Source organism: Sapajus apella, unplaced genomic scaffold, assembly GCF_009761245.1.
Source record: "Sapajus apella isolate SASKATOON/1434 unplaced genomic scaffold, GSC_monkey_1.0 scaffold47, whole genome shotgun sequence".
Taxonomy (NCBI): domain Eukaryota; kingdom Metazoa; phylum Chordata; class Mammalia; order Primates; family Cebidae; genus Sapajus; species Sapajus apella.
Genome location: NW_022436987.1, coordinates 8,878,637 through 9,022,815, shown reverse-complemented (window position 1 = coordinate 9,022,815; position 144,179 = coordinate 8,878,637). Strand labels below are relative to the sequence as shown.

The 144,179-nt window shown below is 38.3% G+C and overlaps 1 protein-coding gene and 1 pseudogene across 3 annotated transcripts; both read right to left on the bottom strand.

Moving 5' to 3' along the window:
- Positions 1-42,809: 42,809 nt before the first annotated feature.
- Positions 42,810-48,340, bottom strand: LOC116525004 (annotated as a pseudogene).
- Positions 48,341-56,164: 7,824 nt separating this feature from the next.
- On the bottom strand, positions 56,165-115,925 carry FAR1 (fatty acyl-CoA reductase 1). 3 transcript variants are annotated; one of them, XM_032240833.1, is made up of 13 exons: positions 115,788-115,914; positions 113,394-113,483; positions 92,209-92,404; positions 86,976-87,151; positions 79,040-79,219; positions 76,673-76,850; positions 75,724-75,768; positions 75,486-75,628; positions 74,508-74,575; positions 72,852-73,023; positions 65,814-65,943; positions 60,317-60,444; positions 56,165-59,023 (listed from the first exon to the last, which is right to left on the bottom strand). In XM_032240833.1, exons 3-13 carry the CDS (start codon positions 92,395-92,397, stop codon positions 58,861-58,863), a joined length of 1,572 nt encoding a protein of 523 aa, XP_032096724.1. In that variant the 5' UTR covers positions 92,398-92,404; positions 113,394-113,483; positions 115,788-115,914; the 3' UTR covers positions 56,165-58,860. The 3 variants fall into 3 exon arrangements, with proteins under 3 accessions (XP_032096724.1, XP_032096723.1, XP_032096725.1); XM_032240832.1 differs by lacking the exon at positions 113,394-113,483 and having other exon boundaries at positions 115,788-115,925; XM_032240834.1 differs by lacking the exon at positions 113,394-113,483 and having other exon boundaries at positions 75,486-75,604; positions 115,788-115,925.
- Between the last annotated feature and the right edge of the window lie 28,254 nt (positions 115,926-144,179).

Below are 144,179 nucleotides of genomic sequence, written 5' to 3'. Positions count from 1 at the left end.
TATATTTAATGTGTACACATAAGAACCTTCAGAATGAAGACCCAACTTCCCAGTGAGGTACAGAAACTTATATATCATTTATAGATTACAGAAAGAATGGGGGCTTGGATCCTGGTAAAACAGGGATGGGAGCCTTTCATATATTTATGGGTCATTTGGGATATGCTATTGTGAAGTGCCTGCTCAACTATCTCACTCATTTTTCCATTGGATTGTGTTTTTCTTATTGCATATATATATATATATATATATATATATATATATACACACATACACATACATATACACACACACATTCTGAATATGAGCCCCTTACACATTATGTATGTTCTAAATATAGTCTCATATTCTTTTAGTAGTGCCCCTTAGTAAACAGAAATTCTTATTTTGATATGTCCAAGTTATCAACCTATCAATCTTTCCCTTTATAGTTTTGTTTTATGAATGTTGTTTAAAAAGTTATTCCTACCTCAAAGTTAGGAAGATGTTCTCCTGGATTTTCTTGTGGAAGCTATACTGTTTTTCCTTTCTCGTTTTATCTACTATTCACTTGGAATTCATTTTTTGTGCATAGTGAGGCAGGAGTTGAGATTTATTTTTTCCATGTGGACAGCCAGTTGACTCAGCACCATTTATTGAAAAGATTGTCTTTCCCAGTTTTTCAGAGCTACATTTGTCACAGATTGTTTCTATGTCCATGGATCTATTTTGGGGGCTATTGTATTTCAGTAGCCTATTTGAATATCTTTATGTCAATGTCTTCATTACTGCAGCTTATAAGTTTTTATATCCAATAACGAAAGTCTTTCCCCCTTTTTCTCCTTCAAGATTATTTTGGTTATCTTTGGTCTTTTGCATTTCAATAAAACTTTTTAGAATCAGTTTGTCAATGTTCATAAATAATCTGTACGCCAAACCCATGACACGTAGTTTATCTATACAGCAAACCTGCACGTGTACCCCTGAACCTAAAATAAAATTTCTTTTTAAAAGAATATATTGAGATTTGATTAGGATTGCATTGGAACTGTAGATTAGTTGGGGGATAATATATTTTCAAAATTGAGTCTTAAAATGCATAAACATGATATGTTCCTCCATATAGTCGTATCTTTAGTTTGTCTCTATAATGAGACTGGTGATATCACTTATCACCTATTCTTCTATTCTAAGTGAAGATCTTAGACATTTTATCACAGGTATTTAATATTTCAGGCAGTTCTCCTGCCTCAGCCTCCCATGTAGCTGGTATTTAATATTTTGATGTTAATCCAAATGTTGTATTTTTAATTTTTAACACATATATTTTTTCATATATAATACATATATGAAATATATGTATTATATATGAAATTTCATATATAATATTTTATATTAACCTAGTGGCACTTTGTTAAATTGATTTATTAACTCTAACAATTTTTCTTAGATTTCTTTAAGCATATAATTTTATCTGTGAATATAGTTTTATTTCTTCCATACAATTCTTATACTTTTAATTTCTAATTTTTTACTTGCCAAAATGCATTGACTAGATCCTTCAATTTAATGTCAAATAGAAGTAGTAATAGTTGACTTCCATGTCTTATTTTTGACTTCACAGGAAAGGTTTTCAATATTACACGTGAAGTATGTTTGCTACATTTTCTAGGTACTTACTATCTGATTAAGAAGTTCTCTCCTGGTCCTATTTTCCTTAGCATTTTTATCCTAAATGGGAGTTAAACTGTATCAATTGCTCCTACTACATTTATAGAAATTATCTCATAATTTTTCCTCCTTTATTCTGGTAATATGATGTCTTGATCTTTTTAGGCTGCTGTAACAAAATACCATATATTAGGCGGCTTATAAACAATATTTCTCACAGTTCTAGAGGCTAGAAAATCCAAGATCAAGGTGTAGACAAATTCAGTGTCCAGCAAGGGCTTGCTTTCCCCCAAGGTGGGTAGGGGAAAGATCTCTCTGGGGACTCTTTTATAAGGGCACTAATCCTATTCAGGAGGGCTTAACCCTCATGATCTAATTACCTCCCAAAGTCCCCACCTTCAAATACCATCACACTGGTGTTAAGATTCCACATATAAATTTTGGGAGGACACAAACATTCAAACCATAGCATGTGGCAAATTACATTAACTAATTTTTGGATGTTAAACCAATAATACATTCCTGATCAAATTCTCTTTGGTTGTGATATTTTATCACCTTTTCATGTATCCCTGGATTCAGTTTGCTAACATTTTTAAAAAGATTTTTGCATGTATTTTTATGAATGAACTTGACCTATTTCCTATGATGTCCTTGTCAGATTTGGCTATCAAAATTATGATTGCTTAATGAAACAAGCTGGAGGATAGCTTCTCTTTTTATAGTCTCTGAAAGAGTTTAAGATTGATGTTATGTTTTCCTTAGACCTTTGGTAGAATCTACCAGTGAAACCATCTGGAACTGCAGTTTTTGCACAACATATCTTTCTTTTTTCCAAATCTTTATGTTTTATGTAAGTCTCATATAACGCAAAATTGAGTTTTTAAAGTGGTGCCTAGTAATTTTTTATTTTTAATCAGAGCATTTAATTCATTTTCACTATAATCGCTGATATATTTGAGTTTTAATTTTGTGATTTTATTATTTTTTTTCTCTTTCTCCCACATGCTCTTTTTTCTTTTTCTACTTTCTCTTGAAATTTTTTAAATCATTCAAGTTTTCTTTTATGTTATCATAGATACCAAATGCTGTTTTATAATTCTTTTAGCGATTACCCTAGAGATTGCATCATGACTTATCAACTTATCTAATTCAGTTTTAGGTGGCATTTTTACCTTCTTTTGGAAAATGTCAAGACTTTACAAGACTTTATCTCCTTCTGACTCATGAGATCTTTGTCATACAATTTATAAATTTATTTTAGGTAGTTGTATACAATATTTACACTTATTCATTTTTATTTCTCTTTATTCCTCCCTTTATTACCAACCTGGTATTATTTCCTCCTGGTTTTTAATATTTCCTTTAGTTTAGATCTACTGGTTATGAACTTTCTCCATTTAAATTAGTCTGAAAATGTCTTTATTTTACATTTATTCTTGAAACGTGTTTTTGATGGATGAAATGGTTTGGCTGTGTCCCCACTCAAGTCTCACCTTGAATTGTAATAATCCTCACATTTTAAAGGCAGGGCTAGAGATAATTAAATCAAATGGGTGGTTTCCCCCATACTGTTCTCTTGGTAGTGAATAAGTCTCATGAGATCTGATGGTTTTATACATGAGAGTTCCCCTTCACAAGCACTCCTGTATGTCACCATGTAAGACATGACTTTGCTTTTCCTTTGCCTTCTGCCATGATTGCAAAGTCTCCCCAGCCATGTGGAACCGTGAGTCCATTAACTCTCTTTCCCTTATAAATTACCCAATCTTGAGTATGTATTAGCAGCATAAGAACAGACTAATACAATGGATGTTTTGAAATCTAAGGTTCACAATTAGCACTTTTAGCACTTTGAAGTTCTTATTCCATTGTCTTTTGGCTTTCATTCTTTCTGTTAATGTGTCAATTGATCTTGTTTTGCCTTTAAAGGTAATATGCCTGTTCTGTGACTGCTTTTAAGATTATTTCCTGTCCTTGGTTCTTAGCATCTTTAATCTGATGTGCTAGATATAAAATATTTTTTATTTATCCTGCAAGAGGTTTGCAGAAAAATTTTAAAACACTGATTTGTTAGTTTTGAAAATTCTTAGCCACTGCATTTCAAATATTGGTTTTTTTTCTATTCTCTCTCTTCTGCCTACTGGAATGTTGTGATGATTAATTTTAAGTGTCATTTTGACTGGACTAAAGAATGCCAGCCAACTGGTAAAACATTAGTTCCAGGTGTATGTGTGAGGGCATTTCCAAAAGACACTAGCATTTGAATCAGTAGACTGAGAAAAGATTATCCTCACCAATGTGGCTAAGTATCCTCCAGTCAGTCCACTGAGGGCCTGAATAAAACAAAAAGGCAAAGGAAGGATAAATTCACTCTTTCTTATTGGGTGAGACATCCATCTTCTCCTGCCCTTGGACTTTAGTGTTCTTGATTCTAGGGCCTTTAGGTTTGGACTAGAATGGTACCTCTGGCTTTCCTGGGCATCTATTTGCAGATGGCAGATTGTGGGACTTCTCAGCCTCTATTATAATTCTATGAGTAAATCCTTCATGATAAATCTCTATGTATATCCTGTTGGTTCTGTTTCTCAGGTGAACCATAATACAAATATAAGAACTATATTCCTATATTCCCATTGGTCTCCTATCTTTTACTCTGTTTTTGCTACTTCTGTCTTTCTCTGTGTTTCAGTCTAATGCTTTCTTTCAAACTATCTTCCAATGTATTAATTCTCATTAGCTGTTAAACCCATTCATTGAATCTTTAATTTTGGTTTTGATATCTAAAATACTCTGATTCTTTTTAAAAATAGCTTTCAGTTCTCTGCTTAAACTCAAGAAATTGCATTTTATTCCCATGAATATAGTAATGACCATTATTTAAATGTCTGTATCTGATAACTCCAATATATGAAGCCCTAACAGTTCAGCTTTTGGTAGCTTTTATTCTTATTGTTTTGTCTCATTGTGTTACTGGATGGTTTTTATCCAGTTCAGGATGCTATCTTTACAAAATTGCTTGTGGAAAAAACCTGTGACATATTATCCTTTCTTCCTGGGAGGATTGGTATTTGCCACTGCCAGGTGTTGGCACTGTGAATTCACCTTAATTTTCAAGGATTGGAATAAATCAATGCTGAACTATAGTCTCTGTGATGGGCTTACAAACTCCATTTCATCCTTACTCCTAGAACACAAAATTGGGAACCTAAACCTAAACCAAGTAGGGCTCACCAAGTTTTCCCCATGTCCAGCACTTGAGATTATTGTTAAGGTATTGTAACTCAGCTTCAAACCCATCCATCTATATTTTGCCTTGTGATGCTGGAAAAGGGATTCTGCAAACCACACTGTAAACTTAATACAACTGTTAACATTGTGATTTTCACCTTCTCACTTTTGTATGTTTGAATGTCTTGAATCTGGTGAAATAGCTGTTAATAAATGGTTATGTATATTTAATATCCTTACTTCACAAAATAAAAATCGACAGAACTTTTTGTAGTTCCTACTTAAATTTTTTTAATTGAACTATGAAACTAGAAGTTTTGTATCAAAAGTGCAATAGACATTTTAGATGCGGATTTCTGTTGTATTCATGGCCAAAATGGAGACAGGAGTTGGATGCAGAGCCCGTGAAGGCAGGCAGAGTGTCCTGATGGCAGTATTTTGTAACGTGATCCTGACAACTAAGCTGTAGACATTCTATGCCACTTGTCATTAACACTCCAAGTCCCTCTTCAGGTGGTTCCCTATCCCTTCTCTTCACCTCCTTTCCTGTCCTCAATCTGACCCTTGGCTTCATTCCCTATTTACAACCCTGCACCCTTCTCTTCCCTTGATGTTTGTATTCAAAAATGTGAACACTTCATGACCAAAACACCAAAAGCATTGGCAACAAAAGCCAAAATAGACAAATGGGACCTAATCAAACTCTACAGCTTCTACACAGCAAAAGAAACAGTCATTAGAGTGAATCAGTAACCAACAGAATGGGAAAAAATTTTTGCAATCTACCCATCTGACGAAGGGCTGATATCCAGAATCTACAAAGAACTAAAACAGATTTACAAGAAAAAAACAAGCCCATTCAAAAGTGGGTGAAAGATATGAACAGACACTTTACAAAACAAAACATACATGAGGCCAACAAACATATGAAAAAATGCTCATCATCACTGGTAATTAGAGAAATGCAAATCAAAACTACATTGCAATATCATCTCACGCCAGTTAGAATGGCAATCATTAAAAAATCTAGAGACAACAGATGCTGGAGAGGATGTGAAGAAATAGGAACACTTTTACACTGTTGGTGGGAGTGTAAATAAGTTCAACCATTGTGGAAGACAGTGTGGCAATTCCTCAGGGACCTGAAAATAGGAATTCCATTTGACCCAGCCATCTTATTACTGGGTATATATCCAAAGGATTATAAATCATTCTACTCTAAGGACACATGCACACGAATGTTCATTGCAGCACTGTTTACAATAGCAAAGATCTGGAACCAACCCAAATGCCCATCAATGATAGACTGGACAGGGAAAATGTGGCACATATACACCATGGAATACTATGCAGCCATCAAAAACGATGAGTTCATGTCCTTTGTAGGGACATGGATGAACCTGGAAACCATCATTCTCAGCAAACTGACACAAGAACAGAAAATCAAACACCACATGTTCTCACTCATAGGTGGGTGTTGAACAATGAGAACACATGGACACAGGGAGGGGAGCATCACACACTGGGGTCTGTCAAGGGGAAATAGGGGAGGGACAGTGGGGGGTGGGGCATTGGGGAGAGATAGCATGGGGAGAAATGCCAGATATAGGTGATGGGGAGGAAGGCAGCAAATCACACTGCATTGTGTGTACCTATGCAACAATCTTGCATGTTCTTCACATGTACCCACAAAACCTAAAATGCAATTTAAAAAAGACTAGTAAAAAATAATAATAGTCATAAATAAATTAATTTTTAAAACTCCTTAATATTTAAAAAAAGAAAGAAAGAAAGAGTAACAGGTATAATTAAAACACGTTTAATGTGCCTGGGTAAAGCCTTCTTAGTTGAATTGCCAGAAATGGGATTAACACTATTACCTGAGTAACAAATCATTTATAAGTCACATGACTTTTCTTTGTTTTTGACATATTGAAAAAGGACTCAAGGTATCAGTTATTATCAACTGACAAAAAAATAGTTTTGATGTGACATCACCATGTGATTTTTTAGCAAATAATTTGGAAGTAGTTCAAAGAATTGGAAGACATTGTCATTGTAAAACTTCTCTTGCCATCTATTTTTAATGTGAACAAGGTATCCATAAAGATTAAAAATCAGAATGAAATTGATCTTGAATCATGTAAGTAATATTCATCTGACATCTGGCATAATTGAAAACATATTTCTAGTAAAATTTTATCCTTTATTATTTATAAGAGTATGAATACTATGTAAAGTCAAAGAAAAAAATTATTTTAATATAAATGCACATTTTTGTGGCAGAGAAACAACAGAATGTATAAAATAATTATTTTCAAAAAATGTGAACACAAATGAACTAAGCATTCCATGTATGATATTAAAACAAACAAACTATAAGAATTATGAGGGAATCAATAAAGACAAAAAGCTGAAATAATCACAAATCAAAATGCCAGCAGAAATTATACATAAGCCCAACACTTTAGCAAGTTTGACAAAGAGAAAAATGCATAAGGACAAATATGTACATCAGGAATGAGAAAGAAGATACAATCATAGTTATAAAAATAGTAAAAATTATATTATATAAAATATTGTCAATAAAATTTCAAATCTAGATGATACAAACAATTTTTCCAGCACAGTATAAATTACCAAAATTGACTCAAGAAATAGTAGCCTACCTGAACACATCAACAACCAAATTAGAAAGGTTTTAGAGATCCACCACTTTAAAAAATGAAAATTAAAAAGAACAACAGAGAATGGTTTTTTCACAAGCAAGCTCTAACTAAAAGGATCATGTAATCCTACCTATTCAAACTGTTCCAAAATATATAAGTGGAAAGTTTCCCAAATCATTTAATAAATCTAGTATAAACTTAATACCCAGGCCTACCAAGTAGCATCCAAATGAAAGTAAACTAATCTTATGCAAAAATTCTAAGGAGAATATTCACAGCTGGTACAGTGAAAAAATATGATGAAGGCAGATTTATACCTCAATGAAGTGTCACTAGCACTATAGCACTGTTAGCAATATATAATTGTCCTCTGCTGGCTATGCTCTTCTCCATTAAGTTGAAACGTCTGTGGGGTCAAGGAGATAGGCCCATTTGGAGTTATGCCCTATACTCACTCCCTGCTTACAGACCACACTCTGGGTGTTTAGGACCCTGGAATTCCTGCCCAAATGTTCCTAAAGCCATCTACCTAGCCTTCATAGGCCTCTTTCCCTGTCCATTCATATAAGAGTGGACTGCATTGTTGGAATGCCACACCTAGACTCAAGATATGGTCAAGAGTGACTCATTGCAGAGTATAAACACAGCTTGAAAGCATTAGTTACTGTGTGTACTAATAAGGAGTGATAGTCTGTACAACTAGAAAAAAATACTATAAAGTGGGTGGCTTCAAAACAACAAAAATTTATTTCTCACAGTTCTGGAGTCTGGCAAGTCTAAGGTCAAAGTGCTGGTAGATTTGGTGTCTGGTTACAGCCTGCTTCCTGGTTCACAGATGGTGCCTTCTCACTGAGTTCTCACATACTGGAAGGAACCAGGCAGCTCCCTGGGGCCTCTTTCTAGAAGAACATGACTCCCACTCATGAGGGTTCCATCCTCATGGTCTAATCACATCTCAAAAGCCCATGTTCAAATTATGGGTGGCCACAACATTCAGGTCATACCAGATGAGAAGTTAAGGAGGGCAGACCATGGGCCAAGTACTAGCTTTTCCCATACCATTACTTACAGTACAGGGCTCTGAGGGATATAAAAATTCTAAATTTGAACCTGGATTTCCTGGTTATTATAAAGATATAATTGTCAGATAAGAAAATAAACCATATTCTACTCAACAGTTTATTAACTTGATTTATAGCTTTAAAATACGTAGTTATTTGGTGAGTAAGTCTTCGTTTTTACTCTTGCTCTAGGCTCTGCAACTGTCAGCAGTGATCCAGCCCACCTCTTCCAGATTTGGCAGAGGTAAGAAAACACTAGAAGACTAATGAATACATCATGAGCAAATATTTTATATATATGTGTGTACACTTCATGACCAAAACACCAAAAGCATTGGCAACAAAAGCAAAAATAGACAAATGTGACCTAATCAAACTCCACAGCTTCTGCACAGCAAAAGAAACAGTCATTAGAGTGAATCGGCAATTGCTTATATGTGTATATATATGTATATATACACATATATGCAATGTGTATGTATATATATACACACACATATATGCAAGAATGTATACTTAACTACACATGTATGCATATACATCTACCTACATACACATATATGTCCATTGATTTATCTATAGAGAACATGTGTATGTATACTTATCTGTATGTACCCACAAAAATATTTACATATTATGTGCATGTGCACACACACACACACATCAAAATAAACACAGGGGAAAAATTGGAACCCCTCATTGCAGGAAAGATGGAAACTAATAATTGATGTTGTTCCTTTTCTCCCCTAATAAATTGAAAATGCAAAAAAAAATTATACATATAAAGAGACTTACATAATGTAAGAGCCAGTCTCCAAAGCCTCATCCTTGGCAGACCGAATGTAGTTAAGTTGTAAGAGGAAAGGAATTACATGCAGAAGTTGATTCCATCCAAAAGCATGGGTAGATGCTGGGGTCGGTATTAAGGTGCTACATACTAACAGAGGTTTTCACTGTATACCGCACTCCACTTTGCTCTGGGCAATCCTCACAGAGAACTGCTACTCGTCAGGTCCTGCCCCATTGCCACAATTAAGCTGCCCCTCTCCCAACTCTGTATATTCTCTGGTCAGATGGGGCACCCAGGATGCCTGAGCTTTTTGAATCAGAAGTGTGGCAGGACTCCTCCACGAGCATACTCATCAAGCCGATACCCTAATTGATATAAATGGCCATTGTTGCAAGGGGAACAAAGTAATGGCAACAGCTGGAAGGGATTTGGCATGATCCAGTTAGTACTTTGGCTCCAAAAAGCAGGGAAGCCTAACTAGAATGAGTAGCAGCTAGCTAGGTCCTGAGCATCCACTCATCACCAGGGATGAAAAGTGGCTGTATCAGTCAACACTTGTTGTGTAACGAAGCACCCCCCAAATCTCAGTAGGTTAAAACAATTATTTATTTTAAAATCACAGATCTGGAGGTTGGCCTGGCTGTGGCAGGTTAAGGCTAGGCCCTACTCCTGTGTGTCTCATTCTCTGAGCCAACAGGCCAGCCCACATGTTCTTTCCATGGGGATGGCAAAATCTGAGAAGCAATTATAAACATGTAAGGCCTCTTGTTCCTATGCTTGAAACTAGCACACCTTTAGTTCCACCTCATTCCATTGGCCAATGCAAGTGATGAGAATGGAAACAACCCAAATGTCCATGAGAAACGGAATGAATAAACAAACTATAACGTATTTGTACAATGGCATGTTATTCAACAATAAAAACCACCAAATTGCTGACATGCACATCATGGATAATACAAAGTGATATTTGAAAAGATACATAAGAAGTCCCTAAAGCCTTCTTGTAGAGCAGAACACAATGCCAAGCAGAGCCATTATCTCAATTTCTATTGTTTCCCCCCCCTCCATGCTAGAGTATCACCCCATGGTGTGGAGTACAAAACAAGGCACCTTCTCAGACATCCCCACCAGCAATTAACTTCTCTTTCCTGATTCACTTCCTCAATGCTCCAGCCCAGACAATTGCAGCTCCTCTGTGTGGAGGGGAAGCAATTACTCCATAAGCATTTTTCCAAAGTCATTGTTGAAGCTCAGGCCAAGTTTTAAGTTCCAAAACAAAATAAAATTACATATTTTATTTTCTTTGCATTTCTGCCATAACAACCCAACTGTGAAGGCTGAGAATGCCAAAGTCTAGTTTAAGAGAGGCTTGGTAAGGGAGAAAAAGGGAGGGAAGATAAATTGCAGAGGGAAAACGTGTCAGTTATTATTTTAAAATATTAGCCTACCTCATTTACTTCTTGGAATAAAATATTTTTTAACAAGAAGTTTAAAAGCATATGTTCTTTCTTAGGGAGAAAAAAATGAGTCTTCCTTAAGGCTTTCCATTTTATGGAAACATTAACATCAGTGGGAGATCCCTGGTTAGCACTCTTTGGTTCCTTTGATGAAGTTGTCAGTCCTTTTCATGAGCTACATTTCCCTCTCTTTCCCTGAAGAAATGCTATGGTTCTGAAAACATTATCAATGAGCAGCCTTTGGTAATGGAAAAAGACAACAATAAGCTGATGTTTGATGCTCCCCATTAACACCCCACTGACCCCCAATATGTCAGGCTTCTTAGGTATCCTAAGGTGTAAGCCCCTGATGGAGGGGAAGGATGATATTTCAAATACTCCTCATTAAAAATATAGAAATTATTCTAGAACCAAAACAATCCAACACCTGAAACTAATTTTTGACACGTTCATGGGCTTTAATGATAGCTTCATTAATTGAGTCTAGTCACAAGGGGGAAGAAGTCATGTTTTTCTTAATGACCTGCCAGATGATGGATTTGTTTGGTTACTTACTTTACTCTGAAAAATTTCAAAGGAAGGAAAGAGAAAGAAGTGTCACAGCATAACTGAGCTTGACAGAGAGGCTTCCTGGAGTCTCAGTGGTGAGTCAATCTGAAAACAATGAGGTAGCCTGGGCAGATTAAGGAAGCAGCGTAATATTCTTCCAAGTAGCCTTGCTGCTCAGTGAGGTTCATGGACCAGTGGCATTGGCTCCCTGGAAGCTGATTATAAATGCACCATCTCAGGCCCTACCCCAGATGTACCGAATAGAAATCTGCATTAAACAAGATCACTTGGCGATTCTCAGGCTCATTGAAGTTTAAGAAGCACTGGTTAAGAGCCTAAGATTTCTAGTGAACTTAAGTGAGGATTCCAACTTCACTTACTGCTAGCTGTGAATAAAGCATATTGAGCCTATCTCAGCCATAATTTTTAGTCTGTAAAATAAGTGTAATGATATCTACCTCATGGAATTGTGAGATTAAACAAAATAAGCACTTGGTATAATTCCAGGTGTGTAATACATTTTGAATAAATAATAACAGTACTATTGTGACTTCTCTTGTCCATTCATTTTTGAAACCAGAACTGACTTCAAATCCAAATTTTACAACTTAAGAGCTGTATGGTCTTAGTTATGTTAACTAACTCTTCTAGGCTTTGATCTCTCCATCTGCAAAATGGGCATAATTTAAATGTCAGGGCCTCTCAAGCCTTAAGCTACAGACCAATTACATAAGCGAAGGCATAAAACTTCCAGAGATCTCTGCTACCACAGGGCTTGCCCTCTCTCATTCTTATGCTGAGACAGATGCCATCTCTGTTCCTCCTCATGCCTCCCCTGGTGCAAAGTTTGGATCTGTTACCAGTTTCCACAAGAAATCCACTTACTCCAAATGTTCTGTGAGTTGGGTAGAATGTTCTAAGGATTTGGGCAGTGGTTCACAAAGAGAGATCATATTGCATACAACACAGTCTTATGCCATCATCTGGCTCTTTCCCTTTGTATTACTAGTCCACTCTCAAACTGCTATAAAGTACTGCCTGAACTGGGTAATTTATAAAGGAACGAGGTTTAATTGACTCACAGTTCCATATGGCTGGGGAGGCCTCAGGACACTTGCAATCATGGTGGAAGGCAAACGGGAAGCAAGGACCTTCTTCACACGACAGCAGAATGGAGAAGAGTGAGGAGTGAAGGGCGGGGGAAGAGCCGCTTATAAAACCATCAGATCTCTTGAGAATTCACTCACTACCACGAGAACAGCATGGAGGAAAACCACCCCTTTGATTCAGTTACCTCCACCTGGTCTCTCTAAAAACACATGGGGATTTGGGGGATTATAATTCAAGATAAGATTCAGGTGGGGACACAATAAACCATCTCACCCTTCCTCCCCCCATCTCCCCTCATCACAGCCCTCCTCCGGAATGAGAAAACTTCTCTCTTCATCATCCAGAAGGAAGCTCAACTTTAAAAGATGTAGTAGGACAAGCTGTTTGTTCTCATTCTAGTGCCACTACTACTGTTTACTCTCTCTGGGCCTTCATTTCCTCATCCCTAAAATGGACAAGAGTTCCTCAATCACAGGGATGGCATGAGGACTAAAGGAGCTGTGAAAATGCTTCTGGAGTGCCTGGTACACAGTTGGTTGGTTATCAAATGATTGCATCCTCACTCCAATCCTCCTCTCCTTCTCACTCTGCTTTCTGATGCTGGGACTGGTCTTGGCAATTCCCTTGGCTGGCTCTGCCTGTCAGGGATGCCACAGCAGCTCGAATGTTGGAGGAGTGAAGGACACTTCCTCCTTGCCATTTGCTTCCTGATCCTATCAGCATTGCCCCCAGCAACATTGCTTCACCCTGGCAGCAACGGCTATGGGTTCCAGGAGCACAGGCAGTTCTAATTTGCAGTCATTCCACACTTTTAGAACCAGCTTCCTGGTGCCTCTCAGAAATACAGCATCAGCCACCACACCTGCTCCTCTGAAGTCAGCATTTCAGCTCCATGGCCTCTTCTGCAGGCTCTAAGCTCAGAGTCCTGGGTCTATTTGAGAAGCGCTTAATCCTTAGAGGGCTAAGCTCCAACTGTGCAGACACCTTCTCCAAGTGTTTAAATTTTAGTGATCTTACATCTTTCCTTCATTCCCCCACCCCTAGGGAAGGCAGCTGCTTCCAGCAGCCACTACCTTTGCGATACCTCAGTATCCCCCTTTTGCCTTGTCAGTTCTCCTCTGTATCCTGGCAAATAGCTGAAACAGTGACGAGGTTTGTAATAGGATTCTTTCTGATACAGAAAATATGTAAAAAAAAAAAATGTTTCTTTCCAGAAAATAAAATCTGCCTTTTAAATATCAAGTTTTGCCACCAATAAAGATATTCACAAGAATATGCCAATGGCTTTTAAAGAAATTACAAAGGAAAAATTTTAAACTATTTGGGTTCTGACAGCATTGTTGCTATAGAACTGTAATCCCAAAGATTTGGGTAAAAAAAGAGTCAAAACATGTTTCTACAGAAAAAAAGGCAGTGTTAGGCTTAACTGACATGGCAGAGCTGATACATCATCTAGAGAGATGTTACCTGTGTAGACGTCTACCAGTGTAGGCAAGACCAGGGAGAAGCCCTGATGCAGCAGGTACAGGATGTCACATTTCCAGAGGTCAGGGAGGTCACAGGCCAAAGTTAAAATGCATGGAATTTAAGAGAAACTATAAATAGCAGTTTGGCGAGTGATGCTGAAAAGTCTGAGCTGACCACACTTTAATAAGAAATACTTTGAATGTGCTGGCCATGACTTAAACAGAAATTAAAATGGAACTGAAAATAATGTTTTATATGTATTTGTAAATTTAGTTTTAGTTTTTGAGACAGATTTATTCTGTCACCCAGGCTGGAGTGCAGTGGCACGATCATGGCTCACTGCAGCCTCAAGCCCCTATGGTTCAATGACCCTCCCACCTCAGTCCTCTGTTTGGCTGAGAACGTAGGCATTTTCCATGACTACTGGCTAATTTTTCTTTTTTACATTTTTTAGAGACAGGGTCCCACTATGTTGCCCAGGATAGTCTTAAACTCCTGAGCTCAAGCCGTCCTCCCACCCTGGCCTCCAAAAATGCTGGGATTACAGGTGTGAGCTACCATGCCTGGCCTGTTTTATATTTATTTAATTAGGAAAGATAAATGGAAAGTCCATATCAGTGATCTTGCTCTACAACTGGCACCTGCACATAGCTGGCGGCCGTGTACATACAGCAAAATGATAATTGCCTGTAAGAGCCACAGCAATGTTGATCTCCTTTGGCCCAGTCATTCCATTGCCGAAAATTAATCCTAGGGAAATAAGTCAAAAGAATTTTTAGAAACCTACATTTGTGAATATATTCATTGAACTGTTATATACAAGAATGAAAGATAAAGTAAATAAATGGAGAATAACCAAACATGTCGTATTCACTTGATGAAGATTATGTAAAAAACATGGAAGATTTTTGTGGCGTGCTATTCAGCAGAAGAAAATCAGGGAATCAAATACAGAGGCAAAAAGAAAGGATACAAGAACAAAGGTTCAGTAATGTTGCTTTCTGTTATCACAGGGATGAGCATAAGGAACACTCTGAGAGTCTGTTCCAAGGCGCTATGCCAGCAAAAGATGGCTGGGCAAGCTGAGCAGAAAACAGAAGTACTTCATGAACCTTTGCCACCTGTGGTATAGGGTTGACTAGACCTCCTGGTCCTAAACGAAGAAACATTTTCATAATCTTGGGGAATGTGTGTGTGTTTCACTAAAGGAAAGATAGTTTTATTATAGACTGCAATCCCACTCTTCCATAATAAGCAGAAGAATTTTGAGGTTACACTATATGTTCTTTCTCCCATCAGATCAACCCTGAAGGTGGTCTTGCTCCAGGAGTAGGAGAAAGGAAAGAGAATGAAGGGTAGAATCTGAGCAAGCTGGAACAAGCATGTGTAGAAGATTTAGTGTATCTCAAAGAGGGAGGGAAGTGATAGACCACTGAGTTAAACAGCTGGTCAGTGAAAAAAAGCCATATGCATTGGCCAACCAATTAGTTCAAGAGACAATTGGCTGCAGGTGGTAAGTGAAGCGCCAAGCCTGGCCTCTGACCAAAAGGATTTTGCTGGCCATTACTTGGCGTTTGACCTTCCAGGAGCTTTGGCTTGCTGTAAAAAATCTTGGAGGACTGACTTCCTGTGAGCCTCAGTGACCCCCAGAGTTCTAAAAGCTGTTTGGAATTGGGCTGCTATATAAGTCATACAAGAAATTATTCCAAACAGAGGAGAGAATGAAGTTGTGGTTACCAGGTACAGAGAGAAATCCAGTTTTCCTGATGATATTTGCTATGACTAGAGAATATCCATGAGAGTCAATTTGCTAATTGAGATTGTCTGTCAATCTTCAGCCCTGGAGAACAGCCAGGGTTGCAGGACTCCATGGTAATAGGCTGGTTTTCTTGGTTGCTGGGGGATGAAGAGGATGAACGGATCTACCTGAATTAGAAATCTGCCCCAAACTTGTCTGTTCAGCAAGCATCTGCTGGGCCCCTGCTGTATATATGGCTCACATTCCATTAGATGAGGCAAAAACGGAGACAATTTCAGCAGAAGGTAAATGCTTGTCTGGACATTTGAGCATCTCCATGCCCTAAAAGCTCCTATGCTGAAAACTAATTCCCAGTGTGATGGTATTAGGAGGTGGTGCCTTCGGGGAGGTAATTAGGTCACAAAGGTGGAGCCAATCTAAATGAGATTACTGTCCTTATAAGAGAGGCCCCCAAGAGTTGCCTTCTTTCTTCCACCACGTGAGGTGAGAAGCTGCCATTTGAACCAGAAAAAGGGCTCTCACCAGACACCAAATCTGCTGGCTCCTGGATCTTATACTTCCCGGCCTCCAGAACTGTAAGAAATATATTTCTGTTGTTTATAAGCGGCATGTGGGCTAAGATACTGCCTTTATAATCAAATTATCATGGCTTCGGAAAAACAAGAATTGCTCGTGTTTTTAGGAAGGATTTCTAGGAAAACTTCCTAGAAGAGGTGGCTTCTGAGCTGAGTTTTGAAATAAAAATGGGCATTTTCTCAGTGTGTTGAACAGAATAAAGAGTTTTGTGTGGCTGGAATGCTCAGTGTGAGCAGAGAAGCATGAGGAGACTACGTTGGAAATATGGCCCTTAAATGAAGAGTTAAGGAATTAGGCTTTGCCTAGACGGTGAGAAACAAGGAATAGTTCTAAGGACGGTGACCTGGTGGTCAGACTTGTATTTTAGAAAAAGGACTCTGTTGTCTGTTTGGGGATGGAATGGAGTGGAGCAAGGCTGGGGTAGAGAAAGTTAAGCAGGAGACTCTTCGAGCCATCAAGGCAAGAGATAATGAACACCTGACCTAAGGCAGTGGCCACGTGAGGAGGATAAATATCTGGTTTGTTCACTTCTCTGCTCTTCCTTCCTCTGATGCAGATAATGCCTGCCTTCCTCCCAGACTCTAGCTGTCGCCCTGGATCAGATAGTTGCCTGCCTGCTCTAGGCTTGCTGCCAGGGGTCTGGCCTTTAGGGGATGGATGCGAGCATGTGGAGAGGTTATGGAATGGGACAGAAAGATTAGGCTTGGGAATCAGAGGAGAGAAATTCAAATCTCAGTTAGGAACTGAACATGTCCCTCCAAAACCCACATGTTGAAGCTCTAACCACCAATGTGACAGTACTCAGAGGGCTTTCTGGAGGTAACTAAGGCTATATGAGGTCATGAGGGTGGGGCCCTAATCTGACAGGACTGGTATTCTAAGAAGAGGAAGAGACACCAGAGATCTCTCTCTTTCTCTCTGTGCATGCACAGAAGATAGGTCATGTGAGGAAGGCAGCCTTCCGCAAGCCAGGAAGAGAGGACACCAACTCTGAGGCTGGACACTAATTCTTTAAGAATGAATTTTCACCTCGATGAACATGATATTGCCACGAGAATGTGTGGCCTTAAGATGATTCATACAATAAAGCATCTAATTGGTCTTCATCAGATGAGGACCAGAGGCTGATCTTGGACTTCAGCCTCCAGAACTGTGAGAAAATAAACTTAAGTTGTTTAAGCTGCTTTGTGATATTTTTTTATGGCAGCCAAAGCTGTCTAATAAACACCATTGCAGCTAAGTCATCTTGAACAAACCGAACAAGCTGACTGATTGTCAATTTCCTTATCTCTAAAATAAATAATGGTAAAATAATAACCCTACATCATGGGGCTTTTATGAGGATCAGATGAGCTGCATACTTATCAAGTGAAGCTTTTAGGAAAGCTCTGTGTCAATTGTACATGTAAAATAAAACATGTTTCTTCAATTTCTTCAGAACTGATGAAAGATTAAAATATTTTAATCATAACATTAGTTTATTATGCTTAACTGTATTATCTTTCTCTTGGATACATTTTAAATGCATATAATTAGCCAATAATTAAAATCTAATTGATCACAGCTGCCTAAAGGGCTTTCAGTTAAAATTCAGTAATGATAACCAGTGCCAATAAAATCATTTGGGGGAATTTGTATATTTTCATAAAAAAGGACACAGAGGTCCAAATTATATGAACTACCCAAAATATAACCTATATGAGAGGCTTCCTTGGAATGTTTGACATCTGTGGACACACTCTCAAACAGAAATCTCAATATTTGTTTTGCTAATAATTCTTTTAAAGGGAAATCTTAAGTGTGGACATAAAGATAATTATATAGATAGTATATTTGTAATTTCTATAAATATTCCTTTTATCTTAGGACCTTGAGAATGTTTCTAAAACTTTTTTCATTGTCTCTTTAAGTAGCCTTTTTAGACTTTTTCCTGATTACCCTCCTGTTTATATATGGTATGTATGTCTGCACTTTATACATAAACCATGCAACTAAGGATGAATTTTCACCTTGATGAGGATGATATTACCATGAGAATGTGTGGCCTTAAGAGGATCCATACAATAAAGCATCTAATTGGTCTTCATGATACATCTGATGGAAAATGCATTCAGTGTGAGAAATGAATGCATTTCTCAGAGGGCATGCCTGAACAGAAAGCAAACATAGCCTGGAGACTTAGCTGGAGGCCACGCTGTGGTTACCATAGGAAGTAGGTATGACTAGACTTAGTCTACTGAGAATCTATTTGTAATAAAAGTCCAAGAGTCTTCGGGGAAGGAATTCACCCTAAAGACAAAGAGCACAAATTAGGTTCAGAGATGGCAGACAGGGTGGGGAGGTAAGTGGAGCTAAAGACAGCATGGTAACTGTTATGTGGATTATCCATTATCCCATTGAACTCATGCTGAATCCAAAGGCAACGGTGTTGTAATTTAAGAGAAGTAAAAGATGAAATATCCTACACTGCCCTCTCACCCATTGTTTCCATGGCATACTCAGAAACAAGGCACTGACAGAAGAGTATAAGGAACTATGCATGTGCAGCTGGTGGAAGAGTCCGCATGGGTACTGCACCTAGGGGAGGGGGAGATTTGTGACATTATCCTAATACTGGTCTCAGCTCCCCTCAGCTCTGTGGCCTGGGAGCCACAGGCCATACTCATATTACAGTGGAAGTGAAAATACTTGCTCAATAGTATCCAAACTGCTTACACCTCATTCAGGGCTTTTCAGGGGGTTCTTTCATGTTGTAGCATGTGTCAGAATATCACTTCTGTTTATGGCTGAATAACATTCCATTGTATGTGAAGAACCCTCTGTATGCATGGGTTCTGCATCTATAGATTCAACCAACCTTGGATTGAAAATGTTTATTTAAAAAGATGGTTACCTCTGTATTGAACATGTATAGACTTTTTTCTTATTACTTCCTGAATGATACAGTATAACAGCTTTTTACATTGCATTTACATTCTATTGGGTATTATAAATCATCTAGAGATGATTTAAAGTATACATCCTATTAGGTATTATAAATAATCTAGAGATGATTTAAAGTATACAAGAGGATATGCCTGGGTTATGTGTGAATATAATATTTTATGTAGGGGACTTGAGCATCCATGGATTTTGTTATCTGAGCAGTGTCAGGGAACCAGTCCCACACAAATACTGAGGGATGACTGAAGATACAACATTTTATAACCCTTTTAAACACTGATAAATACTGGAGTTGCTTCCATCTTTTGGCTATTTTGAATAGTACTGCAGTGAACATGGGTATACAAATGCCTCTTTGAGACTCTGCTTTCAATTATTTTGGGTATATATCTAGAAATGAAAATCCTGGATCAAATGGTAATTCTAGGTTTAATTTTTGAGGAACTGCCATAGCTGTTTTCTGATGTTACTTTTTATTTTTCTTAATTCAGAAATTGTAACCTTTTATGCTCTGTTCTCTATGCTCCTCCGCACCCTAACTGTGTTCCTGGGCAACATCTTTTCAATACGGAAAGCTTCCCCCTTGCTGCTTTGACACATCCCCTTCCACTTCAAGGATCTCTAAGTCCCCATTTCTTCCTTGCTCTTGGAACACATATCTCATGCAGGTGAGCCCCAGAACCGCAGCCCTAGATGCTCTGTGAAAGTATCACCCCAGCACCTTTAGATTGTTGAGGAGACATATTGGGGAAGCCCAATAAATGCAGCTCCAATCAAGTAGCCATCCTGCTTTACTTTTTCGGGGAATGATAGAAAATAATTTTTCCCAATATTCCCAAATTTCCCAAAATTATTCCCTACTTCTTCCCAAAGAGTAGGAAAGACGGAATTTAAAGTAATCTTAATCTGCATTTTTCGGTAACATAACTAAGTTCATTTTACATTTTTTCTTTGTTGTGATGATCCTTTAACTCATCTATATTTGAAAGTTATTTGCCCTGTTACCTTTAGTAACACCCCAGAATCAGAATCTGCATTTATTCAGGAGCATCTATTAATTAAAAATTGACATGAGCTCAGTGTCCTGTGAACTGAGCTTCAATTCCACCAAGACAGACGCAGGCAAACAAAGGAGAGATGCAGGCTTTAGGGCAGAAACTTCTAACTGTGAAAAAGCATATTTCTTAACAAACGTCATGAAACAATGACCCAAGGCAAGGAGCGCTGGTACAAAGTGTGTATTAGGGGACTTTGTAGCAAATGCTGACACCACTTTAATGCCAGCTGTAAGAATCAAAGCCTAGCAGTATTTCCTCCTGGAACTATTGGCTATTTTCTTTGGATTTTTAGGAGACAATTAAGCAAGAGAAGCAGAAGATGCTGTGTCAAGGACCCTTACAGGGTAAGTGATGTAAACAGATCTTCCCAGATGAGAAAAATGCTGAGGTTGAGGGAGGCATCCAGTGGAGTTTATGTCAAATCCCTTTGGTATGGAGGAAAATCCTTTTGAGTCAACTCCCACAAGGACTTTCCTGCCCCACCCTCACATAACTGAAGAGATTTCTCCTATCTGCTTTCTAAGGGAGTGATGTTTCTGCTTACCCACTCTGAGCACCAGGATTGTGACTCTAAATAGGAGATTGGGTTGCTCTCTGTAATAATACTTCCCTTGGTCATTGATTCAGCAGTCACTTATAGATAGCCTGTTCTGTGCCAGGCACTAAGGGTAATAATGGCACAGCTAACGTGTTTATTAAGTGCAAGGTCTGTGAACTACCTTACATGCATTACCCAATTAATCCTCACAACAATGCTGATTGGTTACCATCTCCTCCATTTTATAGATGAGATCATTGAGGCTTGGTGAGTCTCAGTAATTTGCTCAAGGTCACAGGAATCATGGCAGAGAGGATTGTAGCCTAGGCATCCATTTGAATGACAGCCCATGTCTTCAACCACTTTACTAGAACAAGGACAGCCACCAGGAGCTACTTAGGATACAAATTTAATAAAGCAGGATTATTCCCTGTTCCCACTCCCCTAAGGAGCTTGATCAGTCTTATCAGGAAGAGTCAAGGCAGTGATATTTCAGTACTGTACTGTCTGGGAAGGGCTCCTGTAGTGTATGTGTTATTCAAGATACACTGGGGATATCAACAGCACAAGTAACAAGAGCAATCAATTAGTTCATCAAAAATTTAACTATTTTGTGTTTCAAAGGACACTGTCAAAGTGAAAAGACAATCTGTAGAATGGGAGAAAAATTTTTGCAAATCATATATCTAGAACTTCTATCTAGGATGTATAAAGAACTCTTCAATAAAGAGTTCAGATAGCCCAATGATAAAAAGACAATTAAAAATAGGCTAAGGAGCTGAATAGTCATTTCTCCAAAGAAGTATACGAATGGCCCAATAAGTGCATTAAAAGATGTTTATTGGCCGGACATGGTGGCTCACGCTTGTAATCCCAGCACTTTGGGAGGCCGAGGCCGGCGGATCACAAGGTCAAGAAATCAAGACCATCCTGGTCAACATGGTGAAACCCTGTCTCTACTAAAATACAAAAATTAGCTGGGTGTGGTGGTGTGTACCTATAGTCCCAGCTACTTCGAGAGGCTGAGGCAGGGGAATTGCTTGAATCCGGGAGGCAGAGGTTGCAGTGAGCCAAGATCATGCCACTGCACTCCAGCCTGGCACCTGGTGACAGAGCGAGACTCTGCCTTAAAAAAAAAAAAAAAAAAGATGCTTATCATAATTAGCCATCAAAGAAATATAAATCAAAACCACAATGATATATCACCTTAATACCCCCTAGGATGGCCATAATCTAAAGATAGACAACTACAAGTGATGGTGAGGATGCAGAGAAATTGGAACCCACATAACCCTGCTGGTGGGAATGTTAAATGGCGCCACTACTTTGAAAAACAGTTCCGCAGTTCTTCAAAAGTTTAAACATGGAGTTATTTGTGTACACCCAGTTTGGGGGTACACAAAAACTTATATACAAATGTTCATAGCATATGAACACTTGTATTTATAAGCTGATATTTATATAGCCAAATAGTGGAAACACAGCAAATGTCCACCAACTATTAGATAAACATGTGTTTTATCCATAAAATGAAACATTATTTGGAAATAAAAAGAAACAAATGAATACATGCTATAACATAGGTGAAATTTAAAAAATTAAAAGCTAAGTAAAGGAAGCCAATCAGCCAATCACACATATTATACAATTTCATTTCTCTGAAAGATCCAGAATAGGCAAATCCATAGAGACAGAAAGTAGGTTCATGGCTTTTCAGAGTTGGAGACCGTTGGGCAGAATGGAAAGTAACTGAGAATAGGTATCGTGATTCTTTTGGGGGTAATGAGGATGTTCTAAAATTGTGGCGATGATTGCAGAACCCTGAATATACCAAAAGTATTGAACTGTACACTTTACATGGGAAATTGTATATGAATTATATCTTAATCAAGTTGTTTTCTTATTTAAAAAAGAGGTACATTGGTAACAAATAGGAAACCATCAGGGTAATAAGACACTAGGGTTCTTTCATTTGAAAATGTACTGGGTCGGGGGTGGAGTGCCAGGCCCCAGGCAGGGAGATGGTGGTAGAGAAGTGGGTCAGATGTTGCACCTGCTCTCAGGCTGGTCACTGTCCTGCTAGAGTGCTAGAAGAGTTCAGGCAACTGCGAGAAGGTCGGTGTTTGGGGAGCATGGGGTCTTAGGAGCTCCTGGGAAGCATGTAAGGTTACCTTCTGGGAGTGAAACTGGAAATAGATGTACGTAGGGGAGCAGAGAAATGCAAAATCTCCAGGAGCAGAATAGGTCCCTGATCCCAGGGTTCAGCTGGAGTTCATGTCAATGTATGGTTGCATCTAAAGCTGTGGTTCTCTACATTGATGAATTTACCAGCTGGGGGACATTTCAAAATGCCCGAAGACACTTTTGATTGCCACAGCTGAAGGGGTGGGTTGCTACTGGCATCTAGTGGGTAGAGGCCAGTGATGCTACTCCACGTCCTACAGTGCAAAGGACAGCTCGCCAACAACAAAGAATTATCTGGTCAAAAATGTCAGTAGTGCTGAGAATCAGAAACCCTGATCTAAAGCAAGTAAATGTTGATCAGCAGGGAACAATCAGCCACAGATAAGTTGAGAAAAGGGAGAGTCACAGAAGCCAACTTCAGAATTGTGTGCCCAGAAAAGATATGTTGAAGTCCTAACCCCTAGTATTTCTGAATGTGGCCTTAGTTGGAAATAGTCATTGCAGACATATTCAGTTAAGATGAGGTCATACTAGAGGAAGGTGGGCTCCAATCCAATATGATTGGTGTCCTTGTAAAAATAATGCCTTGTAAAGAACCATGTAGACAGGGAGAACACCATGTAAACATGGAGGCAGACATCAGGGTGATGTGTCTACAAGCCAAAGATTGCCAGCAAACCACCAGAAGCTAAGAGAGGGTCATGGAACAGATTCTCCCTCACTGCCCTCAGAAGGAACCAGTCTTGGGACACCTTAATCTAGGTCTTCCAGCATTCAAAACTGTTAGACAATAAACTGCTACTGCTGTTTAAGTCACCCAGTTTTTTACATTGTTATGGCAGCCCTAGAGACTAATACATCTGATATACTATTTATGGGAGAGGATGCATTGGCCAATAGACTTTGCACATCCTGGAACCCCTGGGCATAAGCATCATTCAGTCCCTGTGCTTTCCTTAGTTCTGTTTCCAGGGTTACCAAGTTATGATTCTCATCACCTACCCACACCAGGGTAAGAATGTTCTGACCGTTCAGCACAAGTGTGCCAATCCTAATACCTCTCAAGGCCTGAGCTCTTCAGAACATTTTTTTTCAACTTTTATTTTAGATCCAAGGGGTACATGTACAGTTTTGTTACCTGGGCATATAGCATGATGCTGAGTTTTGGGGTCCAAATGATTTCATCACCCAGGTACTAAGCATGGTACCCAGTAGTTTATTTTTCAACCCTTGCTCCTCTCCCACAGTAGTCCCCAGTTCCTATTGTTGCCATTTTTTGTGTGCATGATTACCCAATGTTTAGCTTCTACCTAAAAATGAGAATGTGCAGTGTTTGATTTTCTGTTTCTATATTAATTGGCTTAGGATAATGGCCTCCAGCTACTTCCATATTGCTACAAAGACATGATTTCATTCTTTTTAATGATTGCATAATATTCCACGGGGCATATATATCACATTTTTATTTATTTATTCCACCACTGATGGGCACCTAGGTTGATTCCATGTTATTGCTATTGTAAATAGTGCTGCAGTGAACATGAAAGTGTCTTTTTGGTAGAACAATTTGGTTTTGGATATATATCCAGTAATGGGATTATTTTGTCAAATGGTAGCTCTGTTTTAAGTTCTTTGAGAAATCTTCAAACTGCTTTTCACAGTGGGTGAACTAATTTACATTCCTACCAACAGTGTATAAGTGTTCTCATTTCTCTGTGGCTTTGCCAACATCTGTTGTGTTTTGACTTTTTAGTAGTAGCCATTCTGACTGGTGTGAGATGGTATCTCACTGTGGTTTTAATTTGCATTTCTCTAATATTAGTGATGTGGAGCATTTTTTCCATATGTTCATTGGCCACTTGTATGTCTTCTTTTGAGAAGTGCCCATGTCTTTTGCTCATTTTAGAAATAAGATTATTTGTTTGCTTGTTAAGTTCCTTATAGATCCTGGATATTAGATTTTTGTCAGATGCATAGTTTGCAAATATTTTCTCCTATTCTGCAAATTGTCTCTTTGTTGATAGTTTCTTTTGCTGTGCAGAATCTCTTTAGTTTAGTGGTCAATGTTTGTTTTTGAAGACTTAATCATAAATCGTTTCCCAAAGCCGATGTCCAGAATGATGTTTTCTTCTAAGATTATAAGATTTATGTCTTACAGCTAAATCTTTAATCCATCTTGAGTTAATTTTTGCGTATGGTAAGAGATAGGGGTCCAGTTTCATTCTTCTGCATATGATTAGCCAGTTATCCCAGCACCATTTATTGAATAGGGAGTCCTTTCCCTATTGCTTATTTTTGTTGACATGGTCAAAGATCAGATGGCTGTATTTCTGGGCTCTATATTCTGTTTCATTGATCTATGTGTCTGCTTTTATACCAGTACCATGCTGTTTGGTTACTGTAGCCTTATAGTATAGTTTGAAGTTAGGCAACATAATGCCTCTGGCTTTGTTCTTTTTGCTTAGGATTGCTTTGGCTAGTCTTTCCTGAGCATTGACAAGAGAGAAGAATTTCTGTCCTCTGAGCAGAGAACCAGATGGAGCTGGCCTTACCTTAGACCAATGATTTTCAGAGTGTTCACAGCAACAGATAAGCAAGACCTTCCACTAGAGTAAAGGAGGAAACTATTAGACATTATTTAGAATGTGTTTAAAATTAGATATAAATTAAGGTTTAATAATTTTTAATGTATAGATTGACAATAGAACCTGTAATTAATTTATGATTAAACATTCACATATTGTGGGTGCCTGCTCCAGAATAATTTCAGTGATGATGATCAGTGGTCACTGCCTTAGACATGGCCTCAGATAATAGCACTGCAATTTCTCTGATCTACTCTTGCTTGAAATTGATTCATAAAAGATCTTGAGTGTCAGGCTAAGGGTTCTGGCATTTATCCCATGGGCTTTGAAAGCCCTCAGAAGGTTTTAAGTACAGCATAGTAATTAATGGTGTGGGTTCTACACCAAGCTGAATAATTTATTAGCTCTAATATTTACTACCTCTTTGATCTTGAGCATGTTATTTAGCCCTTTTAAGCCTCTGTTACCTCATCTGTAAAACAGGATAATAAGAGTAACCACCTCCTGATGAGAGTAACCACTCTCTTGGCCCCACATCTCCATGTAAGATTCAGACCTCAAGCCACCGCATTCTAGAACTAGCTCTTCAAATATAGGTGGAAACTGCTTAAAAAGCAGTAAAGATGTAAATTCTTCTTTGATTTTTAAGACCTCTTCCCTCATGACTCAGTTCTAGGCATAATGGCTTTTTAAGGGGCTCAGATAACATGCTAAGGCACATCTGGAAGGTGTAAGCCAGTACGTTTGGCATTTGTCTCCAAGATTTAAATCCAGGTCTACCACACTCCAGTGTATCAACCTATCTTTATTCTATTATGGTAAGCTCTAAAACTAGCTCCTCCTCAAATGACTTTTTCAACTTCAAGATATTACTTCCTGGTTTAACATCACAGCATTGGGGCTGCACTTGTCCCCAGCACTAATCAGCATTAATTGAATTTTTAGATCCAAATTAAAAATGACAGGTGGTGTTATTATGTTCTTAACCACTCGACTTCTAGCTGGTTTTAAAATTACTTTCCTCTCCCCCTCAGAAAATTCAAATCATGTTCTCAGTTTAAGAAGTATTTGCAGGGGCTGAATTTGTCCTTGTAGCGCTAACGCCGAGTGATCCTCTATCAAATTACATTCAAGAGCGCCATCTCCTGGCCAAAGCTTGAAAGAAAAAGAAAATGAACAAATAAGCAGGTGCCTAAATAGTCTTGTGCCTTTAATCAACTGCTTAACTAGTTAACCATGAAAATGAGCTTTTTAGGGCTAATGAGAGTTACCCAATTTGCAGAAATTGGGTGTTTATTTTTGTGGCATGATTTTACAACTGCCTGCATCCTGCCCCCTTTACAGTGCGTAACATCTGCTTATGCTGCATTGTTGGTGTACATGGTGTTGCTTAAAAGCCCCTTCTGGATGCTGAGGGGCATTGTATGTGCTAGGTCTCCCAGGTTGAGAATCTGATTCAGGATTTCAGACAGGCTTCTGAGTTTAGCTTAGGACCCGGGAATCAGGTACACGTTCTTAATGTTTAAACACTAGACACGAAAGTTATAAGAAGGCAGATTGAACTTTAACGATACTGTTACACAGCAAAAAATGAATGAGAATGGAAGCAGCCTGGTCCAGAGTCAGTACATCTATGACTATCTATCACTCTGCTTTTTTTTTTTTTTAAATGCAAGTACTTCTGTAATAATTATGTATGTTTCTGATGGGAAAAGAGAAACATGCTTTCTACAAAATTGCAAACTAAAAATAATTAAGGTGTGTGGGGAAAATAGGATTGAGGCAGACAATTCAAAGCACATGCAACTTTGTAACCAAAATGTTAATAAAGGTAATAACAATCTTAATTAAAATACCAGCACAGTTTAAAGAATATGCTCACTCAGTGTCTAACACATAAGCTCTACATGAAATAAAGGACTTTGCCTTAAAAAGAAGAAGAGAGGCCCGGCACGGTGGCTCATGCCTGTAATCCCAGCACTTTGGGAGATCAAGGCAGGTGGATCTCCTGAGGTCAGGAGTTCAAGACCGGCCTGGACAACATGCCAAAACCCCATCTCTACTGAAAATTCAAAAATTAGCCAGGTGTGGTGGGTGGTACATGCCTGTAATCTTAGCTACTCTGGAAACTGAGGCAGGAGAATGACTTGAACCCAGGAGGTGGAGGTTGCGGTGAGCTGAGATCGTGCCACTGTACTCCAGCCTGGGTGACAGAGTGAGACTGTCTCAAAAAATAAAACAAAATTCTAAAAAAAGAAAAGAAAAGAAAAAGATTGGGTAATTTGAAGAAAGTCAATGTAAGAGTACTCGTAGTCTTCTGAGTCATGAAAATAAGGAAAAACTGCATAGGATCAGGAAGAACTGAGCCATGGGCCCTCCTGAGCCAGAAATTATGGCTCGCCTAAGGTCAGAGAGAGACTTGAAGCAAATGAGAACTGTGGACAACACTGCTTGCCTCATCAGCCTGCCTCATTCAGCTGCTTGTGCCCTCCGCCTTTGTCTTCTGACATTTGCCCATGCAAAATGCTGACTGGCTGGGAACATCACAGATGAAACAGTGTATTATCCCATTTTACTGACATTGTTCCACCATACATCAAGCACATTTGAGCTAATTTATGTTAAAATCACACATAAACACACAAGTGTTATAGCAAAACAGACTGCACGTGGGATGCTTCTCCAGCACACATCTTAGCACTAACTCCTGCTAAAAGGATGAATTCTGTCAACCCTGCTTCCCTTTCTGGCCTGTCTCCCTATGCCTCAATGCCAGATTCACAGATGTCCCCACATGCCAGTCAAATAGGGTCAATTATGACTCTGGGCTCCAAGGCTCCTGTGATGTCCATGGTGCTGTGCTAAAGATGTCCCCACATGCCAGTCAAATAGGGTCAATTATGACTCTGGGCTCCAAGGCTCCTGTGATGTCCGAGGTGCTGTGCTATACTAGTTAGCAAGACAGTATGTATTTGACAAAGTTATTTTGGTTACAAGTAAGAGAGTCCCAGCTAAAACTGTCCTAAGAAAGTGGGAAAAGCTTGGTTGACCTGATAAAAAGTCTGGATATGATGTGGCTTCAGGCTTAGCTGGAGGGGAGAAAATTTGGTCCTTGTGCCTTTGTCTCTCTGTCCCACCTCTACTGTCTACCTCCCTTGGTGTTGGGCGGAGGTCACTCTTTTCCAAGCCCTCTCACAGATGGCACCTGGATTCTCCAGGTTCATAATCCACAGGACTAGCAATCCTGGAGGAAAATGAACTTTTCTTTCCCAATAATTTTTGCCAAAAATAAACACACAACTAGGAACTGTCTTATTTGTACAAGCTCCCCGAAATTGAACCAGTCTCCTGTGGTGCAACCTGTCTCTGATTGGCCAGGCCAGGGTGTGGGCTGATGCTTGGATTCGAAGATTGCTTCAGCCCCACCCAAACCACATGTACAAAGAGAGGGAGGTGTCTCTCTTCAAAAGGAAGACAGGTGCAGTGCCTGGAAAGGGAAAGGGATCAACTCAGACACCCATCACTCATTGTGGTCCAAGCCAGGCACCTGCCAAGTAAATCTGATTTCTGATGAATATGCCACCTGAAGGAGAACTATTTATCTTTGACTTAAAAGAGTAGAGAACATCTCAACACACCATTAATTTATAAGCAGGTTGACTATGGAGGTAAATCAATAATTATAGACTATCTAGCAAAAGTTTAAAATCTTCAAGCTGACCTGGCTTTCTTGTGTATTTTGTTTAGCTCAATGGTATCATTTTTTGGTTTTTGTTTTTATTGTTCAAATTAGTTGCCAACATTTCAAATTTGCACATTTTAGGGCTTCCCTTAAACTGGAGCCACACTGGGCTTGCTTTTCCACATGGCAGCAGTAGTTTGTGTGGAATAACAGCTGCCCCTTTATTGAACCAGCCTCTCCTGTCTGCAATAGTCGCCACTATGCCCGATGCTCCTCCAGTCGCCCTCACTCTTAGCTACCTGGCTGTGGAAGCATTTAAGTTTACAATCTGCCCTGTGAAGTTTGCTCTGGCCACACACCTCCTCAGTCGGCAGATGGCAGGTGCTGTCTGGTGAGGGAGGGCCGAGCCACGTGCCTTCTGTCCTGCTCTGCTGTCCTAGTCTTACGGTGCTTCTAGCACCCCTGAAGCTGAGTCAGTGGTCGGGTACTCTATTATCAAGACATGGCTGCCTTAGCTCTACATCTTTAAAGTTAATTAATAGGTAATTTCTTGAGATATTTATTCTGGCTTATTCCCTCAGCTGTAGGCAAATAAAAGGTAGAATTTCCCACCCCCATTACTGGAAGAACAGTCAAACGTTTGTGTCTTCGAGACCTAAGTGACCTTTGCCTTATGGGAGAATTAACAGGCTTTTGTTTTCAAAGGCCTAGTCACATAGAACCTATAGAGCTGGATTGTTCCCTAGAGGAAAGTATTCCAAGAGTTGACAAAGAGGGAAAACACTTGGAAAAGAATTACATTCTTTGAGACTTGAACAAAAGAGTGGAGATGCTGGATTCATCAATGTCCATGACCTTTTCCTCACACAAAGTGTTCCTGTGGGGCAGGACTCATTATCTGCTAGAATTCTTTTTATGGCAAATGACAGAAAACAGCCAAACAGGCTTAAGGAAGAAGAAAGACAAAAGGAATTGGGTAATTTTTTTGGTTTATGTTAAAGTCCAAGGGTAATAACCTTCAGGTACAGCTTGATCCAGTGACCCAAAAAGATACCATGAAAACTAATTCTATCCATCTCTCAACACTGTGTTTCCCTCTGTTGGTTTCATTGTCAGGATCCCTGTAACGGCCCCCAGCAGCTGTCTCAGACCCCACCCCCAAAAATCTAACTGGCTTCTAAGTAGAATATATGTCAATTACTAAGCCAACCACTAAAGTCATAAAATACAGTACTCTAATTGCCCAGTCACATGTGTCTTCCCTGAAACGGGGAACTGGAATACTACAACTGAGGACCAAGAGAGGACATGGATGCTGAGCAACAAAAACAACTAGAAACTCCAAACAAAACCACCTTTGCAAAAATTATAGCAGAAAATTAAGGCAGTTAAAAAAGATCGTATATATCTCCCACCTACCCACCCACAACATACGCACACACAACTTGCCTTTCTCTTAATCATTCCTGGGCTTAGGCTAAGCTAACTTTGGGAGACATTTAGTTTATAGTTTAAATAATAATAGGCCCTAAAACTCAACTGCTTTTGTAATCAGGGAAAGGAAAGGAGCCCAAATACTGCTGAAGTCCTGAGGATAACATCACTATTGTAGATTGGCCTTTTGAGAGAGCTTTTCATGTTTTTTGTAAGTCTAGCATCCATGGCTCTAGCTAGACCTACTATCCACACTCCTGTGGACCCACCCAGAAGTAACTCAGCTCAAGAATACAGCTTCAACCCCCTATGATTTCATCTCCATCCTAACCAATCAGCAGCAACCACCTATTACCTGGCCATTCCCACCCCTTCCCCCAGACAGCCTTTTTAAAAAAACCCTGATCTAGGAGCCTTCAATGAGATTGATTAGTCTGTTTCATGCATGACATGGCCATGGCCAGCCTTACATCAGTTGAACTCTTTACTGCAATGCTATAGCCTTTATTTGTGCAGCAGTCAGGAAGAACCCATCAGGCAGTTACACAAATAGATCGTTAAGGATACTGGGCACCAGGCTTAGGATTCTTGGCAAAGATCTGTGTACTTGCCTGCTATAACAGGCATGGGCTTCACTGCTTCTGAATAGATCCAACAGGACACAGGCAAGTACTACCAAGAGCTGAACCTACCTGCAAGGAGACTTCTTTTGGAGAGATCCAGAAGCTCTTAGGACTCTGCACAGTCACTAGGTGGGAAGGCTATGCATGGGTGCACAGGTGCAGACACACACAGGCACAGACACACATACAATGGCAGACTTTGCTGTTTCATGGGTGCACAGATGCAGACACACCCAGGTGCGCACGCACGCACACACACACACAAAATAGAAGACTCTGCTATCTCACTAATGCTAGAAGATAAAGGACCTAACCAAATCTGTTTTGGGATGTGATGCCTCTAACATTTAAATAACCATAGCAGATACATTTTCATCATATCAACTTTCTGCTTTCCTCTACTGTCTCTTTCCTGCAGCTTCTGAACAAGTGCCACTGTATTCCACTGTATTCTACACCTCCTTTTTCATCTGCTCTAAGTCAACCCTCTCTCTACACTCTGTTATCAGGTGGTGCCACATTTCACTGGCCACAACCTGGCTTTGTTCTGACAGCATCAAAGCTGTGTACTCCAGGCCATCCTGACTGCTACAGTGTCACCACACCAGGCTAGTTTTTGTATTTTTAGTAGAGACAGGGTTTCGTCATGTTGGTCACGTTGGTCTCGAACTCCTGGCCTCAAGTGATCTACCTGCCTTGGCCTCCAAAAGTGCTGGGATTACAGGCATTAGCCACTGTGCCTGGCCTTCTAAGGTAATTTGAAATAGTCATACTATTTTGGCTACAAATTAAATCAAAGCAATGATACTTTAGATCACATACACTCCCCAAGAAATATTCTGATGAAACCTCAAAAGATGGGGATGTAGCCCAGCCCCATAGACAATTATTACTTAGCCAGGATTTTTTTTTTTAAGCAAGGACTTCATATATTAGCACATAAGGGTTTATAGGACTCATTACCTTTTTAAGTCCTTTCTGCCCTTTGTTAAATTTTGCTGAGAAATGTTAAATTTGAAAACCGAAGTGGTGACAAAGATTCTTTGCTTGGCCAAACTTTAGTCAGGCTCCTGAAACTTCTCCTAGGCCTGTCTGTGTACTTCGTTGTAATATCTCATTTTAGCAAAGAGCCTGCTGCTAAGTCAGTTGAGCAAGAACATCCCCGAATTATATATAACACCTTGGATATCTGTTGAGATTTCTCATCCTCCACTATCTCCCAGGTGATGTTCGATGACACTGGCCTATCTTCAGCAAGAATCTTGTTAGATCGGTTTAGCCAGTTACATCAGAATCCTCCTTAGCACTGATGTTTCCTCTTTTAGTAATTTTCCATCCAGTGATCCCCAACCTGCTCCTTGGCTCTAAATTCCCACTTGTCCATGCTGTAGTTGGAGTTGAGCCCAATCCCTCTTCCCCACTGCAGCAGTCCCTGTACCTGTCTCCTGAATAAAACCTTCCCTGCCATGCTTTAATAAGGATCATTGAATGGTTTTTCTTTAAGAGTGGACATTGACCAAACTGAAGCTTCAATCTTTTACAGCTCAATATACATACACACACACACACACACATACACACATACATGTTACATGTATGTTTATAATTATACACACACGTGTGTATAATTATACACACATACACAAATATACACACACTTAAGTGTGTGTATATTTGTATATATTTGCATAAATTGTAAGTATATATACACACATTTATGTATATTGAATCACACAAAGAGCAAAAAGCAAATCCCAGTCCTGTCCTCATGGAGCGCAGTGTCTTAGCTGGGGAGACAGACGTTAATCAGTCTCACAAATGTGATAGCAAAGCTGTTTCACTCCTGTCCCAGATCCAAGGAAATTACAAATTTGTTCTACTCTGGCCCCCACTGAGGAGGGCAATAGTTTCCCTTCTTGCCCCCTGCACCTGTCAAGGTACCAAGTACCCTGCCACCACCTCACATTCTGAGGGGTGACTGAGCATGCTGGGCAACAGAAAGGGGGAATGTCCACAGGCGCTGATGAGTTTTCCATGTGTCCCTGCCTTGTCTTCTCCCCAAGGCAGGACTTGGTCTCTTGTTAACTAATCTCTTGAAGAGAAAGAAAAAAAAAAACTACTCAGTCTGCAAGTTTGCACTGGAATATTTAGTCTTGTGCTTAGGCTAGCAACATTTTCCTGCTTGCCTGCTTCCGCTTGAATATCTGTAAGCTTTTCTTCTAATTCCACGTGGGGGATGTCTGTCTAGCTGCTCCGACTGGCAGGGAAGAAGCCTTCCTGATTCAGTATAAAGGAAGTTAGGGAGCACAGGGTGGGTGGGGTGAAGAGAAACACTCTCAAGAATATTTGGAAATGTGATCAGCAAACACAAGGGGGCTTGGCATGGTGTTTGAGACCTAATAGAGAGGGTGTAGTTTACAGGGAACTAAGTGGAAGGGGCCCATCCGGAAGGCAAGGAGACCAGTAAGGAGATCATTAGCAATAGACCAGAAAGGGAGAACAGTGATTTAGACTCAGATGGGGCAATGGCAATGTGGTGGCTGGATGGAGCTGGGCTGCATTTTGTAAGTAACATTCATAGGACTTGCTGAGGGTTGAGGGAAAAGCAGGATGGAGAATAATTCCTAGATTTCCAACGTGAGCAAGCTGGGTGGGTGGTGATGCCATCTACTGAGATAAGGAATACACCGGGAGGATTGGATTTGGGAAGAGGCAGGGTTCTAAAGAGTCTTGACTTGAAATAGCAAATTGCTCCATTTGATTTTTATCTTAAAGAGTCAGAAGTGACTCTGCAGCAGCAGTATGTGCTGTTAGGGGAAAAGGCAGGCAGGGTTTTAAATCCTCTGCCACCCACTACTTGTTTGACCGTGAGCAATGTTAGTGACCTCTCGGTATAACAACTGTCTAATTTACAGAGCTAAATGGAATATTGGAAGTGCACAGGATTGTTGGCTGGGTCCGTGGCTGCTCCTTAGCAAGCAAAATTAGCTACCACTGCCCAAGGATCCACTGGCCGGAGTTAAGAATCCTGAGAGTCAGTGAGAGTGTGGATGGGGTAGAGAGGCCCTTAGTGGGGCAAAGGGGATGATGAGGACCAAGGTGGGGAGAAGAAAAGGCTGATAGACCCCTGGCCTAGTTTGAGGGACTGATTTGGGGCCATCCCCAACCAGGGCCAGGGGTGGAGGGTGGAGGTAGGGTGTACCAGAGGTGAGGGGGAATACAGTTAGATTGGCTGGGGAGTGGAGCAGAAGGTGGGGAAGGTCGGGGCATGGAGTCAGAGGCTGAGGATACTGTGTTCATGAAAGCATCGGTGCTGCTGTTTCAAGAGCCAGGTGACCCAAAGTGACTCAGAGTTGAGGAGGAAGTGTTCATACCATACCAGACCCCCACTGAGGGCTTACGGGGCCACCAACAGATGACAAACAGCTGCACCTGACAGAGCAGTACAATAAACCACGGGTACCATCAGCAGGGACAGGATGGCTTCCAGGCAGCAACCTGCAGGCAGGAGTGGAGAAGCATGAATGGACTCATGCCTGAGCGCGGGTAGGCAGAAATACCTCGGGGTCACTATGAGAGCACCTGAAACTCCTTTGTGAGCAGATGGGACCTACAGCTCTCATGATGTGAGATTCAATGTTCATTCAATCTTATTTTATACCCTCAGTCTGGGGAAGCCAGGGGGACTTGAGGTAACACAGGTAAGGTTAGCAATGGCCAACAAACAGTAAGTGTGGCTTATGCGGCTTTCTACCTACCCCTTAACCTTCTTTATAATAAAAGGCCCTTCTGGTCCAGATTCCACTGTTTTGTATTTCAATAAGAACTCTCTTTGCTTCACCTTATTGGCATCATCTTGCACATAGCTCAGCTCCTCCTTATTATACTAACCATAAAGTGAACATACATTCTCTGTTGCCTGGCAACATAAGAAAAAGCTGATATATGAGGCTAAGAGAATAAGCAGAGATGATATTTACTCATCCATTCAACAAATATTTAGCCTGATATGTGCTAGGCATTTTGTTGATTCCAAAACAAATTTTACGTTTATTTCAAAATAAACTTGGTAGTACAACCGGCACATCTACAAAATACTTTTCTGGTTTTGTATTATGCTTTTTACCTCTTGTATGAGATTTTACTATAAGAAAAACTAGTATTTACTATGACATGACACACACTCACACACACACAACAAAACCTTAGCAACTGCTGGCTAAACAGTGTAACACACAGCTGCTTTCATGTCATTCACTCTTAAAAATCATAGTTGGACAAGCAGTTATGGGTTGTAATCACATGATCTGCACACAGACATAAGCTAAGAGGGAGCAGCACCAAAAAATCCTTGCCCCCCAAAGAGCTTATAATCTGGTTGGGAAGATAAGAGATATTCCTGAAATAACTACATTCCCCCCAAAGATACAGGTACTCATTAGACTACCGTCATAGCCCCTGTCGGGATGAAGCCATGTGGCACGTTTGTTGCCACTTTCAGGCCAAGCATGTCATTATCTATGCAAGGCCTTCCAGAGCTCTTTTTGTCTGGCACAGCTATCGGCACCATTTGAGTTGTGACATGCTATCATTTTGGGTTCCTGAGTGTTTTCTGTGAGCAGAGCTCCCTCCTAATGCATGATAGACGCATAGCAGGAATGAGAAAGAAACCTGTTTTTGTTTTAAGCCATTGAGTATCAGAGATTGTTTGCTGTCACAGCGTGAGCTGGGTTATTCTGACTGAGAAACACTAACAGAATGAAATGGCCAAACCTCTAGGGCACTTTAGAGAATAGAGGATCTTGAAGAACAGAGACCAGCAAACGCAGTTATTTTTTTTAAGGGTGTTCCAGAAACTATGGGCTGCCAAGCTTGACTTTTGCTCTCTATGAGTCTAAATGGAATAGGTAAAAAGAAAAGTTTATGGGCCTATAGAAAAGAAAACAACAATCCTAATCAGTGCAGTTCATCAAGGACAATCACAGCCAACTAGTTTTCATTTGCTTTACAGAGAGGTTTTATGGCAAGATCTTGGCAGGTAACAGATGGCGTACTCAAATTAGGATGACTTTAAAAGAAAGTTGTATAAAGGGATTATGTACAAAGATGAACAAGATGTACAAAAATCACAGGAAGTAGTACAGAATCCTGGCCTGGTAACAGTGGGGATGTTGCTACCTCTGAGCATGAAGGGGTGAGGGCAGCCTGAACCCTGGAACTAGCAACATGCAAACAGAGGGACTACATGCAGAGACACCTGCCCAGCTGGAAGTGACCTGCATTAAGGGAATATGGAGATAACCCAAATTCCCAACTCACCCTTCTTGTTCCTTCCAATCTCCTTTGTCTCCTGATCAAACCCAACTGAAAATCCAGCTAGAGGGCCAAGAAGTCATTGATGTAATCCATGTGGTCAGCTCCTGGGGCACAGAGCAGGGTGGACAGGGTGAAAAGCAGGTCTGCAGGGGCCAATAGGAGACTTCCAGCTGAAGACTATTATGGAAATCAAAGATTCTAATTGTGCCTGGACACAAGTGAGGTATTTGACAAGGAATGTTAGGAATTCCTTGAGGAAAAAGTGAAGAAATTCATGACAGATACACATATCTGGTTGAACAAAGCATGTGTCATTGATGTGATATAAAGCTGCTTATAGAAAGTAAAGTACCAACTTATAGAAAGCAAAAATAAGATTTATCATTATTGTTTTTATTATTGTACTATAGCTAAAAGATTCTAAATAGGAAAGCAATATTGGTCACAGCCTCATCCGTGCTTCAATGGCACATTGTATTCATTCCCTGGAGTGGGTGGTGAACACTGGAGTTTTATTACTTCAGCCTGCACCTCCATCTCACCTCTGGCAATAGCACCTTCCTATTTTCCAGGGAACTTACCCCCAATCTTTGTGTTTCAGATGTGGTCAATTGCCATACCACATCTTCTCCTAATCCTCAACTCCAAAGGGTGGACGCCTGAAGGAGCCAGGAGAACATTCCTGCAGCAACCAGCCAGAAAGGTGTTATCTTGCCTTTGGGTTACAGTACTGGAAAGACCCAAGTCTGGAGCATCGGACAGCCATCTTCCCCAGCTCAGCAGGAGAAGCCATGTATAGTAAGAGAGTACACGATCCTCACACAAAGAGAAGTAAGGAAAAAAAAACATCTATTGAAGGAAAATAATTCTAATAATGTCTGAGTTCCTGGATCAAACTGTTACTGATGTTAATCCTTTCTAAATTTCTCACTTATATGAGCCACTCCATTAACTTTTTTACTTTTGCTAGTCTGAGTTAGATTTCTTTTGTTCACACCAGAGATGTCTAATTACCTGTATTATACATCTTCCAATATTAACCTCATAGTACCATCAAAATTTATTAAAATACATTTTAACCCAAATAATACAGGCTAGAATAGTAATAACAGAAGCTACTACTATTGGGTGCTCAGTAAATGTTCATGAGATAAATGACTGTCACCAAGTTAAACGAAAGCCTTGTTAAACAGCAGGGTAGGCCCAGCTGAGGCCACACGGTCTTGGATCCTTCTCTAGGCATTTCAGTGCTTGCCTGCCCCAGCCCTCATATAACATCTACACTACCGGAGAAGCCACAGAAGGAAAAAAGGGCCATGGTCTGCGTTGTCCCTTCCTTGCTCCACTGCTTTCCCCTTGCTCAAGCTGTGATTTTAGGCCTTCTCCTGTGTCACATGCAAGGGGAAACAGAAGATTTGAAGAAAAGGGCAAGGCCTTCCATACGGAATATTGTAATCCAACTTTAGATTCCTGTAGGTAGCAGATGCCAAAGTACTAGCTCTTTCTTTCATGGAATACTTTTGTGGGTTTCTCAGAGACCCCCTACCTGGGAGCTCCCTTACTATACCTTCCACAGCTATGAGTGATGCAATAAAAAAAATGTGGCTACTACAAAATTTTGAATTACATACATAGCTTACATTATATTTCTATAGGTGCTGCCTTAAAATGCATGGGCTCTTGGCTTTAGGACCCGGACCAAAACTCAGGAGTCTATGACATTTGTAAATCCTGTGGCCTGCTGCCTGGCACACATTAAGCATACAATAATTAGGATAAGGGAGAGACTGGAGGTGGACGAAGAGGAGGAAAAGTTGTTATTTTTGTGGTAGTAGATGATGTTGTTACTGGTATTACTCACTTCTGTTTGCCCATCTGTAAAATAAGAATAATAATTCCTGTTCCACTGGCTTCACAAGGTTGCAGTGTGGTTTGAGGGAAACAAAAGCCCTTTGAAGTGTAAATAGCTGCATAAACAGCGGTTGTCCCAGTCCTAATAATAATGGTGGCCGCTGTAACATCCTGGCTCCTGGCGGGAGCAATGCTGTAACCGAGCCTCATTAGCTCAGCTGCTCTGGCCTAAGGCCCAGCAGCTTTTGCGTTAGCATGACAACCTGCACAGTGGGTCTGCCGCCAGGTGGCAGTGAAAGCCACGCTGTGGTCCCGCCAGGTCCCCTGAAGTGCAGTCCCACCCTGCTCTGGAAGATCAGTCAGTTCCCTGAGGACTCCCAGGAGAAGCACCTTTTGCTGCTAGGCACTGTGAGGAATACAAAAAAGCTTGGAAAACACGGTCCAGCTCTTCAGGAGCTGCAGTGTGTCAAACTAAAATGATCGGGGCTGTTGTTTTGGATTGAGCTCCTGCACTAGACCCAGCAGATCAGACCAAACCAAAACGGAGTCACTCGTAGTAAATGCCACATAATCAAACTGAAACTTTAAGGAAGCAGCAGATCCCAAAACAGACCTTCCCCCCCCCCCCCGAAAACAGGAGATTGCAGTTTACCCAAATCAGCCAAATGAGGAAGTCCCCTCTGCTTTAACCCTTACAAAAAGGTAGCCTGAAGTAACCTGATGTTAACCGATCAGCTTTCCCCCGCCTCTGATTGTGTTTCCTTGTCCCCACCTCACAAAACCCGCTCTTTTGCCATTGCCCAGTGGGAGTTCGAATTCTATCTTGTTCAATGGAGGCTGCCCCAATTCAATCACGAATGAAAGCCAATTAGATCTACACATGTGTTGTAATGCTGTCCTTTTGACAAGTATAACGAAGGAGATTGACCCCCAAACTACCCATTCGATAGAGGAGATCCCAGCTAGGTCAGAAGGAGAACGGCTACTGTGGAAGCCCTTGGGAGGCCATGGGAACAGGAAGAGCTCCCTGAGATGTGACGTTTGAGCTGGGGTTTCATGAAAGACATCTTCACTTAGTTAAAAAGAGTAGAGGATATTACAGGAAGAGAAATAAGCAAGTGCAAAATACACATGGCCCATTTGGAAAAGGGTATGGGCATTTGGACATGAATGATGAGGGGGTGGGTGCTCCAGGCATTTATTGGGTAAAGGCCAGTGAAGCCAAATATCCAGAAATGGGCAGGACAGCTCTGCACAATGAAGGGATGTCCTGCCTGATGTGATAATAGCAGCTCTATTGAGAAACTGATCATCTGGATGGGAAGGGGAAGCTTCAGTGTGAGATGTAAGTGGAAGTATAAACTGGGACCAGTTTGAGGAGGATCTCATAGCCTCACTGTGGACCTTGGGCCCTCTTGCAGATGACATTCCTTCCCAGCTGCAGAGAAATGGCTCCTGTTTCTAAAACCCAGCAGGTGTCCCTGTAGATCTCTGGAGAGAGACTTCGGTGGTGGTGGATTCATTCACACAGTACCCAGCTCTGCTTCCCAGGGCTTGCCCCTCTCCCCAGCGTTCTTGCTTGGATTCTTAGTCATTCTGTCCCTGGCCCTAGAATGATACCATCCTGTGTTTGAAACTCCAGACTAAGTGTGGATGCAAACAGGCCCTTAACATTTGTCAAATTGAATTCACTTCCAAGACCTAGTCCCCAGTTCAGTGAAAGCAAACCCTGTTCCGTGTGGTTCATTTGAATTTAGACTGAGTAAAGGTGGCACCAATGGATTGTCTGAATCTTTGCTCTGAGTCTGTATAAAGGTCTTCATCCCAGGAGGGGCCCAAAGAACTTGCTCTGCCAGGTTTGCCTGGTTATAGGAGCTAGCATTTATTAAGCAGCTAGTTTGAGGCAGGCACTGCTCTGAGTACTTTATATACATGGCACATTTCATCTTCATAGCAACTTATGCTACAGACAAGAAAACAGGCACAGAGAGGTTAAATGAGTTGCCTAAGGTGCCCAAGTGGCAGAGCTAAGCCGTGAACCTGATCTGTCTGCTCTAAAAGCCTTTGCTCTTCCCCAGCCTGTTCCTCCCAGTCATAGGGAAAGGGTGGTTTCTTGAAAGAGAGGAAAGGGACCCAAGGCCAAGTGGCTACCAAGCAATAAAGACAGAGGACATCTTCTTTTCACTCCTTGGCAGAATGTGGTCTGCAGAGAGAGAGCTGTGGTGCATTCTGAGAGACAGTGCTGAGAGCTCCAGCCAACCATTTCTTCTTGCTCTTGATTCAGAATGGGATCCAGGAAGGAAGTGAAATGGAGCAGGAAGGGAATATAACTTGGGTAGGGTGTTATCTTCCAGCGCAGCACAAAGCTGCATCTGCCAATGTCTTGCTTTGGGCTGGCACCTTGGCAGGAGGATTGCTTGAGGCCATGAGTGTGAGACCAGCCTGGGCAACATATGACATCCCCCCATCATTAAAAAAAAGAACAAGAGTGTCCTTATTCTTCAGCTACATGCTTAAATATTAAGAGATGAAGAGTTTTAACATCTGTAATTTAAGAGATTCATCAAAAATAACAATGCATACGTATACAGTAGAGGGAAAAATTAAATGTAGCGAAAGTAGCCAAGTAGCTGGGATTACAGGCACCTGCCACTGTACTGAATAAGAACATTCTTACACCTATGGTAAAATAATTGATACAATACTATTTTGTAATATACAATCCATAGCATATTTCGGCAACTGTTCCAAAACTATTTTTGATCATCTTTTTTTCAATCCATGTTCATCATTTTCTAAATACTTTAAAATTAGGGAAATAAGTCCATTGTCAAGGTAGCAAATTTATTTTCTGATTTGTCTTCAGCTGGACTGTCCAGTTGTTAAAAAATTAAATTCACCCTTACTCTACCCCCATGGGGGAATATTGAAAAGTATGTGCCACAGAATTACAAGTAATTTCAAATTTGGAGTTTCAAGTGTCTCTGAGCTATAATGTGGCAATGTTTGAATTAGGGTATTCATTCCCATGGTGAGATATTGGAGACAATTCTTCCAGTGCATTCACTTTAATATCTCTTACCTTTTTTTTTTTTTTTTTTTTTTTCCGAGACAGAGTCTTGCTTTGTTGCTCAGGCTGGAGTGCCATGGCTGGATCTTGGCTCACTGCAACCTTCAGTTCCTGGGTTCAAGTGATTCTCATGCCTCAGCCTCCCAAGTAGCTGAGACTACAGGCACCTGCCACCACACCTGGCTAAGTTTTGTATTTTGAGTAGAGAATGGGTTTCACCATGTTGACTAGGCTGATCTCAAACTCCTGACTTTCAAGTGATCTGCTCACCTTGACCTCCCAAATTGTTGGGATGTCAGGCATGCTCAGCTTCTAATATATGTTACTTAACACCTTACTTCAACAGAGAGTATATGGTGAAATCACACATTCTGAGTAAACAGCCTTTATTTTCCTATCCCACACTCTCTCTCACCCTTCTCCATTGAAATAAAGGAAGAGGAGTTTAGAATCTGTGAAGCAGATGAAATTAAGAGCAATGAAACCCAGAATCCTTATAAACAGGTGCATCTGCTGACACTGACTGGGATGATGGCATTGAAAATGCTTATATTTTAGAAGCTACTGAAGATGCTGAATTAGCTAAAGCTGCAGAGAACAGTCTTCTCAGTTGCAACAATGAAGTGGATGAATTCTTGATAAACTAATTACAGAAGTACCATACAAGTACCTAATTCACTATGGACACTTATGTCACCAGGCTATAATTTGCCTGATGTCTGTGAGATTCAATAACAAATATATTATTATTAAACCTGCTTACATAAACTAAGGTTTATCACCTTATTTTCCAGTTTTTTGCTTTTTACTTCTATGAACCAGTTTTACTGAAAATTAGCTTTGGTGTACTAAAGTTCAGTGGAATTCTCCTTATTAATCAAAATTAGTCAATGTTCACTCAACTTCATTTTCTATTTATTAAAACTCTAATATCTGAGGCTGATAAGAGATGATGTCAACATTTTAAAATTTATTACTCAAGATATTAGCCAGAAAAGATTATCGTGGCCTTTAAAACTATTTGAAAAATGGATGTCATTTAACATTGTTCACAGTCATTTAATTTGAATGACAAATATTAGATTCTGGTAACTAGGCCATTCTTTGCAAAAAAAAAAAATTATGAGAGTATAGTTTCAGAAAGTAACAGACAGTAGCATGAGACTAATCTTTCTGTAGACACATTTTAGAAGGTTGCACCTCTCATTTCTGATCAAGGAGCTTCTCTAATTGATGGTTGATATTTTGTAGGTGGTTTTCAGCTCCCAAAAGCCTTCTTGCTTTAAATAACAGAGCTGGATGGCTGGATGAATTATACGTTTCCTTTATGTTTGGTTCTTTCTCCTGAACATCTGAATAATCTTGATAAATCTGTTTTAAATTAGGTAAGAAATATGCTGCATTCCTAAGGGAAGACTTTCTCTCCTTATATTCATCACATTTTGTTTGTAGTTGTTTCAGCTGTGGCTATCACCGAAGCAGTTCACCCTGGACGTCAATCAAACATTGCCTTTTCTTCTTGATATCTGAAATCATCATAGCATTCTTCCTTTTCAAATTTTTCAACATCTGGACTTCTTTAAACATTTTATTTTTAATATTAAAATAAAATGTGTTGATGACATTCTTATGAATTTTAGATTATATTCTTTGTTTATACGCTAGGAGGGTTTTCTCAAATGCAAAACAATATTCAACTCCATGATGTCACTGGTTTTCTTTCCTTCTAGACACCAAATATGCACAATGTTGGAAGTACCTGAATCGATGGCTTTACTTCTTGATTTCTTTCTTTTGTCATAAGACAGCTTTCCTTTTGTCTGAGTTTTCAATTAAATTTCTGCGGCCAAGGTCTCTTTTTCAACAGAGGGCTGGGTACTAAGTGGTCCTATCATTTTAGAAGTGATCAACTCAGTTGGTTTCTCTGAAAGTTCTGAAGATGCTGTAGTTGTAATAGCCTCATGTTGCTGAGTACTTATTTTGTCTCCTGATTTAGCTGTTCTTACATCACTTTCTTCCATTCTTTCCCAGTCAGCATGAATGGGCTTGCATTTTCTTCCTGTTTTTTTTTTTTTTTCACTAATTTTTACAGATGTGTTTTCACTTGCTACATTTTCAAAAGTGTCTGAACTTCTTTTTGCTTCTTTTCCTGGAGGAGTTGATCTTGATTTTGTTTTTGACCCAGTGCTTATTCAGGAGCAGGTTATTTAATTTCCACTTATGTGCATGCTTTTGGAGGTTCCTTTAGAAGTTGACTTCCAGTTTTATTCCACTGAAAAGTGCTTGATATAATTTCAATTTTCTTAAATTTATTGAGGCTCGTTTTGTGACCTATCATATGGTCTATCTTGGAGAAAATTCCATGTGCTGTTAAGTAGAATGTATATTCTGTGGTTGTTGGATGGAATGTTCTGTATGTATCTGTTAAGTTCATTTGTTCCAGCATATAGTTTAAATCCATCGTTTCTTTGTTGATGTTCTGCCTTGATGACCTGTCTAGTGCTGTCAGTGGAGTATTGAAGTCCCCCACTATTATTGTGTTGCTGTCTATCTTATTTCTTGGGTCTATTAGTAATTGTTTTATAAATTTGGCAGCTCCAGTGTTAGGTGCATATATGTTTAGGATTGTGATATATTCTTGTTGGACAAGGCCCTTTATCATTATATAATGTCCCTCTTTGCCTTTTAACTGCTGCTGCTTTAAAGTGTGTTTTGTATAATATAAGAATAGCTACTCCTGCTGGCTTTTGGTGTCTATTAGCATGAAATGTCTTTTATACCCCTTTACCTTGGGTTTGTATGAGCCCTTATGTGTTAGTTACGTCTGTTGGAGGCAGCAGATAGTTGGTTGGTACATTCTTATCCATTTTGTAATTCTGTATCTTTTAAGTGGAGCATTTAGGTCATTTACACTCAACGTTAGTATTGAAATGGAAGGTACTACTCCATTCATCATGCTATTTGTTGCCTATATGTTTTGTTTTTTACATTGTGTTTTTGTTTTACAGGTCTTGTGAGATGTATGCTTTAAAGATGTTCTGTTTTGATGTGTTTCCAGGATTTCTTTCAAGATTTAGAGCTCCTTTTAGATGTGGTAGTAGTGACTTGGTAGTGGCAAATTCTCTCAATGTTTGTCTGAAAAAGATTGTATCTTTCCTTCAGATATGAAGCTTAGTTTCACTGGATACAAAATTCTTGGCTGATAAATGTTTGAGGAGGCTGAAGATAGGGCCCAAATTCCTTCTAGCTTGTAGGGTTTCTGCTGAGAAATCTTCTGTTAATCTGATAGGTTTTCCTTTATAGGTTACCTGATGCTTTTGTCTTACAGCTCTTAAGATTCTTTCCTTCATCTTAACTTCAGATAACCTGATGACAATATGCCTATGTGATGATCTTTTTGCAGTGAATTTTCCAGGTGTTCTTTGTGTTTCTTGTATTTGGAGGTCTAGATCTCTTGCAAGGCCAGGGAAGTTTTCCTCAATTACTCCCCCAAATATGTTTTCCAAACTTTTAAATTGCTCTTCTTCTTCAGGAATACCAGTTATTCTTGGGTTTGGTTGTTTAACATAATCCCAGACTTCTCATAGGCTTTGTTTATCTTTTCTTATTGCTTTTTCTTTGTCTTTGTTGGATCGGGTTAATTCAAAGACCTTGTTTTCGAGCTCTGAATTTCTTTCTTCTACTTAGTCAATTATATTGCTGAGACTTTCCAGAGGATTTTCATTTCTATAAGTATGTTCATTGTTTCCTGAAGTTTTGATTATTATTTATGTTATCTATTTCCTTGAATATTTCTACCTTTACTTCTTGTATCATCTTTTGGATTTCCTTACATTGGGCTTCACCACCTTTCTCTGGTGCCTCTGTGATTAGCTTAATAATTAACCTCCTGAATTCTTTTTCAGGTAAATCTGGGATTTCTTCTTGGTTTGGGTCCATTGCTGGTGAGCTAGTGTGATTTTGGGCATATGTTAAATAACCTTGTTTTGTCGTATTACCTAGTTGGTTTTCTGGTTCCTTCTCATTTGGGTAGGTTCTGCCAGAGGGAAGGTCTAGGGCTGAAGGCTGCTGTTCAAATTCTTTTGTCCTATGGGGTGTTCCCTTGATGCAGTATTCTTCCCCTTTTCTTATGGATGTGGCTTCCTGGGAGCTGAGCTGTAGTGATTGTTATCTCTCTTCTGGATCTAACCACCCAGCAAGTCTACCAGGCTCCCCACGGGTACTGGGGTTTGTCTGCACAAAGCCCTGTGATATAAACCATCTATGGGTCTCTCAGCTGTGGATACCAGCACAGCATTTGGGGTGTCTCCCAGGTCCCACAGGAGCAACCCACTTCTTTCAGAGAGTCTGTGAGTCCTCTCAGATTTCCTGATTTATTCCTGCAGTCATTCTGGAGCAAAATTCATGATGCAAGCCTCCTCATGCTGCTCATTCATCCGAGTCAAAGCTGTAATCTAGTCCTGCCTCCCGTCCACCATCTCTCAAATACTTCTTGGAGTTCCCAAGGAATATTTGGCATATAATCATGAACCAATCCATCGGCTTTAACCAACACTTGGCCCCACCCTTCAGCTTGCCCTGGTTCTCCCTTGTCAACATCCTCTGTTGTCACATCTACATAAGGGAGCCTCCATACACCCCAAAATGGCTGTTCCCTTTCTGTTTGAGCCCAGAGTCTCACAACATCTGTAACTCATCTCTCCATCAGGACTAACAAACATTTCAAGGGGCTTGGCAGAAAGCATACACCCCCCCCTAAAAAAATTTCCTTTTATCTCCCTCTTCTCTCAGTCTTCCATCCCACACTTACTGTTTCTCTCCCACGTACCCTCATGCATATCAATCAGCTCATGGAAATATAAGAGTCCACGAGGGTGTCTGGTCCACCAGTTTTGACTTCCAGTTTGGGCTCAACTAGAACACTCTTTTGCATATGTAACTACAACGTAGCGGTGACAAAAGCGATCTAGTTGTAAGAAAGGAAAAGGGCATGTATACCAGACAAGTGTATCTTGGACAAGGGGCATCTAAATTGAGCCTTAAGCAATTAATAGGAAAGTTGAAGGGATGACATACGGGTGACATTCCAGACCGGAACAGGATAAGCAAAGTTGCAGAGGCCTCAGCTTGGTGTTGCTGGAGGGTAAAATGCAGGGCAGGGAAGGTGAAGGGAAGTTGGAGGAGCCAACAGAAGCCAAATGAAAGGTGGTTTTAGAGATGACATTGAGGAGATTGTACTTTCAGGCAGCAGGAAGGCCACTGAAGGTGTTTAGCAGAGGAGAGGATAATTAGCTCTGTGCTTTAGAAAGATTGTTCTGGTCACCTGGAATACATTTGAAGAGTGTCAAAGGGGAGGAGTGGACCTACTAGGGAGGCTGTTGGAAAGATTGGGGTAAGAGGTTATAAGGACCAGGGCTGAGCAGTAGTTAAGGAGGGCAGGAGGAGGAAAAGAAAGAGGAGGAAGAGGAGAAGCAGGAGGAGGAGAAGCAGGGGATTGGGGCAGGTTCATAAGTAGAGGGGAGAAGGACTACTCCCAGGTTTATGGCATGAGTAACCACATGTATTGAAGCTACTGACTAAGACAGATAACATGGGAGAAGGAAGAATTAGAAGGTGGGAAGTTCTTTTTGAAGATGTCTGTGATACCTTTTGGGAGTTGACAGGTAGACCTGTGGAAGAATGCATCTGAAGCTCAGGAGAGGTGTCTGAGCTGAGGATATAGATTTGGGATCATCAGAGGGGAAGTTTTGTTTGTGGCTGGGTTACTGCCAGAGAGCATCTAAAGAACAGAAGAGTGCTGAGGGCAGAGCTTTGCAGGACATTGATATGTAAAGAGTGGCCAAAAAGGAACAAAAAGTTAACAAAGTAGATTGGGAAAACCAAGATATCATTGTGATAGGTACAGTCAAAGGAAGGGAGAAACTCAAGGAAAATGAATTGGTCAACAGTACCAAATGGTGCAGACTTGCTGAAAAGTAAGTCCTAATTGCATCAGATGTGCCTAGCTAGATTGCAACGTGCTGAAGCATGGGTGGCAAGGGAGGGAGTTGAGAAAGAAAGGATAGACCACTCTTTGAAGTTTAGAGGTGGAAGGAGAGAAAAAGGAGGCATTCATGTGAGGAGGAGCCAGTGCAGGGAGTGCCTGTCTCTCCATGGAGTATATCTGAGAAGGCTGCCAGGCTAAAGGGAAGGAAGTGGAGAGCAAAAGGCCAGAAGGAATAATTGATAGGAAGATGTCCAGGAATGGTCAAGGGGAAAAGGGCACATGAGCACAGGTTGGGTGCTGGCCTTAAAGGATGAGGGATGTGTATGAGACCCGGGAGTGTGGCAGCACTCAAAGTTTGTAAGTGGAGGGGTTTCATGACTGATGGTCTCTGTTATTTAAGAAAAAGAATCTGGACTGATTAGGAACTTGTGGAGAGTAGAGAAGGCACAAAATGACCACCATGGGGAGTGGGCAAAGCAGGCCACCAGGACTGTTCAGACAAGTTGTGCTTTGGTTTTGGCTTTCTTTCCCTACTGCCTGTGTGCAAGAGAATTTGCCCACAGCAGAAAATAACCTGAGAGCTCATGCTTATCCCCTTTTTCCTTTCACTTTTCTCCAAAAGAAAAGTGTCTTGTGAAAGCTTAAGCTTTCTGAGTCTGTGGCCCTCCCACCTGTCACAGACAACCAATGCTGTGCCCCTGACCTCACTCCACTCGTACATCTTCCCTACATCATCCTCATCCCTCATTTCTGGATTTACTGCAGTTTCCCCAGTTTCTCAAAGCTCAACTGCATCCTGTGCTCAGACACCTCAGGCTTTGGGACCAGCAAGACTCATAGAACCTGAGTCCGGCAGGAAGCAGCATCCTCAGAAAAGTAACAGAGTTTAAGGAAAGCACTATTTACAAACGCGTGAGCAGGGTTATGGAACCCAACAAGGGATGGTGAAACAGTGGCGATAATGGCAGGGCAAGGGCAGGCAGCGGTTGTTGAAACTCTAAGAAATGCCTCTAGAGCAGGTCACCCTATGCAAACACTGGCATTTGGTAGAGGAAGGCAACCACTGCCAAGCCAGAGCCCATAGGGAGTGATTGAGGATTAATCCCCCGGTCCTCTCTCTGGTTCTCTACTCCTGCCAATGCCCCTCACTGGCTGAACTCCACTGGAAGCAAGGGAACCCAAATGTGTCATCCACAAAGGTCAGCTTGCTATGGCAAACAGCAGTGTGGAAAAGAGAGGAGACGGCTCTGCAGGGGTGAAGGGGGAACACGGAGCATAGGAACCCTCCTCTTAGGGGAAGGAGGTTAGGGTGAGGATTGAATTAGAATTAGAAACTTCACTCAGTTGAAATAACTGGGAAGTTCTAGCCAAGGAGAAAAGATAAAAGATAACCAGGTTTATTTTGTGAACGTATTCATTTAAACTGTAATGAAAAAAAAAAAAAAGAATAAGCCTAGAAAAAACCCTGGCAACTGACTGTAGAAACATCGTACACACTCTTTTGAAAATGACAATGGCTAAGAAAGCTGTATGGAATGCCTGGAGCAACACGACCCAAATCGCCGTGTGGGGCATGGTGGCTCAAACCTGTAATCCCAGCAATTTGGGAGGCCAGGGCAGGTGGATCACTTCAGGTGAGGAGTTCGAGACCAGCCTAGGCAACATGGCAAACCCCATCTCTACTAAAAATACAAAAATTAGGTGGGCATGGTAGCAGGCAACTGTAGTTCCAGCTACTCAGGAGACTGAGGCATGAGAATTGCTTGAACCCGGGAGACCGAGATGGTGGTGAGCCAAGATTGTGCTACTGTACCCCAGCCTGGGAAACAAAGTGAGACTCTGTCTGAAGGAAAAAAAAAAAAGATCCAAAACTAGAGCTAAGCACCTGTGATTTAACTATGGCTAAACACATGTGTTCTGCAATTTCTAGTTGTAAGTGAAACTATTCTGGCTTAGAGTTTTGGTTCTGATGAAGGAACCTAGCTCAATTGCAACATTTTAAATGCGTATGCAGCTAAGTGGATGATTTCCTTCCCATTTCAGTTAACTGGGAGCTTGTTTCTGGACAGTTTAAAGTTTTTTATGAATCATAAGCCACTACTCGTCCTGTGCCTATAATTTTTCAGCACGGAGGTCTACCAGGATAGTGGAATGTGAAATGCTCTTAGGAGCTAAGTTACACAATTAGAAAAATCAAATTATTTTGTGTTTCAGGTTAATCTCTTTTAAATACATGCAAAAGGAGAGAAACTCCCAAAATGTTTTTGGGAAACAAATAGGGCCCAAGTTACATGCTATAAATCTCTCACTCCCAGAAGGGAAGATAAACCATTGTTTGCTTGAAAACTGAGTGACTACAGACTATTGGAGGTGGGATAGAGGGTGAATTGTCTGAGTTCTGGCTAACAACAAAAAACAACAACAAAAAAACCACAGGCATGGATAATTTGGAAGCTGCAAACTGAGGGATTCTTCTGCCTTTGGAAGAAGTGAGTAGGAATTATGTCCTTGGGTGGGAAATGTTGGAAGGATCTTCTCTATCTCAGTGGCCAAGAACTGCTGGCCGCAGAAAAGCCACAGTGGGGGAGGTGCTCAAGGAAAGAGATATTATTAACATCACAAAGAGAAAAGGGAACTAATGTTTTATATTTTTACTCAAAATTTTCAGAATCTGTAATCCTTAAAAATAGTTTAAAATAAGAAAATGTGATAGAACTGTTAGAAATGGGAAAACCATAGCATAAAAATGAAAAATATAATAGGTTGCATTAATATAATTCTAATGTAATTCCTGTCATAGTTTGGGAATTTTTTTGGTGATTCTGAGGGAAGAGTTACCGAATACTTACTATATACCACACACTTTCTATTCATTGTACCATTTAAATCCTTCCCAGGTAGGTATTTTACAGATGTGGAAACTAAAGCTGAGAGGCTAAATGACTCATTCACGACCACGCAGCTGGTGAGTGGCAGTGAATTTATATCTAGTCTCTTTCTTTCCACAATACAATTCTGCTTCTCTGTCCTTATGGAAGGGTTTTTAATTACAGGTTTTTTTTGTTTTGTTTGTTTGTTTGTTTGTTTTTTTTTGACAGAGTTTCTCTTTGTCGCCCAGGCCAGGCTGCAGTTGTGCAATCACGACTCGACTTCCTATGTTCAAGTGATCCTCCCGCCTCAGCTCCCCTACACTACCACCCCCATCTCCAGTAACTGAGACAACAGGCACATAACACCATGCCTGGCTAGTTCTTTATTTTTTGAAGAGACAGGGTCTTACTATATTGCCCAGCTGGTATTATATTATTTTTTTAATTTTGGAAGTACTTCTGTTTGGGAGTTACTATGGAATAGTATGTTAGAGATGCAGATATGGTGTATTTATTCATAAAAACAACAGAATGTTTGTACTAAAATGGCAGTAGAATTTGCTGAAAATGCTAAAGAACTGCAACTGTGCACATTGTTGGCATCTACTTTTGTCTTATTTGGGAAAAATGCTGGAATTTTTTCCCAAGAGTGGCAAAACATTTCTTGAAAAGGTTTAGGTGGATCTTCAATACCCTATGTATGTCAAATCACTCACAAGGATTATTATAAATGTATAGTCCCTGTTCCACTTGTCTGGGATACACGGCTCCTAGGTGGGGCCTAGACACCTCTATGCCTATTAAACTCCTTAGATGATACTGCTGCATACCCCTGGCTTAGGGCAGGGACAATCACATCTGGATCATGAGAGTCACTGGGAGAGAATGTTTAAAATTCAGATCCCTGGGCTTTTCTCTAATCAGAAACTCTAGAGGTCAGGCTGGGTGTGGTGGCTCACACCTGTAATCCAAGCACTTTGGGAGGCCCAGGTAGATGGATCACTTTAGGTCAGGAGTTTGAGAATAGCCTGGTCAATGTGGTGGAATCCTGTCTCTACAAAAAATACAAAAATTATCCAGGTGCAGTGGCATTGGCCGTAGTCTCAGCTACTTGGGAGGCTGAGTCAGGAGAATTGCCTGAATCCTGGAGGCAGAGGTTGTAGTAAGCCAAGATAACGCCACTGTACTCCAGCCTGGGTGATAGAATGAGACTCCGTTTCGAAAAAAAAGAAACTCCAGGGGTCAGTCCACAGAACTTCTGTGTTTAAAAAAGTTAGCCAGTAATTTTGACCTGGCCAGTTGTGAGATCCTGGTTTGGGGGTTAGCTAGAATAAACTTAGAGCTTGTTGTGGTTTGTGGATTGCAAAGTGATTGGCATCATCCAAGGAGATGGCATTTTCAGTTTGGGGTTTTATAAACTCATAATCTGATTCTTCAAGAACTCTAGCAATAACAGAAGAGTGTGAGCTCAGAGGAATCATCCAAATTAAGGAATTAAATAAGCATAATGTTAAGACAAATCTTCTCTGCTTTTTAACAACCATTATATATATTTGAAAAAAGGTTTTGCCACACAAACCAATATTCTTTCTCTGATAGCACCTTTTGTTGAATGATGTCACATAAAAGGAATAGGATACACACACACACACACACACACACACACACACACAAAGGGTCAGTGATAAAATTGGAGTCAGTGTAGCAAGTTACCAATATTTAAAGCTCTTTAAGAGTCCCTTTCAACACTAACCTTTAACTGCTCAGTTATTTCCAAAAGTGTCAAATTCTTCTTGTGTGTGGAACTTATAGAAGCCTAGTCCCCTGGAAGAATGCCAGCTGATCCTGGAAAGCTCATTGCAGCTGGCAAGGGAGGTTTCAAATGGGAGATGGGGAAGGCAAGAGCAGACAGGATCAAAGAACTATGTGACAAAAAGAAGAGCAGCAAATGTGACGAGGGTAGGTAAACAAGTATAAGTGGCTTTTAAAAAGATGAAGCTAGATTTGTACAGTATACTCAGTCTTTGTGAAAAAGCCTGTGAATTGGTGTTTTATAATGTCTCAAAGTTAACATTTCCCCCTTGCATTTTTCTCCACTAAGTGAAAAAAAGATTTTCTTTCTGCTTTAAGGGGCTCTTCCATTTTCCCCCTACAGGATGATTTCTATGGGTATTTGATTACTACTATGTCTACCTAGTGCCAAGGAGGATTTCTGGATACTCCAGCACCCAAGTACTGACATTTATTTATTAACTATACATTTACTCTATAATGACCTAGAATCTAGTGGTCTAGTAAAACTAACAGAGTATGGATATATACAATGTGCTTGTAGGTAAAGTATATCTGACAATACATGGGCGACAGAAGAGTGTTTATCATGTGGTATGAATTAGAATAATATTGAACACCGAGGGAACTAAAGGTTGAGGTCTGGTGGATTTCAGAGCAAGATAGGCAGTTCTTACAGTGCATGGAGTACTGTCTCTTGTACCAGGGAAGGGAAAAATCAAAACATGAACACAGGTCTATAAGATGTATTCTGGCATACTGCAGAAGGCAGATGATACAGGCAGGGCAGTGTTCCATCTACTGTGCTCTGTCAAGTGTCACATGCACAGCCCACCCTCCTAACCACTTCAGCATTACTGAGCTCAGCAAAGTCATCAAATCTATCTATAAACCAGGAATCAAGTTGGCCCTCAATCTAGACAACTAGATTTCTTTGGAAAAACATCTTCATAAGGAAAAACCCTGAAGGTGTAAGGGCATCCGTTAGTACTTTATGATCTGTTAACAATTTAGAAAGGTGTACTTAGCATGATTTTACATTAGTGGACCACAAACAGCTGATAATTCTTATTGAATAAAAGACAGTAAAGTTTATCAACTGTGGTTTCTAACATGGGTCATTTGCATTACATGTTGCGCTAACATCTCTAGGTGACCAACAACAAAAAAGTTAGTTTGGGTAACAGATGTGCTTTTGCTAGGAAAACCTTCTTATTGTGTATTTGTAATAGCCATTCCACAGCCTATAGTGAATTTTGAGCGTACAAAGACACTCAGATGGCTCAACAATCTCTCCAGCCTAATCTTTCTTTAGCTATCCTCTCTTCTAGCACCGAAACATGTCCTCTCTCTTCCTTACACCTCCCAGCCTCTGCAAATGCTCTGATGCCTGGATGCTTCTCTACCCCACCATTCTACCAATCTGACTTAAAACCACAATTCAAAAGTTCTGTTTGTATAAGCTTTCTTGAAATAAGCAAGAAATTGCTCCTCTGTGCCTTTAGTATGTTGTTCTTCTGTCATTACATATTAAAATTATCTGCTTGTTTATCCATATCAAATCATAAAATCCTAAGGAAAGGCATTGTGTCATATTCAGGTCTAGGCCACTGAGCAGCTTAGTTTGGTATGTGATACAGGTAATTGCAATGTAAGACACAGTGCCTAAATCTTAACAGGCACTCAAAATTTGTTGAATGGATGGATGCTGGGTTTTTGAAATGAAGTTAACAAAAACATTTAGTACTAGTCAGGGAAACTCTGAGTAGTCAGTAGTCAGAATACAGATATAGAAATATCTGTATTCCTAGGGTGAAACACAGTGCAGTACAATGGGCTAGAGTGTGGACTTTGCAACTAGTCTGAGTCCAAGTCTTGGCTCTGCTACTAGCAGTGTAACCTAGGGTACTTTATTAACATCATGTACCTTAGTTATCACACAAACACAGAGGGCATAAGTGGGTTATTACATACAAAGTGCTGAGAGTAGTGCCTGGTACATTGTTAAGTACTTAACAAATGTTAGCTAGTGTTGTTTATATAACATAAAATGTGCAATGCTGGTTTTGCTCTCAAGAAACCAACAACCAACTTGGGAGAAGTTAGGGGAAATGACAAGAACCTGTTTAAGATGTGGCATAAAGCAGAAAGTCAGGTATTAAATGTCAAACAACTAAGTACTGATGAAATAAATAATCTGGATGACTACTGTAATTAAACTACACCCATCTGTTTTGATTCAGGTGTGTTTGTCAGGAAATGAAAGAAAAAAGGCAGCTATAATACTAGACTGAGTCATATAAAATTCCTTATAGGTCAAAGACATAGCATTTTTATATGGCTCAACCTAACATTTTTTAATTACACCTTGCTCAAGACAAGAGAAAGGAACTTCTTTATATGAGAAAGAGAATTAGGTTTACTGTACAACTGTAGAAAATAAAGGAATTCTGCCTCCAAAGCATCTTTGGAAGACACCTAATTCAACTTCATGGAACTTTAAAAATGAAAATTATATGTCTAGAAGAGAAAGGAATCTTCAAGACAATAAGAATGTTTACTTTTCTAAAAAAATGAATTCAGAAAAATCTTGGTTGTCTCTCTTTCCCCTTGTATAAAATTACAGATATTATAATCTGTGATCTCTGGCCAAAAACCAGTTATATCCTTATTTCTCTGAGTTCAGGCCCACAGCAAAAACATTAAACTTACACTTATCTCTTATGTTTTTCTAAATAAATGAATTTTAGAGACATCAACCTGCAAAGGAGCACATCAAACTTAATGTTTCTCAAATTTTTCTTTAATAAAGACAAATCAGAAGAATTATTTAACAATTTTTGCACAACTATGATTAACTGACAAAGGTGATTTGTTTAGGATATTAAGGGTAGCAAAGATGTATGCTAAGAGGGTACCACCAAGAAAAAAGACAAATACATTCTATTACTAGAAAATGCTTCAAGACAAAAATATTAATTCAGTAAGAAAATATTTCATATATCTTTTATCACAGACTATTAACTCATTTCTGTAATCCAGTTACATGGCATACATTCCTTTTTCTAGTTTCTCATGCAAAAGGTTGGAAAGTTTTTCTCAAAACAGAGCAAGTCAGCGCTAATGGTTTCAAGTCAGGGCTGGGAGTCAGCCTAGAAGAGCATGCTTAGAAGGCCATTTACGTTTACCTGACCCCAGCCTCATGTTCTCCCCTGCTCCGAAAGGGTTCAGTTAATTTCTATTACTAATGAATTATCTCTTATTCAATAGACATATAAATTACTACAAATGTACCTATAAATTAACAGGATATCATTCAATGTGGAGGAGAGCAGCTGGAACCTAATGATACCCTAGAGATCTCTTGGTTACTCTTTTTAGAAAACAAAAAAAACATGCCTCATTTCAGATAATACATAAAAATAACACTTTAAAACAAAATAGTCATCCTGCCTGTATGCTTCTCCTAAAATACCGTGTGAACAACTCAGAATTAAATACAATTAGGATGTAAGAATTAACAAGGCCAGGCGAGGTGGCTCACGCCTGTAATCCCAGTACTTTGGGAGGCTAAGGTGGGCGGATCACAAGGTCAAGAGATTGAGACCATCCTGGCCAACATGGTGAAACCCCATCTCTATTAAAAAATAAAAAAATTAGCTGGGTGTGGTGGCACGTGCCTATAGTTCCAGCTACTTGGGAGGCTGAGGCAGGAGAATCACTTGAACCCAGGAGGCAGGAGGTTGCAGTGAGCTGAGATCATGCTACTTCACTCCTGCTCCATCTCAAAACAAACAGAAAAATACAAGTTCACCTAAAAGAGACAAGAAGTATAAGTAAGGACTGCTTCCTGTAATCCTAACCATATCGTTTCATGGATAATTTTCAGAACATAAATATACAGTAAATACTATAATGGAAATATAGGGATTCATTTATTACTTTTTGGTTTACAAACAAAGGCACCCAATAATGCTTCTATTTACTTCCTATAAAAGATTATCAATTTATATTAAAACACAAAACAAAATCCCAAATCAATTCCTACAGACAACATAAAAACAGGGGAAAAGGAAATTATTTTCCCTGCTTTCAAGCTTTATTACACAGGTTCAAAAATTATTATTTTGTGCCATTCTTAAGTCAAAGAACGTACTGCCATGCTTCTCTTCACTGAGTCTTAGGACATGTTAATGTTGCCAACTCAAATTTAAATGTAGTCCCAATGACATCACAATTTACAAATGTATATGCCAGGATTAGGAGTGAATAGGAGAAAAAAACCCAAATGTTTTAGAATACAGTTTAATCAAATAATTTAAATGAAATAAGAAACATTCAATTTAGTAGGCTATCCTGTTAAATAAGGAGTCTGTATAGAAAACATAAACAGAACTAAAAATCATGTCTAGTAAATGACACAAATAATTTCTCAAATCTTTAAGTTTGACTTAAGTTCAAAGTCTAGTTGGTGGGAATTAACACTACATACTCTTGATACTAATTTTAGAACTTTAAATTCCAGAATAACAAGCTAATTTATTCATTAGTTTTCTGTTGACAACAAAATTCTAAATACACAAAATTAATGCAGTGGCCTCAGCATCCTCCCAGTTAACATTTCTTTAAGTTAGATTACAAGAACAATAAAACAGTTCAGAAGACATACACTCCCTATGCACTTCATGGGCCTGCCCAAGTTGTCCCCAACTCTTTTGCAAGACACAAAGACAATTCATCTGATTCTAAGTCTATTCAGCAGAAGTATAAAAATCATACAAATGTTAGCACGTTTTCAACATGTTATGGAAATACATTTGGAGAGATGGAGTGTTCAATGTATACTATGTGGGTCACTTTAAATCAAAGGCATCATTATTCCATTTTCAGACACTGTCATGGTCTCTTATACCTTTATGTAAGGTATGGTCCTAGACCAGAGACTTTAGTATCATTCCAAAGAATATGGAGATATTTATATACATATTTCTTTTAAAATAATATTTAAAAGTTTTACTACAGAAAATCTGGCTTCAATATGGAAGCATTTTTCCTTTTCAAGATTATACACCTGCATGAAAGTAGGTGATTTCCTTTACATTTAGTTTTTCACAATAGCAAAATAAACTTCTTACACATTGCATTTAAGTTGACAAAGAAAGTTAAGATGTAAAGTTCCATGTAACTTTTTATATTGTGATCCGTTCTTTTTAAACATACTCCAGATACACTGCTGATTATTTAATACAGTACAACTTGATCAACTTAATTAGAAGTGTTATACTGAACAATCTATTGAACCAAATGTATGCTAAAACAGCAAGTAGAGTTAGTTATTATGATTAAAGGGAATTTTAATGTATCATTAAAATATACATCAATTTTCTGGCTATTGTTTCTATAATGCATTTCTTTCTAAAGCTAAAACCACATGCATAAAAAATAAATGATATCTTCAAACTCATTCAACAGTTTGCTACTTTATGTGGTATGTAAGTAAAGTCCTTTATTTAATTTCATACACATTATCTTAAGCATTATTTTTCTTGAAGGAATTCATCTTTCAAGGTCAAAATTAGTATGTGTTTACACATGAGAACATTTTTTTAATGTTATTACTACCTGCAAATACATTCTTCCATAATAATGCACTTTCAGTTTTCATTGGAAAGATAGCACAAGCCTTCTGAAAGTCCTATGAATTAAGTTTATAAAAGGAGGAGAACACAAGTATGGTGAATCCCTCCCAATTCCCACTTCCAACAAAGTCTTAAGAAATCCTCCTGCTTCAAAACATAAACATAATCTCACAGGATTTTTATTTGATCATGATGTCGACAAGAAAACTGTATTCCTATTTTTGATACTAACAGTTTTACTGAATTTGTTTTCACTTTCCGTCAAAAAACACATAGCATATGTTGATATGGATTCTCAAACCCATTTAGATACAGGAGGGTCATTAGAATAATATAGCCTTCTGATTTTAAAAGCAACTGATTGCTTATAGAAAAATGATATGTATCAGACATTTAATCAGAAAAAGAAAAATGAGAACATGTCTTTCTCATGTTTGATATCATTTAACTTAAAAGATGATGTGAAAATAGGCTGGTTATAATTTAAAAAAAAAAAACCTACTTCAACTAATGAAAAAAATCAAACACTGAATAATCAAGTATCTTCCAACTTAGTTAGTATTACTGTCCAAATAAATGTCTTCCATTGCACTGAACATTAGAATTAGAAACTCACTATATGTTAAGGCATATTTTAATTAATATGTTCCAGAATTGCACAGTTATACTGGTCAGTGTTCCTATTTCCCCACTTCTGCCCTCATCCCACCCCTTTCTTCTAGGCTTAAAGTATTAAGTCATGGTTTTGGTGGCTATTGTAGATTTGAGCTGGCATAACACAGTGTGTTCACTAGGTTTTATGAGCATAAACATTAAAATGTTACATAAAATGTCCCATAATTTACTTCACACTCCAATTTAAGATGGTTTAATGTCTTGACAAAAGGTGAGATGACTTAAGTACATTTTACATTTTGGGCATTTAGACCACCATATGCATAGATGTTCTAATGCTGAATTCTTGGTCTTCAGTATCTCATAGTGCTGGATGCTCGGAAGTATGACAGAAACTTGTAACACAGGCTAACCACAAAGTACCAGATGTTTCTTGCCATCTGTGATCTTGCAATAAAAATGCGCCAGATGAGGATCACAAGGATAGTATTAAAACCATAACGTATATTCCGCAACCTGGAAAGCAAATCAAGAGATATGTTAGACAATATTTTCTAGAATAAAATATACTGAGTTTTTAATCTAATCAAAGCTCAAATCCATATTAATTTGAAACTCATACTAGGCATTAAGTATACTGTAGGTAAAACAGATATGTTCCTTGAATTTCTCCAGCTTCTCATCTAATCTAAAAAGGCTCGTTCATTACACGCATAACAGTACAGACAAAATAGAGCATTTTTTTGACATCTTTAGTTGCTTACAAGTTGTCAGACAACTAACTTACTCTTTCAGTTACAGTTGACAGTCACATGATCAAAGGACAACTAGACAAGCTCTCGTTCAAGCATAAAACATGGCATTAACTCGATAAAGGAGGATCTTCCCTTTTCTCAAAAAGTAACATGTTACTCAGCTCATGTTTCAAAACATTTTGATGTTTTTGATGGAGTTTAAAAGAAATACAAACCTTTAGATATGTAATCATATTACATAAATTACAGTGACTTCAGCAGGCAGTGCAAGATAGGACTGCAATGTAAGAAAAACAATGCAAAGAAAAGAGCTTTAAATAAGGAGTCAAAGATCAATACTCTAGTTTGCTTTGCCACTCAATACAATATGCATGGCCTAGGCAAATACAACTTTCCTAAGTCTCAATTTCCTCATCTATTTAACTGGCTTCCCTGCAAAGTCCCACAGTGTTATGAGGCATGAGAGGGATAATAATGTGAAAGTCTTAAAGAGTGTCATAAAAGTCATATTAAAAATCACTACAAATGTAAGCAATTACCATTAAAAATTATCTGTATCTTTGATACATTACCAATGATTTTTCCTCTTTTATCTTCTGATTATTAAAAAAAAATAGTATGTGTTACTTGGATAAAGAGATAAAGGAAATTATAACGATTTTATATAAGAAAAAAATATTCTATGCTGAATGATGTATTCTCTTCCTCCAAACATTACTGAGTAGGAAAAAAAAAAAGCCTTTAAAATAGATTACCTACAATATCCTCCTTCTAATAACTTTACTTTTAAAGTAGCAATATAAAGAAAGATAATAGTAATTTCTGAAACTCAATTCCACCTGAACTTCATCCTAAGAAAGATATAAACTGTTGAAGACAGTAAGTTTCAACAATTTTAGGCTACAGTAATACTACCATAGTTCTAGTCCAAAGGTAAGTACTTATCATAGATTATTAGCAATACCTTTTATTCAATCTAGCAGTTTACCAAAAAAAATTGTGGAATATTTCATAAAGAAAATAAGATGCAATCAAATCCATGTATCAAACTCACTTGTTCAGATGTTTTCTGGCTGCAGGGAGGCCAGACATTTCTTCATTCAACACGTACTTCTTAGTTCCCATGCAGTAGTTCTCTATGTATTCTGCCCAATGTAACTGCCGTACATCAATATTGAAGGTCTACATTAACAAAAGTTAACAAAAAATTTACTGATTATTTTCTTGACTAATTTTTTTCACAACCAGTCAGAAATTCATACTTTTTCTAAAGGCCAATTCCAAGTGACATAATTACAAAATGCTTAAATATGGAATTAACTTTTGAAATCTTACTGCTAGTCACAGAAAAGTTCTTATGCCTAGTTCATACCTTCCATTAAATGTGGAAACATTTGAGAAGATAATCTGGAAACTTGTGTCAGCATTTTAAGAGAAGTAGGTTAAATGTAAGAAGAGAAAAGCTTGTACCATTTTGCTAAACAAAGAAAAAAACCACAAAATTCCATTGTCCAAATAGATCTATGTATTCCTCACTACATTATGCATGTACTGATACATTTCCTGTTCCTTTCTATCTGTAGTCTCTTCTGCCTTCCTGTACATCATACCTACTGCACAGACTAATTTTCCTAGAGAACACTTTTGACATCAAGATAAAGAATACGTTATGAAAGCTAGCTAAGGAGTTTGGATAACTGTTATTAGACTATTTGATGAAAAGGGTACGTAAATCCAGAAAAGAAAGCCTTTGGAAATGTTATGGCAAAGTAAGAGGGCTATGCACTGCTCAGTGCTCCTTAGCATATAATCAGATAATTTTTTTGGAGTTGCAAAGATATTATTCACTATATACCATCACTTATGTAAAAATTGTCAGTTCTAGGAGGGGAAAAGCTACTTATAAGACAATCAGTAAAATATAAAAATGTAATAACTCTGCATTAAAATAAAGACTTAGGGGACATTATGAACAGGTATATGTTTATGTTATTGGGAGTCCCATTAGGAACAGTTAAAAAATATATGGAATAAAAGCAGTATTTGAGAAGATAAGAAAATTTTCCAAAAATGATGAGAAACCAAGTCACCAATTCAAAACACAAATACAACTCCCGCTTCCCCTACGTCCTGCCCCAACACACATCTAGGCACACGAGTGTCAGAAAAACATCCTATAGATTACCTCCAAAAGAACAACTATTAGACTGTAAGTAAGTTGACTTCTCAACAGAAGCAATGGAAACCAAAAGACTGAGAGATGTGTTCCAACTACTCAATGAAAACAACTGCTAAGGTAAAACTCTGTACCAGTGTAAATATCCATGAAAAATAAAAGTGAAATAAAGATACTTCCAGAGAATAAAACATGAGACAATCTGACATCAGCAGAAAACCCATGTTAGAGGAAGTAAACTTAAGGATATTCTTTAGGCAGAAGGAGAACGATTCTGGATTTGAGCCTGGAGATGGAGGAAGAAATAAAGAGCAATAAAAGGACAATTATACTGGTAAATCTGTATGAATATTTATTGCATAAACTGCAATAAAAATACTGGCTTGTGTGGCTTAACATATATATAGAATTAAAACATGTATTATGGCCAAAATCGCAATTACTTTTGCACCAGCCTAATAACAACAATAACAGATAGGTGCTGATCCTTCACTATCTGAGAAGGGTAGAAGTATCAATTCATATTAGACCTTACTAAATTAAAGGATATTGTAATCTCTAGAGTAAGCTACTAAAACAACCAAAAAAAACCCCCATAATTCTATGCAATACATATAGATGGGAAAATATAAAATTATTAAAAATCTAACCTAAAAGGGGGGCAAAAAAAAAAAAAAGACAAAAAAGAATTAAAACCAGCATGACGAATACAAAGCACTAAAGGACTAAATCCAAAATGACAGCAATTACATACAAGTTCTCCAATTAAAGGTCAAAACTTGTCAGACTGAAAATAAAAACTAACAACTATATGCTGCTTACAAAAGGCATATCTAAAAGAAAAGATACAAAATAATTGGAAAAAAAAAAAAAAGAATGGAGAAACATACACCATACAGTTCTAACAGCAATGTATAAGGATGCTGATTTGTCCAGGGACTCACCAGAGGACACTGTCCGAGTTTGCATTTTTGCAAATTTGGTAAATAGTAAATAGATATCCCAGTCTTACTTTAGTATGCATTTCCACTGAGTAAAGCTGAATATCTTTTCAAATTCTTGGGAATCATTCTGTAAACTGTTCATCTCTCTGATCTATTTTCCAATAGGATTGTTTACCTTTTTCATTATTTCTATATAAGCATTTTATGTACTAGGGAATATATAGTAGAATCATTTTGTTATACCACTGTATACCACCTAAGTGGCTAAAATTAAAAATCAAAATTAAAAAGCCAAGTGTTATGGAGGATGTGGATTAACAGAAATTCTCATACACTGTCCTTTGGAATGTAAACTGATACAACCACTTTGGAAAACTGGTATTACCTACTAAACTGAATGTATGAATGCCCTATGTTATCCTATTTCTAGGTATATACCCTACACAAATGTGTACAGATAAAGAATGCTCATAGGATAATTATTCCTAATAGCCAGAAACTGGAAATAACTCAAATGTCTATCAACAGAAGAATGAAAAAATACTGTATAATACCATCTGTGTGAAGTCAAAAATAGGTAAAACTAATATTTAGTGTTAGAATTCAAGACAGTTGTTCCCTTTGGGAAGACGGCGGAGGTAGTGATTAGGTGTATTAGTCCATTCTTGAATCCCTATAAAGACCTACCTGAGAATGGGTAATTTGTAAAGATAAAAAGGTTTAATTAGCTTATGGTTCTGCAGGCTATACAGGCTTCTGTTCCTGGGGAGGCCTCAGGAAACTGACAATCATGGAGTAAGGTGAAGGGGAAACTGGCCTGTTCTACATGGTAGGAGCAGAAAGAGAGTGAAAGGGGAGGTACTACACACTTTTAAACAATCAGATCTTAGGAGAATTCACTATCACGAGAACAGCAAGGGGCAAGTTCGCCCCCATGATCCAATCATTTCCCACCAGGCCCCTCCTCCAACATTGGAGATTACAATTTGGACAGAAGATGTAGGCAGGGGCACAAATCCAAACCATATCATTAGGACAGGGTGTAAGGGGGACTTCAACGGACAATAATGCTTTAATTCTTCATCTGGTTGCTTACTTACTTTCTTATAATCCCTTGAGCAGTATGCATTATGCATGGGGGAAAATGCAGAAGGAGAAAGTAAGGAATCAGCAGATTCCAGAAAGCCAGCCTAATCTTTCAACTTGAGAGTATCTGCAGGACCCCACAGAAGGTGGCTTAGACCTTCTGCTTTGAAGGCTGTAGGCAGAGGGGGAGATTAGGAGTCTTACAGAATACCCCTGCAAAGAGATAAGAACCTAAAAAGCTGTATCCTCTGAGCAAAGGGGAAAAAGTAGTACTTGTATACCCACCACACACCGAAGTGGACAGAGAAACAGACCACTTGAGGACTTCTGTCATGCAGAACCAGTAGAACAGACTAGATCTCTATTGCCTAATATGGCAGCCACAAGCCACCTGTGGCTCTTGGGCACTTTTAATGTGGCTAGTCCAAACTGAGATATGCTGTGGAATATAAAATGCACTCTGAGTTTTGAAGGCTCAGTATGAAAAATATAAAGTAAAATATCCTTTAAATAATTTTTAGATTTTGATCAAACAATATTTTTGATGATGTATTGGGTTAAATAACACAGTATTAAAATTAAAATAGTAAGTGGAAAGAGAAAGAAATCTGGCACTAGATGAAAAAAAAAAAAAAATCTTGAAAAAATAATGAACCAGCTCTACATCTTTTTTTTTAAAATCAGATTGACAAAGCCCAACCCAATCAAGGTAAATTTTTCAAATTACACCCACTTTCACAGTGATACTGCCAAATGTCAAACATAAAGAGAAGATGGAAGAGGAACCAGGAATAACAGATCACCTATAAAGGAAAAGCTATCTACTGGCTTTTCAATAGCAACAATGGAAGACAAAATATTAAAAAGAAAGTTTTTGTTTGTTTTTTTGAGAGACTCTCACTCTATTGCCCAGGCTGGAGTGCAACGAATGATGGGATCACATCTCACTGTAGCCTTGACCTCCTGGGCTCAAACGATCCTCCCATCTCAGCCTCCTGAGTAGCTGGGAATACAGGCACATGTACTATGCCTGTCTAATTTTTTTTTTTATTTTTGTGGAGATGGATCTTGCTATGTTGCCCAGGCTGATCTTGAACTCCTGGCCTCAAGTCATCCTTCCACCTCAGCCTCCAAAGTATTGGATTACAGTCATGAGCCATTATGCCCAGCAAAAAAGTTCTTTAATGTGTTGAAATCATGTTCCAAAACCAAGGATGAAAACAAGGACATATTACACAATCAAATACTGAGACCTCACTACAAAACACAATCCTTACTAAAACATATTCTAGGTATGCTGGATATATTTCAGGCAGAAAGAAGATCATAAGGAGAAAACCTGAGAGTAAAGACATTGGTATACACAACACACACAAACACACAGAGTTAAATCTAAATAAAAACTAAATGAACAAAATAATATCTCATCATGGGGTTTAAATAGGGGACTGGGGCAGGCATGGTGGCTCACGCCTGTAATGCCAGCACTTTGGGAGGCTGAGGCTGGCAGATCTCCTGAGGTCAGGTGTTTGAGACCAGCCTGGCTAACAAAGTGAAACCCCATCCCTATTAGAAATACAAAAATTAGCTGGGTGTGGTGATGGACACCTATAATCCCAGCTACTCAGGAGGCTGAGGCGGGAGAATTGCTTGAACCAAGGAGGCAGAGGTTGCAGTGAGCCAAGATCATGCCATTGCAGTCCAGCCTGGGCATAGAGCAAAACTCTGTCTCCAAAAAAAAAAAACAGAACTGAAGTAATATAGTATTACAATTATTTTAAGTGAGTAGGAGTGGTAATCACAACTAAAACATTTTAAGGTTCTAAATATTATTAATGTTAAGAAGGAGGCTATAAATATTGCTTAACTTAATCTGTGTTAGATATACATGTTAAAACATCTAGAGTAAACTCAAAAATAGCATACATCAAAGAATTTAAGTTCCAAACTAACAAAGGGCAAAATGTGGAATAAAAAAAAGTAAAAGGGTTTGTGAAAAACAAGTTTCTCTAAGAAACTTGTTTTTCTCAAAACTCAGAGAAAACAAAGTGTTTGAAAGAAAATCACGAAGATAAAATTCTCTCTTAATTCAACATTAAGGAAACAAGAGAATCAACATTTCAATCATACTTTGAAAATACCTTTGTCACTCTAAAATACTTATACTAGAAATTTTAAGATAGAGCAATTTTATTTTACCACTAACAATTATGACAAACTTTATGAGAGACTGTAAGTAATGACTTTCTTGTTGCATAATAGCTGTGGAAAATATTTTTCAGGTTGCTAATGGTTCTGTAATTAGTATGCTACTTATTTTCTAATATAAAACAGAAAATACTTGCCTTTTTATCTTCAGGGTTTAGTTGATTAATTAACATATTGACATTGTCAGTATTCCAAACCCAAGAATTACTTGTGAAATATTCAAGAAACATCATAGCTTTGTGAAGACGAGTAATTGCTTTCATCATCCTGTATTGTAAGAAAAATTGACAGATTCATATTTTGTATAGATTAGGAAAAATCCTATTACCACCAATATAGGCATTAAAATTAAAATCATAACATTTAATCCTTAAGTGTACCAAACCAGCAGGGAATAAGAATATTTCTGCATCTTGGATGAACAATTTATAAATCCAAAAAAAAGAATTTTTTTTTGAAAGCAGCAGAAAATGAATTTAATACCACCTAAACAGAATTCTACTGATATACAGAATTAACTCTCAAAGGATATACAATACTCTTAAATTTTCTACATCAATACTAAGCAAATGAACGGATTCAATTAATATGTCCTTGCTTTCTATTCCATAGACTATATTTTAGCTCACAGCTGCATTTACTAAGATTTCCTGTGAATTCATAATATACTGTGTTATATTTATAATCCCAACTCTCCAGCATCGCTGAAGCAAAGTGAATACAGAAATATTCGTTTCCAGGTAGTCAACTCTATTCATTTAAAAAAAAAAACAAAACAACTTTTCTTTAACAATGATTGGCACCACTCTTCATCATCTGGATGACTCATGCTGAAAACTATCTGAAACAGATACTCACTCACCTCCCCATACCCCACCTATAGTCATCCTTATAGAAATAAAGGAATGTGACACTTGTTTCTTTTCAAAAGTACAAGGAGCTTTAATCTTTAAATCTGTCATTTTATATATCATGGCTCACTGTAAGTCATTGATATCATAACACTAACTTGAACAGTAACATCTATACAATAATATTTATGACAAGTAGGGAAAGGGAAGAAAGAGCTTTTTGAAACAAAAAATCCCAACTTCTGAAAACAGAAAAATAATTTGTACAGAAGTATTTTTTTAAAATTTCATTTATATTATAATAAAGATTTGCATTATATGTATTAAGTAGTTCAGAAAGTCTCAAAATTGGAGGCTTTAGAAATAGGGGGCATGGAGGAAAATTACATTAGAAATGAAAAGAAAAAATTAAAAAAAAGTATCATTAGCTAAGCAATTCTGATAACACATTCAATACATTTAGAAAGAAACTGAGTCCAGAATACTGGAAAAAAATGAAGCAACATAAACTATGTAAAGAAAAACTATATTTCAAACAATAAAGTAATTTCAAAATAAAATATCTATTAAACACAAAAATAATTATCAAGCATTGAAGGCGGCTTTTGGACAGGGATAGTTCTGTAGATAAAAAGCATTTGAGGGGGAAAAACACATGCTGCTATTAGAAGAGATTAGGTGATTATTTTTTTCTTAAAAACAAGAAGAGACAACAAATTTGTCACTAAATCAATATACACTATCACGCCAGTTTAGCATACTTAAATCTCTTTCACACACACAGCTAACATGGTTTTCCTATATATATCTTATTAAAAAGTTTTTCTTAACTCTTTTTCACTGACAATTCTCTCACCTAATCTTATCTTCATATTCATTAAAGTGACAGAATCACCCTAACATCAATCACTGATTCAGCCATTCAAAACATAATTGCAGTAAAAAATTGGGGAAAGGGAAGAAATTTGAAATACCATATATTTGTGTGTGAAATTCATAGAATATTTATCATGCAAGAAAAATACATGGATCGAAAACTATGGGGAAATAGAAAGAAGCATAAATCTTTGTACCATCACTCCTTGGTTAAACATACCATAGAATAGATGTTTAAGACTACATTGCCAGGTATGTTCTGAATATGTATTTATTCTTTATTATGACTACTTTAAAAAAATAATCACAATCCTTTAGAGGAAGGCAAGATCTTAATGATTATCTAGTCCAGGGTAGATAATCATTTTTCAACCTTGGCACTATAAATATTGTGGGTTTGTTAATTCCTTCTTGTGGAGGGCTGTGAAGCATGCTGTAAGATGTTTGTCAGCATCCCTGGCCTCCAGTAGCAGCCCTCTCCCAGTTGTGGTAACTAAAAATACCTGCAAACATTGTCAAATGTCTCCAATTGAGAAGTACACAGATGAAAAATATCTAGTGTAGAGAAGTTAAGCTAGTTATGCTAGTTAACTAAAACATAAGGTCATAGAGCCATTTTTTAAAAATACTTTTAACAGTGATGAAATGTCTACTGTATTTCCAGAGCTAGAGTGAATAATTTATACTTGCTTCTACATGCAATAACACCATGCATCACAGTCCCCCCAATGACTATTAACCAAGAATCTATATGATGTATAATTGAGTTGTGCTTTTTATAATTACATCAAGATATACAGCAGGTCAGATTGTTATCTAGCTCACATTCAGAATTACGAAAATGAGTAAACTGGATGAAATGAATGACATGACTGACATCAGTTTAATGTAAAATTAGGCATTATAGTAAAGCCCCAATATAAGGTGTAAAGTCTATTACCATGCTCAATAAATTTCTGAACAAATTAAATAATACAAATTGTAAGACTGTATTTAACATTTATAAAATTATCTAAATAAAAAAATCTCTACATTCCTTGTTGCTTTTAGACTATAAGCTCTCAGAGGTCAAGGATCTGTCCTGCTTTTATACTTAGAAAGCCTCACACAGGACAAACCTCAGGTAAGAAAATTCTTTACTTTATGTTTTCTACTTAGGAAAGATTAATTTCCAAAGTTGCCTATGATATTATTTCACATCCTACATGCCCACCTACAATACAATGTCACCTTGACTGTCTTCTCAATGACAGCTGAAAATAACTTAGAACCAACCGAATGAGGTGGAAGTGACACAATGTGACTTCCAAGGCTAGGTCAGAAAAGGTGTAGAGCTTTCTGTCTTGCTCACTGGATACTCACCCTTGAAGCCTTCAGTCACCTTGTACGCTGTCCAGCTCCCCCTGAGGCTGCCATGCTGCAAGGAAGCTCAAACTAGTCCATATGGAGAGACCACATGGAGAGGCTCTGACACTACTGGAGAGAGAGATGCCCAGCCACACCAGCTGCTCTGCTCCTTCCCCGCTTTACCACTCCCTCCACAGCAAAGCTGCTCCAGTCCCTGTCTGACTACAATCATTTGAAAAATCCTGAGCCATTACCATCCAGCTAAACCCTTCTAGAATTCCTGACCCACAGAAATTGTGCACAAAAATAAAATTATTACTTTAAGACACTAAGTTTGAGGTGCCTTGTTATACAAAACAGATAAGAGATCTCAACAGATCTCAATACTGGGAGGGGCTGCTATAACAAAAACCTAAAACGTGGTATTGGCTTCAGGGTCAAGTGGTAAACAAAATCTGTAAGGCCTGTGAGGTGATCGGCAGTGAAATGTAAAATGACCAGGAAAATAGTATTATTAGAAGCCTTAAAGGGCTTTAAGAAAGCTGTTGGTGAGGGCTTGAAGTGAGGACAACAAACTGTCACCTGTGGTAAGAAGGAATATGGAAAGTGTACCTAATAAACTCAATGATCTAGCCGAAATTCGCTGAAAGAGGGCAAAAGAGAACAAAGATGATCTTTAAAAATGAACTATTTGAGTGCAATTTGGAGGAAATGTAAAATGTCAGCCAGGAATTCTTTAAGAAATGGTTTCTGAGCATAGCAGGGTAGGGGAAGATGGATTCTTTGCTAAGACTTTAGAAAGACTTAAAGTAGTGCCTTCCAGAACTTTCAGATAGACAAAAGGTACTCTTCAGATCTTAAAGAAATGTGTAACAGAAACTCTTATTGTTCAAAACGTAGGCTCTAAGATCTAAAAGTGTTGTCCCATAGCAACTTCACAGGGAACCCAAAATAAGAGAAGGGCTAGTGTCAAAGAGATTTATGGATATGGCTTTTGTCTAATGGGGTGAATTCCTTTAAAATAGATACACCGGAAACCCACACAATTTTTAAGCAACTGTGTCAGAATACATATAAAGGGACAGACAATAAAAAAATGAAGAGACTGCTATATCAAGGGTCAGCAAACCAGGGCCTATATACCAAATCCAGTCCACCACCTGTTTTTGTAAATAAAGTTTTATGGGAACACAGTCATGTTCATTCATTTACCTATTTATTGTCTATGGCTGCTTTCATTTTTAACAGCAAAGATGAGTAGATTCAACAAAAACCACACGGGCTGCTAAACCTAAAATATTTACTATATGGTCCTAATTTACAAGAAAAGCTTGCCAGTTCCTGCCCTGATTCCCTACCCTTTTATGGGCAGGAAGCAAGATAAGAAGGCTACTTGGCTGCACACAGAGCCCATAGCACAAGCCAGTTTTTAAAAGGATGGCACAAGCCATCCTTTTAAAGAAGGATTACTCAGAGCCTCAGAAACCTTCCAGAGAATAAGACTGATGGTTTCCTAATCAAGAAACCATCAACACGTATCTGACTGGAATTCAGAAATGTTATGGACCAGTGTTTGCTGGGTACCTCCCAATACTCTCTTTTTGAATAAAACTATTTAAAGCCATTATCCTATGCTACCATCATATGATGGGCGTATGGGCAGTCAGTAACTTGTTGCTTTAGTTCACAGATCAATTCTGGAGGAACTATACTCAAGGAGCTATCCTGACAAAATCACTGCTAAAGAGCCTTACCCAAAAATGGACCAGATTTAGATGACAAAACCCTGGCTAACAGCTGATGCCACAGGGATCTGGGGTGGTGGAGGTGGGGAGGCATGAAGGGGAAGGCATGGTGAAGGGGGAAGAAGCAACTGTACTTTCCATGTAGAAGAAATACAAATTGTTTTGGCCAGAAGGTTGACTACAGCAGATTGTACTTTCCAAAAATGGCGGCAACAATACCCTTCATCTTGACTACTTTCTAATTCCCCTTTCCTTAAATTTAGGAAGATTTGTGACTCACTCGTGACTAGAAGAATGAGGGAAAAGTGATACTGCATGACTTCTACAGGTAGCTCAGAAAACGCAACACAGCCTCCACCTTACTTGCTAAAAGACTTCCTTCCCCCTTTGAAGCCATCAGCTGCCATGTAAGAAGTCTAATTCCCCTAAGGCTATCATTAATTACTGCAAAGAAGTAACGGAGAGATCCTTATGACATGACAAACAGTAATATCCGGGCTCCTGGCTGTTCCATTGCCTCTCTGCCCACCTGTCTCTTTCATCTGATCACAAACACATGAAAAGCTCCAAGCCAAATGTGCCCAGCTGATTCTTTCTCAAATTCCTGATTATGAAAGAAATAGTAAAATGATTGTTGCTGTTTTTAGCCTCTAAGTTTCAGATGATTTGTATACAGCAACATCCTCTGAATCAGTAACTAGTAAACCAGCTATTAGCAAACTAACAGTAATTAGTAAACTAGCTATTCACTTATTTTTTTAAAAAGTTTACTAAGTCCCCTTTCTTTGTGTAAGGCAATGTGATATATTTAATGTTTTATTTTTTTACACCCAGTTTTTACTTTTCTGCCCTAAATTATAACCTTATTTATATAAAGAAAACATACACTGCCATCATTCATGAATTTATACCTGCTGTTTAGCCATGAAAGAATGTTTCCAATGGCAAATATTGCATTTTGCATATCACTCTAGAAAAGTCCGAAAATATTTCTTTACCCATTCTAAATTTGTTCAACACCTCTCACATATTTCAATTAGCCAACATATAGGGTGAGAAACATCTTGGAAAAGAGAATCCACAGAAAATACCTACAAGGAACTCAGATCCTGATACACTGTAACTGGCATATACCTCACTTTTATTTTTGGAGTAACTGATGGAACTTCTGGGATCAGTATCTTCTTTATACGAAAAAAGTCAAATCCTGAACTCTCCAATCAAAGACTCCACTGTAATGCCAACGTAGTTTTAAAAAGTATTTTTATGATATATTCTACTGTAATTGTGTGGTAAAGACAGTACAAGAACTTTTAAGTTTGTGGGATTTCAACAAAAACAAAAAATAAAGAAAGGTTATAACAAGTATAAGAAAACAAAGTTTTCCATTTTTTTTTTTTTCATAACTATGACATTCCCAACCTGGAAAATTAGTCAAAAACTGTAATAACCATATTATAAGCTGAATGGGCAGCTGAGATATTTCAAGTTATTAATTTTCTAAACATATCCTGTATTTTTAACATAAAACTGCAGCATCCATTCAAAGCAAAACTTTTACCCTTAATCCCCTATAAAAACTCATCACTAGGTTTTTAAGATGGAGAGAAGGGCTCAATTTCAGCTTATAATAACAATGACAATCATAATGTAGGACACTTTCTGTATTATGGAAATTAAGATGATCAATGACCCAGTAAGATGTGATCCATAGTTAGTGCCCCTAAAGATCTCCAAATTCTAAGAAATGTCCTAGCATTCTGATTGTGATTGTAATTAATCTGGTTAGTAAATCTAAAGGTAAAACTCATGCTAGCGACTTTTTCTCTCCAGCAAGCTTCTACCACCTTACCAATACATAGTGTATTTACTGCTATTCTTCTTACCACGGTTTCTGACCTGTCAACCTGAGTGCAAGATCGAGCAATAATGCAGGTACTGTATGTCTGACACCCTTCCAATAATGAAGCAATAGGTTGTTGGTATAAAACTTAATATTGGGGCGCCTGTAAACTTGGTTAAAAGGATGCATCTTGAAGTAATGATTTAGAATATCTCCTGTGGGAAAAATAAGCGTCAAAGCATTTTAAATATTGTTATTCAGAAAGAAACCTAAAGTAAGACCTAGAATTCAATACATGATAATAACTATCCAAACTTTAAACAAATTAGAGTAACTTACAACACTACTTTTGCTTTTCTGACAATGTCTTAAATTCAAGAGTCTTCTCAGTCACAAAAGGCCATTAAGCCTTATCAAAAGCATAAACAAATACAGAGTTAATATGCATTTTAGTGTAAGCATGGGTTGTTTAACAGTCAGAGGAACAGATAAGACAGAGCTAGTCACCATTACCTTGGGCTTCTTCCAGTCATCCTGAGGTAGATATCATACAGGAATGCTGGGGCCTTATGGCTTACAGCAATCCAGTAATGATATAAAAGGTGATTGGAGGTTAGATTTACATTGGGCCGTCTGAAGGCCTGTTCGAGAGGATTCCTCTTGAAAGTGGAAATTACATGGTATTCTGAGGAAGAAAAGTTGTGTAACAGCTTTGATAATAACCATGTAATGAAGTTTTGAAAAAAAAAATCATGTTTTTACAATGCAAAATATTTTACCAAAGATGTCAGAGTTCGTTCATTTAAAAAACAAACTTTTCTACTTTCTAGTAGCTAGTAGAATATGGGTATTAGAATGCTAAACTCAAGTGGTTTTATAACTGCTGCTATTTATGAATTTTAATTAGATGAATGAATTTTTGCTAAAATTCACTCTTAAAATCCTTTCAATGTTTTACCTATGTCAGTTTACAGTGTCACTTTCTATATTTCACTTCTCACGATAGCTTCTTTCTTTCTGTTCCTCTTTCCAGACTCTCATTACTGTACTTACTTAAAAAAGAAAAGGAAAATCATCATCCTTTGCTTAAGTTGCTCAAATTAACATTTATTAACAGGCATAAAACAACCCAAAATTAACTTCTGTTGTAATTTATGTAGGCTATGTAATGTCAACACAATCAAACCTAGTATCATCTATGTTAATACTTTACTGAAAATGTATATTGAGATAGTCATTAAAATATAATGCTCAACTTCAGCTTCTACTAAACTTTACAACACATTAAAAGATTACCAAAAAACCTAACTCATTTAAAATATTTAAATATTCTTAAAAGAATACTAAAAATAATTATACAGTTAAAATCACCTGAGATTTTATCTTTTTCCTATATGCTCTAATGTCAATCTTTACACTGAAATAAAATGCCATAGAAAAATCCTAGGACAAATGTCATAAAAAATTTACACTGAAATCAAAATTGTTCTGCCAGGGTAATTATTCAATTAGAGGTTAAATATGACCTAACACTAAATTAATACCAAAAATATATTTTACTTTAAATTTGAACTCATCAACCAACAATTTAAAAAATGATTCAATTGCAACAGGTTTTAAGTTATACTACTCCTATTTAAGTTACACTATTCCTATAGAATTAAGAACACATACACCTGCTGTGACTCTGTAAATTTAAATAGATTAATGAAGGTTAATAAAAAATATTCTAGCAAACTGTATTCTTCTTCCTAATTCCTTCATTTATTACTCTGGGTACCACTTAATAGACCACCTCTTGTAAGAAGTGATACTGCCTACGGATAGGCAATGGCAAGACCAAGGGTGCTCACAAGGGAGAAAAAAAGCACTGTTCCCATGCCATAGGTATCTATGAGGGCTGCTGCAGATGGCAGTAGAAAAACAGCAAGGCTTAGACAAGCATAGGGTGGGTGGGCAAGAATAGACAACAGGACATTTTAAATTTGTGAAACATAATATTAAGAACCACAAGGTAGTATTGGTAGATATTACTTCTAAGATGACAATTAAGAACAAATTGGTAACTCAGTGGCCTTAATGTCTCGTAGGTATTCTAACATTAAAACTTCAGGGAACTTGGTTTTTTAAGATTTATTCTAACATTCAAAAACACAGGTAAAATCATACCAACTTCACCCCAGTGGAAAGGATTAGTGCTGCCTGTTGTACAATTATACACCATGATGTTTCGTGGTCTGCAAAGACAAAGGTGAAACCAATTAATCATAATAAGAGGCCAAACATATCCAATCTAAATCTTAGATAATATTCAAGAAGACATGAGGATGATGAGCATCTTTTCTATACTAATGTTTTTAAAGGATTAGTTTTTATGCTAATGACTATTTACAACTACGCTTTCTTCTTCCCCTACCAAAAATAATTATTTATTTTTAAAAATACAGACTTTTTTCCCTTTCACATTTTTCCTCCTTATATAGGAGTATCTGTTTTTAAACATGAGGAAAACAACAAACAATCTCAGCTCTTCTTGTCTCATTTTCAGAGGATCAAGCTGAAAAAAATTATGGACTGTTTCCTTGTGCCAGAAACAACATATTCATATAATCATCTCTCTCCTTTTTTAGGACAGAAAATACTGATTATCAAAAATAAAGGTAGTTTACTAGTAGAAAAAAAAAGTTACTGGGAAGCTGAAAGTTTAAATGTTACCCATAAATGCGACTTTTACCTTTTAAAGGAAAGATGTTCATGGGTTGATTAAAGCTGCTCTGATGTGCAATGTTTAATATATGTAAACCATATTCTGTAAACTTCAGCTCTTTATATATATATATACACCAAGTTTTAGTTTTGATTAAAAAATCATCCTTAGGGAAGGTATTTTTTTTCATTTTTAACCCCTAATAAACTTATCTATTCTGTAAGTATAATATATGAGCATTAACATTAATTCTTCATTACTACTGATTGGGACCACTTGCTATTGTCTGTGATAATACCAACTCTTGGAGTTGGCAGTGATATTGCCTAAATATTGGTATGGCAACATCTGGATGGAGGGATTCATTAACATTAGTCAATAGTATGTCTTCCCTTTTCAGTTACTATACATTTAATAAGTAACATTGTCACCTCATATACCTATTAACTCCGGAATACCAGGCTGCTGCAAGACTCATGTTGACAACTACGTCTACAGGAACAAGATCTGCAAGGGCACTGTTGGAGGCACGCATTGTTCGAAGAATTCCTTTCCCTGCCTTTGTTGAAATTAAAAACAGCACCTTAAGATATATAAGCCATAGTGTATATATATCTAAATATACACATAAAGCAGAAAAATGTATAGAATATTAAATAAATCAAAAGGTTTACTTACTGCAATAAAGAGCCCACTTGGTCCATTAAAGTTATCAATCCATCCCTAATACCAAAAATTTAAAAAGGGGGAGAAGCTTTAGAAACATTATGAAGCTAGAGATTTATTATTTGAATTCTACAACCCCAAATATATACTTGATAGCTGTCTTCTAAAAACTAAAAAACAGACTATATTCAGGCCAATATAATTCTACCAGTCCCAAACAGAAACAGTCTTCCTCTGGGATCAAAAGTGACTAAGTAAAACCATTTTCAAAGGGTTACCTATTCTTCCATTAACTCTCTGCAAAGAGAAATTTATAAAAGGGGGTTTGTACTGTTAAATATTTTTGCAAAATTAAACTTGTTCAAGTTTGATTTTATGCTATTTACTAATTCAGCATCCTGGGATTAAGGAAAATGGCAAATCCCCCTCAAAATTATGAATAAAACAGAAAAATAGAATAATTGTCAAAGCAACAAGAGATGCTATCACTTACTTCCATTACACAGACCTATGTTTTGGCTAAATCAATTTATCCAACTCGTTTATATTTCTGCTTTCTCTCATTCCAGGAATTCAACACTACCCTAACATCACCCTGTACCTTTCTTAGCTTTGTGATCTAGAGGAAGGAAGGGATCTACCTCTTGGAAGGTCTGCTGCTTTTTGGTACTAAGAAGCAAACCAAGTCATGTTCTCCTCTGACTTGAGACAATGTCACAGCTCTTGATTTAATTTTCAATTAGGATTTTTAAAATGTTGATCTACATTTCTATATACTCAGCATCATATTACAGAAATGAAAGTTCCAATAAAATTAGCTCTATGAACACAAAACAGCTTTGCCATGGTAATCCATCTTTAATAAATAATACCTGTTCTTAAAGAACTGCCAGCTCTTTTTATAGAGTTATAACTTAAAATTCTCAACTCCAATAATTTATAAAGGTTTTTAACAACTTACTGGAAAAGGTTCTTTCCAACTGGCACCAACAATCGATGGCCTTATAATCGCCACATTTAGCTTTGCTCCTTCTTGTTGTACAACATATTCTGCCAACGCTTTTGTGTATATGTAGGTATTAGGTCTGTCTCCTATCAATTTTGGCGTGATATCATTTACTAGGCCATCATCCATCCACCTGGTAAAGAATTGCATACAAATATATTTCCAGATATTTTACTATAAAATGAAAAGCCACTTAATTGAACTTTGCACATTCAAACATATCTGTTGTTCTGACTCAAATCATCTGATGACTTTTACTGAAAAATTAAACTTAGTCTTTATTTTTCTTAAACATCAACTACACATCCACAATCCCTTATTTGCAATTTCTGTATCCAAAAAGATCTGAAAATTAAGAGTTATTTCGTAAATCATATGGTGGATAGCAAAATCTGATCTACACTGACTTATGGTCTTTTTTTGATTCAACCTAGTTTAAACAGTCGTATATTTTATACGTATTTGATCAGGGATACTAACCCAGATCAAGTTAAAAAGTTTTTTCCTATTACACAGTACAGAAATTATATTTCCTCTCTAAAGTCCAAATAAATTCCAAAATACATCTGAAACCTTTTGGAAGGTTGCAGGTTAGGAAATATAGATCTGTATATAACCACCTAGTGAAGTAACATGTTGATTATATACATTTACAATTAACATACATTTATAATGAACATAAAAGGTATAAGTACTTTTTATATATGAAAAAGAATATGAATTAAATTGAAGGGAAATTGCTATCCAACTTAGGAAAAATTCCACCATGGAGATGAGTTTTGAAAAATGGAAGGGATAGTTAATATATGAGAAAAAAAAAAGCCTCATCACTAGAATGAGTTTACAGAACAAATCTATGAGTTATTTTTAAATTATCTGCTAGCTAGATTTCTTTGCAGCCAGGAAAGGAGATATAGCATTAGCTTACAAGTTATTTTTCCGTTTCTCAAATGTTTGTATATATAAATGTTAGGAAGAGAAAAAGTAAAATGCTTCATTAACTTCCACACTCAACTTTTCCCACAGGTATTAAACACTTCTGTCTATTAATATATGAAGAAAATGAAGTAGATATTTGGGACCATCTAAGAAAATAAGTGAGAAAATAGAAATTAGGGAATTACAATGAAAATGTCTTGGTAATTTCTCATACTTATTTTTTTTTTACAATCTATCTGTTTCCTCATAATGATTAGCATGAAAGCTTTAAAGAAAAGACTGTGCTTATTTTAGGAGAAAGCAGCAGATGTTAACTAAGGAGTCAAAGTGGATAGAATCTCTGGAAAGAAAGATGACTAAAAGAGACAGAAGAATAAAGGAGGAAAAAACTCAAAGATATTATATAAGGATTAACAAATGTGAAAATATTGTGGATACTGGAATGTTTATATAATTGTAGTCTATAAAAGTAAAAAAGATCTTATTTTTTTGTCTGAACTTTGTCTGTTTGATGAGAAAGCCTAAGCTGCAGCAAATGAAAACAAGGTCATGGTATGTACCACTTCATTTAATCCCTATCTATCAATACTCACAAATAAATTTTTATGTAATAATTGCTGACAGAATTTCAGTCCTCAGAAAGACGATAAACAGTAAGACTAATGGTATGAGTTAAAAGACTATGACTCCTCTGATTCTTTAATAATTAAAGGCCTCTCTATAGATATACACCATGGGTGGGGGTAGTGACAGCAGTCTTTTAATAAATTAGAAGCTTGCTATTAAACAGGCAGTCATGGGTCTCCACGGGTACTTCTTGGTTGCTAAGACTGATTCCCTAAAAAAGAGTCCCTAATATCACTAATAAGATGTTCAGGAGCCTTCCTCCAAAACCATTATACGTGGTCAAAAGTGAAAACTACATACTGACTTCACTAACATTCCTTTAGATACTAATCTATACAACAAAAAGGATGTGAGGATACGTAAAAATTTTTGAAGAAAAGAGATAAATGTATGTGCGCATGCACATCCATATGGGTGGGGTGAGGAGGAGGGAGAGGGACTTGGATCCAAAGTTTTTTTTTTTTTTTTTTTTTGAGACAGTCTCACTGTGTTGCCTGGGCTGGAGTGCAGTGCACAATCTCAGCTCATGCAGCCTTTGCCTCCTGGGTTTCAAGCGATTCTCCTGCCTCAGCCTCCTAAGCAGCTGGGACTACAGGTGCCCACTATCACACCGGACTAAATTTTTTTTATATTTTTAGTAGAGATGGAGTTTCACTATGTTACCCAGGCTGGTCTTCAACTCCCGACCTCATGATCTGCCCATCTCAGCCTCTTTTGGGATCAAAGCAAATGTATATAAATTTAAAACAAACATACTCTAAAGAATCAATCAGCTTCTTGGGATCCACAGGTGGTGGGTAGACTACTTCATCAATATGCTTTCGATTACAGTAGGCATATGCTGTTGATACATGCATGAACACTTCCAGATTCTTCATTTGTTGTGCAAGGAGAATAAGCTGTCGCGTTGCAATCACATTTAACTGAACGGCATCTCTGTTTAAAAAGAAAAAGGGACAACAGAAAATTGGAAAGCTATGTTATTTATTTTACCTGTTAAAAAAATCTTATTTTCATTAGAGGGGTAGTAAGAGAGACAGAGACAAAAATTTTTGTTTCTTTACACCTTATCCTTTAGCTGTGATTTTGTGTATTTTATTTCAGTATAAAGTATGTTTACTCTATCAATTGTGTTAAAAAATTTTTAATTTTAAAATAACTTTCATTATAGCACTTAAAAATTAAAGTAGAAATTTAAAAATTATATAATTGCCCAGGAACAAACAGGTAATTTCAGTCTTTAGCTTCTATGCCTAATTTTGAAGTCATGCTAGACTTATTTTGCATCTTGATTTTTAAAAGTATAATATTGCATAATATGGATGTACCACAAGGATAAAAAAATAGAATGGTTAAGTAATTTTTAAATGTTAAGGTAGTCACTAAAAAGGATGATACGGCCAGAGAAAACTCAGAAACATTAAATTATATTAACATATAATCAAGAAAGTAAATGTATATTTCCCTCTTTATAGCAATCAATCCAAACACTTTTCTAAGACTACCTTATAAAATTCAAAGGGATATTATAATAAAACTGGTACATTTGTTACAAGGTACATGCAAGACCCCAAAATGATCTACACTCCCTCCTTGGAATTTACTTAAAGTAAATAATTCCACAAAAGCAAATGTATATATGCAGAAAAGTTATCAATAAAGTACCATGTAATAATAAAAACCCAGAGAGCCCAAATATTCACTATGGAATATGTAATGGCTCAATAAAGTAGGTATTTTATCACAATGAAAGAATATAGCCACTAAAATAATTATGTGAAGACTACAAAAACATGGAAAATTGGTATGAATAATACCAAAAAAAAAAAAAACACATGCAATATCATGTGAAGCAGGATTAAAAACAGGGCTCTGGAATCAGTCCTGTGTTCAAATTCTGACTTGGCCTACCTATCAGTTAGGACATAAAGCTATTGAAGCACTCCAGCCTTAGTTTTCTTACCTGGAAATGGGAACAATAATGAAACCTACCTACTACAACTGGTATAAAATTAAACAAAACAAATAGTTTGCAAGCATTTAGCAGTATTTCTAACATAGTCACCAAACAGGCAGTCAACAAATACTCCTTAAGGTAATGAGATGGTGGATAGTTTTTGCTTTCTATTAAACTTCTGTTTATAGCTTTTAAAAAATTGACCAAGAGATCTATTGTACAACATAGAGACTACAGTTAATATCAATGTACTGTATTATTAAAGATTATGAAGAGAGTGGATTTTAGGTATTCTCACCACAAAAGGTATGTGAGATAATGAATATGCTAATTAGCTCATTTAGCCATTCTACAATGTATACATATTTCAAAATACGTTGTACACAATAAATATACACAACTTTTGTCAATTAAAAAATAATAAAAAGGAAAAAAGATTTAAATAATACCAGTGACAAAATTGGCAAAGTAATATACTGTTGTTGACACTACAAACTGACACAAATGATCTGAAGGAAACTAGGACAAAGTATCAGGAATTACAGAAATGGTATATTTATTAATCTAGTTAATCTGTTGAAATTAACTCAGAGGTAAAACTTGTTCTAACCCTCACTTTTCAAATAAAAAGAAATTAAAATTCCTTAAAGTTTATTCTAAGTGAATAATACATAAATTGTGGTATGTCAACATGATGGAGTATCATCAAATCACTAAAATTGTAACTATGGAAAAAATTAGAAATACAGAAATTGTTTCTACATTAAGTTTTAAAAGTAAAATTAGAAAGTCTATGTTTACAATCGCAAAACAATAATGTTCAAACACAAAAAATTTAAAAAAAAACAAAAATAGTTTTGAGTACTTTCTAAAATTCTTTTATTTTCAGTATTTAAGAAAAAAATCCAACTACTGTTTTAAAAGGCCAGGATATTTCACAGATAGAATCCAGTCCACTTCACTGTAAAGCAGTGCTTTGATGTCTATCACATTTGCAAAACAATGGTGATAAGGAGAGTACTGTTTGGGACAGGTATACAGAGAATATTCTGTTACAGGTTCCTGAGGACAGGACAACAAGTTCTGGGTCACCAGGAACAAGGAATAACTCCAGGAGAGAAAAAAAGTCCTGTGCCATATTATTTTCTTTTAATTTAATAGTACCTGAGACCCTATGAAAACATATTAGAAAGACTTTTTTTTTTTTAATGAAATAATTGGGTTGGTGTCTTAAAATCATGGATGCATCTTTTTTTTTTTCCCTTCCTTGTCTCAATTGAGGAGGAAAATCTGTTCAAGTGAAAATCCATTAAGAAAGACATTTCACAGAGAGGATACTGTCCACTAGACTATAAGGGAATGCACTATTTTCTTTTGCATTTGCAAAACAATGGGGGCAGGAAGAGCAATGTTTTGGGAAATGTACACTAAGGATATTCTGTTACATGTCCCTGAAGATGGTGACAGAGTTTCTGGGTCACCAAAAATAACTTGAGAGGAAAACCTCTGTGCCTTACCTTTTTCCTTTGCATCTGTACCCGAAAGCCCAAACCTGAAGCCATTCTGTGCCCACATAAGTAACGCCTAGTATCTCTCTGCCAGTATAGTTAGCCTAACTCTGTTTTACCTCAATCCAATTTCTAGTCCATTGACCTTCAAACTGAGACTCTGACATGTTATATTAGAAGTCATTTAGTACTAATCAAAAATAATGTTCTCATTATTGTTTTGGTTACATGGAGTCATAAATGCATCTTCAATAAGAGAGGCTTTTGGGAGAGGAGTGCAAAATGAGAAAGTCTTTATAATTAGAATCTACCTTCACTAAATGTAGACATGGAAATCACTTCAAAAAAAATTTAAAAAGAAAAAAAGCTCAATGATCTGAAGTGCCAATAAATTTTCTTGTTCATCTTTCTTTTACAGACAGCTTAGGTTATTCAAAATCTACGTTGATAATACTTCTAAAGACCTTAAACCAGGGTTCTCATACTTGGCATAACATACACCTGGGAGTTTATTAAAAATGCAGACTCCTGGACCTCATCCTCAGACACTTTTAACACATGAAACGAGGTCTGGAAAACTATATTTTAAATAAGTTCTCTAGGCGATTTTGACACAAGTCTCTTTACCACCCTCTTACTCCTAAGAAAATACTGTCTAGATGAGATCTCATCACCACAACCGCCATTTTTTTTTTTTTTTTTAATGAAAATATAGACACAGATGTTTAGGGAACAATGAGTCAATCTTAGGGTAGGGGGCTCAGTCATCTGTAATTTTAAAAATGTCTGCAAAGCTGATTCTGACAGCAATGGTTCTAAAGGGGCAAAACAAGGTCCAGCACTGACTAAATCACACCTAAGGCTCTTGCTAAAAACAAGAACCCTGGAGTATGATTCTAAAATTAAAAGGTCAAAATTTGGCAAGTGCAATCTAGGAATATGCATTTTAACACATTTTCCAGTAATTCTTAAGATTCATAATACATTCTAAATTTGATAATCAATGCCCAACAAACTCAACAGTTTCTTGATCTTTTTTTTTTTTTTTTTTTTTTTTTTGAGACAGAGTTTCACTCTTGTTACCCAGGCTGGAGTGCAATGGTGCGATCTCGGCGCTCACCACAACCTCTGTCTCCTGGGTTCAGGCAATTCTCCTGCCTCAACTTCCTGAGTAGCTGGGATTACAGGCATGCGCCACCATGCCCAGCTAATGTTTTGTATTTTTAGTAGAGACGGGGTTTCACCATGTTGACCAAGATGGTCTCGATCTCTTGACCTTGTGATCCACCTGCGTCGGCCTCCCAAAGTGCTGGGATTACAGGCTTGAGCCACCGCGCCCGGCTTTCTTGATCTTTTCTAAGCATCAATCTTAACTTCCATTTCTTTCTGAAAATCTTTCATATTCATACCTTGGGTCTTATCACCTTGAATTGCTCTATTTCTAAAATTTTATACTATGAACCATACCATCTGCCCACTCATCTCTCTCCTTCAGCCTAGTTTTTGTCCTCATGGTCTCTTCATTACTCTCAACTTTATTGACCCTGTCTAACTTGCACTTCCCTTACTAGTACCTTTCCTTATAACAGACGCCATGATCAACTACTTAAGTCACTCCATTTATTATCTTCACTTCTACCCTCACTTTTTTCTTTCTTTTTGAGATGGAGTCTCGCTCTGTCATCCAGGCTGGAGTGCAATGGTACCTTCTTTGGTCACTGCAACCTCCACCTCCCAGGTTCAAGTGATTCTCTTTCCTCAGTCTCCCAAGTAGCTGGGATTACAGGTGTGTGCTACATGCCCGGCTAATTTTTGTATTATTAGTAGAGACAGGGTTTCACCATGTTGGCTAGGCTGATCTTGAACACCCGACCTCAGATGATCTGCCTGCCTCACCCTCCCGAAGTGCTGAGATTACAGGCATGAGCCACCATGCCCAGCCCTCCCCACATTTTTTGTATTTCCTCATGAATCCTAAGCCTGATATCTATTTTTCTCCTGTCTCAGGATTTAGGAACCACCACATATGAAAATAAGTGAGCTCTATCTACCTTCTCTCAACTTCCATAGCGTTTAATGTATGCTCCTTGATAAATCCTTATTTTCTATCCTATATTATGGTTATTTTGCATATCCTATCTCCTCTAGACTACATGCACTTTGCAAATAAGATCTGTGTGCAATTTATGCTGGTTTCTCTCCTAAGGTATTGGGCTTAATGTTGTAGTAACATCTGAAAGCTTCCTCCCCAACAGTAAAAGCTTCGTGCCATTTTTTATTTGTGGGTTAACTTAACAAGCAGTTATAAAGAGTAATTGTTATCTGTCTCTACAAAAAATACAAAAATTAGCCAAGCATGTTGACATACGCCTGCAGTCCCAGCTACTAGGGAGGCTGAGGTGAAAGGATCGCTTGAACCCAGGAGGTCGAGGTTGCAGTGAGCCATGATTACACCATAGCATTCCAGCCCGGGCAATAAAGGTGACACCCTACCTTTAAAAAAAAAAAAAAAAAAAAAAAGTAATTCTTTCATACAAAGTTGTTCTACGCCTATCTGGAATATTACAGAATCTCTGACCCAAACCCAATGTCCTAGCACCACCTGGATGTCAAAATTGCTTCCCAGAAATAATTTCAATGTAATGACAAGGGCTATGTCAGTGAACATACATGCCTTGACAATGGAAGAGAAGAACAACGTAACATGTAAGAGGCCTTCTGCTATAGCTTCTCTAGTAAAAGAAGAAAATAATAATGAGAAGATGTCTTTTCATTAATGTTAGCCTTGCTTACCCTAGGGTGATAGAAAGAGAGACTAAGTTCCCTGAAAGTACTTTACTTTGATCCTCCTTGTAAAGCTTCCCTTTATGAGTTGCACCCTAGTCAATGTTGCCTGTTCACATTTCAAAGCATGTAATTTTCCCCTTTAAGTCAATGAGGACTAGACCACCATTAGCCAATATCTACGTATGTTTTTAATGAAAACATGCTAAGCTTCATAAAGCTGTGTGAACTCTTCCTTTTGTCTATGAAGGAAATAATAAAAGCCAGAACTACAGGGAAAGAAGAATCTATTTTACTGATCATTTCACACTATCTTTTCTTTAGGAAAAGATAAAGCACTAATTAAAAATTAAAGACCACATTAACAATCTTGGAAATGCTAGTCAAAAACAAATTGTTAGACCTATATGCAAATATATGTACACACAAGGAAAATTTTAAATGTAAAAAACAAGGAGTTTTGTTAGCTGATGAGGGTATCAGTCCCTTTAAGATTTCTTATAGGTGTTACTTTTAAAAATTATTTTTAAAAGTAACTTTTATAGGTGTTACTTTTAAAAATTATTTTTAAAAGTCATTGTATACAGCTTTATTTGAAGATTAATATATGTTCATAGTAGAAAAAATAATATACAGGTAAGACTATAAACCTACCTGTAACTGCACCATCCAAAGATAAATGTATCAGCAAATATAAAAAGACATGTATATAAATACATCTATGCATATATTTTATGAGAATAAGATCATATTATAGTCCTAATAATATTCTTTATCACCTTTGAATCATTAACACATAATGGCTGCACAATATTTTACCTGTCTGCTGCAGAGAAAGAGCTAAAAAATAAATAAAGCAACTGCTACAGATTCAGATTTCCTGCAATGGACAGGAACTGAGACATCACTTAAATTTCCTGAAGGAAAATGTAATAATCTTTTGAGAAATGTTACTTTGATTTTACATGTCAGGAAGCTGAGGTTTAAGGAGGTTAATAACTTACACAAACTCACCAGTAAGTAAATGATATGGTCAACATTAGAACTAACATATGTAATTCCAAAGCTCATAGCCCTTCCATTACAATGCTGCCTCAGCTTCCTCAAGTGTACAATGGATTTGTCTATAATGTTACAGTGGGTAAAGTGACCATGGAATAAAATAATTGATGAGAAAATACCTTAAAAACCCATAAAGGATGACTGCAGAGATCTAAAGGACTATTATAGTGAACTCACCTGGAATATAAGCAAAATATACTGTAATACTATGGTATTGAACTGTCACCTGATATAATGCTGACTGATGTTTATACTTCCATATTAGATAAAGACACTATGGTGAATATCATATTTTTGTAATCAGAACTTAATTTTTTATTTTTTTTAATTCTTAATTAAAATTTTTTGTTTGTGGAGACAGGGTCTTATTATGTTGCCGAGGCTGGCTTTAAGTGATCCTCCTACCTCAGCCTCAGAACTCCATTTTTTAAACTTTAAAAAATGTATTTTATTTTGTAAATTGACATATCATAACTGTACATATTTATGAGATATGCAGTGGTGTTTTGATTCATATAATATATAGTAATTATATCAGGGTAACTAGCACATCCTAGCACATCCATCATCTCAAATACTTATTTCTTTGTTGGAACATTCAATTTCCTCCTTTTAGTTATTTAGCTTTAAAACATTTTAAAGAGAAGGCTTTCAAGTAGCTTTGAAACCTATAATAAGTCTGTACCATTTTAATTGGCATGAGACCATAATATTAAAAGTAACATTATAAAAACTGTATTTTTGGACACACTGTCAAAAAGAATGCTCTGAATTCGGAGCCATTATTTGAATTGTTTATTCATTAGATTTTTTAAGAACAATGGACATTTAGAGTCTTAACTTTTTCTTGCAACAGATATCCTGAAAGAAGTTCAAATTATTTTTTAAATTAAATTTATCTCCAACATACCTTGCCCCTAGCACTACCACAAAAGTTTGAAAATAAAAAGGTGTGATTTAAATTTATAAGCAATTTACCTTATCCTGTAAAAAATTAGCCTAATTTTGTTTATTTTCAGATGGGTATGATGCGGATTAGAAGAATAAAACTGTTGGGGTATAGGCTTCTGAAGGAAGAGAAGACAAACACCATTAGTTGTTAAGACTAAGGTTTCTTCTACTACATTTTTTGCTTCTCCCCTGTTGCATGTTTAAATTCATGGCAACTTCTTCTAATAAATATGTATTAGTTATCCAGGGTTTTTAAACTGATAACAGGAGGAAGAAAAATGTTTTAACACTCTGTAGGACACTGAAAGCCACAGTTAACATATGACAAATAGTTTCAAATCACATTCACAACAACTTGACTAAAGAGAATTAGAATGAGATCTTTTAATAACTATACTGAAGTTCAAATATCATAATTACCTGCACTTACCTTAAATTTTCATTAAACCTTACTGCAGCTGCACAGTGGAATATAATATTGGTAGAATCTATGATCACCTCTTTATCTTCTTCACTGAGAGCCAGTTTAGGTTGGGTGAGTTCGCTGTTGATTGCTATAATTTTCTCTCTAAAATCTGGATTTTCATCTCTCAATCTGTCAAAGAGCTATCAAGGGGGAAAAATATTTATTTTAGGGCAGTATTTTTCCATTTTCTGAAACTCATCATCACCATTTTTTCCCACCAAGGATGACTGCTTTTTTAGAAACTTAAAACTATGCAATTCCTAAGGCTGCTATTCTTAATTGCTACTATTCTGTACAGAAAACACCCTATGAGGCCCACACTATTATCCCCATTTTGCAGATAAGGAATCTGAGACTCAGAGCAGTTAAGGAGTTTGTCAAGTACACAAAGCTGGTAGTTCACAGAGTTGAATTTGAACCGTCCATGACCTGGCTGAATAGATAACGTCACCCCTCAGAATAGACTTCAGCAATACAGACATCAGAACAATGTTTAAAAATGATCATTCAGATTTCTAAAATCCAGACCTTAATTTTTCACTTCATATTTTATTTTATTCCCTTTTGACAGATTAGAGAAAAACACGATTTACATTCTACTTAAAATTTTAGAACAAATTTTTAAAAAGGGAAAAATAGTAATTATGTGAAAGGAAAAAGTTGGTAAGCAAATATGCAAACCAGAAACTGAACAAACTTCAGAAGTATCACATTTATAGGATTTAAACTGAAAACTCAACATTCTTTAAGTGTACCCAAAGGAATAAATTTTGCTAGACAGTCAGATCACAGAATGATTACAGTTTAAAGGTGCATTCAATTATGAGTCAAGTTTAACTTTTTATCCCAGATGTCACAGAAAAACACTGATTTTTTTCCAGGTCACTGTTCTATCACTTTGACTCTCCATTTAAAGTTCATACTTGCAGTTTAAAAAGGATTCTTAACCTGAGAAGTCTATATAATACATCAGAGCTCATTTTCACCTTCCTAGATGACTTTAGTATATAACAGTCTTCCTGCTTCTACTGCTAGCTCCTACTGCTACTTCCACTGCTAGCACATGACTTGAATATTAATGTGTTCTTCTATTAATTAAAAAAATAAAAACTTACTGGTTATTTAATATGAACCAGGCAAGCACCTTCCAGATTCTAAAGAAACAAGAAAATGGCCTTTGGTCCAAGTAAATGGACAATTAATATATAGTGCTCTATTTAATAAGAGAACAGAGTTATGGGGCTGCATAGGAGAAACAACTAACCCAGCTTTGAAAGACCACACACAAGCTGGCCTTCTCAGAGAAAATGACATTTAACAGAATGTGTGTGTGTGGTGTGTGTGTGTGTGTTAGGGACAAAGTGAGGGAGGAAGGCCCTGAAATTACAAAGTAGAAGAATAGTGTTTCTAGGCAGAGGAAGTAGCATGTATAACCCATCAGAAATCAGAAGGCATTAATATGCTTGGGAGATTAAAAGTAATTTAGTCAGCTTGGAACATAAGAGTATGCAGGAAAAAGCAGCTAGAGTTGATGGAGATAAGAAAGGCCAGATAACTTTGTCTTTTAAGCCACATTAAAAAGATGAATTTTATCTGAGAGTAATGGTGAGTTACCGACTGATTTTAAGCAGAGAAGTGATACAAGCATGCTCATAATTTTAAAAAATCCTTTGGCAGTAATGAGTTTTAGAACACTCTTGTGGTTACCCATATCCAGATATTGCTTGGTCTGAATCAAAATAATGGCAATGAGAGATTTAGAATGTAACATTCAGGATATAGTCATTTTGGCCAATGACTGGATTTGAGGGATAAGAAATGCAAACTTCATAAGGGTAGGCTCCACATCTATTTTGCTCAGCATACAAGTCCAAGAGAGCAGATCTTGCCTGGCAAGATAAAGACTTTAAACATTTGTTAAGTGAATAAATTCAGTAGACTGAGGAACACAGGGAGAGAAAGAAGCTGTTTTGGAGATAGAATTTCAGTCTTGTGAATGTTGAATGTAAAGTGCCTACATGACACCCCAGAAGACAGGTCTAGTAGAGGTGACTGGCTTTGTGGGTCTAGAGTTCAGGGGAGAGAGCCAGACTATCAATATAGATGTTACTAACCACATAGAGGTAGTAACTGAAGCCCCGGGAGTAGAAAAGAGTTTATCTAGGTAATAGCAATAATGAGTACCCAAGATCCAAACTATATAAAACTAAATCTAATTTAAAGGACATCCATTCCTTTCACATAAAACGGAGGGTGGCTGAGTAACCATCTCACTGGACCTAGTAAGATATCAAGGCCTACACCAGAAACTTGAAGAATAACAATCTTTAAGGGGCAAGCAGAGAAAAAGGAACCTAAGGAATGACCAGAAAAGTACTTTTTAATACCTTGAATTCATACTGCATTCTCCTGATTGCTGATGACCTTTAATTTCCTTTAATATCAGCTATCTATACCACTACCACCAGGACATAACAATGCTGCTCTTAAATTTGCTAAATCTTAAATGTGATGCTCTTCTTTTCTCTAGCCAGCATCTCCTAATTCAATACCATCCTTTCCAGTGTTTTTAACCCACTAGTACCTAATTAGTTTCTACTTTACTAAGTTTACTGATACCTTCTTAACATCCTTGATTCTCTTTCCTGAATATACTTCATGATCAAATACTTTGTTTTACTTTTTGTTTTTTGAGACAGGGTCTTGAGAGACAGGGTCTCACTCATCACCCATGCTAGAGTACAGTGGTGTAATCTCAGCTCACTGCAACCTCCACCTCCCAGGTTCCAGCGATCCTCCCACCTCACCCTCCTGAGTAGCTGGGACCACAGGCATGCACCACCACACCTGGCTAATTTGTATTTCTTAGTAGAGATGGGGTTTCTCTGTATTGGCCAAGCTGGTCTCAAACTCCCGGCTTCAAGTGATCCACCAGCCTTGGCCTCTCAAAGTGCTGGGATTACAGGCATGAGCCACCGTAACCAGCCATGATCAACTATTTTATATCAATCTTCGTTACCCAATGGAGTTTCTGTTCCCTGAGACATTCCCATAAGTCACTGTTCTCAAACAGGGGTGATTCTGGTCCTCAGCAGATATTTGGTGATGTCTAAAAACATTTTGGTTGTTACAGCAGGGAGTGAGGTCAGGAATGTTGCTGATGACCCTACAATGCAGAGGACATGCCTCCAGAACAAAGAACTAGCCAGCCCAAATGTCAATGGTGCTGAAGCTGAGAAACCCTACTGTAAGTCAGTGTGTCCCATTTGGTATATGCTCTTGGCCTTATGTTCTTTATTCCTATTTCAAACTCAGAGTAGATAATACCTACAATTTCTTACTAACTTTAAGTGCACACTCACTGCTATCTGACATAAAAAGGGCTCATTTTTATTGACTCACCAGCAATGCTATACACAATGGAGAATGAATGGCTTTAGAATTAAGTAGTAGGATATGCCAGGAGGTAAATGAAGGCATAAGATAAAAATTACATAATTTTAGGGAGTATCAAGTTTAGTCAAATATCTGGGGACAAAACATTTTTTAATATTGAAAATAACAACTGTATGTTTAGGCTAAACCATCAAAGTTCAATGAAACTTCAGGCTTTAAGTAGAAAATATTCCTTTTCTTACGCTTAGCGTGGAAGAAATTTTAGAAGCACTGCTCTGAAGACCCCAAAGAAAATGCCCAAGTCGTCTTCACATTTTACTCAGACCCTCAATTCTGGCCAGCCCATCAACTTAAATAACTGTTCCTATTTCCTCCTGACACTTCTGATACTGCCTCTTCCTTCCTCCTTCCCTCTTAAAAACTGTCTAAAAGGCCAGGAATGTATCTTACTTATCCCTGAATTCAATTCCCTACAAGAAGTCAAACACCCAGAACTAAGCAGGCACAATAAATATAATCTAAAAAATAAAAAATGAGTAAGAATAAATAACCCCTCACTGGGGGGACAGGAGTATCGGGAGAAAAATAAAAACATACCAATTACAAGTGCTTCATAATAAAAATGCCAAGATGAGTAAACAAAGGGCAAGAAAACAGGCATTCTACTTAGAACAAGCCTTGTGGTTTTATAGCCCCATTGATGACTCCTTCCTTGTAGGTTTTAAGGGAAGCAAAGGATTCCAGAAGGGTTCAGCAAATAATCAGAGAGAAAAAAATGATTAAGAGAGATGAATGTAGTCTAATTTGTATAAGTACAATTATATATGTATAAATTATATAAATTATTCTTATAAAACTATAATTTTTAAACTTCTAAGAAAGAATCTTACATCCCATCATTAAAAAATAAAACCAACGTAATGAGGCATATATGTTGCATGGTGTCAAGCAAATGCTAATGTCATATGACAATTAGTGCCAAATAACTATAATAAAGGTATATGAAGTTCATTCAAAGTCAAAAGTCTGGTTGGTTGCTATAATGAGGCTTGCTACAGTTTGGGGTTTTTTAAGAGGCCTATAAGAATGTAGATATTCAAATGAGTGTCATTCTAATTATAAAATAAATGCTCTACTTGAAATTCCTTCTTGAGATATGTCTTATGTGCACCAAAACTGAGCTTATAGCTTTCTAATTCAATTTACTATTAGTAAATGTCAGATAAAATCATTTAAGAGAATTCACAAACTTATGATTGTGAAATACTTCTACTCCAGCTCATTTCCATTTTTTCTTAGCAATATTTTTCCGAAGGCTCAAAATGTATGACACATTCTTATATTCTATATGGCCCCACCGTCATCTGTCAAATGGGAATATGTGACTTCTCTACTGCCTAATACTGTTGTCAGGGAGTAAGTGGTGTTATCAAAGCACAGTGTCTCACAAAATTAGGTAGTCTTACTACCTACTAATTACTATTATTATCAAAAAACTAAACTATTTAGTAGTTACAAACAACCTGCCTCAAATGTTCTAAAAACATACCTTAAATACCTACCATAAAGGTAGCTTAGAGCTTACTATACAATTTTGCCTGTCACAGAGGAAAACTTTTTTTTCCTAGTTACTCACAAGTCATATCCTGTTTCTTGCCATTCTGCAGGAACTTACTAAATTTTTTTTTACTAATTTTTTCAGAATACTGAAGAAATATACTAAGCTATTGATGGTCACAATAATTACACACACAAACACACACTTTTTTCTCCGTTCCAAATGCTCATTTTCCACACTTACCTTGCCACTAAGGATTTCTTCTACTCGCTCTTGTGGTGTCTGTCCAGCTTTCTGCCTCACCAAAACATATACTGAATTCACCTTAGGACAAGATCTCAGCAACTTTTCCAGAAGCACCTTCCCTAGAAAACCAGTAGCTCCTGTGAGGAGGACATTCTTGCCTTCATAGTATTCTGGGATTGAAACCATTTTGATCCTAAGAAAAATATGGCAAATAAGCATTAGTTTAAGGATTCACCTTCATTCTTACATACTAAAAATCTCTTGGCATTCAAATAAGTATTTTAAAAAGCAGGCAAAAGTCAAAATTGAATATTAACAAGCAAGGACTATAACCTCCACTCCATTACAGTAAAGTGGAAAGAAGAATGAGACCTGTAGCTTATTTTAACCCTGTGTTTTTCCCTTGGATCACCTCAGACAAGTCACTCACCTTCTCTGGACCTAAGTTTCTTTGGTACAATTTGTACTAAAGGATCTCTAAAAGTTCCTTCCAGAAATAAGAACCCAAATCTGCATTCAATCTCAGTTACACTCTAAACACAACTGAATGGTGTTTCTCTGACTCCAAAGAGATTTATAACACCAAATACAGGTCAGCAGCAAGACTCAATTACTTAGCTTGTATAACACTGGAGGTGTCATATTTGCCTATCATCACCAATTGTAACAAGAAGAGGTAACACCAAGCCCTTTCTATTACATATCTCTTAGTGACAGTATATCCAAAAGGTGCTTAAATCTCCCTTTTTAAAAAGTTAGAGTAAGAAATACATGGGCTGACTGAACTTCCCTACCCCAATTCCACTGAAACAGCAGAAAAGATATATTAAGAAAATGAACAAATAAAAGAACCATAATGAATGGAAAAATAAAAACAGGTGTAGAAGAATTCATGCATTATGTCACTACAAAAAGCTCTAACACATTCAAAACAATGCTCTGTATTGCCTAGAAATGTACACAGATGGAAAAATATTAATAGATGCCTGAAAGGCAGTAGAAGAAAATAAGAATCTTGAATTGTATTTATGTTTTATTTAAGCTGGGGAGTAGATGCATGTGATTTATGTCTAAATTTTTCATAATTAAAAATATATATATTCATAATAACCTGGAAAAAATAGCTCCATTAGCCAAGCCAAACAAAAAAGAAGAAAGAAAAAAATGATAGAAGAATTTCTAGAAGAAACAGACAAGACTGAATTGGTAGAATAGCCATAGCAGAAGAAACAGCAATCCAAGCAAAACAAGCACAGGAAAGGACTATAATGAGGCAAGAACTCTTTTTTACTAACCCCCTAAATGGAACCTGGTAGAAAACACCAAGGTCAGGATCAAGAAGCTGGACTAAAGCATAAAGAAATCAAGGTAATTAAAAGATTGCTCACAGAACAGCAGAGCTACTCATGACAGTCTCACTTTCTGTATAAACTCTGGCTCCCAGGCTTAGTATCCAGATCTGACTGAGAAGAGCATACAGCATGGGTAATAGGGACCAAAAAAAGAAGTAGAATTGAGCCTGAGGGTTGCTTCAAACATCCCCAAATGGAGGTAGGGGAGGCAGGGGATCAGGAGAGAGCAAACAAAAACCACCAAAAGGAAAAAGCATTTATAGCGCTCAGAATACATTTTAGGTCCTCAGCCTCTCTGTTGCTGGCCCTTAATACAAGCTTGTCCAACCCATGGCCCAGGATGGCTTTCAATGCAGCCCAACACAAATTCATAAACTTTCTTAAAACATCATTAGATTTTTCTGCAATTTTTTTTTTTTTAGCTCATCAGCTATTGTTAGTGTTATTTTATGTGTGGCCCAAGACAATTCTTCTTCCAATGTGGCCCAGGGAAGCCAAAAACTTGGATAGCCCTGCCTTAAAGGAAACTCATTCAGAGCTCTTAATCATACCATCTGTGGAAAAGCTCTTTTGAGAAAACAGACCTCAAAAACTAGAGGAAGCCAGTATCAGCTACCAAAACCAACGACCCTACTCCATTATAAATACGAGTAAATAACCACAGATCACCAGATATTTAAAAACTACACACAAAATAAAGAAAGCCCAAAATGAAAAGCAATAGAACCAACTACAAAGGAAATTAAGGTAAGGAAAAATTTTAAGAAAACTTAAATTCCTATATTCTCCAAGTTGTTCACAAAAATGCTGCATCCATAATATAATTAGTAAAAAAGGAAACAAATAATATGAAAGCATTCAGAAATTAGAAACTCAGGTGTAAGTACAAAATCCAATAAATAAACAGACTATTAAAATTAACAGCCCCCACATGAATTTAAGAAGGTCGCCAGATACAAGGTTTACATGAAGGAAAAACGTATTTCTATATACCAACAACGCATAGTGAAATTTTTAAACTCAAAATTATACCACTTAAAATACTATAAAACACCAAAATTGTAGAAAAAAATAAGTGTTGGTGAAGACTTTAAAAAATCAGAACAGTCATACCCTGTTGGTAGGACTGTAAAATGGTTCAGCTGCTGTGGAAAAACGTTTGGCAGTTCCTTAAAAAGTTAAACAGAATTATCACATGACCCAGCAATTTCACTCCTAGGTAAACACACTAAAGAATTGAAAACAGGTACTCAAACAAGTTGACACAGGTTTATACAGGTTAAGTATCCCTTATCCGAAATGCTTTGGACCAGAAGTGTTTCACATTTCAGAATTTTTTTCAAATTTGGAATATTTGCATTATGCTTACTGGTTGAACATTCCTAATCTGAAATCCGATAAGGATTAGCCAGATGTGGTGGCACATGTCTGTAATCCCAGCTACTTGGGAGGCTGAGGCAGGAGAACTGCTTGAACCCAGAAGACAGGTTGCAGTGAGCTGAGATCCTGCCACTGCACTCCAGCCTTGAGGACAGAGCAAGACTCTGACTCAAAAAAAAAAAAGAAAAAGATGATCGAAATGACCAATTAGCACATGAAAAGGGGCTCAACTTCATTAGTTATCAAGTTAAAACCCCTATGTGATACCACTAATTGACTCTCAGAATAAGGGTGTAGAATAAATGGAACTCACATCTTACTGCGGGAGGAAGTACAGGTTAATATAATACTTAGGAAAGGTGGTACTGCTTGCTAAAGCTGAACATTCACATCATATGACCTAGTAATTCCACTCCTAATTACATACCCAATAGAAATGAATACATATGTTCACCAAAAGAACAAGCAAGTATGATTATAGCAGCACCATTTCTGTTGGCCCAATATAAAACTCAAGTGTTCATGAAATAGTATAGCATATACACTGTGGTATATGCACATGATAAAATATTTAAAAACAATAAAAATGAAGGAACGATTGCTAAACACAATGTGGAGGGATCTCACAAAGGGAGCACTGAACCAGCAAGGCCAGATAAAAAAGTGTGTACTACTATATGATGTCATTTATATAAAGTTCAAACTAGGCAAAACTCATCTATGACTGAAAATCAAAACAATGGTTATCTTGTAGGGAAGAAGAGGCAGTGACTAGAAGGGAACATGAAGAAGACTTCTGGGATACTGGTGATATTCTATTTCTTGATCTGGGCAGCTTATTTTTAAAAAGTCCATCAAGCTGTCCAGTTAGAATATATGGACTTTCTGAATTTATTATATTTGGATAAAATATTTACTTTGAAAAATAAAAACAAACAACGTGACCATATGTCATAGTTTGCCTGGAACAAGCCTGATTTATACATGCTGCTCCCACTTAATTTTGTTTTTCTCAGAAGTGTCTCAGTTTGCACAATAAATTATATGGTTACCGTCATTATAATCTATTCTATTTCAATGACAAAAAGTCTAATTAAAACTATAGAGCATTAAAGTTCAAATGAATAGTGCCTTCTGAAGGCTGAGGCAGAGGGGCTGCTTGAGCCCAGGAGACCAAGGTCAGCCTGGGCAACACAGCAGACCCCATCTCTTTAAAAAACAAAACAAAACAAAACAAAACAAAAAAACGTTTGCTGTCAGTAACCTCATATGGAAGACATGATGAATAATTCTGCATAAATATACTTCTTAACAAGTAGATATTAATGACAATTACATACTTAATATATATTAAATAGTATACTGAGAGCATACCTAGAAGAGCTATCTAATTCTTTGAGCTTTATTTTTTTTATGTAAAAATTTATTCAACAATTTATTAAGGACCTACTAGGTATCAGGCACTAGAAAGTTTTTCATAGGTGTACATATGCATGTAAGACAGGATAATATATTAAGCAGTTTTCCCTCTAACAATTGAGAATTTAGAGCCTGAATATGTGATCAGTTCAACCCTAAAAAACAAAAAACAAAAAACAGAAAACAAAACAATGTACTTCCTTCAGATATCAAGACATTTGCCCTACCAAAGCCTCAACAGCTAATCTATCACCAACAAATAGCAGAAATTTTTTACCAAATGCAATTCTCCTCAAGCTTAACAGAATAAAGATTGCTTGCTAAGAGAGTTGTAGAATGAAGTGGTTTCTTATCAGTTTCAGGCAATAACTTAAAGCTTAACAAGCGATTTTATACTATTTGATGACTTACACAGTTTTCCTCCTAGAAAAAAACCAATTCCCACAACTTAGCACAATGCCACTCAAACATTTACAAGCACTATTTTTAAAAAATTATTATACTTTAAATTCTGGGGTACATGTACAGCACGTGCAGGATTGTTGCATAGGTATACAAGTGCCATGGTGGTTTGCTGCACCCATCAACCCGTCATCTACATTAGGTATTTCTCCTAATGCTATTCCTCCCCAAGGCACCCCCGACTCCAGAGGCCCTGGTGTGTGATGTTCCCCTCCCTGTGTCCATGTGTTCTCATTGTTCAACTCCCACTTATGAGTGAGAACATGCGGTGTTTGGTTTTCTGTTCTTGTGTTACTTTGCTGAGAATGATGTTTTCCAGCTTCATCCATGTCCCTGCAAAGGACATGAACTCATCCCTTTTTATGGCTGCATAGTATTCCATGGTATGTATGTGCCACATTTTTTTTAACCAGTCTATTATTGAAGGGCATTTGGGTTGGTTCAAGTCTTTGCTATTGCGAACATTCTATCATAAAGACACATGCACACGTATGTTTATTGTGTGGCATATATATACCCAGTAATTTGATTACTAGGTCAAACGGTATTTCTAAGTCTAGATCCTTGAGGAACTGCCACACTGTCTTCCACAATGGTTGAACCAATTTATACTCCCAACAACAGGGTAAAAGCATTCCTATTTCTCCACATCCTCTCCAGCATCTGTTGTTTCCTGACTTTTTAATGATCGCCATTCTAACTGGTATGAGATGGTATCTCAATGTGGTTTTGATTTGCACTTCTCTAATGACCAGTGACAATGAACTTTTTTTCATTTGTTTGTTAGCTACATAAATGCCTTCTCTTGAAAAGTGTCTGTTCATATCCTTTGCCCACTTTTTATGGAGTTGTTTTTCCTTGTAAATTTGTTTAAGTTCTTTGTAGATTCTGAATATTAGCCCTTTGTCAGATGGACAGATTGCAAAAATTTTTCCCAGTCTGTAGACTGCCTGTTACTCTGATGATAGTTTCTTTTGCTGTACAAGTACTAAATATTTTTAAACTCTGCCTCTGGCTCAAAGGAAGGCTGCACTAATTCAAAAAGAAATGTATTCTTGGCTTCTCCATCCAACCAATACAGTTCACCCTACAAATTTATTGGCAAAGCCAATAAAAATAGGAGTTCTTAAGGGAAGTTCAGACTTGTCCTATCTTCCACAGTCCTACCAGAGTGGCTAGAAGCAACTAGAAAAGGAAAAGCCATGAAAGGAATGCTGCCAATCCTTCCAGACCATGCTGTTCAGATTCTTACTACACAGCAAGAATCCTATCATCTGTTGAAAAGTAGCTGTACCACTGCAATATGAGAAAAGCCACAGCATTAGCATTCCCATGAACTTGGGGAAGGGGACAACAGGACTATGAAAGGTGATTCAAATTTATTTTCACTGTTCTTGAGCTGCTTTAGGAAATATCACCTAGCAGTAGTAGCTAGCTATTTTCTTCAAAACACGCCTTTTCCTTTGACTCAAGTTAAAGAAGCAGAAATCTTTCTGAAGACTAGCAAAATGATGAATACCATGTATCACCATTACTTTTAAGGAATTCACTTAGGCTTACTTGCAAAGTGGGTTTTCCTAGTGGCTGTAAAAAAATTATCATATATTTGCATTTATAAGTGCATTAAGAGAAACATATTACAAAGCTGCTTAAGATATATTTACTTGCTGGGAGTTCAAGTCCAACCTCTGCCACTTAGCAGCTATGAGATCCTAAGATAAAACTACTACTCTGAACCTGTTTCCTCATTTGCAAAAGGAGAACACCCAGGTCTCATGGGCCAAAAGAACCTGAAATGACCACAAGTGGAGAACCACAGAGAACTTCTAAGGTAACAGCCTACCCAATATAAACCTGCACTTTTGAAACATGATTATATTCTCTTAATAAATGCTCTAATATTAACGGAAGGCTAATCATGTTGTTTCATTCGTTTTAGAAACTTTTAGGTAATTAAAGACAGGATCCTCTCATTTTCAACTGTATTAAAGAGTTTTTTAAATAGATAAAGCATTTAAATTGAGAAACTGGAATATTCCAATACTCAGAAAAGTATAAAGCTGGTCTGAAGATACTGAGTTACCACAACTGATTGTTCACAGTTACAGGCTGAACTGTTCTACTCTTTCCCTTTTTCTCACTGTTGCACTTGACTAGTCGCTTTTTTAAAAGCACAAAAAATTTACCAGTTTCTTAAAAAGGCAGCTTTTTGATGCCAAGAAATGAGAATTCCTTTGTCTGTATTAGAATTTAAAACAACTCAAATTAATTAAAACTTTTAACAAAATGTCAGCTGATTATTTCTGATACTTGCTAAGCAGTAAGACAAATATGAATAAGTATATAAAAAGTGGGGTATGGGGAAAGGAAATGAGAGGAAATTCCATGGGCCAGCCAGGTAGAATAAAAATGAAGGGTTTTTTTTTTGTTTGTTTTGTTTTTGAGACAGAGTTTTGCTCTTGTTGCCCAGGTTGGAGTGCAATGGTACAATCCTGGCTCACTGCAACCTCTACCTCCTGGGTTCAAGCGATTCTCCTGACTCAGCCTCCTGAGTAGCAGGGATTACAGGCATGCGCCACCATGCCCAGCTAATTTTTAGTTTAGTAGAGACGGGGTCTCTCCATGTTGGTCAGGCTGGTCTTGAACTCCCAACCTCAGGTGATCTGTCTGCTTCGGCCTCCCAAAGTGCTGGAATTACAGGCGTGAGCCACAGTGCCCAGCCAAGAATGAAGTTTTAAAGAAGACTCACCAGTGATGAGAAAAATATATAGTTAAGGGAAGAAAGGGAAAGAAAAATTTATTTAGCACAAACTGTCTCTCTCTCATGCCTTCATACACTATTTTCCACGAGTCTCCTTAATAACTTTTCTTGTCTGAGGTCCCTCAGCACACATATATGGGTAGAGTCAAATTGGAACTAAATCTTCTAACTAAATCCCACATTTATAGAATGCACAAAAAGTTTTTACTTGTCCTTCAGAAAGGTCAAGGAATCAATTCATCAATGAGAACTGAGTGCACAACACTAGAAGAAAAGTTCAGAGAAAATGAAGAGGTTAGAATAGATGATCTGGAAGGCCCTACGCAGTTCTAAGTTGTATGACTCACGACAGGAAGAAACAAGAGCAGTCTTCACTACAAAGCCTCAGCTTTTACTAACTGCATACAATAGACAGGAATTTGCTCCACAGAAAATTTTAGCATATAACACAAACTCTTGCTGAAGAATCCTTAAAAATCACATCACTGCATTATAAGTTGATGGGTCAAATGAGCAACTCAGTATAGAAATTTTACTGTTAAAAAATTCAGGCTCCCTCTTCCTTTCTCTACCATCATTCTGTGTGCTTGACCTCAGCTTCTCACCATGTCTTCTCACAAGACTTTCAGGATTAAGCATTTCCTGGCCAAGAAACGAAAGCAAAAATCGCCCCACTCCCAGTGGATTTAGATGAAAACTGGTAATAAAATCAGGTACAACTCCAGAACGAGACATTGGAGAAGCACCAAAATGGGTCTGTAAGGAATTGCACATGAGATGGCATACATATTTATGCTATGTCAAGATCATGACTGTGTTCTCATATTGAGCTGAAAATGTTACCACTATCTAGACAGTTGGACATGTTTTATTGGGAATGTATTTTTTTTTCTCTCTGTATGTGCTATGAAGGCACTGGCTGGCTGGGTTCAATAATAAATATGTGAGACCTTGCATTAAAAAAAAAAATTCAGGTAGTTAAAATCCAAAGGCAATTAGCCTTTACCAGGATTTCCCTGAGAGCCATTTCCAGAGGCAGCCAACAAGAGGGAGAAAAGACAAGTAGTCTACTGTCAACCTCAGAACACTACTCAGTAGACCATCTTCTAGGTGGATTTAGTTATCGACACTATCAATCTGAATAAAAAGACATCATTTTCAGGTAAGAAGCACATATCAAAGATCAGTGGACTCATTTCCAACCCCACCCTACCTAACCCATGGAGAGATCTTACCTAGACAGTATCCTTTATTGAAATAGTAGAAACAAAAAAACCCAGGGCAGTAGAGGTAATAAGGTAAGGTTAGAAGATAAGAAGCTTTGGGGTCTTGCTTAAGACTACTAATAAATTCAAACATGTTTCTACAAATACCTATACCAAGGTAATCCTATGGATCACTTAAGTTTGAAAATATATACTAGAACTTAAATGCCTTAAACTTAAAATGTTCACCATGTTCACAAAGCAATAAAGTGCATAGAATAGTGAGCTATTACAAAAGTAAATCTTTAGTAAAAACATTTTCAATACTGAATGAAATGAGGCCCAGCTTATAAACTGCCCCTTGTTAAATAAGGTAGGCCCTTTATAGAAACAAGCCTTTCAGAAAACCCAGTGTTAAGACACAGTGGAAATCCCTGGGACTCTGAGTCTAGCAGGTTTGGGTTAAAACCTAAACTCACCTGTTTACCTTGCCGATGAGCTTGCTTACCTGTTTGGGTCTATAGTTTATCTTTAAAATACAGATAAACACCCAACCCACCTAACTCCATCTCATAGCATTTTTGTTACGGATGCTATGAAACAAGATGGATTTCCTGAATGGAATGTGAAAAATTATTTTCCCTCTCAGATAATGTTGATTTGCGGATTGCATGTACCTTCTTCTATATCCTGCAAGACTCACCTTGTTCACAATGTTCACCATGTTCACGAAGCAATGAGGTGCACAGAATAGAAAATATAGTACAATACCCAATATAGTACTGCAGTCAAGTCTAGATTGGCTCTACTTGCATGCATCTTTCTGTACCATCATTTACTGTACAAACCCAGTAACTGACAACAGGTATATCTGTAAGAACTCTTAGTTCCATGTTTTAGCTGCTACAAATTTATTTAGGGCAACTAAGTACTGAAATGGAAAGTCTCAAATTGAATATCTAACCAATCAATACAGCTACCTAAAACAATCTACCACCTATAGCTATACCTGAAAGTCCAGCCCATTTACCTGTTTTTCTATTAAAATTGGCTCTTCTGTGCCTTCTGCAAGTAAACAAATTCAAAGTCAAAACCTACCAATGGAGCTGAGCATAGCTGCTCATGCCTGTAATCCCAGCACTCTGGGAGCCCAGGCAGGGGGATCACTTGAGACCAGAGTTCAAGATCAGTGTGGGCAACATCGCTAGACCCCATCTCTACAAAAAATTATTTAAAAAAACAAAAACCTACCAATGGAGAGACAGTAAGGGGAGCAAATGGACAAAGAACATAATACTAATATTTCACCTATGTTTTCATTTTTTTACTCCCAATCAGGTACAATTCCTGTGCTTAACACAGCTATATCAAATGCTGCTTTGTCATTAATTCTTTTTTTTGAGACTGAGTCTCACTCTGTCGCCCAGGCTGGAGTGCTGCGGTGCAAGCTCGGCTCACTGCAACCTCTACCTCGCAGGTTCAAGTGATTCTCGTGCCTCAGCCTCCCCAGTAACTGGAATTACAGGCACCCACCAGCAGGCCAGGCTAATTTTTGTATTTTTAGTAGAGATGGGGTTTCCCCATGTTGGCCAGGCTGGTCTTGAACTCCTGACTTCAAGTGATCTATCAGCCTTGGCCTCCCGAAGTGCTGGGATTACAGGCATGAGCCACTACACCCAGCTGTCATTATTTCTTTAATTAATTTTGCTTATCTCATTATCATATCCCTTTCAGCCGGTGGACCACATGGTAGGAGTACTGAAAAAAATTCAAGCAGCAGATAGAAAGTTAAGTTAAATAATCTTTTAATATTCATTAGATTGCATGACTTAAAAAGTAAAAGAAAAAATAACTTCAAATATCCTTTAAAAGGGAGAACTGGCTGGGTGCAGTGGCTCATGTCTATAATCCCAGCACTTTGGGAGGATAAGGGAGGCAGATTGCTTGAGCCCATGAGTTTGACACCAGCCTTGGCAACAAAGCAACACTCCATCTTGAAAAAAAATACAGAAATTAGCCAGGCGTAGTGGTGCACACCTGTGATTCGAGCTACTTGGGAGGCTGAAGTGGGAGGATCACTTGAGCCCAGGAGGTCGAGACTACAGTTAGCTATAATTACGCCACTGCTCTCCAGCCTGGGTGACAGAGTGAGACCCTGCCTCAAAAGTAAAGGACTAAAAAAGTAAAAAGGATAATCAATTAAGAAATAGTCTAAACCAGGAGTTGACAAAGGTTTCTGTAAAGGGCCAAGTAACAAGTATTTTCCACTTTGTAACCCATACAATCTCAGCAATAACTTCTTGGCTCTGCCACAGTACCAAAAAAGCAGCCATGGGCGATAAATAAATGAATGGGTGTGGCTGTGTTCCAATAAAACTTTAGAAAAACAAGAAGACAGTTTGCAGGCAACAGTTTCCCAATCTCTGTTCTAAACAATGATTTCCAGTATTTCACAAACGTTCAGAAAAATGAAGTATAAATGAGAAAGACATCAATCAAAAAGCAATACAGTCTAAAAATTCATTGTCTATGATTTCACTACTACTGTTACTGTGCACAACACTGTAAAATGAACAATAAATGCCTGTTTGATACAATATCTTCATAAACGAAGCAACACATTAATGTCTGGCTTTAGAAATATAAATATGCCAGAGGCTGAATGCAAAAGGAAGACATGACCTATAGCCTTTTTCAAGGTATACATTTTAAAAAATCTGTATTTCTAAAAGGAAAGCCCGTTAAGATATGCAGGTATGAGGTTTGGGCCGTATTACTTTGTAGAAAAGAATACAAGAGAAGAAGAGTACAGAATATAATTCTGTCACAAACTCAGAGAAACTCTGCCCGCTACTTTGTTCAAAAACTTCATATAACAATATTTTGTTCAAAAACTTCATACAACAGTATATTAAAAAAAGCACAGAATTTAAAAGGATGGATGGGAAAGTAGTATTGAATGGACAGTAGTATTCTGGTTACCTGTCACTATGTAACAAAATCCCTCTAAAACTTAGCATTTTAAAACAACCACCATTTTGTTCTCTTTCACAATTTTTATGAGTTAGGAATTTGGGGTCAGCTAAGCAAGTCTGGCTGGGCAGTACTAGCTCCTGGACTTAGCCTCTTCTATTTTCCCAATGAGATAGTTTGGGCTTCCTTTCAACATGGGGATCTCAGACTAGTCCGATGCTTACAAAGCTGCTAATGTCTTAAAGACCAGTATTCTTGTGAGCTAGGCAAAAGCTCTCTCGCCTTTTCTGATCTAGCCTTGGAAGTCACACAGTTTAACTTTTTGCCACATTCTATTGGCTACAAGTGATTCACAAGACTGCCCAAATCCCACCTCAGAACGACAGAACAGTTAGGGTCTGCAGGAGCTCACACATGTGCAATGGAAAATACTGTTGTAATCATTTTTAGAAAATACAGTCTGTCACAAAGAGGAAGCAACTGCCTGTTACTCTCGAGACTTCAACCACCAACTCATGTTGAACCTATTTCACAGGACTTCACTACAACAAAGAGTAGTTTCTTACTACGTATTTTTTTAGCCACTCAAAATCCATTTTAAATATGGATTCATGGACCTCACACTTTGAAATACTTTGTCTACCCAATAACCTCATCTACTGAATAAGAATTTCACATTCCTGTGTTCAATTAACTATGAACTCCTAAACCCAGTTTTAGCTGAACGAAGGAGCAAAGTTCTGCAACATTACCATATGGAGTTGACACACCTCTAGTCAAAAGCAAGACAACTTGTTTTACAGAAGTTACACTATGAAGAAGCCTCGAGCTAAGTATATTCATTAAGATTTTCTGATAAATTCCCATCTGAAACATATTGGGAACCAATGATATAGTGTTTTTTCTACCATATTTTGGTAACTGCAATCGTCACTCAATGTTTTAAGACTGCTACGGTTCAGATATGGTTTGTTTGGTCCCACCAAGTCTCATGTCGAAATTTCATTTCCAGTGTCGGAGGTGGGGCCTGATGGGAGTTGTTTGGGTCATGGGGGCAGATTGTTCATGAATGATTTGGTGCCACTGTTGCAGGAGTGAGTTCTCACTCTTTGTGAAAACTGGCTTAGTTCTCAGCCACAAGAACTGGCTGTTGAAAAGAGCCTGGCAGCGCCTCCTCTTTCTCTCTCTTGCTTCCTCTCTGTATGATGCCTGCTCCCCTTGACCTTACACCAGGAGTGGAAGCCTCCTAAGGCCCTCGCCAGAAGCAGATTTTGATGCCACGCTTCTTGTACAGCCTGCAGAACTGTGAGCCAAATAAACCTCTTTTCTTTATAAATTACCCAGCTTCAGGTATTCCTTTAGATCAACACAAATGGACTAAGACACTCTCAACATCAAAGAATACATCCTCTGAGCCAGGCGCTATGGCAAACAACTGTGGTCCCAGCTACTTGGGAGGCTAAGACAGAAAAATTGCATGAGGCACAGAGTTTGAGTCCAGCCTGGGCAACAGGGCAAAGCCCTATCTCAAAAAAGAAAACCTCATCTGAAAAAATGCTATAAGCAACAAAATGCAGAACCAAAATGCAAACCCAAAGTGTACAAATTGTTTAGTGTAGTCAAGCTGATAAGAACAGTGGGTTCCTTTTTCCTTTCTCACAAATTAAGGCTTACTGAGCATTTTCCACAAATAAAGATCAGCTGTAGCATCTTGATTAACATTTCTTTTTTCAATAAAAGATGCCAGTGTCCAACCCTGTTGTAAGTACCCATTGAAGTAGATATAATGGCCACTCTGTTTGCCTACACAAGCACTGATTTACCAATATTTAACTGTCTATATCCTATTTTCCCCAATACTTCCCTAAGGCACTTCTTGGTAGTGAAGAATCTAAACACGTTCATTAGTTCTTAGGACACTATACAAATGTTTCATATACTGATGCTGCTCCATAAGCACGGCACTTTGACAAGAGTTAAAATGCTTCTAGGATCTTATTATCCTGGGAATGACTGAGAAAAAAAGATTCAGAATTCCTGAGTGATGTAAAAATCAAACATAAAGACATCTTAAATTCTACTCTATCAGAGAGGAAATGTCAGTTTTGTAGCACTAAAATTATCTGCCGATCAGAAAACAAGTTGTTCAATAATACACATTTTCCTTTGTTTCTGTTTCTGTCCTTAAGGCTAGAACCTGTAGGGTAACTTCTCTACTATAAAGCCTACAGAAGGTGGGCTGTGTTCTTGTTAACACACAGCTTGATAATACTGAATAATAAATAGGAAGAAGCATCCAAAATAATAAAAAAGTAAATCGTTCTAACAATTAGTTAAGTTAGTGAAATTGAAGGGGAAAAAAGTCTGCTGCTTGCAAAAAACATGTATTCAATTTCCTTGTAGGGGAAAAAAACAGTTTTTTAAATAAAATAATTCCCATAAGTCATACATGGCTCTTTTTTTAGGTAAACAATTGTGCTTGATCACATTTTCCCTTAATAAAAATGTTTTCATTTTAAAACATGAAATTTTGATCCTAATACTTTCAGACTCGAAGATGTGAAACATAATATTCCAATATGCAAAGATATAATAATCTTTTAAGTGTACTACTAAAGATAGAGCTTTTCAAACTTTTATAACAACAGAATTGCAGTATCTTTTTTGCTTAAACATTTATAAAATTTAACTTCATAATATACCTAAAGATTTATATTAAAATATTTCAAATTACTGAGTAAAACTGATGTTACAGAAAAACGTACTATGTTTACCCTGAACAATGCATATTCACAACATATAGCTTCACCCAAAATTAACACAGGTAAATCATGTATGCTTCATATAAATGCAGTATTTTCTATTTTTTTGTGTGTTCCTTTCTTATTGCTGCCTTCTGAATCTGTTCTCAAGGCTGAACCTAAAAACAAGACTCAGTCCTCCAAGGCAGCATTTGTGATAAATGGGGCTGGGAAACCGTATACTTTATTATCAACCAGATTAAATATATATATATTAGCATATCAAAGACTACAAAATGTCCTGAAGTAAAGAAACCCACTAAATTCTATCTAAGCCCTGCTCTTCATAAATTTCCCAACACAGCTAGGGAAACAATGGTCATGAGAACCTCAATGATTACCAAATCAGCCTTCTAAAGTAATGATTTTCCAAGAAAGGGCCAAGCCTCTTGATGGACTATAAACTATTTAGAAAGCATGACCTTCCTTTAATCCATAAAGCTACTCATGAATAAACTATTAAGCTAGTTATCAACAGTTGCGAAAATGAGCACTTTACTAGAATGTGCCAAAAATTTCAATTTGTATTCAACTAGTATGTCTGGTTGCTGCAACTGGCAATGCTGCAAGCTCCTACCACATACGCATACTCAAAACCTAGATGTCTGTAATTTTCAAAGGGGCACTTGCCATCAGTGAAACTGTGCTGTCGTTAGTTGGTCTTAATTTCCAATTGTCATTATTCTTGTCTTTTAATTAAAAATTACCATTAAGTTTAGCTCATCATTACCAATTTAGTTTTTATTTTATTATAACTGTAGAGAATACTGATACAATTACATCACTAGGATTTGAGGCCTACAGTTTTCTAATTAGTCTAGACTTTATGACAAATACATTTTTTGTGACTCAATTAGGAACCATCCATATTGCTCTTCCCAAAAAATGCTTATACCATGACAATTATTATTATTCCACTAGAAAGTAAAAATTATTGACCTAAAGGATGACTCAGCCAAAAGACTAGGATTAAAAAAGCTTGACAGGCATTGTTCTAAGGGTCCTCACTCTGATGATGGGATTGCTAATGTACGGGCCAAGTCGTCTCCCAGCCAACCTGTCCACATGAACCAAATGCAGCAAAAGAACTCAGAATTGAGATCCGTCATATAAGTAAATAGCAACTTCTTTGAACATGGATGTCAATAATCCTTCCAGTGTCTAGTTTTGAGTAGGAAAAAATAGCTTTTAGGAATGTATTTAAATGACTAATCCCATAACAAACTCTCTTCTCAAAAATCTTTTCCTAGTTTATCTTTAAAACTTTGCCAAGTTCATAGACACAGCTTGCAACTAAATGCTGTTAGGCAAAAATCACCCCAGAAAGATATAAAAAAGCATGAGGGAAATGTTTTAAGAATTGTGGATTCTTAGTATCTGTCTTCAACTGTGGAACTGAATGAAGCTCCTAAAACTCCTACCCCAGTAAATCTTGTAACCATAAGCTATTATGTTAAAGATGGAAGGAGTATATGTATGGCAAAGTAAAAACATTGTGGTATAACAATTCAGGGAATTCTTAGCCAATTTATCAATTTTTTAGTTACCATGTTAAAAATTCTAGTGTTAATATACTTCATTCTCCAGATACTGAGATCCAGAATGAAAAGATAGCCAAAATAAACATATACAATAGACTTACCGAAAATCAGGTAATGAGTAACAACGCTGCTGGGAATGCCATAACCAACAGACCTTAGGCAAGTTAACCTCTCTGGTCACTCTTTAAATTCATTGAAGGAGAGGTCAGGTCATGGATTGTTAAAATCTCTTTTGGTTCTCACAGTCTATATTTCTATTACTATGTATTGGAATAAGTTGCTTCCTAGTAGATTAGGTACTTGGAAAATTATTAACTCCAACAGGTCACAAGGGTATCACTGTAAAGCAATTCACCTAATGTTTACTGAACTTCAAACAGTCTGTGCACAGCTCTGCGGGGTTAAATGTCCCATTACCAGCTAATTCACCTGTTCCTATCTCCTGAGAATTCCGTTTATGCTAATAATCATTATCATAATTACATTTTAATTACAATTCACAAGTTTTTAAAACCACGTATTTCTAAGAAACTCATTTAGGGCCATTCCAATAATAAGCTTTATCATTTTATCACTCCTAATAATTAAAAACACTTGTCTGTAAAAGGCAAGCAGAACTCACAGAAATACAATTGAGTTGAATTTTAGCAGTATGCTTTCTGCCTACAAATTAAAGGATAAATTATTAAACCAGAATCCACAGACCCCCAAGAATATTTGAATGTATATTTTTCTGATGAGATAGCACAACACTTTGAGGAGATGCTCAGAGAAGTTCACGATCTTTAATAAGGAATTTCTGCATTAGGAAATATACGTTAAGATTTTCTAACCAGAATACTTCAAAATAATAAGCTATAATGATAACAATTCCCTAAATTCAAGGATTTCTCATGAATTATCATGCCAACATTTCTGGAAAAAATTTCATGTAAGACAAGAATGATCTAAACTAGGTATTTCAAAATAATCTTAAAATTGTCAAATAGTTAACATTTAAACACACACACACAATTGCACACAAAAGATGATGGCACAAACCCACAAACATTCTAATAAGAATGAATCCATTAATACATGTGGTATTAAGATATTTAGAAGGCTTTTTAACAGAATATCCAAAAAAATTCACCATGAACAGTGATACATTCACAAAGTAGGTGTCATAATTTCTACTATAGCAATTGGCTTTGTTCAAGTTCTGATGTAACAACTACACTATGCCAGCTACATGCTGTAGGGGTCTAAAAGATAAAGATAGAGATATATAGATTTGGATATAACTTATTCTATGAAGCCAAAGTTAGATTTTCTAACTGCATGCTTTATCCATGTGATATCCCTCACCTTACCCCTAAATGTTCTCTCTCTATTGCCACCTAATGTTTAAGTTCTACTTTCGTTCTAAAATAATGTCAGTTCCCACTTAAGAGTCTCTACCACCAATTTTGGCAAATGATCGTGTTGCTACATTCTGTTTCACATATGTACACAGTCTCTTCAATTATATTATCCCTGACCTATAGTAGCTTAGTAGAGCTCATTTCTCATGCCTCAAACAGCATATAATGCTCAAGTCTCAAAATGTATTTACATGAACAAATTTTCACCACAGTTGGATTAACATGTTTATTATTATAATTATCATACTGCATGGTAATAACTGGCAAAAAAAAAAAAAAGTTTAGGGACTTGCTTCAATATAAAGAGGGAAGTGGGTGGAGGTATGGATGAAGCAAGACTGACCACAAATTGATAAATGTTAAAGTTGGCGATGTGTATATTATTGCTAGCAATTTTCCATAATACAAAGTTTACAGAAGTTTGTCCCTCCTACTAGTAAGAGGGCTTCATAAGACAAGTTTAAGAGTTTTCTTCTTTGTACATCTATCCAATACAGAGCAGACAAATTGAACTTTACTAAATACATTTTATTCTTTAGGTAGAACTACTTTTCAATGAAACTTCACCTTTTTGACAGTATTTTATTTAAATAATTTCTCATTAGCTCAGATAAAATATATGTTTATTCATTCATTATTTTCTGGGTCCCTACTTCCTAAGATATGCTGTCCTGGTAAATGTAGACACCAAAAATAATTTATCCTCTAATAAATTAAGAAGGGAAAGAAGGAAGATGAAGAGAAAAGAAAATATTGTAAAATGCAGTAATACAGTTTTTAAGAAAGGCATCTAGGGCATCTATGTTTTTAATTAGAAAGAAGGCATATAACCTGTTCAAGGCAGACAGGCTTAAAATTTCTCCTTCCCCTCCATTTTACAGATGAGGAAACTAAAGCCCATAGAGGGGAAGTGATTTGCCTGAAGGTACACATCAAGTTGCTAACAAAACCAAAACTAAAGCTCATATCTGCTGATACACAGTTCAATTTGAATTTTCTACATCATAACACTTTTCTCTCCAATGTAATGTTAACACAAGAGAATGAATTATTTTATTAGTATATATTTTAATTCTTTATTAAATCATAATTTTAAAAAGAATAGGATAGGTAAGATGGGGAAACCTGCGGGAAAAAAGTGCACAACAAATTGGTAAAACACTTATGCATGAAAACTACATGCATATATGCCAGGCTTCACCAATTTTGAGACACATTTGACTTTAAGACATAGTATCCATTCCACAAACATTTTAAAGCAAATATAGACACTAATATATATCATCAAAAAATTCTAAAATATAAAAACATAATCACAAAAGTAAGAAAATATATTCTATAAGATACCAAAAAAATCACTGTCATTAATTTAAAGGCAGTGTTACAGAGCACAAACACTCAGAGCACGAGTCTCACCTTCTAAGGTAACAAATAATTACTAAATACCTAAGGCTTGTGGCATTTTTTTTCAATTGAAAGTATAAATCAGTCCTCCTTGCTATTAGTTTCAGAAGGAGGAGTTTTGGAGTTACACAAAGAAAGGTTTGAATCCCAGCTCTGTCACTTAGCTCTCCAACCTTGGAAAGTTACTAAGTTCTCCTGAGTTTCATTCTCCTCATCTGTAATATGGTATTCACACTTTAGACAATTACATGAGAATCAAACGTGATAATTTATTGAAGGATTATGGCACAGTGCCTAGATGAAATAGGAATCACATTAATATCATTTCCTCTCAGAATCCCTATGGGCTAAGTGAAATTAAACTAAAAGCTAGATTAATTTACGCAACTCTTTCCTCTCTGTTTAGGAGACTGTAGTAAGTCTGTACTGATCCTAGGGCAAATCCTACTAGTTTGGGAATCATTCTTTGAATAAGGAAAGCTTATTTTCTTGAAATCTGTCTCCACTCTCAAATTGGGAACCGAAAACAAAGATGAGCTTATAAGTGTTTAAGTTGATCAGCTATACCTAAATCCAGTACTTTCATTTTGTCTTACTGAACTGAAACTCTAAGCCCATTACAAACCCATTGAAGAGGAACTACAGAACCAATGTGTAGGAAGAAGGATATAAGGCCAAAAGAAACAGTTAAAATGACTCAATTCTATCAGTGGTTTGTTGGGTTTTTTTAAACTTTAAATTCATGTATTAAACCCTAAGAAAACAAATGTTCAGGAAAGCCAAGACTGTATCTCCATCATTCAGGGTATGTTAGTAACTGGATCCCTGAGATTAAGCAAATGCCATCTTTCAGTACATAGTTTCAGCTTCCATCAGTGACAATCCAATCATTTCCATGATGAGAACACACCTACCAAGGTGGCTCTTATGGAATAGACACTGAAATAAGACTATCTTCCCTCCTACTCCAAGCTCAGGCCAGCCCACCTACATTTTCCTGAGTAGTAGCTCATTTCAGTTGAATGCCTGTCCCTACTAATTATAAAAATAATGCTCACTTTATTTTGAGACAGGGTCTTACTTTGTCACTTAGGCTGGAGTGGAGTGGCATGATCAAGGCTTGGCCTCAACCTCCTAGGCTTCTACCTCAGCCCCCACAAATAACTGGAATTACAGGTGCACATGCCACCTTGCCCAATTAGTATTTTTTTATTGGTAGAGAAGGGGTTTTGCCATGTTGCCCAGGCTGCTCTTGACCTCCTGAGCTTAAGCAATCTGCCTGCCTCAGCCTCACTCACTTTTTAAAATTTGAAAAAAAAATACTAAAAAGTGCAAGCATTTTAAAGCATTCATGATCTTTCCAGCCAAAGATTAAAACATTACAAGGGGCCATACCATCATCTTTCCTATGAATCTAACCATAACTATGAAAATATTTAAATTTGTATAGAGTACCTGCCACCAAACACAATTAACTACCAGCCCAAATATTAATATCCTCATTCCAGCTTTCTTGTGACTAAATTCACATTAATTTTTTACTTACTTAAATCAATGGTTTCTTCTCAATCATTCTGAGTCTCTCAGCTATGTATTCTGCTGCTGATCACTTCCTCTTTAAAACTCTATCCTAGGTTTCTCTAAATTGTGTATTCCTCAGTATCTACAGAAATCTCTCCAACGAATCTTTTTTCTTTCTTCACTAATTCTTTTTATATAAACTGACAATCTCTAGGAAATAGATGAGGTCTGACTTGAATTTCCTTGTCCATGTTGAATACCCAGCATTTAGTACAGTGCCTGGCATCGAGGAGATGCTCAATTAACATTTACTAACTGATTCTGCCAATCCTGACCTGCTTCTTCCTAACCGTGTGACCTTGGGCAAGTTATATCTCTGAGTCTTATCTCCCTCATCTATAAAATACAGATAATCAGAAGATGAGATAATATTTGGAAAGCTCAAAACTGTCTGTCACAAAGTAGCAACCAATAAATTTTGCTACTATTATCAATATACTCAATATACTCTAGTACAGCACTCAAAAATGTTTCCAATTATTATATATGGTTGACTGTTAAAACCACTTCCCAATAACCTAACTTACTCTCACTTCAGTCTCCTATAACTGTCAAAGAATATTTTTATGCTTTCTCTTGTTACCTATCTCCAATCTATCATCAGCTGTTTTCTCTCCTAATCAACATAAGAAATTATTTACCACTAAGCTGCAACATAGGCTTAGTTGATTTCCAAACCCCTAAATCTTCATTCCAATCTTCAATTATACTTAAAAAACATTTTTAATTTGTCACTCTTGTCCATAGTTGCTAATACCATGTACAAACTACTGGAATGTCATCCTCATATCTTCTAATAACCCACATCCCAACTTACAGTTCATTGCTGCCATTGTGGCGTGCTCGGCGCTGTTTTGGTGGGGCCTAGGGGCCCTCCATCCATTGCTGGCTCAAACTCACCTCTTTCAGGAAACCTTCCCTGATTCACTCCACACCACTTAGATTAATTCTCTGCTCCAAGTCGCCTCAGCACTTAGGTATTCTGTTATACTAAGGGCAAATGTGATCAAGTAAATAGCATCACCAAGAAATCACTTTCACAAAATTGTTTCTAGATCATAAATAATGGTCCATTAGTTACAATGCTCTGCTGATCTGGTTAACAAGGAAACATGTTACACAGCAAATGCTCTCTTTGGCTTCTGTCCTTGACTCTATAAGTTCACAATCCGTTTGTCCTATCCTCAAACATAAACTCCCATTTAAATACACTGGAAATATGGTAGTGGGCCACCTTCTTTTCTACCTCTTCTATGACCTCAGTCTCTGCCTCCAGCCTCTATCCACACCCTACAAATAAAAATTCCAAAAGCTTCAAATAGAATAGCAATTATATATACAATGTCTTTTCCGAGTGGGAAAAAAAAAAAACCTGAATCTACTTAGCTATAAAATTATTTACAAGGGTGATAAATTTCCCAACAGGCCTAATACATAATCAAATTGCACAAAATTTATGTGGAATTTTTACAAATAAATTTATGGAATAATTGGGCTGGCACAGTAACTCACGCCTGTAATCCCAGCACTTTGGGAGGCCAAGGCAGATGGATCACTTCAAGTCAGGAGTTCGAGACCAGCCTGGCCAACACGGTGAAACCCTGTCTCTACTAAAAATACAAAACTTAGCCGGGTGCGGGGCACGTGCCTGTAGTCCCTGCTACTTGAGAGGCGGAGGCAGGAGGATTGCTTTAACTTGGGAGGTGGAGGTTGCAGTGAGCCAAGGTCACTGCACTCCAGCCTGGGCAACAGAGTGAGGCTGTGTCTCACACACACAAAAAAATTCATGAATAATTTTATGGAAAATGTATAGAATAATAGGGCCTGGGCAGGGTGGCTCAGCCCTGTAATCTCAAGCCTTTAAGCGGCCACGGTGGGAAGATCTCTTGGGCTCAGGAGTTTGAGGCTGCAGTGAGCTATGATCTCGCCCCTGCACTCCAGCCTGGGCGACAGAGCAAACCCTGTCTCTGTTTATTTTTTTAATTAATTTGAAAAAAAGACAACAAGATTGTACTTACACATTAATTCTCACTTGTGTTACTGTAAGAGATTTTGCATCATTTTCATGCTATATTACACATGCCCAACATTACAAGTGAGAAACTCCCTTGGAGGGCAGATTTTCTGAAAGTATCTTCTGATGTTGTCTTTAACCAACACATTCTTTAAAAAAAAAAAAATATATATATATATATATATATATATAAAGAATTAAGGGATTCCTGACTGCCATACAGTCAAAAGCAAACAATACACAATACATATGCCATTCCTTCGGAGGGAGTGAATTTTTGTGCGTTTGAGGCAAAACAATGAGATGAACTGTCACAGGGATGGCAGGAGGGATGGTGTGCAGGAAGAGGATCAACCTCAGTAGTGAGAATTAAAAACACTTGAGTGTTTGGCCCTCGACTAGCAATAAGTTAACCTGCAAACCTGACCAAGACACTACCTGAGACCCTCCACTCTCCGACACACTGCAGAATCAGACAATGGTTCTTGCTCAACTACTCATTAAAGATTTACAGCCTTCACCTACACACATACATAAATCTACCGCGTTTGCTGCTTGTGTACTTTGTCCTACGAGACCAACTAACGCCTTCTGGCCCCACAGTCTCCTGTCCGCACTTCACCTAAAACCTTCTTTCAGGCACCTTTCGGTTTCAGTAGGTGCCTCTTACTCCAGATCCACGTGTCCCCAGTTCTCCAGAGACCTTCACCTTCAAACCCCAAGCCTGACCCCACTTCACTTCCAGTTGATCTCCCCCAAACCCTATCAATGCCTTACTTCTAAGAGGCCAACCACACTCACCCGACCCGCGCCTTCTCCCTGAGCACACTTTTCTGAGCATCACCTATTTCCCATCACTTTCTTCCTCCCCAGACTTGGAATTCTGCAATCACAGGCCTCCCTTTACCGCCACCCTCCCGCGAGTGCGCGAGCCCGCTGCTCGGTTAACCACCCCGCCCAACCTTCACCACCTCTATGCGGCCTCCCACCCCAGCCAGCGCCCCCGGGTTCCGCGGCTGAAAACCAGGCCCGACCGTACGTCTCTCTTGCGGTCCCGGCCAGGTGGAGGGCGATGGCAGGGCCAAGTTGCGCCGAGACTACCCGGGCCGAGGCGGGCGCCCTCACTTCTGGGCGTACCCTGGCTGGGGGCGGGGGCTGGACAGTGGGTTGTCGCCCCCGCCTCTGCCCGGCCTGCAGCCCGGGCTCCTGCAGCCGCTGCCCGAGCCAAGCGAGGAGGGACCCGCAGCCCGGCCGCTCCTCCCGGCGCACCCGCCTCTTACCTAGACGCAGAGGCTCAGGCCTCGCTCTCCCGCCTGGCCGTCCAGCGATGGCTGCGCCGCCGCCGCCGTTGCGCTCTCCTCACTTGCTTTTCCACCGCCCCCAACCGGCTGCTGAAGAGCGGACGGGCAGTGGCACGCCCATTGGCTGAGGCCCGCACTCGCGTCAGCTGGCCCCGACCGCAACTCGTGATGTGACTGGTTGGCGCGGCGCCTCTTTTCCACATCCGCTTCTGATTGGTTCTCGCGCGCACCCTTACTCCAAGGACCACTCAGCATCCTCACTGCTTTGGCCTCCCACCCCCCAACCCGGTTTCCCTCGGGGCGGGAGTGGGGCGGGAGCGGACACCAGCGGGACGAGGACGGCCAATGGGGGCGCCGAGAGAGGGCCGGGAGGTGGGCCCCGCGGCCAGCCGGCTCGCGGGGGAATGCTCAGCCAATGGGCCCGCGCCCCACATCCCGAGTACTGGAGCGCCCCTGCCGGCTGCTGGTATCCCATCGGGTCGCGCCTAGGGCCACGCCCTGCTGTCCGTCGCGCAGGAGGGGCGCCCACTCCCAAGGTGGGGAGCACGCGGCGAGGCCCACGCGGTAGACAGCCGGGCTGCCATTGTGGCGTGCTCGGCGCTGTTTTGGTGGGGCCTGGGGGCCCTCCAGCCATTGCTGGGAGTGTGAGGGATCCGTTCGGAGAACTACCAGCCTGGCGGGTCTGGCCCAAGTCGGTGAGACCAGAGAACTCTGTGGACCCCTGGAGCCTCCACGGGGAGCTCAGTAGGGAGGGAACCGAGCCTGGGTCTCGTCCAGCCCCAAGGGACTGTGGGCCGATTCATTCCACCTTCCACTTCCTCCAAAATAATTCCCTGCAGAACTCACCGATAGTGACAGGAGTTAGAATAACGTTTACTTCTGAGGGGTGGGGGCATATTCGGCGGGAAAGGGCACGAGGGAACCTTTGGGAGGCTGGAACCGTTGCGTTTTGATCTTGGTGGTCGTGCCGAGCTGTATACATATGGAAATATTAATCGAGCCGGACACTTAATAGTATTACTGCACTCTTCGCACTTTATGTACATACAGCTCGGTTTTTAAAATAATAAGAGGATCATGAGAATTCTGTAATAATATTACTGTAACCTTTAAGCTCCTTGGGACTCCATGGTATAAACAGCATGAGGATTTAGCTGTCATTCAAAACATGCAAGCTATAGGAAGAAAAAAAAAGGGTTTGTGAGAAGCAGAGATGAGTGAACACTCTTGGCAAGGTGAATAGTATACACAGGTTGGGTGCTTAGGGATGGGCCAGGATAATTCAGAGTGATTTTTCTGTGGGGATTTAGAGCTTGTTTCAGTGCCTGGCCCTGTTAGAAGCCAAAAGCAGTCACAGTGCTGCATCCAGTTGGAAACTACAAAAGTTCACTGAGCTGCCTACTTTGTGGCAGATGTTAATTCTGGCTCAAGAAACTAATTTGAATGCCATGGCTTCTGCCTCGATGAGCTCACAGTCTTGCACCAAGTACTGTCATTGCTGGCAGAGGGCACAGAACACAAAGCGAACACACTTGCTTACCCTAAGGGATGTCACATCCCCCTGCTTTAGGCAAGGCAAAGTATGCCTGTAACCCATCCAGTCCAACAGCGAAATTCGTAAGGAGCCAGGATCAGGTGAAACACTTCTTAGAAGTGGGTCAAAATATTCTCCCAAACAACTTAATGATTAAAATAATAAATGTGAATAACGTAATCTTTGTTTGATTACGGTATTCATATTTATTATTTTAATCATTAAGTTGTTTAATTCAGGTAAATGCCTTTATTTAAAGTGATTGTATTGGGCATATAAACTTGGATATGACAGTATTTTTCACAGAACATAGGGTGTAATGGAGAGACAGACATAAACAATGCCAGTGTAATACAGGATGAGGGAACACCTAGAAAGAGGATGTAACCCAGCATGGGGGATTCAGGAGCATCTTAGAACATGTGTAGCTAAGTTAACCACTGCTAAGGTTTATCAGTATACTGATAGGATAATATCACTGCAGGAAATAGGTACTGCTTCCAGAAAATAATTTTCTTCATAAACTTTTTGTTGTTTGTGCGTATGTTTTAATTAAAAAAAAATGAGGTAAGTACAAAAGCAAAGTAGTACTTAGTTCTGAGGAAAACATGATGTAATTATTTAAGTAATCACTTAATAAATGATTCTCAAAAGTAGCCATACACTTGAGAGCATAAAGGGATCTCATTTGATTCAAGTCAGCGTGTATGAAATGCGTGCCTCCAGCTGACTCCCACAAATGGACAGAGTGCTTTCTGGAGGAAGACTTAGAAAAACAATGGATCACTCTTCAAGATGGTACAATTGCACTATCCAAGATGGTACAAAGTCGTTGTATGACTCAAATCTTCCATAATATACTGTAATTCTTAAATGAATTCAGAGAATTAATAAATCTACAAAAAGTAATTAATAGTCTTCACAAAAGGGAGTGGGAAGTTTTGCACCAGAGTTTAAACTAGAAAAATGTAATAATATCAATCATTCATTCATCTGTCTTTCCCATCTTTATTCAGCAAGATCCCTGAAAATTGAGCTGCCATATATTGGTATCAACTGCATTCTAATTTTACAGGTGTGAGCCACCACACTCCCCCAGAATCTTATATACACATCCCTCATGGAATTCACCAAATTAACCATTCTTTTCAACATGCTTTACTTTACAGATTGCATGACAATAGAAAGTATAAACTATTTAAAAGTAACTATAGCACATTAAAACTGTTTTGATAAAACTGAAGGGCATACAATTTTCTTTGTAGTTGCTGTGGAAAACCCAACATAGCTGTCTAGAATGCACCAGAGATATTCACTCTCAGCATAGAAAGAGTTACAGGCAACTTTTCTCAAGTGAACTAAATTTTATGTGAGCAGTATTTTCTGTAGTTGATTTTATGATATCTGCCTTGCTCTGTACCTAATCATGACTTCCAGAATAGATCTGCTTTAAAAATATTTTTAAAGCCTGTTAGTAAAAACGCAAACTAAAAATCCTATCAAGGTTTTAGCATTTCCATTAGTACATCGATTGTCTGTCTAGGCAAGTACAAACAGGTTCCTGTGGCTTCATTTCCTCCATATCTGTTCTGTGTGTTTCAGAGATCTGTGAAATAAGTTTGATTTTCATCTGGAGGGGAATGCTCTGACCCTCAGATATTCTACAAGTTTAATCTAAGTGGATCAAAAATGAAGCTGCTGTGTCCTTGGATCTTCTAAATTATTCTTTGTGTCCTGACTATTGCCCCTCTGGTTCTCAGCTGTCTCCTTTAGACGTTGTTTATTGATAAAAGTGCTCTGGCATTACTGAACTCCCAGGTCTTGGAAAGAAGAGGCACAGTATTTGTACCATGTTTTAGATACCATCTGTTGTCAATTTCCCAAGCATCACTGTGAAAAGAAAGCATTTGGTGGCCAATTTATTTGCACATCTCATTAGATGGTCATTGTTCTGCCTGCCTTTTGTGGGTAGCATTGCCATGGTTTGGAGCCCATTTGGGAGCAAATAGTAATTGAATAGAATCCCGGAAATTATTCTCCTTTTTCATGTCTTTTTTTCTTTTTCTTTCTTAGGGATTTACTCCCTTTGCACATGAGTCAGAACACAGCTGCCACAGATGCCCAAAAATGAGAATCACTAACTCGACATCTTTTTTCTAAGGTCATAGCATGTCCAAGGTATAAGCCCCAGACTCTGACTTGCCCTGTTTTTTGGGTAGTGCTTCTTGAGAATAGTACCTAAAGTCTCTAAAGTCAGTATCAGCACACTCTTCGGCTTCTAAGGTAAGGCCTCCACCTGGATATATGCAAACAAAGGGCCTAAACTGGGAGAACTTCAGGTAGCCAACCACACCTATGTGTAAAAAAACTTGTCAGTATCTACAAAGGTATGACTCTAAGGTAATAAAACATTTGACTCATTTGCTAATCTCCAGTTATCCAAAGTGGAGAACAGTACACGAATTACAGTTTCTCCAAAAACAAGGCCATTGAATTATTCTGCTATGGTCATTTCTTAGAACAGCCAATTATAGGTCTTTTCCAGTGAAATCAGTAATGGTTGCTTGAGAAGAATAGGGCATAGTAATTAAGAGTTCTGACTCTAATACTAAAATTCTGAGTGTAGAATCCCATCACTACCACATACCACTTATGTGACCTTGGGCAATTTATTTAACTACTGTGCCTCAGTCTCCCAAAGCTAAAATGGAAATGACAACAGTAGTATCTACACACAGCGGTTCTATGAAGCTGACTATTTTAAAGCACTTAAAACAGATTTTGGCAAATGGTAACCCCTATCTTAAAGTATATGCGTTGCTTAATGTTGGGGATATGTTCTGAGAAATGCGTAGTTAGGCACTTCCATTGTGGGAACATCATAGAATGTACTTACGCCACTGGAAAATTGAATTCTTTCCCTACTTGGTATTGGTGGCAGAGAAGAAATGTCCAGTTGAACAGGCAATCAGGTTTTATCACTAGCCAGAGAATGGAGAAGGGGAATTCTTGCTTTAACAGCACCTTCTCCGTGAGTGATGGGAGGCACAAGATTTTAAAGGACTGGGTGCAGGGTAGGAGAGGTATGTTGGCATGTACAAGGCAGAGCTCCAAATGTGCTTCTTCATATATCACATATACATAAAATGGCAGTGATTTTCTTTTAGGGGAAGGAATTGTAGCATTATGATGATATGTTAAGGACCTAAAGGTAACTGGAGGTCACCTGTTCTGGTTTCCATTAATTTCACTTTTTTTTTTTGAGACAGGATCTCACCCTGACGCCCAGGCTGGAGTGCAGTGACATGATCATAGCCCACTGCAGCCTTGACCTTCCTGTCTCAAGCAGTCCTCCAATCTCAGCTTCCCAAGAAGCTACAGGTGTGTGCCACTATGCCTGGCTAATGTTTTTATATTTTGTAAAAGTGGGGTCTTACTATGTTGCCCAGGCTGATCTCGAACTGCTGGGCTCAAGCAATCCACCCACCTTGGCATCCCAAAATGCTAAGATTACATGTATGAACCACTTTTCCAAACCTCGTGGGAGTCTTAACTTTCTCTGGTATTTCATAGGAGGGTCAGGAAGATCTTTTAGCATCTGGGCTGTCTAGTTTCTTTAAGCAGCTATACCTATAGATAAAAGGGCTAAAGAAAAACAGTAAGAAAAGGAAACTTTCCCAGTTATTTCATCAGGGCTGTCCTGGTAACACACAAACCTAGATGGTATAGCCTACTACATACCTAGGCTATATGGTATAGCCTATTGGTCCTAGGCTACAAACCTGCACAGCATATTACTATACTGAATACTGTAGGCAATTCTAACATATATCAATAGACAATAGGAATTTTTCATCTCCATTATAATCTTATGGAACCACTGACATATATACAGTCCCTTGTAGACTTAAGCATTGTTTTGCAGCACATTACTGTATGTGTTAAATTTTAAAAAAAGAAAATAAAGTAAGACTTTCTAGAACTGATAATAATGTCTATCTTCTATGTTTTTGAAGATAAACTAATAAACCAGACACTTTATAAAAATTAATTTCAAGCCTCATAGCAAGGTAGGAATCTATTTTACTGATGAAGACATGAAGATAAGGGGAATTAAATTGCCTAAGATCACATAACTGAGTAGTAGATTTGGGCATTCTAACCCAGTTGTGTCTAAATCCAAAGCATTTGCCCTTCCACTGCACAACATTGCCTTCTAAAACATCTTGTCAATCCATTCATTGTTCTCATGATTCTACTCCACATGTCCTACATTTATTTATAGCCACACTATTTTAGAACTGGCCTTAAGAGTCATTTTGCCCATACCCTTTCTCCTTTCACAAATAAGTAAATTGACCTCATAAGAAGTTAAGTGATCTTCCCAAGGCTACCTAATTATCTAATGACTATTCATTAGACATTGAATGCCAGTCAACCATATTCTGGTGAGGAAAGGAATAAACACTTGTATTACTTATCACAGTGTCTTTCACATAGTAAGCAATCAACATTAGCTCTTTTTATTATTGTTCATCTACTCATTCATTTAGCAAGTATTTATTAGGCATTTCTTACAAGTCAGGCAGCTGGGAATGCAAAAATGAACAAGAGGTGATTCCTTTTGAAGCTCACACTAAGTAACTGATATGGAAGCCACTAGCTACCCATGTGGCTACTGAGCACTTTAAATGTGGCAAGCCAGGTTGGAATGTGCTGTAAGTATAAAAAACATACTGGATTTTGAAGACTCTGTTTTTAAAGAAGGTAAAATACCTCATTCATAAATTGTATGCTAGTTTCATGTTGAAATGATAATATTTGGGGTATACTGGGTTAAATAAAATATATTATTAATCATGCCTATAATCCAAGAACTTTGGGAGACCAAGGTGGGGGGATCACTTGAGGCCAGGAGTTCGAGACCAGCTTGGCCAACATGGCAAAACCCTGTCTCTATTAAAAATACGAAAATACGCTTGTGCCAAGTGTGGTGGCACACACCTGTAATCCCAGCTACTTGGGAGGCTGAGACATAAGAATCATTTGAACCTGGGAGACGGAGATTGCAGTGAGCTGAGATCATGCCACCCACTGTACTCCAGCCTGTGTAATAAAGTAAGACTGTCTCAAAAAAATTATGCATATAATTAAACATTTATATGTATATAATTAAAATGATTTTCATCTGTTTATGTTTTTCTAATGTAGCTACTAGAAAAGTTAAAATTATATGTGACTTTTAGCCAGGAATGGTAGTACATACCTGTAATCCTAACTACTCGGAAGGCCGAGGCAGGAGGATCATTTGAGCCCAGGAGTTTGAGGTTACAGTGAGCTATGATCACACCACTACATTCCAACCTGGGCAACAGAGCGAGAATCTGAGAAACAATAAAAATAAATTATATGTGGCTTGTTATTACCTTCCTGTTGGACAGCATTGGTCAAGCTGGCAAAAAAAGGCCAGGAATGGTGGCTCATGTCTGTAATCCCAGTACTTTGGGAGACCAAGGCAGGTAGATCATTTGAGGTCAAGAGTTCAAGACCAGCCTGGCCAACATGGTGAAACCTTATCTCTACTAAAAATACAAAAATTGGTTGGGTGTGGTGGTGGGCACCTGTAATCCCAGCTACTCGGGAGGCTGAGGCAGAAGAATCACTTGAACCCAGGAGGTGGAGGTTGCAGTGAGCAGAGATTGCGCTGGTGCACTCCAGCCTGGGTGACAGAGCAAGATTCAGTCTCAAAAATGGCAAAAAAAGATAAACACAATAAAAATATAATTGCTACAGGAAAAGTCAATAATACAGGATTCTATTGATAAGTATTTCCCAGGCAAAAGATGAGCATGTAGAATGTTACATAAACATGAAAGAGTGATTAGCAAGTTAAAATGTGAAAAAAGCTTGCTATTTCTCAAGTTTGGAATAGAGAGCAGGGTGCTCAATGAAAAGTAGTATGAAATGAAGTTGGAAAAACAGATTAAAGCAAGATATGAAAAGTCATAAAAACCATGCACTACTGATATTATTAACAGAAACGATTTATGTTACTTTGAGCTTTAGAAAGATAACTCCAGTGGCCATACAGAATTTGAACTAAAGAGGGGAAAAGACTTGGGTGAGGGAATAGGAAACAAAGATAGGAAGTTTAAATGGCTATAATTTTGGGCAATGGTAGTGGGAATGAAGAGGACAGGGCCACAAAATGTATCTCAGAGTAGAATTGACAAAAACTGGTAACTCATATAGGAGAAGTAAAGGAAAGAGAGGAATTAAGAGAGATACTCAAAAGTATTCCCACTAGGTCATAGGCTAGAGTGATAATTTCCTCCTGTTCATTCAGCAAATATTTACTGAAGGCCACATGGGTGCAGATAGTATGGTAGTAGCGCATAATGGGCTGCCAGTGACAATGTCATAACATTGTGTAATGCAGTTTAAAACATTTACTAGAGATCAGAAAAGAATAAATGACTACATTTATATTACTGGTTCATTAACAAAAGGTTTCTGTTACTTCTACATTTTACTCTCAAGGATCCTAAAAGATTAAAAGCCTTATATGATGGTGAGAGTGGGAGTTTCTCATCTAAGAAGACCAGCAGTTAAAGCAGGAATCTGATCCCTCGGGGGGAAGGTCAACCCACAGAACAATGAATATAAAGATCATTTAAAATATAAAGTTTAGGGAAGGATGTGAAAAAACACTTATATAAAATTCTTATATAAACTGCCTATAAATTAGTACATTGAACTTTAAGGAACAATTTTGCAGTTTGTAGTAAAATTGGCAATGTGCATCCCGTAGAACTTAGCTATTAGCCTCCTGTATCTATGAACAGTATTCTGTAAAGTGAGGTTCAGCACCCCAGGGCATGCGTGGAAAGAAAATATGAGACCTTCTAATCACATGTATTTTTTTAGACATGGAGTCTTGCTATGTTGCCAAGGCTAGACTCAAACTTGTGGGCTCAAAGTATCCTCCCCTCCCAGCCTCCTGAGTGGCTAAGTCTATAGGTGCTTGCCACCATGCCCAACTTACATTTAAAAACGTATGTCCAGTTGGGTGCAGTGGCTCACACCTGTAATCCTAGCACTTTGGAAGGCTGAGGCAGGCAGATCATGAGGTCAAAAGATCGAGACCATCCTGGCCAACGTGTGAAACATCGTCTTACTAAACATACAAAATTTAGCAGGGTGTGGTGGTACACACCTGTAATCCCAACTACTTGGGAGGCTGAAGCAGGAGAATTGCTTGAACCCAGGAGGTGGAGGTTGCAGTGAGCCGAGATCATGCCACTGCACTCCAGCCTAAGCAACAGAGCCAGACTCTGTCAAAAAAAAAAAGGAAGTACTTATAGAAAAATAAAAACCAACTTAAACGCCTTTCAGTTCACATAACTTTAGTGGTCTTTGATAAATAAAACTTGTTTCAACAGTTTCTTCAATATTTTAAAATTTTTAAATCTTCAACATATATGTATATACACACATATATATGTGTGTATATATATATATACACATATATATGTGTGTATATATATATATGTATATATATGTATATATACACACATATGTGTGTATATAAATGAATATATGTATATATAAACACATGCATACATATACATACATATATGTATATATACATATATACGTATATATGTATATATACATATATACACATATACATATATACACATATGTATATATACACATATATATGTGTATATATACACACATAGGTATATACACACATGTGTATATATACACATACATATGTATATATATTACACATACATGCATATATATACATATACATATTATACATGCATGTGTATATATATACATATATTCATTTATTCTTTTCTGATCTCTAGTAAATAGAGATCAGACAAAGTAACATATTCAATCCCTTGGTTATTGTTATCTATAATAGCTAAAATGAAAGTAAAAGAGAGTGCTGGATCGGGCCTTAAGGTTGGACCAAGCATATATATGTGTGTATATATACAGATATATATGTGTGTATATCTGTATATATACACACATATATGTGTATGTATACACATACATATGTATATATATTACACATATATGCATATATATACATATACATATTATACATGCATGTGTATATATATACACATATATTCATTTATTCTTTTCTGATCTCTAGTAAATGTTTTAAACTGAATCACACAATGTTATGACATTTTCACTGGCAGCCCATTAAGCACTAATACCCTACTGTATAATATATGCATGTATGTATAATATGTATATGTGTGTAATTTATATACACGTGTGTGTGTGTGTGTGTGTGTGTGTGTGTGTGTGTGTGTGTAAAGAGAGAGAGAAAGAAAGGATAAAAGGGTGCGGATGAGGAACTTTTCATTCCCAAGTGGCCATGTGGTCACCAACCATGGTACAAAGCTTTAGCTGTGCTGCACTCAGCTAATGAAGGTAAAAGTTACCGGTGGAATTCAGAGATGGCTTCAACTTCTAGAGGAATGTTCACTGGATGCATAAGGAAATTCAAATTAATAAGGAAAAAGTAACATATTCAATCCCTTGGTTATTGTTGTCTATAATAGCTAAAATGAAAGTAAAAGAGAGTGCTGGATCGGGCCTTGAGGTTGGACCAAGCTCAGATGTCATCTGTCTGAGCTCAGGTCACTAGCCTCAAAGCTACCCTTGGGGACCTGTAGTCCCCAGGAAGGTAGTCAATGTGGGGGAAAGGAAAAACCAAGTTAACTATTGAAACCAGAGGATACAGTGTGAATAAAGCGTTCTGTTTTGTAGATCAGTATCATCAGCTCCCTGAGCAGCCTTTACTAAAGTGGATTGTGAAAATAACTAATTTCGGGGTAGTATCTGATTTTAAACGCTGCAGAGTAAAAGAGCACATTTGATTTGATGCAGGTTGATGCCAGCCTGGTGGACTAGATAAAAGCCACTATAAGATATGTTTACCTGGAGATGGGGGCCTTCCCAATGCCCCATATAAATGCCAAGTGAAGTACCCCAAATGTATTAGTTCATTCTTGCATTGCTATAAAGAACTGCTTGAGACTGGATAATTTATAAAGAAAAGAGGTTTAATTGGCTCATGATTCCAAAAGCTGTACAGAAAGCACTGCTGAGGAGACCTCAGGAAGCTTTCAATCATGGCAGAAGGTGCAGGGGAAGCAGGCATATCTTACTTGACCAGAGCAGGGGGAGGGTGAAGAGAGAGGTGCTACACACTTTTTTATTTTATTTTATTTTACTTTAGGTTCTGGGGTACATGTGCAGGTCATGCAGGGTTGTTGCATAGGTGCATATTATATCCAGCATTTCTCTCCGTGTTATCCCTCCCCACCCTTACCACCCCCCGCTGTCCCTCCCCTAGCCCCCCGCCAACTACCCCCAGTGTGTGATGCTCCTCTCCCTGAGTCCACGTATTCTCCTTGTTCAACACCCGCCTATGAGTGAGAGAATGTGGTGTTTGGTTTTCTGTTCTTGTGTCAGTTTGCTGAGAATGATAGTTTCCAGATTCATCCAAGTCCCTACAAAGGACACAGACTCATTGTTTTTTATGGCTGCATAGTATTCCATGGTGTATATGTGCCACATTTTCTTTGTCCATTCTGTCATTGATGGGCATTTGGGTTGGTTCCAGGCCTTTTCTATTGTAAACAGGCTGCAATAAACATACATGTGCATGTGTCTTTATAGTAGAACGATTTATAGTTCTTTGGGCATATACCCAGTAATGGGATTGCTGGGTCAAATGGAATTTCTATTTCTAGATCCTTGAGGAATGACCACACTGTCTTCCACAATTGTTGAACTAATTTACACTCCCACTAACTTTGTAAGAGTGTTCCTATTTCTCCACACTATCTATCTCTAGCATCTGTTGTCTCCAGATCTTTTTAATGATCACCATTCTAACTGGCGTGAGATGGTATCTCAATGTGGTTTTGATCTGCATTTCTGTAATGACCAGTGATGATGAGCATTTTTTCAAATGTTTGTTGACCTCATATATGTATTCTTTTGTGATGTGTCTGTTCATATCCTTTGCCCACTTTTGAATGGAGTTGCTTGTTCTTTTCTTGTATATCTGTTTTAGTTCTTGTAGATTCTGGATATTAGCCCTTTGTCAGATGGGTAGACTGCAAAAATTTTTTTCCCCTCTGCTCGTTGTCAATTCACTCTAATGATGGTTTCATTTGCTGTTCAGAAGCTCTGAATTTTAATTAGATCCCATTTGTCTGCCTTGGCTTTTGTTGCCATTGCTTTTGGTGTTTTAGTCATGAAGTCCTTGCCTATGCGTGTGTCCTGGATGGTTTTGCCTACATTTTCTTCCAGTGTTTTTATGGTGCTAGATTTTAAGTTTAAATCTTTAATCCATCTGGAGTTAATTTTAGTGTAAGGTGACAGAAAGGGGTCCAATTTCTGCTTTCTGCACATTGTTAGCCAGTTTTCTCAACACTATTTATTAAACATGGAATCCTTTACCCATTGCTTATTTTCGTCAGGTTTGTCAAAGATCAGATGGTTGTAGATGTGTGGTGTTGCTTCTGAAGCCTCTGTTCTGTTCTGTTGGTCTATGTCTCTGTTTTGGTACCAGTACCATGCTGTTTTGATTACTGTAACCTTGTAGTATAGTTTGAAGTCTGGCAGTGTGGTGCCTCCGGCTTTGTTCTTTTTGCATAGGATTGTCTTGGCTATGCAGGCTCTCTTGTGATTCCATATGAAGTTTAAAGTGGTTTTTTCCACTTCTGTGAAGAAGGTCATAGGTAGCATGATGGGGATAGCATTGAATCTATAAATTACTTTGGGCAGTGTGGCCATTTTCACAATATTGATTCTTCCTAATCATGAACATGGAATGTTTCTCCATCTGTTTGTGTCCTCTCTTATTTCCTTCACAGTGGTTTGTAGTTCTCCTTGAAGAGGTCCTTTACATCCTTTGTTAGTTGTATTCCTAGGTTTTTTATTCTCTTTGTAGCAATTGCGAATGGGAGTTAGCTCTTGATTTGGTTTTCTGTTTGTCTGTTATTGGTATATAGGAATGCTTATGATTTCTGCACATTGATTTTTTATCCTGAGACTTTGCTGAAGTTGCTTATCAGTTCGAGAAGATTTTGGGCTGAGATGATGGGGTCTTCTAAATATACAAACATGTTGTCCGCAAATAGAGACAGTTTGACTTCCTCCTTTCCTAATTGAATACCCTTTATATCTCTTTCTTGCCTGATTGCTCTGGCTAGAACTTCCCATACTATATTGAATAGGAGTGGTGAGAGAGGGCATCCCTGTCTAGTGCCTGATTTCAAAGGGAATTCTTCCAGCTTTTGCCTATTCATTATGATATTGGCTGTAGGTTTGTGATATATAGCTTTTATCATTTTATGATACAGTTCATCAATACCTAGTTTATTGAGAGTTTTTAGCATGAAGGGCTGTTGAATTTTGTGGAAGGCCTTCTCTGCATCTGTTGAGATAATCATGTGGTTTTTGTATTTGGTTCCATTTGTGTGATGGATTACATTTATGGACTTGCATATGTTGAGCCAGCCTAGCATCTCCAGGATGAAGCCTACTTGATCATGATGAATAAGCTTTGTGATGTGCTGTTGCATTCAGTTTGCAGGTATTTTATTGAAGATTTTTGCATCTATGTTCATCATGGATATTGGCCTGAAGTTTTCTTTTTTTGTTGAGTCTCTGCCTGGTTTTGGTATCAGGATGATATTGGTCTCATAAAATGAGTTAGGGAGGATTCCCTCTTTTTGTATTGTTTTATATAGTTTCAAAAGGAATGGAACCAGCTCCTCTTTGTACATCTGGTTGAATTTGGCTGTGAACCTGTCTGGACCTGGATTTTTTTTTGGTTAGTAGGCTATTAATTGCTGCCTCAAATTCAGTCCTTGTTATTGGTCTATTCAGGGTTTCAACTTCCTTCTGGTTTAGTCTTGGTAGAGCACAAGTGTCCAGGAATTTATCCATTTCTTCCTGGTTTACTGGTTTATGTGCATAGAGCTGTTTATAGTAATCTCTGATGATAGTTTGTATTTCTGTGGGATCAGTGGTGATATCCCCTTTATCTTTTTTTATTGCATCTATTTGATTATTTTCTCTTTTTTTTTTTATTAGTCTGGCCAGTGGTCTATTTTGTTGATCTTTTCAAAAAACCAGCTCCTGGATTTATGGATTTTTTGAAGGTTTTTTTGTGTGTCTCTGTCTCCTTCAGTTCTGCTCTGATCTTAGTTATTTCTTGTCTTCTGCTAGCTTTTGAGTTTTTTTGATCTTGCTCCTCTAGCTCTTTCATTTTGACCAGAGGGTGTCAATTTTAGATCTCTCCTTGTTTCTCACATGGGGATTTATTGCTATAAATTTCCCTCTTTACACTGCTTTAAAGATGTCACAGAGATTCTGGTAGGTTGCGTTTTCATTCTGACTGGTTTCAAAGAACATCTTTATTTCTGCCTTCATTTCATTGTTTATCCAGTCGACACTCAGAAGCAAGTTGTTCAGTTTCCAAGTCTTCGTGTGGATTTGAGTGTGTTTCTTAATCCTGAGTTCTAATCTGATTGCGCTGTGGTCTGATAGACTATGATTTCCATTCTTTTGCATTTGCTGAGGAGTGATTTGCTTCCAATGATGTGGTCAGTTTTAGAGTAAGTGGGATGTGGTGCTGAGAAAAATGTATATTCTGTGGATTTGGGGTGGAACATTCTGCATATGTCTATTAGGTCCACTTGGTCCAGCTCTGCATTCAAGTCCTGGATGTCCTTGTTAATTTTCTGTCTCATTGATCTGTCTAATATTGACAGTGGAGTGTTAAAGTCTCCCACTATTATTGTGTGGGAGTCTAAATATTGTTTAAGGTCATTAAGAACTTGCTTTATGTATCTGGGTGCTCCTGTGTTGGGGGCATATATATTTAGGATAGTTAGCTCTTCTTGTTGGATTGATCCTTTTACCATTATGTAATGCCCTTCTTTGTCTCTTTTGATCTTTGTTGGTTTGAAGTCCATTTTATCAGAAACTAGGATTGTAACCCCTGCTTTTTTTGTTCTCCATTTGCTTGGTAAATCTTCTTCCATCCCTTTATTTTGAGTGTATGTGTGTCTTTGTATGTGAGATGGGTTTACTGAATACAGCACACTGATGGGTCTTGACTTTTTATCCAGTTTGCTCATCTATGGCTTTTGAATGGGGCATTTAGGCCATTTACATTCAATGTTAATATTGTTATATGTGAATTTGATCCTGCCATTTTGTTACTGGCTGGTTTTCTTGCTTGTTAGCTGACTTATTTTCTTCATTGCAGTTTTGGTCTTTGCCATTTGGTGTGCTTTTGCAGTGGCTGGTACTTGCTTCTTTTCTGTGCTTGGTGTTTCTTTCAGGAGCTCTTGTAAGGCAGGTCTGGTAGTGACGAAATCTCTCGGTAATTGCTTCTCTGTAAAGGATTTTATTTCCCCTTCACATATGAAGCTTAGTTTGGATGGATATGAAATTCTAGGTTGAAAGTTCTTTGCTTTAAGGATGTTGAATATTGGCCCCCACTCTCTTCTGGCTTGTGGGTTTCTACCGAGAAATCTGCTGTGAGCCTGATTGGCTTCCCTTTGTGGGTGACCTTACCTTTCTGTCTGGCTGCTCTTAGCATTTTTTCCTTCATTTCAACCCTGGTGAATCTGATGATTATGTGCCTTGGGGTAGCTCTTCTTGAGGAATATCTTTGTGGTGTTCTCTGTATTTCTTGGATTTGAATGTTGGACTGCCTTGCTAAGCTTGGAAAGTTCTCCTGGATAATATTCTGGAGCATGTTTTCCAGCTTAGATTCATTCTCCCTGTCATATTCAGATACACCAATCAAGCGTAGAGTAGGTCTTTTCACATAATCCCATATTTCTTGGAGGCTTTGTTCATTTCTTTTCATTCTTTTTTCTCTTATCTTTCCTTCTCTGTTTATTTCATTGAGTTGATGTTCAATATCTGATATCCTCTCTTCTGTTTGATCAATTAAGCTATTTAGTTCATGTAGTTCTCATGCTGTGTTTTTTCAGCTCCAACAAGTTGTTTATGTTCTTCTCTAAGCTGATTATTCTAGTTAGCATTTCGTCTAACCTTTTTTCAAGGTTTTTTATTTCTTTGCATTGAATTAGAATGTGTTCCTTTAGCTCAGAAAAGTTTGTTATTATCCAGCTTCTGAAGGCTGTTTCTGTCAATTCATCATACTCTTTCTCAGTCATGTTGTGTTCCTCTGTTGTTGAGGAGTTGTGATCCCTTAAAGGAGAAGAGGTGTTCTGGTCTTCGATGGTTTCATCTTTTTTGCACTGGTTTTTTCCCATCTGCTTGGATTTTCCTGGCTGTGATCTCAGGGAGCTGCTTGATGAGGTCTCTTGTCTGCCTGTCAAGGTGCTACTTGGTTTCTATGGACTCCTTCAGGTTGTTAGGTAGGCTTCTTTATTTACACTGGGAGATTAGGCCTACCTCTTCCGCTGACCTGGAGGAGCTGCTGGGTGGTCAAGAATGCTGTCCCATTGCTATGTAGGCTTCCTGTGTTTTTTTGTTAAAACCTGAGGCCTAGTCCTTCCCCTTTAATAGTGGGCTATGTCTTTCCTCCACAGGGCTGGATCATTCAAGTTCAGCTCAGACTGTGGCACTGGCTGTGCAACCCACTAGAGTTAGTGCTTCAGCCCTCTGGGGTTTTTGAGGGAGGGTAGGGACCTACCCAGCCGCAGTGCTTGTCTACCCATTTTCAGCTCCCTCCTTCTGGTCATAGGGGAGGGGCCAGCCCAGCTGCTGCTCCGTCTTCCTCCTGCCTTTAGCTACCTCTTTCTCCGGGCAGGGGGAGGGGGCAGTAGCTGTCCCCAGGCTCTCCCAGACGGTTTACGGGCTTATGGGTTTGCTTAGATCTATGCACCAATCTGGGACACCATCCTGGATTATTGTTCAACTCTGCGCTTGTTATTCCTGGCACTTGACTGGCTAAGGTCTCCTGTTCTGTGTAGTGCTGAGGTTTTGGGGAAGGCATGTATCTGGACCAGATTGTCAGAGAGGGAGCCTCTGACTTAGTGGTCAGATGCACTTTCTGGGTGAAGCGGCACCCCTCCCTGCCTCAGTCTGCCCTGCCTGGGCTTTGCTTACTGTTGGACAAAACCTTTTGAAATGCACCTGGTACCTCGGTTGGAGCTAGGAGATCTCTGGATTTCTCATCTCTCTCTTTCTGGGTGTTGTGTGCTGAAGTTGTGCCTGTTCAACCATCTTGAGTCGAGTCCTCAGTGCTACACACTTTTAAACAACCAGATCTTGTGAGAAGTCACTCACTCTAAAAGCTCAGGGACCATCACAGAAGAGGAGGGTACATTACCCCTCAGCTTGCAGACTGCCTATTGTGGGACCCTGTGATCATGTTAGTTAACACTTAATAAGCTACCTTTAATATATATCTACCCTATTAGTTCTGTCCCTCTAGAGGACACTGACTAATAAAGGATATATCTTCCTAGTGACAGGATGCTCCTGTGCCCTCTTCAATGCATTCCTTTTCTCAGGACCACAGTCCCATGTTTGCTGAATTCCAAAAGTTGCTGGTTAAGCAAGGAATTCCAGCCAAAGGAGATAGCTAGACTTGAGGCATTTTTCAGACAACTCATGGAGAGGCCTGAGGAAATATCCCTGACCTACAAAAGAACACTTTTCTTATACTAGACACTGTCAGAATTTGCTTTTCTGACCTTGCTTAAACATTTTTATATTCCTTTTGAAATAATTTTAGATTAAAAATTTTAAAGATAATATAGAAAGTTCCCATATACCCTTCACCCAGCTTCCCCTAATGTCTACACCTTACACAGTCATAGTGCAGTTGTTGAAACTAAGAATTAACACTGGTGCAATACAAGTAACTATGGACTTTATTCAGATTTTGTCAGTTTTTTTTTAGTAATGTCCCTTTTCTGTTTCAGGATCCAATTTAAAATCCAACAGTACATTTAGTCATCATGTTTCCTTAATCCCTTCTAATCTTTGATGATTTCTCAATCTCTCCTTGTTTTTCATGGCTTTGACAGTTTTGAGGAGCTCTGGTCAGATATTTTGTAGAATGTCCTTCAGTTTTGGGTTTTTCTGATGTTTTTTCCATGATTATATTAGAGTTATGAGTTTTGGGGAAAATTACCACAAACGTGAAGTGCCTTTTTTATTACATCATATCATATCAGGGATTACATGCTATCAACATGAATTATCACTAATGATGTTAATCTTATCTATTCGGTTCATGTCATATCTGCCAGTTCCTTTCGCTGCAAAGTTACAATTTTTTTTTCTCCCATATTCTGTTCTTTAGAAGGAGTCTAAGTACAGTCCACACTTAAAGGGGGAAATTAGCACTACCTTCTGGAGGAATAAATATCAACAAACACAGGTTACAATTCTTCTGTACAGAGAATTTTCTCCTTTTCCTGCACTTACCTATATATTTATTATTTATTTATACTGATATAGGCTCATGTATATATTTTTTATTCTTTGGTTTATAATAGAATACATCATTATATTGTTCTTCAAATTGTTCAGCTTTGGCAGTTGAGAACTCTTTCAGGCTATCTCCTGTGTCTTTTTATGGGACAACTATATTTAGAAACAATTCCCCAAAACTCATGAGGATTTCAGTATGTGAGGGGAGTCCTGGAACCAACACACTGTGTATACTGAGGGTCAACTACATGTACACACACACACACACACACACCACACACAATCTCCCATTGGTTCTGTTTCTCTAGGGAGCTCTGACTAATGCATACATCAAACTGTAACAAATACACAGAACTGAATCCAAGTTTGCTGAATAGGAACAGCTCTGGAGTGCAGTTCCCAGCGAGAACAATGCAGAGGGTGAGTGATCACCACATTTCCAAACAAGTTTTTACTGCCCACAGACCAGGAGATTTCCAAGCTGAAAAGCACCACGAGTTTCCAGCATGGCTGTTTCAGCCAGCACAGCAGGTCTCCACACAAAAACTCACACAAGTCCGGGCAGCTGTTTCAACAGGTGCCTGGAACACCTGGGAGACAGAGCTGCCCATTCAACTGAAAAAAAGGGGGCTGAAACAGGGAGCCAGGTGATCTGGCTTAGCAGGTACAACACTCACAAAGACCAGCAATCAAACGTTCCGGAGTGAGAGTTTTGCAGCAAGGGCAGCTGGACCCAGGATGGTCCAGCTCTGGGGGTGGAAGGGCGTCCGCCATTACTGAGGCATTCCACCACTACCAAGGCAGTCCACCATTACTGAGGCAGTTGCCATTACCAAGGCAGTCCACAAATCCTGAGACAGTCTGCAATTACTAAGGCAATCCACCATTACTGAGGCAGTCCACCATTACCGAGGCAGTCTGCCATTACTGAGGCAGACCACCATTACTGAGGCAGTTCTAATTATACCTCTGTAAACAAAATCACAAGCAAGTTCACATAGCAGCTGGGCAGAGCCCATGGCAGCTCAGCAATGCCTCTGCTTGCAGACTGTGACTAGGCTACCTCCTCGCTGGGCAGGGCATCTCTGAAAAAAGGCAGTAGCATGTTGAGAACTTATAAATAAAGCCCCACCTTCCCAGGACAGAGCACCTGGGAAAAAAGGTCATTCTGAGTTTCACTGCAGCAGACTTAAACATACCTATCCAGCAGCTCTGAATGGAACAACGGAGCTCCCAGCTCAGCACTTGAACTCCTATAAGGGACAGACTCTCTACTCAAATAGGTCCTCAACCCCTGTATATCCAAAGAGACACCTCATAAAGAAGCCCTCAGGCTGACATCTGGTGAGTATCCTTCTGGGACAAAGATAACAGAAGAAGAAACTGGCAGCAACTTCTGTTCTGCAGCCACCACAGGTGATCGCCAGGCAAGAAGGGCCTGGAGTGGACCTCCAGCAGTCCTACAGCAGAGGGGCCTGACTGTTAGAAGGAAAACTAAAGCACAGAAAGAAATAACTTCAACATCAACAAAAAGAACATCCACTCAGAGACCCCATCCGAAAGTCACCAACTGCAAAGACTACAGGTAAAGAAATTCACAAAGATGGGAAGAAACCAGTGCAAAAAGGATGAAAACACCCAAAACCAGAATGCCTCTCCTCCTCCAAGGGAGCAAAACTCCTCACCAGGAAGGAAACAAAGCTGGATGGAGGATGAGTCTGACGAATTGACAGAAACAGGCTTCAGAAAGTAGGTAATAGCAAACTTCTCTGAGCAAAAAGAACGTGTTCCAACCCAATGCAAAGAAACTAAGAACATTGAAAAAAGGTTTGAGAAAAAGCTAATGAGAATAAAGAGCTTATAGAAGAATACAAATGACTTGATGGAGCTGAAAAACACAACACGAGAACTTCATGAAGCATATACAAGTTTCAATATCCGAATTGACCAAGCAGAAGAAAGGATACCAGAGATTGAAGATCAATTCAATGAAATAAAATGAGACGGCAAGATTAGAGAAAAAATAGTGAAAAGAAATGAATGAAGCCTCCAAGAAATATGGGATTATGTGAAAAGACCTAATCTACGTTTGATAGGTGTACCTCAATGTGATGGAGACAGTGAATCCAAGCTGAAAAATACTCTTCAGGATATTATCCAGGAAAACTTCCCCAACCTAGCAAGGCAAACCCACATTCAAGTCCAGGAAATACAGAGAACACCACAAAAATATTCCTCAAGAAGAGCAACCCCAAGTCACATAATCGTCAGATTCACCAAGTTAAGGTGAAGGAAAAAATGCTAAAGGCAGCCAGAGAGAAAGGCTGGGTTACCCACAAAAGGAAGCCCATCAGACTCACAGCAAATCTCTTGGCAGAAACCCTACAGGCCAGAAGAGAGTGGGGGCCAATATTCAACATCCTTAAAGAAAAGAACTTACAACCTAGAATTTCATATCCAGCCAAACTAAGCTTCATAAGTGAAGGAGAAAGAAAATCCTTTATGGACAAGCAATTGCTGAGAGATTTCATCACCACCAGCCCTGCCTTACATGAGCTCTGGAAAGAAGCACTAAACAAGGAAAGGAACAACCAGTACCAGCCACTCCAAAAACATACCAAATGGTAAAGAGCATCAACAAAATGAAGAAACCGCATCAACTAATGGGCAAAACATCCAGCTAGCATCAAAATGACGGGATCAAATTCACACATAACAATATTAACCTTAAATTTAAATGGACTAAATGCCCAAATCAAAAGACACAAGACTGGCAAATTGGATAAAAAGTCAAAACCCATTGCTGTGCTGTATCCAGGAAACCCATCTCAAGTGCAGGGAAATGCATAGGTTCAAAATAAAGGGATGGAGGAAGATTTATTCAGCAAATGGAGAGCAAAAAAAAAGCAATAGTTGCAATCCTTATCTCTGATAAAATGGACTTTAAACCAACAAAGATCAAAAGAGACAAAGAAGGGCATTACATAATGGTAAAAGGATCAATGTATCTAGAAGAACTAATGACCCTCAATATATACAGGTATTGATCGACTTATGACCTATGCAACTTACGACCATTCGACTTTACGACCACAATCGCTAGCCATGACTGCTCCGTGTCTGGCAGTGCAAACATTGCCCAGCTGGGTGTACGACAGTGCAGACCAGCTTCCGGCAGCACTACCATCTCCGCGTGCACCATTTCAACTGTTATCCCAGACTCGGTACAGCAATTTGTGTTTTGTGTCTTGCATATTTTTCATCAAACCCCTCCCAATGAACTTCTTACACATTTCAAAGCAATGGACCCAAACATCGAATGATTTGCAAGGATTGAACGGATGGCGCATGATGTGTTTCGTCTGTATCGTGAAATTTATGCAGAAAAAAAGAAACATACAATTCAGACAAAGGTCACCATGTTTATGAAAAAACCAACTCCGGTAACCCCAACTGCTGCCTCAGATGACAACATCAACGATCCGCAGCCAAGCACCAGTGGCCAATAAAATGTTTTGTACATGTTTATATATTTTGATATGTTTTGCAATTGGGAAAATGTTTCCTATGGTATTTTTTACACCTGTATTTTGTATTTTTGTATGCACCTGTATTTTGTAATTTTGTATGTTTTGCAAATATTAAACCAGTTGTACTGGTAATGCAGTGTTAAACTTGACGAATGTAAAAATGAGAAACAAAATGGTGTAGAGATGATACAAATGGCATAAAATGAACAAAGAAAATTATGATATATAACAATAATGAAAGAAAATTATGATAAAATATGACTTAAAGATTTTTATATCATTTCACAGTACTGTACATACAGCCTAATCAACTTACGACCAAACCATGTTACGACCGGTCTATCGGAACCAATCATGGTCATAAGTCGAGCACTAGCTGTAGTTCAAAATTGGACTGAAAGTGAAATGAGAACAAGAGGAGGCAAGAGGGTTCTAAGAAAGTATGTGTGCCACTAGACCAGAAGTTAGTCTGAAAAATAAGTATATGGAGTGCAGAAAATAAAATTAGCAAAATGATGGGATGTGGTAGTAGAGAAGAGGTTGTCTGATTTAATAATTTTATAGGCAGAATTGTTCTAGGTGAAGACAAGATCCAGGATGTAACTTTGGGAGTGTGTGGATAAGGTAAGGAGGGTGGAGAAGGCCACTGAAAATAAAATAATCAAGAAACTAAAAGCCAGGGTGTTGGATAATTAGTCCTCTCTATATACTAAGGCTGCCAATGTTGATGGGCAGATTAAGAGTAGAGAAAAAGATTGACCAGTTGAGTGGCTGAATCTTTGATGAATGAGAGTTGGCACCCAGAATGCCAACAGATGACAGATACAAGGAAGAATAGAAGGTAATGTGCCAAATGGCACCAACTTTGTCAAAGCAGAGGCTTTTACTGGCATTGGAAGAAGAATGGTGAAAGTGCAGAATTAAGGAACAGAGAGGAGAGAGGATTCTGACCCCACCTCTCTGGTCCCTGATGCAAAGTACACAGGGTCATGAGAGAAGAAGCCACCTTCACTAGACTGGGCTGCAGTGGAACCTGATCCTCAGGAAATATCCCTTAGGGATTTTATAATTGTAATACTGTAGAGACATAAGATTGCATTTATAACCGTGAAGGTCCATCTTCCTACTGTCCAAGGACAGCCAGCTTTGAGAATGATTTTGCAGGAGACATGTTCCAAATATCAGCAGCACCTGCAGTTCCAGATTCATCACTTCAGCTTAAGGCTTATGAGATCTCAAATGCCCTTCAGCTTTTACAATGGGGCACAAACATGAGTGATCTCTTTCCAAGGAGAGTTGTGAATGAGACAGAGGAAGAAAGGAGGAGGAGGTTGGATATTTGAGGGACAGGCCCTCAGTGAGTGAGGGGAAATAGGAGGTTGAGGGCATCTAAAGTCATATTAATAACTCACAGTTAAAACTGAGTGTTCACCTCCTCTCAGTACTTTATATCTAAAAATTCACTGAAACTCCACAAACAACCTAATGACATAAGTTCTTTTTTTTTTTTTTTTTGAGACGGAGTTTCCTTCTTCTCACCCAGTCTTGAGTGCAGTGGCACAATCTTGGCTCATTGCAACCTCCGCCTTCCGGGTCAAGTATTCTCCTGCCTCAGTCTCCCAAGTAGCTGGCATTACAGGCATGTGCCACCATGCCTGGCTAATTTTTTATATTTTTAGTAGAGATGGGGTTTCACTGTGTTAGCCAGGATGGTCTTGATCTCCTGACCTCATGATCTGCCCACTTCAGTCTCCCAAAATGCTGGGATTACAGGCACGAGCCACCGAGTCTGGCCCTAATGGCATAAGTTCTAAGGTAAGCGATCCTGTTTTCAAATGAAGAAACTGAGATGCATAGAGGTAAAGTTTCTTGCCCAAGTTGAGTCATACACTAGTAAACGGCAGAACCAGGGTAGAGGCTCAGGCAGTCTTGGCCACAGAGCCATACTCTTGCCCACCCTACCATATGGCTTCCGGCCAAATTATATCCTGGGAATCCTGAAGACTGATATAGGTTTTCCTTGGCAGCAGTCCTTGGAGTCTTCCCATTATCCCTTGAAAGGAATCTCAAGGAGAGTAGTCCTAGACTGTGCAAAAAATCAAAGAGATAAGCTGGGAGCAGTGGCTCACACCTGTAATCCTAGTACTTTGGGAGGCAGAGGCAGGCGGATTGCTTGAGCCCAGGAATTCAACACAAGCCTGGGCAACATGGTGATGCCCTGTGTCTACAAAATTTAGCTGGGTGTGGTGGGGGCTGAGGCCGGAGGATACCTAGAGCCTGGGAGGCAGAGGTTGCAACGAGTTCAGACTGCACCACTCCACTCCAGCCTGGGTGACAAACTGAGTCTCTGTCTCAGAAAAATAAAATAAAATAAGAGATGGCAGGGAACAATAGGATCAGAGTGTTACATGACAAAAACGAAAATAGGCTCAAAGAGAGCAGTGTTAAGTAAAATAGGAAGGTTTTCCCTATATAATCTAGGTAAAACAAAAAAATAGAATTAGCCTTTCTCCATCATTCTTGGCCTTGTGTTCTGGGACTTTGAGGGAGGCACAGACATTCTGGTGTAATGCTCTGAGCTTCATTACTCAACTCTTGAAATCTAGGGGTTGTGGGGGGCGGAGGGGGGTGCTGTAGGGAAGAGACAGGAGCTGCCTCCCTTCCTCCTATATCAGACTTACAGCCCATCTTATAAAGTTCCAGACCAACTCAACTCTTTGGCATCTTTGCGGAATCCAGTCCAGGTGGGTCCCTGGAATATTTCAAATACCTGCAGAATCTTTGTGGTAACCAAAATAAACTGGTTTTTTTTTTTCCCCAACAGTTGTTTAGAAAAGCAAGTAACAAAAGTACGTACTGTTTCAGTCCATGTTTCTTCCCCACTCCACCCAGAAAAACACGTCTGTGTCTGTATACAGAAACTCAGTGTGGCCTATATAACCAACAGTGGTTGATTTCAAGAAGCTATTACAGGTGTTTCTAAAACTTTCTTCTTTTTTGACAATGAATTGCAAAACATAAGAAAAATAAAATAGTTAACTACAATAACATTGGCTGGGCATGATGGCTCACACTTGTAATGCCAGCACTTTGAAAGGCCGAGGTGGGCAGATCACCTGAGGCCAGGAGCTCAAGACAAGCCTAACCAACATGGCGAAACCCCATCTCTACAAAATATGCAAAAATTAGCGGGGCATAGTGGCTCACATCTGTAATCCCAGCTACTTGGGAGACAGGGACAAGAATCGCTTGAACCCAGGAGGTTACAGGGAGATTGCACCACTGCACTGCAGCCTGAGCAACAGAGTAAGACCCTGTCTTCAAACAAACAAACAAAAACCAACAACATTAATAGTAGGCAAGGAACTCATTCTGCAGTATGAGGTCAAGGATCTAGGAGGGGTGTTACTGAAAGTCTTGCCTTTGAGAATATCTTCTCTCATCATGTTTCTTTCAGGAGTGTGTCCCAGAGGACAGGTGAGATCATCTTTTCCACTTTCTCCAAAATTAACTATCAATGCAGGATCACATCAATGCTCAGCACCTTCCATATGACTTCATCTGACTATTTCTAGGTGGTTCTCACCTTGAAAGCTTCACATCTGGACTGTCAACTATGCCTGGGAATAATTCCACATGCCTACTGAGCACCTGAGTAAACTACCCCATTTTTTTATGCTGTGATGCCAGAGCTGATACAGTTGTGTATCTCCCAGTGTCAGTCACACTCTGCCATGCTAGCACCAACATTGCCACCCCTACATACTGCAGTTCTCTCATTCCTCCTTTGCCTCTCCTAATCCTCTCTGCCTCTAGTGCTATAACAAGTTGATGCATCCCAATGACATGTTTAATCCTCACTTTCCTCTTACCTGCTAGTAGCAGAGATGAGGAAAGAAGGAAGATACCATCTCTTCTCAAGAAATGAAGCTTCTAAGGCTTACTTCAAAGACATTCACATCAAGCTCACTCTGTTAAGAGGGACTATATCATGGAGTATGGTCCTGTGGCAAAACTGTAGTTTTACCCTAATATTTTCTGCTGAGGTTTGACTGGAGAGGCCAGCCCAGCATTATCCGCATGCCCGTGTTGTGCCGTGCTTAACCTTTCCTTGTCCTTGACTTCCTATGTGAAGCTGAGGGCATCGGCCAGGCTTACATGGCTTTCCTTAGCATCTACTCTACTCAACATGAGCATTTGGCCTTGCCAAAACAACTTAATGTCATATGGATGAAAGAATTTTCCTTGGATTATTTTACCAAAAGTCTCTCTGTTCTCAAGTATCTAGAAGCATCATTTGCAAATATGCTCACATAATTTGCCCATTATCTCTTTCTGCCATTTTTTTTTCTGATGCAGAACTAATTTCAACCAAGACATGTATAAGATGGTGAGTTATTGAGAATTAAACACAACCAGATGTTAACATAAATACTGCACAGTATTATTTGCATTCTGCCACTTAGAAGCAGCATGTTGCTTACTTTGGAATGCTGGCTATTAATTTTCTAAATACCGGAGAATGTTATCCCCATAATACGCTCTTTTAGGATGTTAAGTTAGGGTGTTCCCCAGGCTGGCATTGAGTGTCTGAAGCTTTTCCAGGCACACCATGCAAGCTGTTCGTGGATCTATCATTCTGGAGCCTGGAGGACAATGGTCCTCTTCTCACAGCTCCACTAGGCAGTGCCCCATTGGGTCCTCTGTGTTGGAGCTTCAACTTTCCATTTCCCTTCTGCACTGTCCTGGCAGAGATTCTCCACGAGAGCCCCACCCCTGCAACAAATTTCTGTCTGAACATCCAGGCATTTCCATACATCCCCTGAAATCTAGGTGGAGGTTTCCAAACCTCAGTTCTTGAATTCTGTGCACCTGCAGGCTCGACATCATGTGTAAGCTGCCAAAGCTTGGAGCTTGCACTCTCTGAAGCCACAGCTCGAGCTGTGCCTTGTCCCCTGCTAGCCATGGTTAGAGCAGCTGGGATGCAGGGCACCAAGTCCCTGCACACAGCAGGGGGGTCCTGGGCCCAGCCCACAAAAACACTTTCCTCCTAGACCTCCAGGCCTGTGATGGGAGGGGCTGCCACAAAGTTCTCTGACCAGCCCTGGAGACGTTTTCCCCATTATCTTGGATATTAACATTTGGCTCCTCACTACATATGCAAATTTCTGCAGCTGGCTTATATTTTTCCTCAGAAAATGGGTTTTTCTTTTTTTTTTAGACGGAGTTTCACTCATGTTACCCAGGCTGGAGTGCAATGGCGCGATCTCGGTTCACCGCAACCTCCGCCTCCTGGGTTCAGGCAATTCTCCTGCCTCAGCCTCCCGAGTAGCTGGGACTACAGGCACGCGCCACCATGCCCAGCTAGTTTTTTGTATTTTTAGTAGAGACGGGGTTTCACCATGTTGACCAGGATGGTCTCGATCTCTTGACCTCGTGATCCACCCGCCTCGACCTCCCAAAGTGCTGGGATTACAGGCGTGAGCCACCGTGCCTGGGTTTTTCTTTACTATTGCATCATCAGGCTGCAAATTTTCCAAACTTTTATGATCTGTTTCCCTTTTTGAACTGAATGATTTTAGCAGCACCCAAGTCACCTCTTGAATACTTTGTCACTTAGAGTTTTTTATTTTTTTTTAATACTTTAAGTTCTGGGGTACATGTGCAAATCGTGCAGATTTGTTACATAGGTATACATATACTATGGTGGTTTGCTACCTCCATCCCCCCGTCATCTACATTAGGTATTTCTCCTAATGTTATCCTTCCCCAATCCCACCACCCTTCACTAGCCCAACCAACCCCTGATAGACCCCAGTGTGTGATGTTCCCCTCTCTGTGTGCATGTGTTCTCATTTTTCAACACCCTCTTATGAGTGAGAACATGCGGTGTTTGGTTTTCTGTTCTTGTGTCAGTTTGCTGAGAATGATGGTTTCCAGCTTCATCCATGTCCCTCCAAAAGACATGAACTCATCTTTTTTTATGACTACATAGTATTCCATGGTGTATATGTGCTGCATTTTCTTTATCCAGTCTATCATTGATGGGCATTCGGTTTGGTTCAAGTCCTTGCTATTGTAAACAGTATCGCAATAATCATACGTATGCATGCATCTAATAGAATGATTTATAATCCTTTGGGTATATACCCAGTAATGAGTTTACTGAGTCAAATGGTATTTCTATTTCTAGATCCTTGAGGAATCACCACACTGTCTTCCACAATGGTTGAACTAATCTACACTTCCACTAACTGTGTAAAAGTGTTCCTATTTCTTCACATCCTCTCCAGCGTCTGTTGTCTCCAGATTTTTTAATGATCATCATTCTAACTGGCATGAGATGGTATCTCAATGTGGTTTTGATTTACATTTCTCCAATGACCAAGAATGATGAGCTTTTTTTTCATATGTTTGTTGGCTGCATAAGTGTCTTCTTTTGAGAAGTGTCTGTTCATATCCTTTTACCACTTTTTGATGGGGTTTTTTCTTGCAAATATGTTTAAGTTCTTTGTAGATTCTAGTCATTAGCCCTTTGTCAGATTAGTAGATTGCAAACATTTTTTCCCATTCTGTTGGTTGCCAGTTCACTCTAATGATTGTTTCTTTTGCTGTGCAGACATTCTTAAGTTTAATTAGATCCCATTTGTCTACTTTGGCTTTTGTTGCCATTGCTTTTGGTATTTTAGTCATGAAGTCCTTGCCTGTGCCTATGTCCTGAATGGTATTGCCTAGATTTTCTTCTATGGTTTTTATGGTGTTAGGGCTTATGTTTAAATCTTTAATCCATCTGTAGTTAATTTTTGTATAAAGTGTAAGGAA

What these genes read in the sequence shown, in the direction of transcription:
- FAR1 (XM_032240832.1), bottom strand. Translation starts at nt 92,397, where the DNA reads ATGGTTTCAATCCCAGAATACTATGAAGGCAAGAATGTCCTCCTCACA. An exon ending in AGGTTTAATGAAAATTTAAG is followed by an intron (nt 79,220 to 86,975) that starts GTAAGTGCAGGT and finishes CTTTTTAAACAG; the next exon opens with AGATGCCGTTCAGTTAAATG. An exon ending in TAAACCCTGAAGATAAAAAG is followed by an intron (nt 60,445 to 65,813) that starts GCAAGTATTTTC and finishes TTGTTAATGTAG; the next exon opens with ACCTTCAATATTGATGTACG.